General features: G+C 40.6%; 6 protein-coding genes and 1 pseudogene across 7 annotated transcripts; 2 read left to right on the top strand and 5 right to left on the bottom strand.

Annotated features, from left to right (window-relative positions):
* Positions 1–1,129: 1,129 nt before the first annotated feature.
* On the top strand, positions 1,130–10,267 carry tomm40 (translocase of outer mitochondrial membrane 40 homolog (yeast)). The gene is made up of 10 exons (XM_080857512.1): positions 1,130–1,172; positions 1,907–2,124; positions 2,509–2,576; positions 2,695–2,787; positions 3,045–3,146; positions 4,230–4,335; positions 4,967–5,089; positions 5,890–5,966; positions 7,230–7,332; positions 8,145–10,267. The coding sequence occupies exons 2-10, from the start codon at positions 1,908–1,910 to the stop codon at positions 8,282–8,284; spliced, it is 1,029 nt and encodes a 342-aa protein (XP_080713638.1). The 5' UTR covers positions 1,130–1,172; position 1,907; the 3' UTR covers positions 8,285–10,267.
* A 1,869-nt stretch (positions 10,268–12,136) lies between these two features.
* On the bottom strand, positions 12,137–24,013 carry LOC308380728 (meprin A subunit beta-like; the record flags this gene model as incomplete). Its single annotated transcript, XM_080858132.1, has 10 exons — positions 12,137–12,196; positions 12,430–12,727; positions 19,756–19,861; positions 21,312–21,470; positions 21,671–22,117; positions 22,382–22,630; positions 22,927–23,082; positions 23,168–23,386; positions 23,566–23,744; positions 23,838–24,013. The coding sequence occupies 10 exons, from the start codon at positions 24,011–24,013 to the stop codon at positions 12,137–12,139; spliced, it is 2,049 nt and encodes a 682-aa protein (XP_080714258.1).
* Positions 24,014–47,878: 23,865 nt separating this feature from the next.
* LOC308380727 (meprin A subunit beta-like) lies at positions 47,879–51,533 on the bottom strand (the record flags this gene model as incomplete). Its single annotated transcript, XM_080858131.1, has 9 exons — positions 47,879–48,046; positions 48,232–48,365; positions 48,610–48,780; positions 49,016–49,462; positions 49,882–50,106; positions 50,263–50,418; positions 50,504–50,722; positions 51,083–51,261; positions 51,355–51,533. The coding sequence occupies 9 exons, from the start codon at positions 51,531–51,533 to the stop codon at positions 47,879–47,881; spliced, it is 1,878 nt and encodes a 625-aa protein (XP_080714257.1).
* Positions 51,534–82,298: 30,765 nt separating this feature from the next.
* LOC308380726 (meprin A subunit beta-like) lies at positions 82,299–101,233 on the bottom strand (the record flags this gene model as incomplete). Its single annotated transcript, XM_080858130.1, has 15 exons — positions 82,299–82,476; positions 84,219–84,356; positions 84,698–84,809; positions 88,629–88,793; positions 88,909–89,358; positions 90,673–90,897; positions 91,182–91,337; positions 99,115–99,333; positions 99,603–99,778; positions 99,866–99,983; positions 100,070–100,148; positions 100,283–100,291; positions 100,577–100,608; positions 100,701–100,733; positions 101,230–101,233. 15 exons carry the CDS (start codon positions 101,231–101,233, stop codon positions 82,299–82,301), a joined length of 2,094 nt encoding a protein of 697 aa, XP_080714256.1.
* A 4,075-nt stretch (positions 101,234–105,308) lies between these two features.
* LOC308380724 (meprin A subunit beta-like) lies at positions 105,309–119,549 on the bottom strand (the record flags this gene model as incomplete). Its single annotated transcript, XM_080858128.1, has 13 exons — positions 105,309–105,435; positions 105,852–105,902; positions 106,193–106,243; positions 106,473–106,587; positions 106,720–106,884; positions 106,991–107,440; positions 108,796–109,020; positions 109,499–109,654; positions 109,994–110,212; positions 110,457–110,635; positions 110,724–110,841; positions 111,247–111,325; positions 119,532–119,549. The coding sequence occupies 13 exons, from the start codon at positions 119,547–119,549 to the stop codon at positions 105,309–105,311; spliced, it is 1,953 nt and encodes a 650-aa protein (XP_080714254.1).
* A 940-nt stretch (positions 119,550–120,489) lies between these two features.
* Positions 120,490–128,890, bottom strand: LOC308381148 (meprin A subunit beta-like; the record flags this gene model as incomplete). The annotated part of the gene is made up of 16 exons (XM_080858666.1): positions 120,490–120,688; positions 120,981–121,043; positions 121,346–121,460; positions 121,607–121,771; positions 122,350–122,796; positions 122,994–123,218; positions 123,490–123,645; positions 124,076–124,294; positions 124,435–124,613; positions 125,311–125,434; positions 125,526–125,604; positions 125,745–125,756; positions 126,477–126,508; positions 126,644–126,682; positions 128,679–128,697; positions 128,828–128,890. The coding sequence occupies 16 exons, from the start codon at positions 128,888–128,890 to the stop codon at positions 120,490–120,492; spliced, it is 2,136 nt and encodes a 711-aa protein (XP_080714792.1).
* A 7,188-nt stretch (positions 128,891–136,078) lies between these two features.
* Positions 136,079–143,569, top strand: LOC308380723 (meprin A subunit beta-like; annotated as a pseudogene). Its single transcript has 16 exons — positions 136,079–136,135; positions 136,233–136,251; positions 136,573–136,605; positions 136,724–136,755; positions 137,056–137,064; positions 137,212–137,290; positions 137,376–137,493; positions 137,573–137,748; positions 138,002–138,220; positions 138,733–138,888; positions 139,111–139,329; positions 139,539–139,988; positions 140,101–140,265; positions 141,205–141,316; positions 142,927–143,044; positions 143,312–143,569. The product of its transcript is annotated as a meprin A subunit beta-like (transcript).
* The last annotated feature ends 610 nt before the right edge of the window (positions 143,570–144,179 follow it).

Here is a 144,179-nt window from a genome sequence, read left to right as displayed (position 1 = left end):
TTGCACCTTAATCATTTTCTACAAACATGATATATGCTATGTATGGTGTAGTAGACTGAGACTCTATTCACTACTGCACAAAAACTAGACACGTTTGAAAAACTAGACGTTTGCAATGAAGTAGGTTAAACAACTTTCGCCAATATCTCCGTAAGGGAGATGGGTTATGTGCTCAAATTTCCTGGGATCAAAGAAGACGTTAGTATTCATGTGCAAACTAAAAATCACGTCTCAGGATTGCTGCGCATGCAAGTTATTTCGGGTGTCTCAACTGTAACTAATACCACTGTCATATAATTATGAGTCCAGTAAAAGACGGAGCAAACACAGTTTTCTACCGTTGTTGAAACACATCCACGCGTAGACTCGTTTTCTTTCCATCCGAGAGTGGTTATTCAAAGAAAATATTAAGAACTATATGCTGATAGAAAGAAGGGAACTTTAAGCCACTACACTGCCTGTGCCCGATGCGGATCCACGTTGATGTTGTTAGTAAACAAACCAGGTGGGAGCACATCTCCGTGGTCTTTGCGCATGCCCGAGGCAATGTAACAGCTTCACATTTTGCACATGTATACAGGTAACGACAAGAGCCGTTTCCCTTGAAAATCTTCACACCTACACGCGAATACGATACGATAAACTGATCTGATCTCAGTGGCACATGTATAAGGCCCTAATGTAACTTAGATGCGTGTCAGTACGGTTTTTAGAGCGAACAAAATGTTAGCATAAATGTCTGAACAAGGTCTAAAGATAACCTGAATGTATACTGTCCCGTGAGATGTTTGAAGATTATTGTCATTTTCTCGTATTTACTTAACAGTGGAAAGCCTACTAAGACCCTGACTACTCTGCTTTTAGCGCGAGTGATCTCTTAAGGATATTCTTTAACCTGATTTTCGGTGACGATAGTTTTGCATCAATTGGCTTTTCCATGACTCAAGGTTTCAGGTGAAATCTCAAGTTGGGACTTAAGAGAAATACCCTTGAAGTTTAATTTGGAGGTGTAGTGTCACTGGTGAAGGAAAATCACATTTAGGCCAATGATGTTGCAGCTTGGTTTTATATTACCCAATGCGCAACAAATAGGCGGGCTGAAGTGACAACTCCAGGTTGAATCGTTCAAACCCGGTGTCCCTTGTAGCCTTATCTGGACTGCATTGCACAACGTGAGTACCACCCTAGGCTCATTTCATAGTTATATTAAATGGTTTTCACACTTTCTTTTGGGGATGAACATCAGTTACTATAATGAATAGGAATACACGCCGACATGAAAATGTATCCCCAAATTCTGAGCTGGGTTTCTCAAAATACCTGTCCAGTCGTTAGCTAGCTAATGAATCAGCTAACAGACAAGCAACCTTCAACACACAAACTAACTTGACGTAGCTAACATTAGCTGCGTAATGTTCAATCTCAAGCGACCATTACTGTACCAGCTTCTTTAGATGTGATGGGAGATAGAAAACCAGTCGCTGTAAGGTAATCCCCTTTGCGATGTTCTCTCTGCTAGCTAGCCAGGGATTTCAGAAGACTAATATTAGCTAACTGTTTATAGACGTTAATCGTGCTGGACTGGGGTAACGTTAGCTGACTAAGATAAGAAAGTTATTCCAGCCGGATAGCGAACTTAAGTAACTAGGATAGCTAACTAGATATCAAGCAGACTCGATTACTGACAGCTAAATACAACTGGCGTGTATTCGCTGGGGTGCTAGTATAGACAATATGGGACTGAAGGCAAGGTATTAGTTATTGTGATCACTTATTTTTCTATCGTACATGTTAACACCCAGTACGCTATGGATACCCCTCACTTTCCCTTTTTTAGCTAGCAAGATTTGGGTCAACTTCATAAGTTTCTAGCGCTCTTCATCTCTATCTATCTATTTGCTTTTAGTATGGGCAGTGTACTGGCTGCCAGCTCCCCAAATCCACCGCCTGCTGCAGGTGGTGGTTCTCAGGGGGGCACTGGGTTGGTAAATGTGCCCCCAGGATTCACCATGCCCCCAGTGTCACCAGTTCCCCCAGGCCCTGGTACTGCTCCCCAAGAAGGTGACACAGAGAGTCCCCCTCAGAACCCAGGGACCTTTGAGGAGTGCCACCGAAAATGCAAAGGTAAGGCTGGGATGCATGCATGATTTGGAGTTGAACAGTTGTGTAGTGCAGTGGTTCTTAACCTGGGTTCGATCGAACCCCAGGGGTTCGTTGAGTCACTCTCAGGGGTTCGGCAGGTGTCAAGACACACACAGTATAGCCCGGTTCACACTAGCAATGTCGGGCCATTTTTATACATACCTACGTTTTGAAGAAATCATATTTTATTTTTCAAATTACGAAGGGTTCGGCGAATGCACTGATGAAGCTTGCAGGGTTCAGTACCTCCAAAAAGGTTAAGAACCACTGGTGTAGTGGGTTAACTGTATGGCTTAAAGGAACGCTCTCTGAGTTGTGCGGTTGTTCATGTCGCTGTTTGATTTTTTTAAATTAATCTTGTTTCAGAGGTCTTCCCTCTTCAGATGGAAGGTGTGCGACTGGTGGTAAACAAAGGCCTGAGCAACCACTTCCAGGTCACTCTAAAGCACACACATTTAGTTTTTTTCTCCACCTCGGATGTTGTCATTTTGTTAGTCTTATTTAAAACAAACCGTAGTTGATTTTAGCTGTTGTATTTCATGCACTTCACAGGTGAGTCACACCATTACCCTCAGCACTGTCGGGGATTCAGGCTATCGCTTTGGCTCCACCTACGTGGGCAGCAAGCAGACTGGCCCTGCGGAGGTAAGACATCTCTTGGTCATGTTGATTAGGTTTGTACCAAAAGGAGTTTGCTTGTGGTGTGTATGGTCAACAGAATAGTATGGACATATTGTACGTTTTTTTTCTCTTTTTTTTTTAATACGATTAATTTGGTTCACGTATACCAGGTTGCATTGAAGGTATTGTCTTGTGAATGGTAGAGCATATGATCTTTTCCATTGTGTTGGAGAAAGATTATAAAACTGTGTGTGTGTGTGTGTGTGTGTTTTGCCTGTCAGTCTTTCCCAGTCATGGTGGGAGACATGGACAACACTGGGAGCCTCAACGCTCAAGTGATCCACCAGCTGGCTGACCGCCTGCGCTCCAAAGTGGCCATGCAGGTACGTGCCGTAAACCAACATGGCTAATGCTCAAGCGATCCTCCTTGCTACAGATCTGGAAGACGAAGCGTAAGTTTACCCACCAAGGAACGTTTCTGGCTCTAAACCAGTGACTGCGTGAGAAGAGTACTTGGTTATTTATTAGTTATGAAAGTTCAACAGGCACTCCTGTCAATTTGTGTCGTAGAATTGCTTAGAGGTGTAGTGGTTGGTTCATATAGACAGACCAAGAGCTTAGAGGTGTAGTGTTGGGTTCATATAGGCAGACCAAGAGCTTAGAGGTGTAATGTTGGGTTCATATAGGCAGACCAAGAGCTTAGAGGTGTAGTGGTTGGTTCATATAGACAGACCAAGAGCTTAGAGGTGTAGTGTTGGGTTCATATAGGCAGACCAAGAGCTTAGAGGTATAGTGTTGGGTTCATATAGACAGACCAAGAGCTTAGAGGTGTAGTAGTGTTGGGTTCATATAGGCAGACCAAGAGCTTAGAGGTGTAGTGTTGGGTTCATATAGACAGACCAAGAGCTTAGAGGTGTAGTGTTGGGTTCATATAGACAGACCAAGAGCTTAGAGGTGTAGTGTTGGGTTCATATAGACAGACCAAGAGCTTAGAGATGTAGTGTTGGGTTCATATAGACAGACCAAGAGCTTAGAGGTGTAGTGTTGGGTTCATATAGACAGACCAAGAGCTCAGAGGTGTAGTGTTGGCTTTATATAGACAGACCAAGAGCCTGTAGCGCCGCCTCTTTGGCACAGTGTTGCGTTCTTATGGTGTATATGGACAGGAATTTAAAGAAGCAGTCTCAGTAGTTTGTGTTTTGGCTAGTTGTCATGACGGTGCATGAGCACTCCATCCCCATGGGGAAGCCTTGTAAACATTTGCCCTAACTTCTCTCATGTTAAGTCCATTCTTAGTATAGTGGAAAACAACATTGGCTTCCTGGGGGAAAAAAAATATTACCCTGGTTGTGGAAGTTGTCATTTCTTCCTATGCTTAATCCCAAATCCGCACTTTTTGTGTCAGGTAATCTTTAGAATGTGGTGGTCGTGCACATGCTTATTGTCCGGTGTTCATATCCCCCTAGACACAGCAGCACAAGTTCGTGAACTGGCAGTGTGACACAGAGTACCGCGGCGATGACTTCACAGCGGCCGTCACCATCGGCAACCCGGACATCCTCGTGGGATCTGGTACTGAGCCTGTCCAGTAAACCCTTTTGTCAACTCCTCTCCCCATAACTGTTTGTCTCTGTGAAGTTTGTGGCCTACATTGGGCTCTGTCAGCCTGCGAGCCGCACTTATGTACATGCCAGCAATCGGATATTGGTTGTTCCCTAGTTATTTATGTATTTGAATGGGCCATTATTGCAGCAGATTCGTTTCAGATACAATACTGTTATGGGAATTCCTAATAGGACATAGTTTTCAAGGAAGTGTTAGAGCAGTGGTTCTCAAACTTTTCACCGTGAGCACCACCTCAGAAAATGTTTGGCTTTCCAAGTACCACCATTGTAACCATCATTGACCTTTGGTAGCATGCCACGCGAACGGAACTCAGTGTTATTACCTCACTGTAATTCCTAATCAGGAGAATAATTATGGCTCAGATAAACAACAAACTTAAATTATAGGATCTAGTTGTTTTAATGATTTTTAAATATATTTAACGATTAATATCCTAGTCATAAAAAATCCTGAGTGCCACCAAGAGGGAGCCGCGTACCACCAGTGGTACACGTACCACAGTTTGAGAACCACTGTGTTAGAGGAAACTACTTCGTAATTGACCCCATTGTGTGATGTGCCTTTGGTGACTCCGCAGGCATTGTGGTGGCACACTACCTCCAGTCACTGAGCCCTGCTCTGGTGCTCGGTGGTGAGATGGTCTACCACCGGAGACCTGGAGAGGAGGGCACCGTCACGTCACTCGTGGGCCGGTACAGCGGTAAGCACACGCAGGTCACATGTCACACTTGCAAGCAGTCATCATAAAGGGTTTTCTCGGGGGGGGGGGGGGAGTCTGGCCTCATGTCATTTCCCAATCCTCTCCCCATCTCTTCTCTGCCTCCCTTCCTGTCATATATTCAACTGTCCTATCCAAATAAAGGCATAAAAAAGCCCAAAAATAAATCTTAAAAAATAAAAGGGTTTTCTCATCCGAAGCCAGCACAAAGTGCAGCGGAGGCACAGGTTTTAGACAGGAAATTTGCCCTTGAGAATGAAACCCTTTATCATCGGTCATTATTGCATAGCAACGGTCATATATCGCTTAATAGCTGACCACAGAATGTTGGGAAGCCCCATTCAAGTGAATGGAGCATTCTACAGCATTAAAAAGAGCCGTGTAATAAAGAAACAGTAACCCAGCCGTAGGAGTAGGAACCTTTTCAAGTCTTTGGTTCTGAGGTGTTGGAGAGCCTCGTCCTAGCCTGTCATTGGACTCAATTCATGAATGGAGTGTAGTGGTCCCTGCTAAATGCTTTTTCCACCTTTTTTGTATTTTTTTTTTTTTTTTTTTTTCGAAAACTGCAAAGGTTACATCCATTGAAGGACCTGATTATTTGGACATTTCTCATTTGAATCCCTTGAAATCCAAAGGATGCATTCTCTAGAGGACACATGGAGTGAAATATTAATTAAAAGATGTTATACACTTTCATTGCACATAACATTTGCACCCCCAGTGAGGGCGGTCCAGTCCTGATAGTAATGTAACCACTACTTTTTGGTCTGTTCCTCACACAGGAAGTAACTATATCGCCACGCTGACGGTGGGAGGGGCCGGCGCACACGCATCATACTATCATAAAGCCAATGAGCAGGTATCTCCACTCCTCCTAGGATGGCCCCCATAGGAGTCAATGCTCTATGTCACTGTATATTCACCCCTCTTTGGATGGCCCCATAGGAGTTAATGCTCTATCTATGTCACTGTATCTCCACTCCTCCTTGGATGGAGTTAATGCTCTATCTATGTCACTGTATATTCACCCCTCTTTGGATGGCCCCCATAGGAGTTAATGCTCTATCTATGTCACTGTATCTCCACTCCTCCTTGGATGGAGTTAATGCTCTATCTATGTCACTGTATATTCACCCCTCTTTGGATGGCCCCCATAGGAGTTAATGCTCTATCTATGTCACTGTATCTCCACTCCTCCTTGGATGGAGTCAATGCTCTATGTCACTTTATATTCACCCCTCTTTGGATGGAGTTACTGTGACATAGATAGAGCATTATCTCCACTCCTCCTAGGATGGCCCGCATAGGAGTCAATGCTCTATGTCACTGTATCTCCACCCCTCTTTGGATGGAGTTAATGCTCTATCTATGTCACTGTATATTCACCCCTCTTTGGATGGCCCCCATAGGAGTCAATGCTCTTATCACTGTATATTCACTCCTCCTGAGATGGCCCCATAGGAGTCAATGCTCTTATCACTGTATATTCACTCCTCCTGAGATGGCCCCATAGAGCATTGACTCCTATGTCCCTGTCGCATATCACAGGCCACTGCTAGAATGCTCAGCCCTAGCCTACATCAGTGCTGTGTTTGTTAGTCTGAATAACTGACTCTGTGTGACGCTGAGTTTCATTTTGTGTCTTGTTCATGTGCGTGCATCTTTACAGATGTCGTCACTGACATGTAGTGTGTGTGTCTCTTGTTTCGGAGTCATCTTCGTCTGATCCGCTGTGTCTTTGTCGTCACCGACATGTAGTATGTGTGTGTCTTGTTTCGGAGTCATCTTTGTCTGATCCGCTGTGTCTTTGTCGTCACCGACATGTAGTATGTGTGTGTCTTGTTTCGGAGTCATCTTTGTCTGATCCGCTGTGTCTTTGTCGTCACCGACATGTAGTATGTGTGTGTCTTGTTTCGGAGTCATCTTTGTCTGATCCGCTGTGTCTTTGTCGTCACCGACATGTAGTATGTGTGTGTCTTGTTTCGGAGTCATCTTTGTCTGATCCGCTGTGTCTTTGTCGACACCGACAAGAAGTGTGTGTGTCTCTTGTTTCTGAGTCATCTTTGTCTGATCCGCTGTGTCTTTCTGTTGACCCCCGCCCTGTCGCCGGCATGGATAACAGTTACAAGTCGGTGTGGAATTTGAGGCCAGTACACGGATGCAAGACACAAGCGTGTCCTTTGGCTACCAGCTGGATGTTCCCAAAGCTAACCTGCTTTTCAAAGGTACACGCCATCCTTCTCCCATTGGCTCCTTTCTCAAATCAAACGTTCATCATGTGATTATCATATATAATGTTCGATTTACCTTGACGTATTGTTACTATAACCAGATATTGTGAAGTCAGTGTAGTGAAAGTGTTGCTTGTCACTTTTGGAGAGGCTATACATTGACAATAGGCCTAGTACATTTACAGGCCAGCCTAAAATGTAGTATTCTATTACTCAGTGGAATGTGATTTAGTAGGTCTCGATTGTGCAGATGGCTATGTATTTTGGGCATAACCTACGCGTAATATATGTTATAAATATCATCATGTGGAGTTCAAGTAGTTGAGTAGTCAATTTAGGGGATACATTTTTACTAGTGCTGTCAAACGATTAAAATATTTAATCACGATTAATCGCATTTTTGTCATAGTTAACTCAAAATTAATCGTGATTAATCACACATTCTAAATGTCTCTTCAATTATTTTTTTCCATCATTTCTATATTATTTTGGTGGATTGGCTAGCCACCTACTTTTTTTTAATCACACGATAAAAAAATGTACGGCGTTAAAATGGGTTTGCGTTAACGCTGTCAATAACGCATTAAACTGACAGCACTAATTTTTACTCTGAAGTAATTTTTTAATGGATACTTTTACTTCTACTTGAGTTGTTGTTGCTATTATTATTATTATTATTATTATTATTATTATAAAGTAGCAATACTCTACCCACCTCTGCATGTGACTATACCAACCCCTCACTGCCCTTGGCCTCCCTCCTCCTCCTCCTCCTCCTCCTCCTCCTCCTCTCTCTTTCCTGACAGGTTCGGTGGACAGTAACTGGATCGTGGGGGCCACTCTGGAGAAGAAGCTACTCCCTCTCCCACTCTCCCTAGCTCTTGGCGCCTTCCTTAACCACCGCAAGAACAAGTTCCAGTGTGGTTTTGGCATCACCATCGGTTAAAACCAACTCGGTGGGGGCCCCCTAAACTCCCCACCTCCACCACGACCACCACCAGTTGCCCAGCAGGCCCCATGCTCCTTAGACAAGCCCGAGCTGGAGCCAAGAGGCACAGGGACATGGATGAGACAGTGGCCATGGATGGACACGCGCACACACACATACATACCACACACACATCCACACACACACACACACACACACACACAACCACACACACACACAACCACACACACACACACACACACAACCACACACACACACACACACACACACACACACGCACGCATACACAGACATAAACACAAGTTCTCAGCAACACAGTATTTCACTCCTTACAAGAATCAGCTACGCTGAAAACGTGTTGGGCTGCAAACTAGCGTCTAGACACATGTAAGCTCACGGACTCAGAAGTGAAGTTCAACTGAAATTAAAATGCTGATGAAGAACAACTTCAAGTGGTTAAACGAAGTAGTATTTATAAGAGTAGATTATATAGCAAGTCAACACATCTCAATGAAGAAAAACTGTCTGAAGTATGACAAATATACTCTAATAAGTGTTCTGTCCATGCAGTGGTCCATTGAGGTCCGTTGGCTTTTGCAAATTGATCCTAGCTCTGACTCTCTGCCGAGCACTAGTGTTGACCAAAGGAAGTGAAAATCAATCTGATTGTTTTTATCCCTCAGTGTAGCAGCACCTCATGCAAACATAAGCCCAAATAAATCTGCACTTTGTTCTGCAGATACCCCCCCCCCAATTTGACCAAACCAGACTGACATTTTGACTGCTGCCTGTTCTGTCTGTGCTCTATAGACTGCTGTCTGTGCTGTTTGAGCTCTATAGACTGCTGTCTGTGCTGTTTGAGCTGTCTGTGGTGTCTGTTCTGTCTGTGCTCTATAAACTGATGTGGACCTTCTGGGGGCCAGCATGCGACTGGTGATGCACCCTGTCCCTGTGCCTCTGAAAAACTCTAAAAGCTTGGCACTTGATCTGAACGGCAAACACACAAGGGAGAAGCAGTCCCCGTCCCCGTCCCCAATCCAGACACACACACAAGGGAGAAGCAGTCCCCCCCCATCCAGACACACACACACAGGAGAAGCAGTCTGACCCCATCCAGACACACACACACACAGGAGAAGCAGCCCCACCCCATCCAGACACACACACACAGGAGAAGCAGCCCCACCCCATCCAGACACACACAGGAGAAGCAGTCCCCCCCCCCATCCAGACACACACACACAGGAGAAGCAGTCCAACCCCATCCAGACACACACACACACAGGAGAAGCAGTCCCCCCCCATCCAGACACACACACAGGAGAAGCAGTCCCCCCCCCATCCAGGACCCATCACGGCTTCCCTTCTCTCCAGGGGTGCTTGAGCTCCAGTCCTCTACTGTGACTCTTGAGACTGGGTGTTCTCCCTCGACCACATGAACGTTTGTTTTGTTAGTGGATTGTTGTTGTTTGTTTTTAAGCCGTCCTTTTAAGCCGGATTTTTGTAGACCGGTGAAATTATCGGAGCCTCAATGTGGTTGTGGGATGCATGATCAAACTGGGGTTTGTGTTAGAATGGACCATTGAAACCATGCTATCATTAATGTTTTTCTTTTTCACTGCTGAGTTTCATGAATAACCCATGCACTGCTGGATGAGAGCACATTTGAATCAGAGCTCTGTTGAGGGAGGTGATTGGCATGTCCATTGGTGATGTTGAAGCAACTTCCTTTTTTATATAAAAATGCTTGCCGAGGGAAAATTGGACTGTTCTAATTAACCGTTTGTGTGTGAGAGTGCGTTTGTGTCTCTCTCTCTGTGTGTGTGTATGTGTGTGTGTGTGTGTGTGTGTGTGTGAATTCTCAGTTAAAGCACTTTGTTTAACTATGATGACAATACTGTAAAGCAGAAGCAGTTCTCTGTTCAGGAAAATTAAAATTTAAAATGTGCTTTTAAGAGGAGGTTCAAACTTGAATCTGATTGGAAGCAGCTATGTGCCCCATGATTAAAGAATAAGTGATGTACTGTATGTGTTTTAAAATATCAGTGTTGTGTTCTCACATGAGCATGAAGTGAGAAGTGAGCCTTTGCAGTCATGAGGAGTAAACTGGAAATGCCAATGCAGGATGAGATTGTGCTACGTAGCGTAGCAGGGAGGTGGTGCTGCTCGCGCACAATGTTGGAACTCTGCAAGGAGGCAGATTCTATCCACAAGGGGGACGTCCACCACTGTCCATGGTACTGAAGGAATCACAAAGCCACATTCCTGACTGTCTATGCCTAAAGGCAGAATAATTTAGTATGACTACAGTGTGCACCTAACACAGCCCTTTTTACAGGCTGAATAAAATGCTGTCTGGGGTGAAAACATCTATGAGACAAAAATATTTTTAAAAAACCCATTGAAGGACAAAAAGAAAATGTACAATACTAAGAACTGTTTTAAATTCAAAAGCAAATGAATGAGGGGAAAGAGTAAAGTAGGCCTTGTCAATGGTACAGAATATTGTGCTGTTTATCAAATCAACTAAGAAAAGAAAGTATACTGTTTTTGAATTTGCCCTGTAATTTGCACAATTTCAACTTCCCCCCCAGGTTTGTCAGCTTCCTGTGAGCCTGAATCAGAGTGCACTATGTGCCGTCACGCCTTGCATTCCACACTATGATGAGTGACAGGTGTCTGTCAACTGTAGCTTCCACTCATCAGTATTAACTCCAGTGCATTTTTGTACAACATGTGTGCTGTGTCATGGGTATAAAATCATCTGTGGAGTTTTGCTGTTGATTAAATTCCAGTACTCTGTGACAGTTTCCCTTTAAAATTCAAATATACCAGATTTAAATAAGAAATGTGTAACTCTGCAAAAAATGATGCTAGAGCGGTTTTTATTCACACAGACAAATTCACCAGAAATAAAAAATGAAAGAAAACTCGATCAACCTTTGAACCATAACATAATGTAATCAAAATTCTACATAAAATCATGCTCATTGAAAGCGAACTTTAGGAATGAACCATCTATTTTATTTTATTTTTTATGTAATCAGAAAGTATGTTCTTTGCCTTGAGCGTCTAGACTGTAGTGTAGAATGGAATGCAGAACCTTGGCCCATCCTGGTAATCAGCGACTCAACAGCAAAAGCAAGGTGAGGAGGAGGATCAGTGGTGAGGAAGCCATCTTAGGGGAGAGGCTGCACAAACAACAAATTACAAATAACTACTTACCGGCTAAGCAATGCCTGTCAACCAATCCTCAGTTAGTCTTTACAGTTATTTCATTTCTTTTAGGACACAATGGGAATGCATTTGATGGCTAAAGTATTTGTCATCTTTTCTGGTGTTCATGAATAAAGATGACCTGTACTGGGTGTTATTTACCTGGTAGTGCACGTTGTAGGAGTGGTGGTTGTGGTTGTAGGAGTGGTGTTTGTGGTGGTAGGAGTGGTTGTGGTAGCGGTGGTAGGAGTTGTGGGTGTGGTAGGAGTGGTGGTTGTAGTTGTGGTTGTAGGAGTGGTGGTAGGAGTGGTTGTGGTAGTGGTGGTGGTTGTAGGAGTGGTAGTGGTGGTAGGAGTGGTGTTTGTGGTTGTAGGAGTGGTGGTTGTAGTGGTAGGAGTGGTTGTGGTTGTTGGGGGGGGTTTAGTAGTGGTGGTAGGAGTGGTGGTTGTGGTAGGAATGGTGGTTGTGGTTGTAGGAATGGTGGTTGTGGTTGTAGGAGTGGTGGTTGTTGTGGTAGGAATGGTGGTAGGAGTGGTGGTTGTTGTGGTAGGAATGGTGGTAGGAGTGGTGGTGGTTGTGGTAGGAGTGTTGGTTGTGGTAGGAGTGGTTGTGGTGGTAGGAGTGTTGGTAGTATTAGGAGTGGTAGGAGAGGTGGTTGTTGCCGTGGTTGTTGCTGTGGTAGTTGTGGTAACACTTCAAAAAAACAGTAATATTCCAAGGTCATATTCCAAAACAACTACATACTCTGCGTACAGTGTATTATCTTGTTTATTTCAGACACACAGTAAATTATACTACTTAACCCACTCACTCCTCATCATGCAAAGATTTTATTTGGAATGTAAGTGATGAATACTGTTTTGAAGAGCATACCGTGAACAGGGACCCTCATCAAAACTCTCCTCAGGAGTTGAAGTGATATTTACCTGGTAGTGCTCGTTGGAGGAGTGGTGGTTGTGGTAGGGGTGGTAGGTGTAGTGGTGGTGGTTGTAGGAGTGGTAGTGGTGGTAGGATCGGTGTTTGTGGTTGTAGGAGTGGTGGTAGGAGTTGTGGTTGTGGTAGGAGTGGTGGCTGCGGTGGTAGGAGTTGTGGTTGTGGTAGTGATGGTAGGAGTGGTGGTTGTAGTTGTGGTTGTAGGAGTGGTGGTAGGAGTGGTTGTGGTAGTGGTGGTGGTTGGTGCTCTGGTAACGCTTGCCCTCAAAATAATCCCTTTGGAATGCAGATCTTTGAAAGCAATAGTGAAAAGTTCATTCAAAATGAGCTTGTGTTGTGGTGCAGTTGTCATTATTTGAGAGACTGCTGTGAATCATTTTTAAAAGCACTCACAAGCCTGCACTCAAAAACCTGCAAGTTCAGGCCACTGGATTAATATATAAATTGTTGTTGGCATCCGTTGTCAGAGTACTCACCAAGAGTGTTTCCCAACAGATAGGGAACGGAAGTGTTCCATTTGGCATCCTCTATTGAACTTGAGTTACTCTGGACATCAAGGAAATGACTGTATTATTATTTTATTGTGCATTTCATTGTGTCTGTCCATTTAGAGTGAATGTTGTCTGTGGACTGCTGCCATTAAAGCTGTTAAGCCATCCCCAATGCTATTGTTCACCATCTTGAGTCATCTAACACATACTTCACACATTGCACTTATCAGGAGGACAGGGAGGACAGGGGATCACAAATTAAAATGTCAGTTGAAAGGCTGACTTGAACGTGTCTTTTAAGTGGCTAGGTCTGAGAGGACTAAATTGTTTATGAATATGTGGTTAGTCAGTTGATGACTGCTTGAGTCAGAAACAAACACAAAGACTATATATGAGGAGAGGTTGGCCATGGAGGGGTAAACTGGGTTAACTGAAATGCATAATAAAGTATAAGATTAACAGACATTATCACACTGAAAACAATTAAAATATACATTTTCAAATGACTTACCTCCAGTATGTCTCCATCAAATAGACCTGATCCTGAATGACAATTAAAATGAACAAATATGCGTTTAGTGACTTATTAACCTTCACCTTTACCTTTTGACATCACATACATCACATAATCAATTTTTTTTTTTCATATATTTTTTTTTTTTATAATAAAGCTCTTATCAGCATGGAAAAGTGGATTGGTTAGCCTAATGCAAGTGTTTTATTTTATTGAAAAACAACATTGCCAAACAGGGCGGTACAAAATCAAGTTATAAAGTGCACATTTCAGGTAAACAAGGACTCAGCTTATAGTGCAGTTAAACCATGGCTTAATATTTTCTTTTTTTCAAGATAGCTGGGAACATAGCAGTCAGGCCTCTTATTTCAGAAACAATGAACCTTACCAGTTAGGTTACCAATAAAAGGTAAGCTTTCAGCCAGCTGCCTGTTGACATGTGAAGCAACAGTGAAGCTCGCTTCTTTTCCACAACAGAACTTTTAAAAGTAAAATTCCATTCAAAGTTTTGTATCAAAAAAGCGTTTATCTCGCGATAAAAAAATGTACAGCGTTAAAATGGGTTAGCGTTAACGCCGTTAATAACGCGTTACACTGACAGCACAAATATGTACATAATGTATATTTTTCATCATTCTTATCCGCAAATTAGATTGAATTTGTAGAAAAGAACAGATTAAAAGCAAAGCCACTCACCTTTGAGCTCAGGTGCTGCCTGGCATTGAGATTGAACAGGTTAAAGGTTATTTCACTCATGGACTCAGACAGAATTAATAAACTATTCACACTGTAAAACATACTGTATGTTTAAGTCAACAAAATAATACACATTATGTTTACAGATGTGTGGTACCCTTTAGGGAAAATGCTGTGAACTGCGATATCAATAGTTATTTCAATTTCAAAAGGCTCCTACCAGACTGAATGTTCCCAGTGCATTCAGCACGATCAGAAGAGGCATAAGCATTCTCCTCAAATATCTCTGAATGTGGATGTGAAAGAAGAAGACCAATTCACTTCATACGCTGAGAAATGCCTCATTCATTCTTCAAATATATGAATGTATAAAGATCTATACATACGTAGGTGTAGACGGCAGGACAATATGATGGTGTTCTGAAACCCTTACTGCCAGTGTTCCAACCTCGGCTTCGCTGCTGTAACTGAGAGTGGCACCTGGGTCCACTGCCTATATATCAGGAAGTTACAGGGTTATTATGCCACCACCTAGACCTGTTTATTTATCTGGAGGGAAAGGGGTTATAATGTTTGCACCTAGACCTGTTTTTGGTCCCTCTGTATGACCTGAGGCATGTAGATTAATTGAGTTAATCAATCATGTGTGAGGAGATGTGCATTCATAACATTGTTCTCCTTGTTCAGATGTACTGTACAGATAAACAATTGCATAGTCCTGCTGAAAAATAATTTTTGTCTGTTTTCAACTACCCCTAAACAGGACGTGTGATCAAGTTTATTTTTTTTCTTAAAAACACTTTTTGATGCACAGTGTGTTATATTTTGAAATCTTTGAGATGAATGAACTGTTTGAGATCAAGTTAAATTGAATTGAATTGAAAGTGACTGTTTTAAAGAACGTGTTGCATTAAATATGTTTTACCACACAATATAGTTTAGCAGTTCTCTCTTGTCTACAGTTTTTTGCCACTTGGTCTGCTCAGCGTGTGCGTTCGATGAGGTAAATGTAGCCTCTTAGGTCAGTACATTTTTTGAAGAACAGTATTATTATGAATGTGTGTGTGTGTGTGTGTGTGTGTTTGTACCTCAGGTGAACTGTCTATGCTTGTGTGGTGAGAATGTGTGTGTGTGTGTGTGTGTGTGTGTGTGTGTGTGTGTGTGTACCTGATGTGAACTGTCTGTTCTTGCGTGATGAGGGTTTGTGTGTTTGTGTGTGTGTGTGTGTGTGTGTGTGTGTGTGTGTGTACCTGAGGTGGGCTGTCTATTCTTGCCTGGTGAATGTGTGTGTGTGTGTGTGTTTGTGTACCTGAGGTGGACTGTCTGTTCTGGTGTGGTGAGCGTATGTGTGTGTGTGTGTGTGTGTGTGTGTGTGTGTACCTGAGGTGGACTGGGGTTTTCTGTTGAACACTTTAAAATGAATGCATAAGGACAGTCATCTTGGCAACAGGCATACCTTTCACAGAACACACTGTATGACCAGTTCTACCAGTGAGGCTGTTTCTCTCATAAACAGGAGAATAATCTGAGTGAATTGCCAGCTGATGTGACGGCACAATTAGTCGCCTAACCCCCGAAGGCAGATTATTTTGCACTACAAGATAAATCCACCGATGTGTCAATTGACGCCCAGCTTTTAGCGCTTGTGCGGTTTGTAGACCAAAATGTGATGACCAGTTTATGGATCTTAATGCAATGCACATGGTAAATGGATGAGATGGTGGGTACCCAGTATATATATATTAGTATAATTGAGCAACAGCAGGTGTATGCAAATATTATGTATGAGGGCTGTATATCGCGCCAGACCAACACCAATTTACGATAAACACCCTTACACCATTACAATCTCACATCGTGTAACAACAAGCACCACAAACCCACAAAACACCCAACAATACTCTCAACAATGTTCATGGTTCACATATTATGTAATCTCCAGGAAGAGGCTGTGAAATTGTGGCTGCGTGCGTGCGTGTGTGTGTGTGAAAATGTCGCCGGAATGTTCGTACCAGTGAGAAGGAAATGTTCAGCTTCTCATAGGGCCCTTGGGCTGAAAAAGGTTGAGGATCAATCAGAGCATATTTACATTATAAATGGCAGAGATACCACAGCCAGTGAGCATGAAGACAACAAAATGATTAAGATTTTACAATGTATCTTTTATAAAGATAAATAGATTTTCTTAATAGAAGTCATCAGAGTAGATGGATTGACATATTTATTGATGAATTAACTTATTATGGAGTGTACTAAAAACTATTACCTCATTTAATCGAACTGTATATGTACCCTGAACATTAAGCTCACTATATATCACACTGATAGAGGTTATAGTCTGATAAAGATCCTAATTATATCTGTACAAAACGCTACTAGTACAAACCTAAAGCTTGGCCTTATAAACATACGGTCCCTGACATCAAAAGCTGCCCTTGTAAATTAGTTGATAACGTACAACCACGTGGAAATACTTTTTCTAACTTTAATGTGTGTCTGAATTCTCTTCTCTCTGAGTGTGGCAACAACTCAATAAAGAGCCTCCAGCTCTGTCACAACATCCGTCATCTCTTCTTGCTGGCCATGTTGTAGTGTTTAGTAGGCCTGGGCTAGCGCATGTCGTACTGTGAAGGAAGGGCCTTCACGGATCCAAGGTACAGCATACCAGCCAGAAAGTTGGGCACTGATGTGTACCCCGCCACCCTTGCTATCCTCATTAAATTCCAACCATAACTGAACTAAACTCATCAAAAATAAATAAATATAATGTCCATACACCTGGCCAGGCAGCCTCTCTCTCTCCTTCTATATCCTATTCATGCTAATATAAGAACTTTGTTTTACTGTAAAGGCAGAAGCAATTCTTTGTCCAGGAAAATAAAATAAAATAAACTTTTTTGTGCTTTAAAGAGGGGGTTTAAACAGCTATGTTCCCCCTGGTTAAAGAAAAAGTGATGTACTGTATGTGTTTTAAAATTACAGCGTTGTGTTCTCGCATGAACATCTTTCCAGTCATGAGGGGTACACTGGAAATGGCAATGCAGGATGACAACGGTGCTACCTAGCGTAGACAGAGGAGAAGGGTGTACAATCTTGGAACCCTATAATGGGCAGATTCTATCCACAAGGGGGACGTCCACCACTATCCATGGTACTGAAGGAATCACAAAGCCACATTCCTGACTGCATTTGCCTGAAGGCAGAATATGTAAGTATGGCTAAAGTGTGCACCTAACACAGCCCTTTTCACAGGCTGAACAAAATGCCATCTGGGGTGAATGTCAGGGTTTACTCAGGGATTGAACCCGAGATGCTGCATTTGGGGAACCAGCGCTTAACCCAGTGTGCTACAGAGAGGACCCAATGGCAAGATGTTGTTGAGAGCTGTTATTTATTCCACAAAGAAGTTCCAAAAAACACAAAAAGATACTTTAAAAGGCAAAAATCACAAAACAGAGGAGATGGAGGTAAAAGGCTAAAGACTACAAACTTAAGGCCGCAACAAAAGGTAGCTCTCGCTCTAAAGGCGGAAAAAACTGAAAGCAAAAACATGGATGGCTACTTGAAGAAGCACTCTCCCAAAAGTGGCTTGAGAACCGCAGCGCGACACCCACCCGAGACTAGCTATAGCTAGAGGCACGCACCTGAGTGCAAAAGAGGGCTGCGTGTCCTGAGCACAGACTTACAGAGACGAAGATGACGTGCTTGAGAGCACTAACTACAACCATGACACAGAAAACTATCTAACGACCCGAAGAGGGCCACAGAGAATAGCCAGGACTTTATACCCTGGCTTAACAAGGGAAGTGACAATTATAAAACGTGAGACAGGTGAGGGCACACAACAGGCAACAGGTGAGGGCACACAATGGGTAACAGGTGAGGGTACACAATGGGTAACAGGTGAGAACACAAATCACAACAATGACACATGTGTGCACAAAACAAACATAGAAAGCGCAAAGTCTTTTTGCCACCAGAGGCCGCCCAATCGTGGCAATGGCTGCCATGATCGTGACAGTGAAAACATCTATGAGACATCAACATTGAATAAACCCTTTCAAGGACACTTTTTTTTTTTTTTTTTTACAGTACTTACAACTGTGTGTTAAAATCCTTTTCACGCGTTGAAAGAGTAAAGTAAGTCTTGTCAATGATACTGAATATTGTGCTGTTTAGCAAATCAACTAAGAAAAGAAAGTTTATTGTTTTTGCATTTGCCCATTTCAACTTCCCCCACAGGTTTGTCAGCTTCCTGTGATCCTGACCCACAGAGTGGACTATGTGCCGTCACGTCTTGCATTCCACACTATGATGAGTGACAGGGATCTGTCAACTGTAGCTTCCTCTCTGATTTTTTTGTACAACAAGTGTGCTGTGTCATATGTTTAACATCAAATGTGGGGTTTTGCTGTTGATTCAATTCCAGTACTTTGTTTTTCTCCTAGTGACAGTTTCCCTTTAAAGTTCAAATATCCAGGATTTAAATAACAAATGTGTGACTCTGCAATAAATGATGCTAGAACTGTTTTTATTCACAGAGACACATTACAAATTCACCAGAAATAAAAGTAAAAGAAAACTCGGTCAACCTTGAACCATAATATAATGAAATGAAAATTCTACCGTCTATTTTCCCAATGTATTAAGTTCTTACTGAAAGCTTCAATAACTACACTGAATTTCACCCACATTACAAAATTCACCAGAAATAAAAATAAAAGAAAACTCTATCAACCTTTGAACCATAACATAATGTAATGAAAACTCTACATATGCTCATTCAAAGCGAACTTTAAGAATGAACCATCTATTTTCCCAATGTATTAACTTCTTACTGAAAGCTTGAATAACTAAACTGAATTTCACCCGTCTTCCCAGAATAAGATCACCATGAGTACATGTGCAAGACGTGTGCCAACCCTTAGCATCAATGTTCATTGATGTAATCAGAAAGTATGTTCTTTGCCTTGAGCGTCTAGACTGTAATGCAGAATGGAATGCAGAACCTTGGCCCATCCTGGTAATCAGCAACTCAACAGCAAGAGCAAGGTGAGGAGGAGGATCAGTGGTGAGGAAGCCATATTAGGGGAGAGGCTGCACAAAATGCTGTCGCACGGGCTGTAACAAACAAACAGAGGCTGAGTACTCCACACCGGCTAAGCAATGCCTGTCAACCAATCCTCAGTTAGTCTTTACAGTTATTACATTTCTCTCAGGACACAATAGGAATGCATTTGATGGCTAAAGTATTTGTCATATTTTCTGGTGTTCATGAATAAAGATGAACTGTAATGGGTGTTGTCTACCTTCCATCCACATCAGGGTCTGCGGTGGTGGTGCTCATGGTTGGGGTGGTAGGAGTGGAGGTTGTAGGAGTGGTAACACTTGAAAAACGAAAAGTACTATTCCAAGGTCATATTCCAAAACAAACACATACTCTGTGTAAAGTGTATTATCTTGATTTGTTTACTTCAGTAATCCCACAAATTGGTATGAGCCCTAAGTTTTTTTCAGACACACAGAAAATTCTACCAACAAACCCACTCACTCCTCATCATGCAAAGATTTTACTCTGAAATGTAAGCACGTAATGAAAGCTGTTCTGAAGAGCATACCGTGAACAGGGACCCTCATCAATACTCTCCTCAGGAGTTGCAGTGAAATTCTGCACAGGAATTGTGGCACAGGGCAGTGAGTTATTTGTAAGCAGAGGTCTCAGATCTGAAATGGAGAGAAAGGCAGGGACATTAAACCACTCAGATCTCTCCTCTCACATGAATAATTAGACTCTCACAATCATGTGACTCATACATCTATAATGTAGAATGTATCTTTATTAGCTCAAAATCTTATGCAGGCATTAAAGAGGATCTGAGTGAGGGGCACTCCACCTGAACACATTTATTGAATATTTGGTATACAGTATATTGGTACCATCTTTGAAAGTTGAAGTTTTACAGAGAGAACAAATCCATAATGCCACCAGGGAAGAAGGGGACTAATGTCACAGAACATGCAGTATGTGGTTTAAGAACACCAGTGGTGGTCCGTCAGGGCCTTCAAGACCTTCTCTGCTGGCCTAAACATCATCAGAAAATAAATGTAATAAAATAAATTTAATTTTAATATTTTCTTTTCATAAATATGTATTAAATTATTCCCCATAGTCCATTATTTTCATTTCATAGCTTCCAGCGTTGTTAATTTATGTTAGAGCTTTCATCCAATCATATTTCAGCTATCATGTGTTGCTACGCTCCGAGGAATCTTCCCCGAGAACAGAAATCTTCCCTGAGGCCTTCAGAATTCACATTGAAGGCCCGTGTACATCTGATTGGTTATCACAACTGGCTGTTTCAGTTCATTTAAGTTGAATGAACTGAAACAGACAGTTGTGACAACCAATCAGATTTCAAGTTGGCGACACTGGACCTTCTAGAAGGCCCGGAAGGTTTCTTTCCTCGCGTTGAACGTGACACGTAAACGTCCTTTGATTGGATACTGAGGCAGACCGGTGCAGTGCTTCAGTGCTCAGTTTAGCTGGCTAATGCGAAAACGACGTACATCGGTTTCAATGCTTATTATGCTAGTTGTTTCAATTGGTAAGACTAAATATAATTACATTAACCAACTGAAATAAACTAGTTTACACCAACTTGATAATTCCAGTTTTTGATACAATTACAACGCCATTTTCAAGACGGAACTTTTAAGAAAAACTGGATATCGTGAGGATGGGAAGTGTAATGAAACTGCGTTGCAGGTGGGACAATGCGATGTTTAGTGGACAAACTTGTTACAGCTCACGGCTACTTTCGGTGGACTTAATAAAACCTTGTAGACTAATCCCTGAAAATCGCCTTTTATTTTAAAGTTGTGACAGTAATATCCAAGCGATCATATAACTGAGAGTTTACTACTCTTAATGTATTGTTAATACGGGTGTATTGATTTTAAATGCTCCGGAAATATTAATAAAGTCTGTTGTACTCGACTATGTTAAGGTGATGCAATGCTCACTTATAGGCTACTGCCTTTCTGTATAATGGTTCGAGAGCCATGGCGTCATAATGATGGTATTAGGAGGTGGATTCACTCAGTTTAACATCGTGTAGGACATCGCTGAAGGCCTAGTCGTGAAATGCACGGACCGCCACTGAAGAACACCCACCTTGCATGGTGAAGACGAAGATGGCATCGCCTCCTTTCAGGAAGTCTCTCTGCCGAAGGTCCTCCATGGTGAATGTTTTCAATCCCCAAGCCACAGAGGCATTAAAAGTCTCACCTCCCACTGTGACTAGACTTCCTTCCTTTCGGGGGTTATCCCAAGCTAACAAAAAGCAAACATTTTTTACTGAAACTGAAGTTATGATCAATAATTTTAATTGTAACAACGATCATATGCCAATATCGACTTGCATGAAGCATTAACACATTTGACAGTGGGCACCAGCTAGCGTGATAGACAAGTTAATAAAAACAGAACAAAAGATGATATTCTTTACTCATCAATGCTGTGCCTATAAGCACCTCTTATCAGTTCTGGGGTTGTGGTCACACTGCTCTCCATGGACATGCGCAGCTGCATGTGTGGATTCTGGTCCATCATCTGGGCTGTAATCTGCCTCCATGCCAACGGCCACTCTAGCGTGTCGTCATAGTCTCCAGACACCAAGCGTACATATGCAATAAAAGATGTCTTCAGCAATTGTAGCAGGATCTGATAGCCATAGCCATCTATGGAGTAGTACCTTGGGCTATAGAGGTAGGTGCCATTATTGCTGGTATTCAAAACCTCCTCAAAGTTCCTGATTTGCCATATCTGATGGGGGCACTCTGTCTCTGACAGGTTTATGTCGTCCACAGACAAGCCACCGCTGGATGACCCAGGTCCTTTGCAGGCCTCGAACTCCACCTGGAAGGTCTTGGTGGCGTCCAGAGGAACATGGTGGAGCTGCCAGTAATCAGCTGGGGAACCTGGAAAAACGTTTTTTTTTTTGGTTTGTAATGTGTCAGTATACGTGTCTCATGTATACTTTTGGACAGTGCAGTGTATGTCAACATTTATTTATTAACTATCTTAAACAATTTATTTATTTTTAAATATAAGTGACCCAAATGGCAACATAATATTTCAACCATAACAATATTCAAAATGTCCGTAAAATGTATTGGTTCAAATAATTCCATACATTTTGTGTGAATTACATATTCATGGCCACCTGAGATTAATGTAAACACCTGAAATCTGGCCGATAAGCCTACGGGTTCCCTCTGTGTCCTCCTCACTGTCAAACTCTCTGATCCAGATGTTGAGCTGGTCCGTCTCATTCCCACTGTAGTAGTAGTAGAACTGAAGGCACTGGACCTGGCATGCTCTACCAGGAGTCATCCTCCTGCTGGTCAGTCTGGCTGATTCTCCCTCTGAGCTGTGATTGGTGGATGATTCTCCTTCTGAGCTGTAATTGGTGCTGAAATGCATGAAGGAACCTACAGAAAATACACAAAGAAGAAGAAAACTACATTTTGTGCATAATATTGACTGTATACAAAGGAAACCCATAGCTCTCTTGTGTAAAATAAATCCCACAATATTGGGAGTAGCTTTGCATCTGCTAAATGACTTAATGTGCTTTAAACGAATCTGCTGAATTACTAAATGTGCTTCATTCCTTTGCTGTGATTCTACACAAATCCATGTTTTTCCCTAAGATCTGTTATCATGTGATTAGACCAAATTAACGTCAGTGCATCTTCTCTTCAGTACACATGGACAGAAATCTCACCCTGAGAGTCAGTGCCCAGGTAGGTGTGGTCTGAGTGGGGACCTCCATCAGCTCGGCTCACTCTCTGCCATCCAGCTGAACTCCTGGAGCAGACACTCATCTCACACAGGCTCTCATCTTCAAAGCTGCAGTGGTCCAGGAAGGAGACTGACTCACCTGAGTTTTCAAAAAGATGGAACTTGATTTACACAAACTAGTGAAGAAATTAGTTGATTTATTTGTGTCAGACATTGGCACTTACTGCAGTGATAAAGCCTGTTCAGTTCCAGTGCATCTGTTGAGCTCATTTCTATACTTTGGCCAATCACATCTTGAAACTCAGGTTTCTTTGTGATGATGGTGGATCCATTTCCATTACTGAAGGCATCTTTATCGTAGTGCATTACAGATGTGTAGTCATATGAAGTATTAAGGAGGCTTGAGTAATCCTCACTTATTGTATCAAAATTGTTCTCAAACCCTTGGGGAAATACAAAACTCATATAATCAATTTCATACCTCTCATATATTTATTGAAAACTTTCATCTCAGGCCATATCCTACGACTACGACGTAAATCTTTATATTAGGATTTTAAAATGATGCAATATCTTAGTAGATGTATAGTATATTCAGCAATTATGCAGCAAGATTGTGAACCTTCTTGGATGTTGTCCCGGATTATTGTGACATGGTCATCTCTGTCATATCTGGCCTGCTCGTGAAAGAAGCCCAGGGCATGGAGAAGCTCATGTTCCACAATGTGAATAAGTGCACATCCTGAGCCAATGGAAACATTCTGTCCACCTGGAAAGAGTTTTCCTACATAAGAGTAACACCTGCAAGACATTTTTGTTTTGTTTTACTAATTTACTCAAGCTAAATGAAAGAGCATTGCAGGCACTGAATCTCTTTTACAGGAAAGACCTTACCCTCCTAATTTCTGGATGTGGATGAAGTAATCTTCATTTTGCCGTGGAATAAAGTTGATGCAGGACTTCAGACCAAACTGCTCAAAGGCCCTCAAAATAATCCCTTTGGAATGCACATCTTTGAAAGCAATAGTTAAAAGTACATTCAAGATGAGCTTGTGTGGTTCAGTTGTCATTATTTGACAAACCTGCAAAGTTCGAGCCACTGGATTAATAAATACATTGTTGTTGGCTGTGATATCCGTTGTCTGAGTACTCACCAAGAGTGTTTCCCAACAGATAGGGAAGGGAAGTGTTCCATTTGATGCCCTCTATTGAAAAAGAGCTTCTTGACCTACTCTGGAGATTTATTCAAGAAAATCCTGTTTAATTATTTTAGTGTGCATTTCATTGTGTCTGTCCATTTAGAGTGAATGTTGTCTGTGCGGTGCTGACATAAAAGCTGTTTAGCCATTCCCAATGCTATCTTTCACCATCTTGACTCATCTCACACTTATTGTCACACTTTGCACCTATCAGGAGGACAGGGGATCTCAAATTAAAATGTCAGTTGAAAGACTGACTTGAACATGTCTTTTAACCGACCAGGTCTGAGAGGACTAAATTGTGGATGAATATGTGGGTAGTCACTTGAAGACCGTGTGAGTCAGAAACATATACAAAGATTATATATGAGGAGAGGGAGGCCATGGAGGGGTAAACTGGGTTAACTGAAATGCCTTATATAGTATAAGATTAACAGCCATTATAAAACAATTGGGTTCTATGGCATTATTTAGCTGTTTCTGATTGGACGAGAGACAATCCATGCCATGAATTACCCAACGGGGACTTTTCACAGCTAATAATAAATCACTTTGTGATGAAATATTCTATAGCGCATTGATGATTGTCGATGCCGGATCATAGTTGTTACCGGATCGTTGTCGCGCATGCGTCACTTTGCGACAATGTTACAACGAGCCAGGTAATGTTAAGCTTCATGTTTATTGAATTATTAGTTAAGCAGTGCATTCATTACTAGTAACAGTATAACAAAATAGCCCCATATGTTGACGTTGAGACTTATGCTGTTAACCGTTTAAAATATAATTAAATATACCATTAATATACCCACATTATGCATGAAGACTAGCCCTATATGTCGATGTTCAGCCTTATGCTGTTAACGGTTTACAACATTATAAAACATAACGCTAAATAAACCTACATTTTAGTGACGCATGCGCGACTACGATCCGGTAACGACTACGATCAGGCATCGACAATTATAACCTTTAATTCAAAATTCGTATGAAACAATTGGGTTCTATCGCGTTATTTAGCTGTTGGACGAGAGACGTTCCATGCCATGGATTATCCCCGATCAACCCAACGGGGACTTTTCACAGCTAATAATAAATCACTCCGCGATGAAACATTCTATAGCGCATTGATGATAACTGTTAATTCAAAATTTGTATAATTCCTAACCAAGACGTTGACAATGGAACTATTTTTTGTTGCGGAGAAACAATGGCGAAATAAAAAAAAAAAAATAATCAATAACTTCGTGTTGAAATGTTAATTGGTTGACTATAGAATTGTTTTATAAAAGCAATATAGCACTCGTGGGAGTGGGGTAGGTAAGGGATAATCCCACGTGTGTTGTTGCCTACGCCACTCGGCCTCCGGCCTCGGTGGCTAAGGCCGAACACCACCCGTGGGATTATCCCTTACCTACCCCACTCCCACTTGTGCCATATTGCTTAATAATCCAACACCTCTAGATGAAGCATATTTGAGTTTGTCTCCAGAGAAAAGTATAAGATTACGTAACAGACATTATCACACTGAAAACAATTAAAATATACATATTCAAATGACTCACCTCTATTATGTCTCCTTCAAATAGATTCAATCCTGAATGACAATTAAAATGAACAAATATGCTTTTAGTGACTAATTTACCTTTACCTTATGACATCACATTTGGTATCTCAGATTTGGAATCTAGCATATGAGCTTACCTTCGTTTATTTTTGAAATGCTACGAATTTCATCTTCGAGCTCTTTGAATAACAAACAACACATAAATTAATTAATATTGTTGCAATATTAGTGCTGATATGTAACACCATCAATTTATTTTAATTCTGACTTTTACTCGCTTACAGTCAAAGAAGTTGAATTCTGTACACCCATGACATTTATACTGTACATATGTAAGGATAATGTATAGGCCGCCAGTCAGACATTCTGAAGAGCCACATAATATATGTACATATATGTAGTATTCCTTTTTCATCATTCTTATCCGCAAATTAGATTGAATTTGTTGAATCCAACAGATTAAAAGCAAAGCCACTCACCTACTATGAGCACAGGTGCTGGCTGGCATTGAGATTAAACAGGTAATAGGTTATTTCACTTATGGACACAGACATAATTAATAAACTATTCACACTGTAAAATGTATGTTTAAGTCAACAAAATAATACATATTATGATTACAGATGTGTGGTACCCTTTAGGGAAAATGCTGTGAACTGCGATATCAATAGTTATTTCAATTTCAAAAGGCTCCTACCAGACTGAATGTTCCCAGTGCATTCAGCACGATCAGAAGAGGCGTAAGCATTTTCCTCAAATATCTCTGAATGTGGATGTGAAAGAATAAGACCACTTCACTTCATACAGTTAAAAGTCCCTCATTCAATTCTTCAAAGATATCCATTTGCTAGGGCTAAGCAGATTAACTCTGTATTTATAAAGATCTATACATACGTAGGTGTAGACGGCAGGACAATGTGATGGTGTTCTGAAACCCTTACTGCCAGTGCTCCAACCTCAGCTTCGCTGCTGTAACTGAGAGTGGCACCTATGTCCGGGGCGTATTTATCAGGAGGGCAAAGGGTATTTATGTCACCACCTAAACCCTTTTTATTCATCAGGAAGGAAAAGGGGTTATTATGTCCGCACCTATACCTGTTTTTGGTCCCTCGACCTGTCCGCACCTAGACCTGTTTTTGGGAGGCATGTAAATGAATTGAGTTAATCCACCATGTGGGAGGAGATGTGCATTCATAACATTGTTCTCCTTGTTCAGATGAACGGTACAGATATACAATTGCATAGTCATGCTGAAAACTGTTTTTTTTTTTTTAACTACCCCTAACCAGGACGTGTGATCAGGTTTATTTGTCTTAAAAACACTTTTTGATGCACAGTGGGTGGTGAAATGTTTTGAAATCTTCTGAATTGAAATGAATGAACTGTTTGACATCAAGTTAAATTGAAATTGTAATTGAATTGAAAGTGACTGTTATAAAGAACGTGTTGCATTAAATATGTTTTACCACACAATATAGTGTAGCAGTTCTCTCTTGTCTACAGTTTGCAAGTGGTAATGCGTTCGATCAGGTGAATGAAGCCTCTCAAGTCAGCACATTTTTTGAACGCTCAGAAAAGTATTATTATGAATGTGTGTGTGTGTGTGTACCTGAGGTGAACTGTATGTTCTTGCGTGGTAAGTGTTTGTGTGTGTGTGTGTGTGTGTGTGTGTGTGTGTGTGTGTGTGTGTGTGTGTGTGTGTGTGTGTGTGTGTGTGTGTTTGAACCTGAGGTGGACTGTCTGTTCTTGCGTGGTGAGCATCTGTGTGTGTGTGTGTGTTTGTTTGTTTGTTTGTGTGTGTGTGTTTGTTAGTGTGTGTTTGTGTGTGTTTGTGTGTTTGTGTGTGTGTGTGTGTGTGTGTGTGTGTGTGTGTGTGTGTGTGTGTGTGTGTTTTCTGTTGAGCAATTTAAAAGGAATGCATAAGCCTATTAGTCTTCTTGGGAACAACCTTTTTTTTTTCTAGGAACACACCGTATGACCGGTTCTACCAGTGTGGCTGTTTCTCTCATCAACAGGACAATAAGAGGCCTGTCAGTAGTAATGGCGTGAGATGTGCTTGGATGGGAATATGCTGCACAGTCAGACAGGTCGGAGGCTGGAAGTCTGTTGATGACCGTCCTGGAGTAGGTGACACTTTAATGGGCAAGCTGCAGAGGAGGTCAATACAATTAATTGAAGACACAGTATGCAACAATGTACTACTATTAGACCGAGTACTGGAATCATCTTCAAATTCATGTCATGATATATGATCATGTGAAGACAGATAAATACAATGACAGATAAACACACCTGATGTTCCAACTAGTCTCCTAGGCTCTGCACTATGCAGTTCTGTGGTGAGGGTCAGACTACCCCACAACAATATAATACATCTTTCACAGCAAGACATTGCCAAATGACATGAGTTAGCATGCTAGCGAGCCTTCTATCAGTGCCAACTGTGCTGTTGGTGGAGTTTTTGTTGCCTGCCTTTTCAGTAGTTACAGTAGTTTTTGACCAAAACTCTTCTCTTTTGCTTGTGTAAATCATGTTTTGAAAGTGTTCAAGTTACATTTTTAAATGTGGTCATCCAAGACTACCAATGTGAGAAAGACAGATAAGATAAACAATGCATACAATCGAATACAAATGCCATACAAGTAAGGGGTAAGGATTTACTTTAGGGGACAAATGCGCCCAATAAAGTCTGCATTGTCACTGATCTCTTGCTCGTAGCTTGATTGTTCTCTCCCTTGTATGTGGCTTTGGATAAAAGCGTCTGGTAAATGACTAAATGTTAATGTAAATGATCATTTATTGGGCCTGTATTTACTTATTTCTTATCCTCACAGAATATGTCTTTTATTCTTATTATTCAGGGTCCGCGAAGGTACTGCAGGGGTTCCGCTAAATTATTTAATCTAAAGCATTTTCCTCTTTTCCAAAAATGTAAAACGTCGAATAGTCAGAAATAATACAAAGACTACCCATGAATCTTCACACGATCATTTGATCACCATGGCAACATGGGCACTTTAAGCTACATTTAACTATCTGGTGCCAAATCACGTTACCTGCCATAACCATACAATTTGAAATAATCGCTTAGCTGCCAAGCCTCACGCTTTGAGTGTGACAGTCACGCAATTTGACCCATTCTCCCACCACACGCCACACTTGACATTTCTCACGCTTATTTACCCACTACCCAGTCTATTTTTTTTTCATGATAATAAACTTTGGTCCTCGTGGCTTAGAGTAACTCTGATTGACTGACCGAGATAACCAATCCGTCAGTCTAATCTAACCAACCACGGAAGGCACCACGCAATATAAACCAATCAGAAGCAACGTAAGGCGGGTCTTGACACAGGGGTGCAAACTTGTCACCTTTCGGCGAAATTCGCCGTTTTTAAACCAAAATAGGTTACAATAACGGTGTTAACGGATAGTACAGTGTCTATTTCTCGGTCACTATGGAAAAATCTTAGCGCGAAAACGCCGGAAAATGTACATAAAAGACACGGTCGTCAGCGGAGTTTAGTTGCTAATAAGTTACAGATGCAGTATCTTAAATAACGTTTAAATTGGCAGCTTGCACATTGATGACAGCACCCTGAGGGGTTTCTAACTTTTCCCATTATAGAGTTAAATCGCAGAGACTAGGCCTATAACCAGGGTGCGATTTGCCGGGGGGGATGGGGGGGATTTACCCCCCCTCTGGTTTTTGCATCCCCACCTCAGCTGGATGAATTTCATACATGGGGGGGATAACCCTCAATTATTAAAAAAACAGAGAAGTTGTGACAGCGTTTTCTTACACTTGCTTACATCGCTGGCTTTGCTAATTTCCGTATATAGGCTACTGTACAATGAATATGAAAATATTTGTTCACTGAATTAGCGAGTTCTGTCCAAAACAGTTGCGTTTCAGTTTCAGTTTTGGTTTCAGTATTTCAACGTGAATGAGAGGGAGCACAAGAACTGAGCGTCTAGCAGCGATTATCATATCATGATAGACATATATGATGCATTTATATGAAGAGAATTAATGTATTGCTTACAAAAAAACATCCCCCCCTCTGGTTTTTGGACAAATCGCACCATGCCTATAACATCAGCTAGATAACTAGCTATCATTTAATGCAAATTGAACTCTTCTATTTAGCAACCAGAAAACACAACTTAAGCTGCAATTTAAGTTTAATTTCTCAAAATCAGCTCACCAATAAAAAGCAGTCTAGGGCTTGTGTGTTTTTAAATTGACATAAAAAATTACAGCTTCCAAACATTTTCGAAGCAATTTGACCTTGAATGTGAATAGTTGATCGAGTTATCATCTGCCCCGTCTTTTGATGCAATCATTTTAGCTCGGGCATTGGTCGCCCATTATCACTTCATTGGATTGGAAGTCCACTTTCCAGGCTCTCGTACTTCAGTGAGGCAGAGGTTACGTTTGCCTACCCTATGTGCTTTTTCACTGCGGTTTTATGACAGATCAGCAAGACTAAATAAGTTCTACACATATGTGTCATACATTACATATTGTATGGATACAAACAACATCAAATAAAAGTGTCTACAAATATTTCAGGGATGGTTGGGTTGGCCTGTGCCCGTGCAACATTTAACCCAGGAATGTTTATGATTAAACTGTTACCAGTGCACAAAATTGTTTACAACAGCACAACATTCTTCATAGATCTAGCTTCGTAATTTTGCTGTCAAAGTGCACCAGATTGATGCATTGGACTTCAAAATGTGAAAAATGTTCTAATACTGTTCTAATAGGCCTACTACTCTGTATGCAGACACTAAAACAGCTGTGCCCATTAAAAGGCAGATGTCACAAGGCGTATAAAAAGCAAAGCGCATCGTACCAAAGAACAGGCAGTATGATGGAGAGTTGGTTGAAATAATATTGACAAATAAATGTATTTTGTCAAAATTCTTGTTACAATTTTCATTTCTAATTTCTGGTTAATTAAGAGAGGTAAGGGGCCACAGTGCAGAGAGAGCAGCTGGCATGGAGGTGAGGACATCAGTCTTAAGGTATAAATCGATGTTAAAAAAGGCCAAATTTTGTGGTCGGCGGCCGAACGCTTCTGACTCTGAAGTCTCACTCTTGTCATTTTCTGAAACTTGGCAGCCCTGTAATCGTTTTGGAATTTCTCGGAACAAAAGCTCCACGTCAGACACCACGTATGGCCATTGTTTAGATGATCTACCTTCAGGGAGTGCCAACACCCCTTCCATGAATAGCCATAAGCGCAAACGGAAGGATCTGAAGTTTGGCTTCAGTACAAAGATGGTGACAAATTACCAGTGCGCATGGTTTGCTCTTCCGAGCTATCAAACGAAAGCCATCAAAGCTGCAACGATATTTAATATTTCCAGCCCTTTTCAAATCGTTTGAGGGCCATTAGACCTTGATGAGCCAATCAACCAAAGTTGGCGAGCTAGCTTTTAAAAGCCTTTTATCAAGTTGTATTACGTGTCGCTCAAACCAAAAAGCCATACATAAATGTGGAAAGTTTAATTTTGCCAGCAGCAAGTGATATGCGAAAAACTATGTTTGGGAAGGATGAGTACGTAAAAAAAACTGAAAAGCATCGCACTGCCCGCCTTATTGATGAACTGGCAGCTGATGTGACGGCACAATTAGTCGCGAAATCCCCGAAGGCAGATTCTTTTTCACTACAAGATGAATCCACGGTGTGTCAATCGACACAATTTTTTTTGCAATTGTGTGGTTTGTCGACCAAAATGAGATGCAGGAGGAATTTCTATTCTGAAAGGCAAGGCAAGGCAAATGTATTTATATATAGCACATTTCGTACATTAAATGCAATTCAATGTGCTTTACAGAAATAAACATAGAATTTAAATTGAAACTGAAACACAGTCAAAGAAACTTAAATAAAAATAAAAAACACAATGAAAATTGAAAGAAAATAAATAAATAAATAAAACATTAATATCAATACATTTGCAGGTAAGAGACATTATGATTAGCACTAAGAAGCAGCATACTGTAATAAATAGAGAAAGACAACACCTAGACTATGCTCCTAGAGGAATAGGCTGCAGTGTGGGAACAGTACAATACATACAACAATACATACATGAATAGAAAACACCAGAGCTACATGAAAAAGCTGCCACTTGCGTTGGCGCTAGGGATAGCCAGGAGTCTCACCAGGACATGACAAACACACAAAAAAAACCCTCAGCACATAAGCATACAACTCACAAACAATACATGAATACAAAACACCAGCGCTATGAAAGCAATCTATGAAGTTCAAGTTCAGAGATTTTCAAAGTTATCAACATTTTTTATACCCTGGCCAAAATGTGTCGCGAATTGCGATGTGCACAGGCGGTGCAAGAGCTACTGTATGTGTGACGCAATGCATGCTTCATCGGGAGAATGACTTTGGGCGACGATTGCCATAATTTGGCACATTGGCGCCATCTGGTGGCCAAAGGACAAAAGAACAGACTTGTTTTCGCACACATGTGCCTATGTTGTGATTCTGTGTTCTCACCTGTTCCCCGTTGTGTTCCCTCACCTGTTTCCCGTTGTGTGCCCTCACCTGTAACTAATTGTGTGCCTGTGTCACATTGTATTGAAAGTGTACATAATTTTAATCACTTTGTTTATGATTTGAGAGCAGTGTTTGATTTTGGCAAAAGTAAAACTGTTTTGAGGCGAAAGTTTCATTTCGCAAGAGGATTCGTAAGGAGGTTTTGTAAATAGTGCTTGAAGATGAGGTTTTGTGTTTACAGTTTCAAACAGCCCTTCAAACAGCCACCAATAACTTTGTGTTTGGCAACCTTTGGTGTTATGGTCTATGTTTACACTCAAAGAGCATGCAAAAACACCATTTACACAACCACTACATGTGAGAAAATCTTGAAAAAATGATCTTGGCTGTAGACTATAAACAAAGCTATAGAGTTATATTGGGATGTATGAAATGTAGAGGGATCTATCTTTGATAAGATGTGTAAATATTTAAAACATTCCTGATTTGGAACGTGCAAGGCCCCCTCTTTGCATTTCAATACCATTAGCAGTTAATAAACACAATACAGATGTACAGCACACAAATATATTTATACACATATCTATGAATGCACTCATATCTATTCTAACATTCTAAACATGATTGTTCAAATCCTTGATTGTGATTGGCTAAAAGCCGTTGTAAAATCCAGCATTACCTTACCATTTGACCTGATTACATTCCATATTACTGCGCAGCGAATGGCAAGGCATTCATACAGCGCATTTCATACCCAGTGTTCCATCTGGCTGTTGCGTTGCTTCAAGGGTTGCGTGGCAACGATTTATTTAGGAACTATAATTTTTAGTGGCGGAAGAATGACGGTTTATCATTAAACTATTGTTTCTTAAATTGAATTGTCTTTATTTATGAAACCATATCAAATATGTGTATTAACAGGTTTAGAAAAGCAATAAGCCCCGCGAGTCCGTGCTTTGCGCTGATTTTAGAACAGGTAAGGGGGTTTAACGGCACTCCGCTTCGCGTCGTGCCTAACAACTCCCTTACCTGTTCTAAAATCAGCGCAAAGCACGGCCTCTTGGGGCTTATTGCTTAATTAAACAACACATTATGCAGATAGAAAGAACATAGAGACAAACTAGATTTAAAAAAGTACAGTGCATTAATAGAAAATCCTGAGTTCATTAAAAGACACTGAGAATTAAAAGATAAAAACATGAAATAAACTCAATTGCTCCTTCATCTGGCTCTTGCTAAGTAGCAACATCCTCTGACTCTTTTTTTCATCTAAGTAGCAGTGCTACTAGGACTGCCGCTCCTACTATTACTGCTGCTCCTCCTGATGCTGCTCCTGCTGCTGCTCCTGCTGCTGCTACTGCTGCTGCTGCTGCTGCTGCTCCTGCTACTGCTGCTCCTGCTACTGCTGCTCCTCCTCCTTTATTTTTCTCTTCCTCTGGCTTCCCTGTCTCTTCCTCTTCTTTTTCCCTCTCTGCCTTTTCTCTAAGTTTTCTCTGCGCCTCCTGGTAGATCTTGTTTGTATAGTGTTCTCCTTCATTCTTCTCCACCATGGCATCAATCTTCTCCAGCAGCTCTTCCACTTGTCTCTGGTCATCCCAATCTAAATTATTAAAGGAGTGATATCCTCCTCCACAGCTGTCTATCAGGTCCCGAAGATCATTATTGACGGTGTGTTCAACTGATTTTTCCTTCAGCTGATCAGCACGAGTGAACAGTACCATAGTGAACTGTGCCGCTCTCTTGCCAAATCTCTTCTGGATCCACTTCACAGCATTTCTCTCCTCCTCTGTGAACCTCACATCTAATCTGATCACCAGCAGGAAGGCATGAGGCCCAGGGAGAGACATCTCAACACACTTCTCCATCTCACCATTCAGCTCTTCCATGGACTTTTCTGTATCAAACCATCCTGGTGTATCAATCACTGTAATTTCTCTACCATCCACTACAGTATGTTGATTACGTATTGTTTCAGTCACGGATTCAAATGAGACAGCCTCTTTTAAAGCTTTCCTCCCCAGGATGGTGTTTCCTGAGGCACTCTTTCCAGAACCAGTTCTACCCAGCAGCACGACCCTCAGAGGAGACACTGTGGAGGAAACAGTCAAAACTCTTAAATGGTGTGAAATGAGCATGAATTGTAGAAAATGACAGATCCTATATTTACATATATATATTTAGCAATCCACATTAGAATTGGGTTACAGGGTAACAACATCTACTCTGCTCAATGTTCTTAAGAACATATGGAGATGCTGTCATGAGAAACACTATTCATGGTATAGTCTCATTTCATTTTGAACATGTTTGGTTATAGAATTAGTTAGTATCTTGTAGATTCAAAACTGTATTGTATTGTCATTTTCTTTGTGTGTACATGAAGCTTGATCCTTGTCTAAGCCTGGGAATGATACAATATAACACTGTATTTTGATATGGGGCAGCATAGCAGGCATTCAATTTTTTTTTAACCAAACCATGTAACACTGGAATGCCTTTGGCCCATAAGAAACAACATGTCAGCATGCACAACATTATGAAGATAGTACATACAGTATATTCTTTCATGCACAGAAAAAAAACGAATGATTCATGTCATGCACTAAAATGACTGATGTGCGTTTCATTTTGTGAAGGCATTGCTCACTTTGTGGACAAAATAAACACATTTTAAGAGTAATTTTGTGAAATGTCTTAGGCCAATATAACTTTTGTGGCATACAAAGTAGAATGTGCTATACTATTACCATTCCGTGCCATCAAACGCTGTGCCATATTACTGCAAGTATGATGTGCACAAAATGTATTTGGTTTGATACCCACCATAAAACATCAGGTTTTATCATTAAAGTCAAAATGAACATGAATTCTAAATAAAATCTACTCACTGTTGGGAGGTGGAGTAAGGCTCTTGCGCCGTGTTCCTAAGAGATCAGCACACAACAATTCATGTTACTTAGAAATGCCTGCAGACTGATGTAAAACATACTTATAATTATAATAAGTTGATTTTGCATAAACTGAAATGTATAGAATTAAGTTATGGCCAGGTCAAACATAAGATATTCTTTCCTCTTGACTATTAGAAGAAGTGCCTTTACCAGGTCACTGGATTGTCAAGGAATGCACTTAAAGCAAATAGCTGTGACACATGCAGTTCAATAGTACTAATGTAAACTTAATAACTTATTGAAAGTGTTATTTGACAATGTTCAATTAATTTCATTTGAACTTTGCGGAAAAAAGCTGATACACACACACACACACACGCAGACACACACACACACACACTGATAGAAAAGAAGATATATTCACTGATAGAATTATTTTCACCTAACGCACACAAACACACTCTGCAAAGTGATCACCAATGGAAAACAGTTAAATATTAGTAAAGTAAATGTTATTATAATATACATTATACATAATATTGAAAAGGATGACAGTGTTCATGAATTGTGGAAATGTGAATTACGAAGTCGTCCAATTTTATGCATTATGAAGTTATGCAAGTTTTTTATAAAAAAGCCAGAATCCAATTTTTACAATCCAATAATTTGCCAAATAATGTGTATATATGGTTGTAGTCTCAAAGACAAACAATGAATGGCATTAACACATACATCATACCAACCACAAAATAAGCCAATTCACCCAAAACCCATATAAAAAAGCCAACACAATAAGTGCCCTTAACATACACATAAGACCACAACCAAGTTAAACTAATGCACTCAAGGCCATATTTTAAAATATTTACACACACGCAACACATATTATCAATATCCCCCCAAAAAAATGCTCCTCAGCAGCACACACTTCTGCACACTAGCAGCAGGACAGGAGTGATGGGTGAGAAAGTGTGTTTCACTCTGAAATGCTGTTTTGGTAATACACTCTGCTGTAAACCATACGTGCTGCAGTACTGCTACACCCCTGCCACACATTATTTTGCATTTCTGTAATCAAAAAACCTGTAATACAGGTTCAGATTGGCCTCTGTGAGAAGTCCCCAAACAATAGAATGTCTCCCCCCCCTAAGGGCGCAACCATCAATGGTTCATCGTTTCCTTCTTTCATCCTTTTCACTGAGAGTGAGGTCTCCAAAATCAGGTAGCTGTCCAACTACACAGAAAGTGTAGATTGAAGTTTACATTGAAAGTGTTATTTGACAATGTTCAATTAATTTCATTTGAACTTTGCGAAAAAAAAAAGCTGATACACACACACACACACACACACACACACACACACACACACACACACACACACACTGATAGAAAAGAAGATATATTCACTGATAGAATTATTTTCAGCTAACGCACATGCACACACATGCACACACATGCACACAAACACACTCTGCAAAATGATCACCAATGGAAAACAGTTAAATATTAGTAAAGTAAATGTAATTATAATATACATTATACAAAATATTGAAAAGGAGGACAGTGATCATGAATTGTGGAAATGTGAATTACGAAGTCGTCCAATTTTATGTATTATGGAGTTATGCAAGTTTTTTTTTATAAAAAAGCCAGAATCCAATTTTTACAATCCAACAATTTGCCAAATAATGTGTATATATGGTTGTAGTCCCAAAGACAAACAATGAATGGCATTAACACATACATCATACCAACACCAAATTAAGCCAATTCACCCAAAACCCATATAAAAAAGCCAACCCAATAAATGCCATTAACATACACATAAGACCACAACCAAGTTAAAACAATGCACCCAAGGCCATATATTAAAATATTTGCACACACAACACATATTATTAATATCCCCCCCAAAAAATCCCTTCTCCCTGGAGAGATGCTGCTCCTCAGCAGCACACACTTCTGCACACTAGCAGCAGGACAGGAGTGATGGGTGAGAAAGTGTGTTTCACTTTGAAATGCTGTTTTGGTAATACACTCCATAGGGTTAACCATAGGGTTAGGGTTAGGGTTATACCCCAGGTTACACCCCAGGCACACAGTATTTTGCATTTCTGTAATCAAAAAACCTATAATACAGGTTCAGATTGGCCTCTGTGAGAAGTCCCAAAACAATAGAACACGGACTTAAACATATTTTCTGTGTATAACTAATAGAAAAAAATCAACAGCAAAAAGACATTACACATATTGCAATTTGGAGATGTGGTGAAGATAATTTTCTTACGGATCTTGGGTGGCTGAGCTCTACTCTTCTCTATCGTAGCTCTTTCTTCCCCGGCAGTTCCAGTGTTCAGCTCTCTATATACTATAACCACACAATAGTTGAAGAAATGGTTGAGGGAACAAAACCATTTAGGCTTCAAAGTGGTTAAGAGTGCCTGTATTCCAGTAGCATGGATAGAGAGTAAGTCCAGTCCAGTCCTCTGCCAGAGCCTGGGTTCCTTGGTACAAAGAGGACAAGCGCAAGGCGAGTGTCTTTGCTAGTCAGTCTGACGCAGTTGTCATTTTCAGCGCTCACATTGTTTAAAAAGCAAGTGCCGTTGCGCATGAGCGCCCTGGGGCTTGTTGGTCTTTTTACGATTGGATTACGACAGACAGCTGGAGGAGAGAAACAGAGATCATCTGACAGGTGAGTGTGAGAGAAGAGATGTGTATCAAGTGTTTAATAAATGCCACGTGTTGAGGCCCAAATAGGTCAACAATGTAGCCGACTACGCCAGCCCAGAAGGGTGGTATTCACCATTTACTCTAATACAGGCACGCTAAATGAATTTAAGCTTGTGGCTGGGCAACACACACACACACCATAGACAGATTATGCAATATTGTACTTTAATATAACAGTCAAGAAAGGCAACAGGAAGAAGCAGTGGGCAGTCCACTAACCTCCAATAAATATGTTAAATACAGGATGTAGTAATAAATAACAGTCAGCAATAAATAGTCAATAAATAGGCATATAGTATAGCATTAATCGTAAAATCTAGCAACTACATGCACGATTACTCACAGATGGGGAATACTATTGCCTATCTGGCAACCACATCAACTCACGTAGCAATAGTAGCTCTAGCAGTCTCAGGCTCCTGGAAGAGTTCGCTAGTCCAACAAAAGCACAGTACAATACCTCCGGAGGTCACAGGGCCATTAACAGGTAAGGAAGCACAGGAATCTTTGCGTGCCTGGTGGAGAGACTCCCCAGGTAAAAGTAGCAACCTGTAGCGAAGTCGGCTTGGGAAGAACAGCAGGCAGGTGGTTGTGGTAGGAGTGGTGGTTGTAGTTGTAGGAGTGGTGGTCGTTGTAGGAGTGGTGGTTGTGGTAGGAGTGGTGGTGGTGGTAGGAGTGGTTGTGATAGTGGTGGTAGGAGTGGTGGTTGTGGTAGGGGTGGTTGTGGTAGAAGTGGTAGTGGTGGTAGGAGTGGTGTTTTTGGTTGTAGGAGTGGTGGTTGTGGTAGGAGTGGCAGACAGTCTAGTGGTAGAATCAGACAGATACAAAATATGACATTTACATTTAGTCGTTTAGCAGACACTTTAATCCAAAGGAAATTGAATTTATATATCAGGATTTTTTTCTTCCTTTTCCCATAGGCAGTACGTCACCCCAATCGCCCTTATGGACGAGCCACCCCTGCATACAAGTAAGTGGTTAGAATTTATTTTAGGAAAAAAATGTGCCCAATAAAGTCTGCAATAACGTCAGTGATCTCTTGCTCGTTGCTTGATTGTTCTGTGTGTATGTGGCTTTGGATAAAAGCATCTGGCAAATGACTAAATGTAAATGATAATTTATTAGGCCTGTATTTGACAATTCGTTTTTCTCACAGAATATGTCATTTATTCTTGGTATATCTTTAATAACCAATTAGTTGGTCTAAAACTACTACTTGAGCTACTTATTATCAACCCTGATAATTAGTAGCTCCATCCATACCATTCCTGTTTCATTACTTGTCTGGGCCTATTTAAACGTGCAGGTGTTGGTTGTTACCTTGTCTGCAGCCTACAGAGAAGGGCAGGAACGGGGTTGACTGGTTGAGCTAGTTGGAAAGGTTTGCTTGTTCGTGTGGCGTGCATCTACTCCTGTGCTAGTTCATTTGAGGTTATCAGAGGCGGGGAGTTGGCTTAGTGCGTGTCTTCCCTACCACATTGATCAACGTTGTGTTTTTGTAAATGTGGCATTAAGGCTGATTTAGCAGAGATTTATCGGGGTAGATCATTGTCTGGCATCTACAGCTGACTTAGACCAAATACTATGGAGAAGTACTCCTTTGACTACTCGCTAACACAGAAGTGCTGAAATGTCATGAATACGGGTTTTACAAGCCATGGAACGTGCCTGGAGCAGTGTACTGTGCCCTAAGAATAGACTGTATGTCTCTGACAGAACAAACATGGCTTCAAGGCTGTTGGCTGTATTTCAAGTATGAGCAGATTTTCTTGTTTTTAAGAAAGACTGATGTGGAAGCCCATAGTGTCACAGCCCTCTTTCCCCTTTAAAGTGGTGACATGTGAGAATTAATCATTATTCCTTAAGGCTTGCCTTGCCCACATCTTCTGAAACTTCTCCTTTCCCCTCTTTACTGAATGCTCTACTCCCAAGAACACCTGGCCTCGTGGAATCAGGCACTTGTCGCAATACAACTGGAGACAAACTGATGATTCTGCACTGTTTAATTTTTTTATTGCAGTTTCTTTGTACACAAGATATGAATGTCTACACCTGACATTTCCTCAATAAAAGATCAAAAGCTGCCCTTGTTAATTAGTTGATACGGACAACCATGTAGAAATTATTTTTTTATCTGAAACCTGGCTAAAACTAGACAAATTCCTAACATTAAATTAGTCTAACTCTCCAAGTCATGTTAACTGCCACATGCCCCGCAGTACAGGATATGGAGATAGATAAATACTTTATTAATCCCGTGGGGAAATTCTGGGATCTTGCAGCTCTCACATATTTACAATAATTACAAACAATAAATACAGACATTACAAACAATACAATTCAGCTATGTACATGGTGTAAAGTGCATAATAATTAAAGTTTCATGGCAGCTGGGACGAATGACCTCCTATGTCGCTCAGTCCTTGATCTTATCGTGTTGAGCCGCCCGCTACGGAGGCTGCTTGACTGTCCTGCCAGGACATGGTGGAGGGGGTGATTAACATTGCCCATGATGTCCAAGAGCTTGCCCCGCATCCGTCTCTCTACCACAGTAACCAGTGAGTCCAGGTTCTGCCCCACCACTGAGCTCGCCTTTCTGATTAGTTTGTCCAGCTGCCCAGTGTCCCTCTTAGATGTGTTGCCTCCCCAGCAGACTGCAGCAAAAAAGAGCACGCTCGCCATAGCAGATTGATAAAACATGCACAGCATCTCTTTACATATATCAAAGGACCTGAGTTTCCTCAGGAAAAACAATCTGCTCTGTCCCTTTTTATATGTAGCACCTGCGTTAGCTGACCAGTTCAGCTTGTCGTCAAGATGCATCCCCAGGAACTTGTAGGTCTGCACCACCGCGATGTCCTTGCCCTGAATGTTAATAGCCTGCAAATGTGGCTTAGACCTACGAAAGTCAATGACCAACTCCTTGGTCTTGCTGGTGTTTAGGAGTAGGCCATTCCTGTCACTCCAGTCGCCGAAGGCTCTCGCCAGTTCCCTGTTCTCCCCCTCCTGCTCCTCCCTCACACACGCCACTATAGCCGTGTCGTCAGAATATTTTTGGACGTGACAGGTCTCAGAATTGTAGATGAAGTCAGATGTGTAGAGGGTGAACAGGAACGGAGCCAGCACAGTCCCCTGCGGAGCCCCAGTGCTTCTCACAACAATGTCAGATGCACAGCTCCCCAGTGTGACAAACTGCGGCCGTCCTGTTAAATAGTCCGTGATCCAGGAAGTAAAGAAGGGATCCACCCCCATCCTTTCGAGCTTTTCTCCAAGTAGGAGAGGCTGGATGGTGTTAAAAGCGCTCAAAAAGTCAAAGAACAAAATCCTCACTTGACTTCCCGGCTCGTCCAGGTAGGAGTTGGCCCGGTGAAGCAAGTAGAGGACAGCATCATCCACTCCTACTCTCTCCCTGTACCCGAACTGCAGGGGGTCAAGTGCATGTTCAGTCAGATGTCTCAGGTGGCGAAGAACCAGCCGCTCAAGTGTCTTCATGAAGTGAGATGTGAGGGCCACCGGTCTGTAGTCGTTGAGCACGGCCGGGCGTCAAGTCTTGGGTACCGGCACGAGACATGACGTTTTCCACAGAACCGGGACCCTCCCTGACTGTAGACTCAGGTTGAAGAGCTCTTGAAGGGGCTCGGCCAGTTGATCGGCACAGACCTTTAGCAGTCTCGGGCACACTTCATCCGGGCCAGCCGCCTTTCCTGCGTTCAATTTCTTCAGCTCCACCTTAACCTCGTCAGCTGTGAGGCACAGGGGGAGGATTGGAGGGGGAGGGGGCTCATCCGTGATGTTAGGGCTGTACCTGTGAGGAGGAGCTGGTGAAGGGAGAGGGCAGGCTGCTGCTGGAGGAGAAGTGGGGGGGGGGGACGGGAGAGCTGATGATGATGAGGCCGCTGAGTCAAACCTGTTGTAGAAGTGATTGAACTCATTGGCCTTGGCCACATTAGGGGCTGTAGCCAGACTGCCCTTCTGCTTGTAGCCCGTGATGGTCTTCATTCCCCTCCACACCTCTCTGGTGTTGTTGTGCTGCAGCTTCCTTTCCACCTTCATTTTATAATCCCTCTTGGCCTGCTTCAGGCTCCTCTTCAGCTCTCGTTGTACGAGCCAGCGCTTCTCCCTGTCACCCTCTCTGTATGCTGCCTTTTTCTGATTCAGGAGCTTCTTTATGTCACAAGTGATCCAGGGTTTATTGTTTGGAAAACAGCGCACAGTCCTCGCTGGTACAATCATGTCCCTGCAGAATGTCATGTAGCCAGTGTAGCAATCAACCCTCCTGTCAACTTCCCCTATTTCCCTCTGTGTCTTGGAGGTGGAGTAGCAACAATTGCCCATGCCCACCTAAGTATTTCCCAAAGACTTGAATTTAAATTTAAATCATTTGTTGTTCTTGTACTACATCTTACACATCCAAACTGGAAAACCACCCATTCGGTCACTCTTGTGACACTATATAGACCACCTGGCCCCTGAACATATCTAAGACCATGGAACGACTGGAACGACTGCTGCTTCACATCCTCAGACCTCAGGTACGCCATGCACTTGACCCGCTGCAGTTTGCCTACCAGGAGAAGGTGGGTGTGAAAGATGCCATTGTCTATCTAATGCACAGGGCACACTCTTTTCCGGACAAGGGGAAAGGTGCTGTGAGAATCATGTTCTTTGATTTCTCCAGTGCCTTTAACACCATCAAGCCCCTCCGACTGAGTGACAAGCTTTAGGAGGGCTCAGCCTCCTCTGCTACCAGACTCCATCGAGGGGTCAGTGTGGAGGTGGTCAACACTTACAAATACCTAGGAGTGCATCTGGACGATAAACTGGACTGGTCAGCCAACATTGATGCCATCTACAAGAAGGGTTAGAGCCAGCTCTACTTCCTGAGGAGGTTTAGGTCCTTCAATGTCTGCATTAAACTTCTGCTCATGTTTTACCAGTCTGTGGTTGCCAGCATCCTCTTTTATGCTGTGGTGTGCTGGGGAGGCAGCATAAAGAAGAGGGATGCGGGGCGACTAGACAGACTTGTAAGGAAGGCGGGAGCTGTTCTGGGCACCGAACTGGACTGCCTCACAACGGTGGCGGAGAGAAGGACCCTGAGTAGGTTGCTGACTATCTTGGACAATGTCCACCACCCACTACACAGTACCCTCAACATAATATTCAGCGGCAGACTCCTGCGTAACGCCACGCAGAAGGGGAGGGGGAGGGAGATGGACTTTTCTGCATTAGTCTACCCCAGTCTGCCCTTCTCTTCTCATCTCTTCAATTACCATCCCACTGTCCATCCCTCTACTGGCTATACTAGCCCCTTGCACAGACTGAACAACTTATATCACTTTGGACTATCCACACACAAATACACAAGCACAAGAACTTTGCACTATACACACAAGCACATGAACACACTCCACACTTGCGGCACAAGAACACTTACCTACCCCACTCGCACAAGTACTATATTGCTTTTATAAAACAATTTTATAGTCAACCAATTAACATTTTAACACAAAGTCATTGCATCTTTGCCATGTCTCCGTTGCCGTGGTCTCTCAAAATATGGCTCCAGTGCGGGTTGCCAGTTACTAGCGAGGAAGCTTTTTGATCTCTGTAACATAAACGAAGAGAGACCACAAGAGAAATGTTAGCAAAAAAACGAAAATATTTCATTAGGCCATTGGGCTGCTCTTACCTATGGCCACTCACTGCCATGGTCTCCCTGCTCATTTACATTTTTACATTTAGCAGACGCTTTTGTCCAAAGCGACATACAAGGGAGAGAACAGTCAAGTTAAGAGGAATAAAACCTGGTGTAACAATAAGTACTACTTTTTTAAGAAATAAAAAACGACATAGAAAGAAAAGGAAGTGCAGGACTGTAACTGCTTAAGTGCAAGTTAAGCCAAGGTGCCAGTTAGGAAGGGAGGTGTTCTCTGAAGAGTTGGGTCTTCAAGAGCTTCTTGAAGGTAGAGAGGGACACCCCTTCACAGAACAAAACCAGTTGAGTATCATCGGCATAACAGTGATAGGAAAAGGATGATAGGGCCAAGCGAGGTGGTGTAAATGGCAAAGAGAAGTGGTCCCATCACCGAGCCTTGAGGCACCCCAGTGGTGAGTCGGTGAGGTACAGACAGATGACCTTGCCATGACACATTGAACGAGTGCTCAGTGAGGTATGATTCAAACCATGAGTGTGCCTTGCCAGAAATGCCCGTACTTGACAGTATGGACAGAAGGAGGTGGTTGACTGTATCAAACGCAGCTGAGATCCAAGGCTTGAGCTGCTGCTCTAGCTGTTTTTAAGGCCTCCGTCACAGACAACAGGGCTGTTTCGGTGGAGTGACCGCTTTTGAATCCAGACTGGTTTGGACCGAGTAGATTGTTCCTTGACAGGAACTCTGTGACCTGTTTAAAAGATGCCCTCGAAATGGTTTTAGATAGGGGCGTGAGAAGTGAGACCGGTCGATAGTTTTCCACCCGAGTCGGATCAAGAGACGGCTTCTTGAGCAGCGACGTTACCCGAGCGACTTTGAATGAAGAAGGAAATGTTGCAGAATTAAATGAAGCATTAATCACCTGTGATATAGCCGGTAAGACGGAAGGGGATATGGCTTGAAGGATGTTGGATGGGATAGGTTCCAGTGGGAATGTAGTTGGACAGCTACCTAATTTTGGAGATCTCACTCTTAGTGAAAAGGATGAAAGAAGGAAACAATGAACCATTGATGGTTGCGCCCTTAGGGGGGGAGACAGTTGGTCGAATTGTTTCCCGATGAATGCCACTTCCTCTGTGAAAAAGGAAGCAAAGTTATCAGCAGTGAGGTTAGTAGCTGGGGGAGGAGGAGGAGGGTAGAGCAGAGTTTTGAAGGTGGAGAATAGTTTCCGAGCGTCAGTTGCACCGTTGATCTTGTCATTGAAAAAAGTCTTCTTAGCAGCAGTGATGCTGGATGAGAAGGAGGCTAGCAGTGTCTGGTAGCTTGCAAGATCGTCCGGTGCTGCAGATTTGTGCCACTTTCTCTCAGTCGCTCTGAGATAGGAGCGCTTCGTTCGGAGCGCTTCGTTCGGAGGGTATCACTCAGCCACGAATGAGACTGGGTAAGTCGAACAGGTCTGGTGGAAAGTGGACACAAACTGTCCAGGCATGAGCTCAGAGTGGAGCAGAGAGATTCTGTGGCATCATTGACACCTAGTGAGGAGAAAGTTGATAGAGGTGGAAGAGCAGAAGAAACCAGAGAGGAAAAGTGGGTGGGAGAAAGGGTGCTGAGGTTGCACCGGAACGAGACCATCGGAGGGGGGATAGAGGGTTGCTCAATGAGCCGAACATCAAAGCGAATGAAGAAGTGGTCTAAGAGATGCAGAGGCAATACCGTTAGGTTGTCCGTGGTGCAGTTCCGAGCAAGGATGAGGTCAAGCTCTTTACCTCATTACCTCAAGGATGAGGTCAAGCTCTTTTGTGAGTTGGAGGAGTGGGGACCTGTTGTAAGTCGAACGATTGAACCAGGGTCCGAAATCACCCAAGGTTCTGTCTTTGGACCACTGCTCTTCTCCTTGTACATGTAACCCTCAGGTCCTGTCATAAGGAGACATGGCATTAACTTCCATTGCTATGAAACCCAATGGAATTGTACATCTACCCAGGATAGGAGCCTGCCTACAAGATATAAAATCTTGGATGGCTCACAACTTCCTGCTCCTTAACTCAGAAAAAACTAAGGTTATGTTTGTAGCAATTCTCTACTGTCGGGATGTAGCAGCAACTCAATAAAGAGCCTCCAGCTTATATGGAACGCTGCTGCTTGCACACTAACTAGAACAAAAAATATGAACATATCTCACCTGTACTTCTCTGCATTGGCTTGCTGCCAAGAGTACAATTGATTTCAAAGTACTCTACTTCTAACATCAAAGCCCTAAACGGCTTAGCTCCAAATGACCTTAAAGAATTAGTTGTCCCATATTGCCCACCAAGACCACTTCTTTCCTAGAGTGCAGGTCTTCTTGAAATTCCAAGAATATCAAAGCTATCGAGCCCCCCTCCTCTGGAATAATCTGAGATGCAAACACCTTTTCCATATTCAAATCGTGACTAAAGACATTACTCTGACGTAGATGCATCCCATAGTCATGAATGAATGCGCCCAAAACCACGTCACAACATCCTTCACCTCTTCTTGCTGGCTTAGTTGTAGTGTTTAGTAGGCCTGGGCTAGCGCATGTTGTCTGTGAAGAAGATCCCGGGTACATTATACCAGCCAGCCAGTTGGGCACTGATGTGTACCCCGCCACCCTTGCTATCCTTACTAAAACTCAACCAGAACTAACCAGAACTCATCAAAACTAAACAAATACAATGTCCATACACCTGACCAGGCAGCCTCTCTCTCTCCTTCTTTATCTTATTAATGCTTATATAAGCACTTTGTTTCACTACTGTAATGACTAATGAGTACTGTGAAGCCAAATCAGTTCTTTGTCCAGGGGGGGAAAAAAATGCTTTTAAGGAGGTTCAAAATTGAATCTGATTGGAAACAACTATGTGCCCCATGATTAGATTAAGTGATGTACTTAATGTGTTTTAAAATATCAGTGTTGTGTTCTCACATGAGCATGAAGTGAGAAGTGAGCCTTTGCAGTCATGAGGAGTAAACTGGAAATGCCAATGCAGGATGAGATTGTGCTACGTAGCGTAGCAGGGAGGTTGTGCTGCTCGCGCACAATGTTGGAACTCTGCAAGGAGGCAGATTCTATCCACAAGGGGGACGTCCACCACTATCCATGGTACTGAAGGAATCACAAAGCCACATTCCTGACTGCATTTGCCTAAAGGCAGAATAATTTAGTATGACTACAGTGTGCACCTAACACAGCCCTTTTTACAGGCTGAATAAAATGCAGTCTGGGGTGAAAACATCTATGAAACAACACTATTGAATAAACCCATTGAAGGACAAAAAGAAAATGCACAATACTAAGAACTGTGTTAAATCAAAAGCAAATAAATGAGGGAAAGAGTAAAGTAAGTCTTGTCAATGGTACTGAATATTGTGCTGTTTATCAAATCAACTGAGAAAAGAAAGGTTATTGTTTTGGCATTTGCCATTTCAACTTCCCCCACAGGTTCCTGTGACCTGTGTGTGCAGTCACGTCTTGCATTCCACACTATGATGAGTGACAGGTGTCTGTCAACTGTAGCTTCCACTCATCAGGATTAACTCCAGTGCATTTTTGTACAACATGTGTGCTGTGTCATGGGTATAAAATCAAATGTGGAGTTTTGCTGTTGATTAAATTCCAGTACTCTGTGACAGTTTCCCTTTAAAATTCAAATCTACCGGATTTAAATAAGAAATGTGTAACTCTGCAACAAATGATGCTAGAGCGTTTTTTATTCACACAGACACATTACAAATTCACCAGAAATAAAAGAAAACTAGATCAACCTTTGAACCATAACAAAATGTAATGAAAATTCTACATAAAATCATGTTCACTTTAAGAATGAACCATCTATTTTCCCAATGTATTACGTTCTTACTGAAAGCTTGAATAACTAAACTGAATTTCACCCGTCTTCCCAGAATAAGATCACCATGAGTACATGTGCAAGCCTAGTGCCAACCCTTAGCATCAATGTTCATTGATGTAATCAGAAAGTATGTTCTTTGCCTTGAGCGTCTAGGCTGTAATGCAGAATGGAATGCAGAACCTTGTCCCATCCTGGTAATCAGCGACTCAACAGCAAGAGCAAGGTGAGGAGGAGGATCAGTGGTGAGGAAGCCATCTTAGGGGAGAGGCTGCACAAAATGCTGTCACACGGGCTGGAACAAACAAACAGAGGCTGAGTACTCCACACCGGCTAAGCAATGCCTGCCAACCAATCCTCAGTTAGTCTTTACAGTTATTGCATTTCTCTCAGGACACAATAGGGATGCATTTGATGGCTAAAGTATTTGTCATCTTTTATGGTGTTCACAAATAAAAATGAGCTGTAATGGGTGTTGTATACCTTCCATCCACATCAGGTCCTTCGGTGTCCGCGGTGGTGGTGCTCGTGGTTGGGGTGGAAGGAGTCGTGGTTGTGGTGGTAGGAGTGGTTGTGGAAGTAGGAGTGTTTGTGGTAGTAGGAGTGGTTGTGGTAGTAGGAGTGGTTGTAGGAGGGGTTGTAGGAGGGGTTGTGGTGGTAACACTTGAAAAAAGAAAAGTAATATTCCAATGTCATATTCCGAAACAACTACATACTCTGTGTGCAGTGTATTATCTTAACATGTTTACTTCAGTAATCCCACAAATTGTTATGAGCTCTAAGACAATTCTACCAACAAACATACTCACTCGTCATCATGCAAAGATTTTACTCTGATATGTAAGCACGTAATGAATACTGTTTTGAAGAGCATACCGTGAACAGGGACCCTCATCAATACTCTCCTCAGGAGTTGCAGTGAAATTCTGAACAGGAATTGTGGCACAGGGCAATGAGTTATTTGTAAGCAGAGGTCTCAGATCTGAAATGGAGAAAAGGCAGGGACATTAAACCACTTTTATTCCCTTCTCTCACATGACTAATTAGACTCACAATCATGTTTCAAACCTGAAATCATTTCTTGGATATTTGATATTCTTCATAAACTCAGATCTACCATATTTGAAAGTTGAAGTTTTACAGAGAGAACAAACCCCTAATGCCACCAGGGAAGAAGGGGACTAATCTCAGGGAACTGATGCAGTATGTGGATTAAGAACACCCACCTTGCATGGTGAAGAAGAAGATGACATCGCCTCCTTTCAGGAAGTCTCTCTGCCGAAGGTCGGCGATCACGTGGAAGTCCAATAACAGAACAGCTGAGGCATTAAAGGTCTCACCACCCACTGTGACTGGACTTCCCACCTCTCTGGGGTTTCCCCAAACTAATTTCCCACCTGGATTAAACAAAAAGCAAAAAACTATTACTGCAGTTGATGTTATGATGAATCATTTTAATGTTGTTATTTTATTAAAAGAAGAAAAACAACCATCATATGCCATTATCGACTTGCATGAACCAATAACACATTTGACTTTGAAAAGTGAGCACCAGCTAGTGTGATAGACAAGTTAATCACAACAGAACAAAAGATGATTTTCTTTACTCATCATTGCTGTGGCTATAAGCACCTGATGTCTGTGCTGGGTCTGTGGTCAAACTCATCTCCTTGGACATGCGCAGCTGCATGTGTGGATTCTGGTCCAGCACCTGGGCTGTAATCTGCCTCCATGGCAACGGCCACTCAAGCTTGTCGTCATAGTCTCCAGACACCAAGCGCACATACACGACAATAAATGTGTTCAGCAATTGGAGCAAGATCTGATAGCCATAGCCATCAGTGGAGTAGTACCTTGGGCTATAGAGGATTGTGTTATCATTACTGGTATTCAAAACTTCCTCAAAGTTCCTGATATGCCAGGTCTGATGGGGACACTCTGTCTCTGACAGGTTGATGTCGTCCACAGAGAAGCCACCGCTAGAGGCTCCTGCTCCTTTGCGGGCCTCAAACTCCACCTGGAAGGTCTTAGTGGCGTTCAGAGGAACATGGTGGATCTGCCAGTACTCAGCCGGAGAACCTAAGAGAGGAAGTGGAGGTAGGTAGGGTACCACTTTACAATAAGGCTCCATTATAACGGTTTGTAAATAGGTTAATAATTAAGTTGTAAACCCTTTGTAAGACATTAATAAGGCCTTATAAATGACTTATAAACACAGTTTTTATACATCGATGCGAGCTCATTATTTGGGAAGATCCCCATCTTGGCAACCCACTGTCTATCCCTTAATTTGCTCGACTAACCCAATTGCACACACCCTACCATTCTTGTTTCTGTTACTAGAGATTAAAAAAAAAAAAAAAGTTAAAGTTAAAAGTTTCAGTATTTCCAAATTATCCTAAAACAATTCCTGAAAATGTGTAATCCTCGCTGTGAGCTACTAATCAGAAAGCAAAACAGGGGAGAATTTGGTGGTTTGTTAAGTTTGTGTGTATTACCTGTGATTTGGCCCATAAGCCTACGGGTTCCTTCTGTGTCCGCCTCACTGTCAAACTCTCTGATCCAGATGTTGAGCTGGTCCGTCTCATTCCCACTGTAGTAGTAGTAGAACTGAAGGCACTGGACCTGGCATGCTCTACCAGGAGTCATCCTCCTGCTGGTCAGTCTGGCTGAATCCCATTCTTCTCCAGCTCTAGTGCTGAAGTGCATGAAGAAGCCATGACCTATTTTTTTAAAGATATGAATAAAATTGACAGTTTGTGTTATCTTTCATGAATTGTTAGTAACATCATTTTGCTGCATACATATAATGAATAGTTAAAAATGTTGTTTCTTTTTCATTTAATTTTTTTTTCTTCAGAAAATCCCCTTTTTTCTACCTTGAGAGTCAGTGCCCAGGTAGGTGTAGTCTGAGTGGGGACCTCCATCAGCTTGGCTCACTCTCTGCCATCCAGCTGAACTCCTGGAGCAGACACTCATCTCACACAGGCTCTCATCTTCAAAGCTGCAGTGGTCCAGGAAGGAGACTGACTCATCTGAGTTTTCAAAAAGATGGAACTTGATTTACACAAATTAGTGAAGAAATTAGTTGATTTATTTGTGTCAGACATGTGCACTTACCGCATCGATAGAGCCTGTTCAGTTCCAGTGCATCTGTTGAGCTCATTTCTAGGCCTTCGCCAATCACATCTTGAAACTCTGGTTTCTTTGTGATGATGGTGGATCCATTTCCATTACTGAAGGCATCTTTACCGTAGTGCATTACAGATGTGTAGTCATATGAAGTGTTAAGGAGGCTTGAGAAATCTTCACTTATTTTATTGAAATTGTTCTCAAACCCTTGGGGAAATACAAAACACATCAAAATCAAGAATCAGAAACAGACTTATTGTCAAGTAATACCTATACGCCTACCTGAAATTTGCTCTGGTGTATGGGTGCATACAGTTAACATAAAAACATACGTACACACACAATAAATACTAAACATAACATAAAACATAGATACATACTAAGTACTACACATAAGATAAGTACTTCAGATAGAATACAGATATATAAAAATATATATTTAGAACCAGCCGTCTCATATCTCTCATATATTTATTGAGGACTTTCATGTCAGACCATATGCTACAATCTTTATTTTAGGATTTAGGAAATGGAACTTTTCAGAAATGATGCAGCAAGATTGTGAACCTTCTATGACGTTCTCCCAGATTATTGTGACATGGTCATCCCTGTCATATCTGGCCTGCTCGTGAAAGAAGCCCAGGGCATGGAGAAGCTCATGTTCCACAATGTGAATAAGTGCACATCCTGAGCCAATGGAAACATCCTGTCCACCTGGAATGACTTTTCCTACATAAGAGTAACACCTGCAAGACATTTTTGTTTTGTTTTACTAATTTACTCAAGCTAAATGAAAGAGCATTGCAGGCACTGAATCTCTTTTACAGGAAAGACCTTACCCTCCTAATTTCTGGATGTGGATGAAGTAATCTTCATTTTGCCGTGGAATAAAGTTGATGCAGGACTTCAGACCAAACTGCTCAAAGGCCCTCAAAATAATCCCTTTGGAATGCACATCTTTGAAAGCAATAGTAGAAAGTACATTCAAGATGAGCTTGTGTTGTGGTTCAGTTGTCATTATTACCTCCAGCAAGGAGGTTATGCAATCGGGTCCGTTAATTTATTTGTCCGTCTGTTTGTCTGTTTGTCTGTTTGTCTGTTTGTCTGTTTGTCTGTTTGTCTGTTTGTCTGTCTGTGGACAAGATTTCTCAGAAACTACTGGGCGGATCTTTCTGAAACTTTCACAAGAGGTGGATCTTGGTCCTGGGACATCCCCATTACAATTTCAGGATGATCCGAATCTGGATCTTTGAGACTGCAGTCAATGTTATTAAAAGCACTGACAAACCTAAAAAGTTCAAACCACTCGATTAATGAATAAACTGTTGTTGGCCGTGATTTCCGTTGTCTGTGTACTACTCACCAAGAGTGTTTCCCAGCAGATAGGGAACTGAAGTGTTCCATTTGGCACCCTCTCTTGAAGTAGAGCTTCTCGAGTAACTCTGGAGATCAAGAAAATCCTGTATTATTTTTGTATCGTGCATTTCATTGTGTCCATTTAGAGTGAATGTTGTCTGTGGGGTGCTGACATAAAGCCATCCCCAATGCTATCGTTCACCATCTTGAGTCATCTCAAGCATATTTTCACACATTGCACTTATCAGGAAAACTGGGAGGACAGGGAGGACAGAGGATCACAGATTAAAATGTTAGTTGAAAGGCTGACTTGAATGTGTCTTTTAACCGGCCAGGTCTGAGAGGACTAAATTGTTGATAAATATATGATGATGAATATTAAACAAACACAAAGACTGTATAGAGGAGAGGGTGGCCACGGGGGAATAAACTGGGTTAACTGAAATGCATTCATAGTATAAGATTAACAGACATTATCACACTGAAAACAATTAAAATATACTAATATACTAATTCAAATATTTTCAAATGACTCACCTTTAATATGTCTCCATCAAATAGATCCAATCCTGAATGACAATTAAAATGAACAAATTTGCTTTTAGTGACTAATTTACCTTAACCTTTACCTTTTAACATTACATTTGGTATCTCTGATTTGGAATCTAGCATATGAGCTTACCTTCATTTATTTTTGAAATGCTGCGAATTTCATATTGAAGCTCTTGGTATAAAAGAAACAACACATCAATTAATTCATATTTTTGCAATATCAGTGTTGCTATGTAACACCATCAATTAATGTTAATTCTGACTTTTACTCACTTGAGAGGTATGAATTTAAGGTTCAGAGTTAATAATGATACTACTACTATAGTCAACAATCCAATGCATCTTATATGTAGTTATAACTGTTGCTGTTATTTGGATTTAGAATGTAAGCATTTCTGGTTGATTATACTTGACATGGGTGAGATGTGATAAGTGAGGTGTGATACAGTGCCTTGCATAAGTATTCACCCCCTTGGATGTTTTACCCTTTTTTTGCTTTTATAAATCAGTCATGGTCAATATAAGTTGGCTTTTTGTACAAAATAATTCACAAAAAAGCCCTCTTTAATGTCAAAGTGGAAACAGATTTCTACACTCAGACTGAGTCTCCAAATATATGGTATAAAATATAACTAACATCATTCACAGTCAAAGAAGTTCAATTCTGTATAAAATATGTAGGTGATAATGTAAAGACCGCCAGTCAGTATAGGAAAATAATAATAATAATTCTGAGGAGCCAAACAATAAATGTACAAAATGTATATTTTTCATTATTCTTATAATTTGTAGAATAGAACAGATTAAAAGCTAAACCACTCACCAATGAGCTCAGGTGCAGGCTGGCATTGAGATTGAACAGGTCAAAGGTTATTTCATTTATGGACACAGACAGAATTAATAAACTATTCACACTGTAAAATATATGTTTAAGTCAACAAAAATAATACATATTATGTTTACAGATGTGTGGTACCCTTTAGGGAAAATGCTGTGAACTGCGATCTACCTACCAGACTGAAGGTTCCCAGTGCATTCAGCACGATCAGAAGAGGCGTAAGCATTCTCCTCAAATATCTCTGAATGTGGATGTGAAAGAAGAAGACCACTTCACTTCACACACTGAGTAATCCCTCGTTCAATTCTTCAGATATATCCATATGCTAGGGCTATGCAGATTAACTCTGTATTCATAAAGATCTATACATACGTATGTGTAGACGGCAAGCCAATATGATGGTGTTCTGAAACCCTTACTGCCAGTGCTCCAACCTCAGCTTCGCTGCTGTAACTGAGAGAGGGCCCTGGGTCCGGTACCTATTTACCTGGAGGGGAAGGGGCTGTTACGTCACCACCTAGACCTGTTTTTGGTACCTCTGTATGACATGAAGCATGTAGGTGTCAACAGATTTGCATGCACATGTTTTTCAGTCCATTGTCCGTCTTGTTCTCTGTCTCTACATCCCTTACCCCTGTAACAGTAACCCTATGAGTACAGCACCTAGACCTGTTTTTCGGTCCCTTTGCGCTTTTTGAGGCATGAAGGTGAACTCAGTTCATCAATCAGGTGTCAACAGATGTGCATTGTCCATTGTTAACCTTCTTGTTCAGATGTACAGATACACAATTGCATAGTCCTGCTGAAAACTGATTCATGTCTGTTTCCACTACCCCTCACCAAGACGTGTGATCAAGTTTATTTTTTTCTTAAAAACACTTTTTGATGCACAGTGTGTGGTGAAATGTTTTAAAATATTCTGAATTGAAATGAAAGAACTGTTTGACATCAAGTTAAATGTGTTGCATTCAATATGTTTTACCATACAATATAGTGTAGCAGTTCTCTCTAATTTTTTTTGCCACTTAGTCTGGATGGTCATTGCAAGTGGTAATGCGTTTGATGAGGTGAATGTAGCCTCTCAAGTCAATACATTTTTTGAGCGCTCAGAAAGGTTTTATTATGAATAATAAGTACACTGGGGGTTTTGTTGAGCACTTTGAAAAGGAATGCATAAGCATACTGGTCTTCTTGGAAACAAGCATACTTGACGGTGAACACACCGCATGACTGGTTCTACCAGTGTGCCTGTTTCTCTCATCAACAGGAGAATAATCTAAGGCCTGTCAGTAATAATGGAATGAGATGTGCTTGGATGAGGAAACATGCTGCCAATTTGTTATTCTCACAGAATAACAGAACAATTCTCACTGCTCCGGGTTAGTGTCCATAACTTCACTGTGTGTGTTCACTGGGTGCTGTGTATGTCACTACCTTGGATGGGTCAAATGCAGAGGTGGAATTTAGAGTGTGTGTGTGTCTACACCACCTCGGCCATAAAGTCACTTTCACACAATATGTAATTTATTCTTGGTATATCTTTTTAAAAAAACAACTAGCTGGTCTCAACCTACTACTAATTAGCAACACTGATAATTAGTAGCTCCACCCATCCCATTGCCGTTTCAATACTAGTCTTGGCCTATTTAAACGTGCAGGTGTTGGTTGTTAGCTTGTCTACAGCCCACACAGCAGTGCAGGAACTCGGTCGGTGAGATGAACCAGATGGAAAAGTTTGCCTGTTCGTGTGGCGTGCATCTACTCCTGCACTCATTCGTGAAGGTCATCAGAGGCGGGGATTTGGCTTAGAGCGTGTATTCCCTAGTTAAGATGTAAATGCTAGGTTCAAACAATGAAACGTCCAAAACTGGACCAACCACATTGATCAACGGTGTGTTTTTGCAAATGTGGCATTAAGGCTGATTTATCAGAGATGTATTGAGGTAAACCATTATTTGGCATCTACAGCTGGCTTAGACCAACTACTATGGAGAAATACTCCTTTGACTACTCGCTGACACAGAAGTGCTGAAATGTCATGAATACTGGTTTTACAGGCTGTGGAAAGTGCCCAGAGCAGTTTACTGTGCCCTAAGACAATAGGGGCCCTATTTTAACGATCAGAAACGCAAGTAGGACAGCGCCAAACGCAAGTAGCTGTGTGGGCGGCTCTATGCCGCAGTTGCTATTATAAAATGTTTATTTTTGAAATGCTGCGAATTTCATCTTGAAGCTCTTGGGATAAAAGAAACAACACATCAATGAATTCATATTTTTGCAATATCAGTGTTGCTATGTAACACCATCAATTAATGTTAATTATGACTTTTACTCACTGAGAGATCAGAATTTAAGGTTCAGAGTTAATAATGATACTAGTACTATAGTCAACAATCCAATGCATCTTATATGTAGTTATACCGTAACTGTTGCTGTTATTTGGACTTAATCTAGAATGTAAGCATTTCTGGTTGATTATACTTGACCTGGGTGAGATGTGATAAGTGAGGTGTGATACAGTGCCTTGCATGAGTATTCACCCCCTTGGATGTTTTACCCTTTTATTGCTTTAATAAATCAGTCATGGTCAATATAAGTTGGCTTTTTGGACAAAATAATTCACAAGAAAGCCCTCTTTAATGTCAAAGTGAAAACAGATTTCTACACTCAGACTTAGGGCCCTATCTTGCACCCAGCGCAATTGACATGGTCACCGACGCATGTATCATTCCTATCTTGCACCCGGCGCACAGCGCGATTTTCCCTCCAGAGGCGCGCTTCGAAATGAACTTGCGTCGACATGGGCGGGGGCGGAACAGAGAAGGCGTTTCTCTAGTGGTATTTTGCAGTTTCAAAACAACGCCGTGCGCCGTGCGCCATTGACCACAAAAAAGCTGGTCTAATGTCAGAGGCGCAATGTCTAAAGTCTGTAACGCTATTCAGAACGCTATTTTAAGGGCGCATGTGCTTGCCCGCACAGTATAGGACCTATAGGCTACACTTTACTTTTGTCGTCTTCACGAGAGATGTACACCAATTTTTTGGCAAGCCATATATAATTACAAGGAAAATAAAGTATTTACCACAAGAGGAAATCATTGTGATATCCGTATCCAAGACATTTTAAAACTAGGCATACATCTAGCGTACACATTGACCCAAATGATTCAGGTTAATTGAAGCTGCGTGACATTTGATTTATTGTATAGCAAAAAACAAAGTACTTCAGACAAAAACAAAGATTCAATATCCAAATGTAGCACAACAGTATTACCTTAGCAAACAACTCCTCTCAGCAGGAAAGCTGTACTTCTACCTCAACCTCTCGAATGGCACTGAGTTAGCCTTTTAAGAAGGCCTATCTATTGCCACTAATTGGCCTAATAGGGCTGACCCATGAATATGGGGAAGCAAAGCCCATTGTGCATATTATTAACAAAACAATGAATTCATGAATTATACATTCAAATAACCTATCTCCGTATTATCACACTATCACAACACTATTTTACCCAATAGCAAATCACCCTACAATGCGTAGTTATTACATACATGACATGTGAACACTACAAACACCCCTGTGACATAATGCTCCGCTCCCTCCACTGGTGACACAATGTAAAAGTGTTATCCCAGCGCGAGTGCGCTTTCGCGTTGGGACCAGTTGGGCACTGATGTGTACCCTGCCACCCTTGCTATCCTCATTAAATTCCAACCATAACTAAACCTAACTCATCAAAACTTAACTTAATGTCCATATACCTGGCCAGGCAGCTTCTCTCTCTCCTTCTATATCCTATGAATGATTATAAGCTCTTTGTTTTACTGTAATGACTAATAAGTACTGTAAAGCAGAAGCAGTTATTTGTCCAAAAAAAAGTGTGCTTTAAAGAGAAGGTTTACACTCGAATCTGATTGGAAACAGCTATGTGCCCCATGATTAAAGAATAAGTGATGTATGTGTTTTAAAATATTAGCGTTGTGTTCTCACATGATCATAAAGTGTGAAATGAGCCTATGCAGGCATGAGGAGTAAACTGGAAATGGCAATGTAGGATGAGATTGTGCTACGTAGCGTAGCAGGGGGGTGGTGCTACTGGAATTATCTCTGTTTTAAAAAAAATAAAGTAATAGAAAGTAAGTTCATGTAATATGGTTATTTCTTCCCAAATTAAGTGCTTGTGCCGCCCCCCGCGTGTCATGAAGTGCCGCCCCGGGACGCTGCCTAAAACCGCCCCTGGCTACTCGTGTAGAATGTTGGAACTCTGCAAGGAGGCAGATTCTATCCACAAGGGGGATGTCCACCACTATCCATGGTACTAAAGGAATCCCAAAACCACATTCCTGACTGCCTGTGCCTGAAGGCAGTATATGTAGGTATGACTAAAGTGTGCACCTAACACAGTCCTTTTTACAGGCTGAATAAAATGCTGTCTGGGGTGAAAACATCTATGAGACAACACTATTGAATAAACCCATTGAAGGACAAAAAGGAAATGTACAATACTAAGAACTGTGTTAAATTCAAAAGCAAATAAATGAGGGGAAAGAGTAAAGTAAGGCTTGCACCATTTCAACTTCCCCCACAGGTTTGTCAGCTTCCTGTGACCCTGACACAGAGTGCACTATGTGCCGTCACGCCTTGCATTCCACACTATGATGAGTGACAGGTGTCTGTCAACTGTAGCTTCCACTCATCAGGATTAAGTCCTGTGCATTTTTGTACAACATGTGTGCTGTGTCATGGGTATAAAATCATCTGTGGGGTTTTGCTGTTGATTAAATTCCAGTACTTTGTTTTTCTCCTAGTGACAGTTCCCTTTAAAGTTCAAATCTCCAGGATTTAAATAAGAAATGTGTAACTGTGCAACAAATGATGCTAGAGCGGTTTTTATTCACACAGACACATAACAAATTCACCAGAAATAAAAGTACAAGAAAACTCGATCAACCTTTAAACCATAATATAATGAAATGAAAAGTCTACGTAATATCATGCTCATCCAAAGCGAATTTTAAGAATTAACATCTTCCCAATGTATTGCTTGAAAAAGCTTTAAAAACTTAACTGAATTTCACCTGTCTTCCCAGAATAAGATCACCATGAGTACATGTGCAAGCCGTGTGCCAACCCTTAGCATCAATGTTCATTGATGTAATCAGAAAGTATGTTCTTTGCCTTGAGCATCTAGACTGTAGTGCAGAATGGAATGCAGAACCTTGGCCCATCCTGGTAATCAGCGACTCAACAGCAAGAGCAAGGTGAGGAGGAGGATCAGTGGTGAGGAAGCCATCTTAGGGGACAGGCTGCACAAAATGCTGTCACACGGGCTGGAACAAACAAACAGAGGCTGAGTACTCCACACCGGCTAAGCAATGCCTGCCAACCAATCCTCAGTTAGTCTTTACAGTTATTGCATTTCTTTTAGGACACAATAGGGATGCATTTGATGGCTAAAGTATTTGTCATCTTTTATGGTGTTCATGAATAAAGATGAGCTGTAATGGGTGTTGTCTACCTTCCATCCACATCAGGGCCCTCGGTGTCCGCGGTGGTGGTGCTCGTGGTTGTGGTGGAAGGAGTGTTTGTGGTTGTTGGAATGGTTGTAGGAGTGGTTGTGGTGGTAACACTTGAAAAAAAGAAAAGTAATATTCCAAGGTCATATTCCAAAACAACTACATACTCTGTATACAGTGTATTATCTTGACACGTTTACTTCAGTAATCCCACAAATTGGTGTTAGTTCTTTTTCAGACACAGTCTTTTTCAGACACACAGTAAATTCTATCACTAAACCCACTCACTCCTCATCGTGCAAAGATTGTATTTCGAAAGTCACCACCTGATGAATACTGTTCTGAAGAGCTTACCGTGAACAGGGACCCTCATCAATACTCTCCTCAGGAGATGCAGTGAAATTCTGCACAGGAATTGTGGCACAGGGCAGTGAGTTATTTGTAAGCAGAGGTCTCAGATCTGAAATGGAGAGAAAGGCAGGGACATTAAACCACTCAGATCTCTCTTCTCACATGACTAATTAGACTCTCACAATCATGTGACTCATATATCTATAATGTAGATTATAAAACAATTGGGTTCTAGCGCGTAATTTAGCTGTTTCTGATTGGACGAGAGACGTTCCATGCTATAGGTTATTCGTCAACATACCTACAGTTACGGGACTTTTCACAGCTAAAAATAAATCACTCCGCGATGAAACATTCGCATTGATGATAACCGTTAATTCAAAGTTTTTAAAATTCCAAACCAAGACGTTGACAATGGAACTATTTTTTGTTGCGGAGAAACAATGGCGAAATAAACCATTTTTAATCAATAACTTCGTGTTGAAATGTTAATTTGTTGACAGTAGAATTATTTTATAAAAGCAATATAGCACTCGTGGGAGTGGGGTAGGTAAGGGATAATCCCACGGTGTTGTTGCCTACGCCACTTGGCCTAGCGGCCTCGATGGCTACGGCCGAACACCACCCGTGGGATTATCCCTTACCTACCCCACTCCCACTCGTGCTATATTGCTTAAATGTATCTATATTAGCTCAAAATCTCCTGCAGGCGTAAAAGAGGATCTGAGTGAGGGTCACTCCACCTGAACACATTAGTTGGATATTTGGTTTATCTACCATCTATGAAAGTTGAAGTTTTACAGAGATAACAAACCCCTAATGCCACCAGGGAAGAAGGGGACTAATCTCTAAGAACAGATGCAGTATGTGGTTTAAGAACACCCACCTTGCATGGTGAAGAAGAAGATGGCATCGCCTCCTTTCAGGAGGTCTCTCTGCCGAAGGTCCTCCATGGTCATGAAGTTTCCCCATCCCCAAGCCACAGAGGCATTAAAGGTCTCACCTCCCACTGTGACTGGACTTCCCACCTCTCTGGGGTTTTCCCAAACGAACTTCCCACCTGGATTTAACAAAAAGCAAAAAAGAATTACTGCAACTGACGTTATGATGAATTATTTTAGTTGTTATGTTATTAAGAGTTAACAAACAAGAATCATCTGCCGGTATCAACGTGCATGAAGCTTTAAAACATTTGAAAAGTGGGCACCAGCTAGTGTGATAGACGAGTTAATCCCAACAAAACAATAGATGATTTTCTTTACTCATCAATGCAGTAACTATAAGCACCGTATGTCTGTGCTGGGTAGGTGGTGAAACTCCTCTCCTTGGACATGCGCAGCTGCATGTGTGGATTCTGGTCCAGCACCTGGGCTGTAATCTGCCTCCATGCCAACGGCCACTCAAGCTCGTCGTCATAGTCTCCAGACACCAAGCGCACAAATACGCCAAAATATGTGTTCCGTAACCGGAGCAGGATCTGATAACCATAGCCATCTATGGAGTAGTACCTTGGGCTATAGAGGGTTGTGTTATAATTACTGGTATTCAAAACTTCCTCAAAGTTCCTGATATGCCAGGTCTGATGGTGACACTCTGTCTCTGACAGGTTGATGTCGTCCACAGAGAAGCCACCGCTAGAGGCTCCTGCTCCTTTGCGGGCCTCAAACTCCACCTGGAAGGTCTTAGTGGCGTTCAGAGGAACATGGTGGATCTGCCAGTACTCAGCCGGAGAACCTAAGATAAGGAAGTGGAGGTAGGTAGATAAAGAAGCTGATCAATTCTCTATGAAACGTTATATTTTAAGTCATGAACTACTTTGCAAAATTGACTAAATGTAGGCATTTTCCCAGAATGAGAGTCTTCAGCATTTCCCAATTTACCTAAAAATGTACTATCTGAATCAGATTTAGCAAAAAAAAGGGAAAATTTGGTGGTTTGGTGAGTTTGTGGACATTACCTGTGATCTGGCCCATAAGCCTACGGGTTCCCTCTGTGTCCTCCTCATTGTCAAACTCTCTGATCCAGATGTTGAGCTGGTCCGTCTCATTCCCACTGTAGTAGTAGTAGAACTGAAGGCACTGGACCTGACATGGTCTACCAGGAGTCAACTTCCTGCTGGTCAGTCTGGCTGATTCTCCCTCTGAGCTGTGATTGGTGGACGATTCTCCCTCTGAGCTGTGATTGGTGCTGAAATGCATGAAGGAACCTACAGAAAATACACAAAGAAGAAGAAAACTACATTTTGTGCATAATATTGACTGTATACAAAGGAAACCCATAGCTCTTGTTTAAAATAAATCCCACAATATTGGGAGTAGCTTTGCATCTGCTAAATGACTTAATGTGCTTTAAACGAATCTGCTGAATTACTAAATGTGCTTCATCCCTTTGCTGTGATTCTACACAAATCCATGTTTTTCCCTAAGATCTGTAATCACGTGATCAGAGCAAATTAACGTCAGTGCATCTTCTCTTCAGTACACATGGACAGAAACCTCACCCTGAGAGTCAGTGCCCAGGTAGGTGTGGTCTGAGTGGGGACCTCCATCAGCTCGGCTCACTCTCTGCCATCCAGCTGAGCTCCTGGAGCAGACACTCATCTCACACAGGCTCTCATCTTCAAAGCTGCAGTGGTCCAGGAAGGAGACTGACTCATCTGAGTTTTCAAAAAGATGGAACTTGATTTACACAAACTAGTGAAGAAATTAGTTGATTTATTTGTGTCAGACATGTGCACTTACCGCATCGATAGAGCCTGTTCAGTTCCAGTGCATCTGTTGAGCTCATTTCTATACTTTGGCCAATCACATCTTGAAACTCAGGTTGCTTAGTGATGATGGTGGATCCATTTCCATTACTGAAGGCATCTTTACCGTAGTGCATTACAGATGTGTAGTCATATGAAGTATTAAGGAGGCTTGAGAAATCCTCACTTATTTTATTAAAATTGTTCTCAAACCCTTGGGGAAATACAAAACTCATATAATCAATTTCATACCTCTCATATATTTATTGAAAACTTTCATCTCAGGCCATATCCTACGACTACGACGTAAATCTTTATATTAGGATTTTAAAATGATGCAATATCTTAGTAGATGTATAGTATATTCAGCAATTATGCAGCAAGATTGTGAACCTTCTTGGATGTTGTCCCGGATTATTGTGACATGGTCATCTCTGTCATATCTGGCCTGCTCGTGAAAGAAGCCCAGGGCATGGAGAAGCTCATGTTCCACAATGTGAATAAGTGCGCATCCTGAGCCAATGGAAACATTCTGTCCACCTGGAAAGAGTTTTCCTACATAAGAGTAACACCTGCAAGACATTTTTGTTTTGTTTTACTAATTTACTCAAGCTAAATGAAAGAGCATTGCAGGCACTGAATCTCTTTTACAGGAAAGACCTTACCCTCCTAATTTCTGGATGTGGATGAAGTAATCTTCATTTTGCCATGGAATAAAGTTGATGCAGGACTTCAGACCAAACTGCTCAAAGGCCCTCAAAATAATCCCTTTGGAATGCACATCTTTGAAAGCAATAGTTAAAAGTACATTCAAGATGAGCTTGTGTGGTGCAGTTGTCATTATTTGACAAACCTGCAAAGTTCGAGCCACTGGATTAATAAATACATTGTTGTTGTCTGTGATATCCGTTGTCTGAGTACTCACCAAGAGTGTTTCCCAACAGATAGGGAACGGAAGTGTTCCATTTGAAGCCCTCTATTGAAAAAGAGCTTCTTGACCTACTCTGGAGATTTATTCAAGAAAATCCTGTTTAATTATTTTAGTGTGCATTTCATTGTGTCTGTCCATTTAGAGTGAATGTTGTCTGTGCGGTGCTGACATAAAAGCTGTTTAGCCATTCCCAATGCTATCTTTCACCATCTTGACTCATCTCACACTTATTGTCACACTTTGCACCTATCAGGAGGACAGGGGATCTCAAATTAAAATGTCAGTTGAAAGACTGACTTGAACATGTCTTTTAACCGACCAGGTCTGAGAGGACTAAATGGTTGATGAATATGTGGGTAGTCACTTGAAGACCGTGTGAGTCAGAAACATATACAAAGATTATATATGAGGAGAGGGTGGCCATGGAGGGGTAAACTGGGTTAACTGAAATGCCTTATATAGTATAAGATTAACAGCCATTAGAAAACAATTGGGTTCTATCGCATTATTTAGCTGTTTCTGATTGGACGAGAGACAATCCATGCCATGAATTACCCAACGGGGACTTTTCACAGCTAATAATAAATCACTTTGTGATGAAATATTCTATAGCGCATTGATGATTGTCGATGCCGGATCATAGTTGTTACCGGATCGTAGTCGCGCATGCGTCACTTTGCGACAATGTTACAACGAGCCAGGTAATGTTAAGCTTCATGTTTATTGAATTATTAGTTAAGCAGTGCATTCATTACTAGTAACAGTATAACAAAATAGCGCCATATGTTGACGTTGAGACTTATGCTGTTAACCGTTTAAAATATAATTAAATATACCATTAATATACCCACATTATGCATGAAGACTAGCCCCATATGTCGATGTTCAGCCTTATGCTGTAAACTGTTTACAACATTATAAAACATAACGCTAAATAAACCTACATTTTAGTGACGCATGCGCGACTACGATCCGGTAACGACTACGATCAGGCATCGACAATTATAACCTTTAATTCAAAATTCTTATAAAACAATTGGGTTCTATCGCGTTATTTAGCTGTTGGACGAGAGACGTTCCATGCCATGGATTATCCCCGATCAACCCAACGGGGACTTTTCACAGCTAATCATAAATCACTCCGCGATGAAACATTCTATAGCGCATTGATGATAACTGTTAATTCAAAATTTGTATAATTCCTAACCAAGACGTTGACAATGGAACAATTTTTTGTTGCGGAGAAACAATGGCGAAATTAAAAAAATTAAACAATCAATGACTTCATGTTGAAATGTTAATTGGTTGACTATAGAATTGTTTTATAAAAGCAATATAGCACTCGTGGGAGTGGGGTAGGTAAGGGATAATCCCACGTGTGTTGTTGCCTACGCCACTCGGCCTCCGGCCTCGAACACCACCCGTGGGATTATCCCTTACCTACCCCACTCCCACTCGTGCCATATTGCTTAATAATCCAACACCTCCAGATGAAGCATATTTGAGTTTGTCTCCAGAGAAAAGTATAAGATTACGTAACAGACATTATCACACTGAAAACAATTAAAATATACATATTCAATTGACTCACCTCTATTATGTCTCCTTCAAATAGATTCAATCCTGAATGACAATTAAAATGAACAAATATGCTTTTAGTGACTAATTTACCTTTACCTTATGACATCACATTTGGTATCTCAGATTTGGAATCTAGCATATGAGCTTACCTTCGTTTATTTTTGAAATGCTACGAATTTCATCTTCGAGCTCTTTGAATAAAAGAAACAACACATAAATGAATTAATATTGTTGCAATATTAGTGCTGATATGTAACACCATCAATTTATTTTAATTCTGACTTTTACTCGCTTACAGTCAAAGAAGTTGAATTCTGTACACCCATGACATTTATACTGTACATATGTAAGGATAATGTATAGGCCGCCAGTCAGACATTCTGAAGAGCCACATAATATATGTACATATATGTAGTATTCCTTTTTCATCATTCTTATCCGCAAATTAGATTGAATTTGTTAAATCCAACAGATTAAAAGCAAAGCCACTCACCTACTATGAGCACAGGTGCTGGCTGGCATTGAGATTAAACAGGTAATAGGTTATTTCACTTATGGACACAGACATAATTAATAAACTATTCACACTGTAAAATATATGTTTAAGTCAACAAAATAATACATATTATGATTACAGATGTGTGGTACCCTTTAGGGAAAATACTGTGAACTGCGATATCAATAGTTATTCCAATTTCAAAAGGCTCCTACCAGACTGAATGTTCCCAGTGCATTCAGCACGATCAGAAGAGGCGTAAGCATTCTTCTCAAATATCTCTAAATGTGAATGTGAAAGAAGAAGACCACTTCACTTCATACAGTTAAAAGTCCCTCATTCAATTCTTCAAAGATATCGATATGCTAGGGCTAACAGATTATCTCTGTATTTATAAAGATCTATACATACCTAGGTGTAGACGGCAGGACAATGTGATGGTGTTCTGAAACCCTTACTGCCAGTGCTCCAACCTCGGCTTCGCTGCTGTTACTGAGAGTGTCACCTGGGTCCACTGCCTACATATCAGGAAGATACAGGGTTATTATGTCACCACCTAGACCTGTTTATTTATCTGGAGGGAAAGGGGTTATTATGTTTGCACCTAGACCTGTTTTTGGTCCGTCTGAATGACCTGAGGCATGTAGATTCATTGAGTTAATCAATCATGTGTGAGGAGATGTGCATTCATAACATTCTTGTTCAGATGTACTGTACAGATATACAATTGCATAGTCCTGCTGAAAAATGATTTTTGTCTGCTTTCAACTACCCCTAACCAGGACGTGTGATCAAGTTTATTTGTCTTAAAAACACTTTTTGATTCACAGTGTGTTGTGAAATGTTTTGAAATCTTCTTATTTGAAATGAATGAACTGTTTGACATCAAGTTAAATTGAATTTAACTTGATGTCAAATGTTTTTGAAAGTGACTGTGAACGTGTTGCATTAAATATGTTTTACCACACAATATAGTTTAGCAGTTCTCTCTTCTCTACAGTTTTTTGCCACTTAGTCTGGAAGGTCATTGCAAGTGCTAATGCGTTCAATGAGGTCAATGTAGCCTCTCAAGTCAATACATTTTTTGAACGCTCAGAAAAGTATTATTATGAATGTGTGTGTGTGTGTGTGTGTGTGTGTGTGTGTGTGTACCTGAGGTGAACTGTATGTTCTTGCGTGGTGAGCGTTTGTGTGTGTGTGTGTGTGTGTGTGTTTGTGTGTGTGTGTGTGTGTGTGTGTGTGTGTGCGTGTGTGTGTGTTTGAACCTGAGGTGGACTGTCTGTTCTTGTGTGGTGAGGATCTGTGTGTGTGTGTGTGTGTGTGTGTGTGTGTGTGTTGTGTGTGTGTGTGTGTGTGTGTGTGTGTGTGTGTGTGTGTGTGTGTGTGTGTGTGTGTGTTTGAACCTGAGGTGGACTGTCTGTTCTTGTGTGGTGAGCATCTGTGTGTGTGTGTGTGTGTGTGTGTGTGTGTATGTGTGTGTGTGTGTGTGTGTGTGTGTGTGTATGTGTGTGTTTGTGTGTTTGTGTGTGTGTGTGTGTGTGTGTGTGTGTGTGTGTGTGTGTGTGTGTGTGTGTGTGTGTGTGTGTGTGTGTGTGTGTGTGTGTGTACCTGAGGTGGACTGGAGGGTTTTGTTGAGCACTTTGAAAAGGAATGCATAAGCATATTAGTCTTCGTGAGAGCAACCTTTTTTTTGCCGGGAACACACCGTATGACCGGTTCTACTACTGTGCCTGTTTCTCTCATCAACAGGAGAATAATCTGAGGCCTGTCAGCGATAATGGCATGAGATGTGCTTGGATGAGGAAACATGCTGCACAGTCAGACAGGTCGGAGGCTGGGAGTTTGTTGAGTTTGCTGGGAGTTTGTCCTGGAGTAGGTGACACTTGAATTGGCAAGCTGCAAAGGATACAATCAATACAATCAATTAAAGACACAGTATTCAACAATGTACTACTACTAGACCGAGTACTTGAATCATCTTCAAATTCATGTCATGGTATATGGTCATATGAAGGACAGATAAACACACCTGATGTTCCAAATAGTCTCCTAGACTCTGAAATATGCAGGGCCTAGTTTCCCGATAACGACGTAACGACGTAACGGCCTACGTGGATTTTGGCGACATCATAGACTCATCATTGCCGTAAGTGCGGCGTCGGGAAACCGCTCTGCAATATCCCTCTTACGACCGATTTCAAGTCCTTTTTAGCGTTCGGGAAACTGGGCCCAGTTCTGTGGTGAGGGTCAGACCCCCAGCGACCTCATCTTGTTGATCAGGCGGAGGGGGACTATGGTATTGAAAGCTGAACTAATCAAAGAACAGCATCCTCACATAGTCTCCCCCCCCCCCATCCAGATGAGTAAGAGTGGTGTTAAACAGGTTGGAGATGGCATCGTCTCTGCTTCTGAGACGGAGACAGCAGACTTAAGGTAGAGGAGTCATTTAGTCATCGAGAGGTTGGAAGGTTGCTAGTTTGATTCCCCACTCCTCCTTACCAAGGGTATAAGTGTGAATCCCTAAACTGCTCCTGATATATAAATCGCTTTGAATAAAAGTGTCTGCTAAATCACAGATAAATGTACATCTGGCAACACTGGGAAGGCAGTGGACCAATGACAGTTCTCTCTACAGTAAGAGCTTGCGCAAGAAGTTGGAACGTAAGGGAGATACCCTTTCAAAATTTCAAATTACTATAGCCGATGTATAATTTATAAGTTAAGTTTACTTTTTTTAAGTTTACTTAAAAATATATATATATGTACTCCAATTTTATTATGTAATCGGTTACATCAAAAGTTTTAAGTTCTCTGAACTTGTTCAGTTTTACAGTGTACCCGCTGACACAGAAGTGCTGAAATGTCATGAATACAGGTTTTACAGGCCATGTGAAAGTGCCCAGAGCAATGTACTGTGCCTTAAGAAGTAGGTCTCTGACAGAACAAACATGGCTTCAAGGCATTTGGCTGTATTTCAAGTACAAGTTTAAGTCCGAATTCTTTTTAATTCGGAGACATATGAGAATTATGCACCTCTTTGTTTAGCGACAGACAGACTGAACAGGCTGCAAAGAAGCTAAGACAAGGGACTAGACGAAACCTGTGTTAAACAGTTGGACCTTGTCTGTTTGAATAGCTTTTTGTTTTGTTTAGTGTATGTTTCTATGGTTTTGGGGTTGTGATTACCCTGGTGTATGTCTCTTTGTTTTAGGGGTTCAAGTTCCTCGTTTTTTTGTATTTATGGTTTTGGGGTTTGAGTCCCTTTTGTTTTGTAAATAAATGTATAGCTATTTTTGTACGTAAGCCACTGTCTCCTGCGCTGTGAGTGTTCTCCTGCCTGCCTGCAACCATCATTCAGAAGCCTACATCCCACATGGTGAGATGGCCGGCTCGGGCCTTTCTCACAAGAATTCATTAGAGAATATACAGTACCTTCATGTTCATTTGTACAAGTGTGGAACTGCATGAAGGTGCTGAAAAACTGAGTTATGGTCAATTGTTTCTCCACTTCCGTGACAGAAACTGACGTGTGATGAAGTATGTTTTTCTTGAAAAAAAATGCTTTTGATGTGAAATGTTTTGAAATCTACCACGTCTCCCAAGTCGTACGGAAATGAAACTCCTGAGAAGGGAATGGATAAAGGGGTCATATGAATGTGACAAAAGATAGAATAGATACTGTCCTAACAGTTAAAACAACTTTTATCCAAAATAGAATAGAGTATTGGTCAAAGAAGAATACATGTCATTTACACTTATGATATCCAGTACTTTTTCTTCCAATTGCCTGTAATCTACATGGCAACATGTGCTGTCTGTAGGGCTCTGTGCTGAGCCTTGCTTATGTAATATACACATCTCTGTGAACAATGACTCACGTGCACCAGGGACAACTATCTCTTGTCACGAGAACATTCTTATCCTTTACAGCAATGCATGATGAGAACCACCATCTCTTGTCATCACTCTCATACCATGACTTGAGTGATGCCCTTGTTGCTGATGGACACTGTAACACCTGTCGCATTTAAAACATCACAGATTATGTTTATTAAACAGAGTTGGCACCACTTGCTGAAATAAGATGACCTTCATGCCAGATCATCACAGAAATCTGGGCTGTGTTTCCCTGAAGCCATCTTAACACTACATAATAAATAAGTTATAACTTAAGTGGTACCTTAATGTTTTCAAGTGTTTCCCACAAACGTCCTCTGTTCAGTATGCATTCTGTAGGAAATACTTTTGTTTACCCACCTACCACAGATTTCAGACGAGACAAACATCCTAGAACCTAAAGATGTTGTGCTGGTGTCTGGTTCTATACTCTTACTCATTAAATGTTGTGCTTCATTAAATAAACAGAAAAAAAGCATCTGTATAAATTCATTTGCTATGAATTTGTAATCCCTCGTGAACAGAAATGTATGAGTAACGTCTAGCCTAAAGCTGTCCTTATTTGAGAACTTTTTACATTTAGACTTGCATTGTATTTCTTGTTAATAATAATGATCACCTGCACTTCACTCTAAGTCGTGCTCATTATGCTCATCTAGGAATACTGGTTTTACAGGCCATGTGAAAGTACGGAAATGAAACTCCGGAGAAGGGAATGGATAAAGGGGTCATATGAATGTGACAAAAGATAGAATAGATACTGTCCTAACAGTTAAAACAACTTTTATCCAAAAAAGAATAGAGGATGGGTCAAAGAAGAATACATGTAATTTACACTTATGATATCCAGTAGTTTTTCTTCCAATTGCCTGCGTTCTACATGGCAACATGTGCAGCCTGTAGGGCTCTGTGCTGAGCCTTGCTTATGTAATATACACATCTCTGTTAACATTGACTCACGTGCACCAGGGACAACTATATCTTGTCACGAGAACATTCTTATCCTTTTCAGCAATGCATGATGAGAGACATCTAACCACTATCTTGTGTCTTCACTGTCATACCCTGACTTGAGTGATGCCCTTTGAAGCGAAGGGAGAGTGTGGTCACCCCACTGGGACTTGAACCCGGGTCAACGTGGTGCCAAACATGCGCTCTGACCACCACACCAAAGAAGCCTCAGTGGCGTAGCAGCCAGATAGCATATTCACCTGTAGGGACGATCACATCGTCACCCCCTTGTTGCTGATGGACACTGTAACACCTGTCACATTTAAAACAACACAGATTATGTTTATTAAACAGAGTTGGCACCACTTGCTGAAATAAGATGACCTTCATGCCAGATCATCACAGAAATCTGGGCTGTGTTTCCCTGAAGCCATCTTAACACTACATAATAAATAAGTTATAACTTAAGTGGTACCTTAATGTTTTCAAGTGTTTCCCACAACGTCTTCTGTTCCAAATACATTCTTTAGGATACACTTTTGTATACCTACCTACCACAGTTTTCAAATTAACCTAAAGATGAACCTGAAGATGTTGTGCTGGTGTCTGGACAGGTACTCTTACTCATAACATTTTGTGCTTCAGTAAATAAACAGAAAAAAGCATCTGTATACATTAATTTGCTGTGAATTTGTAATCCCTTGTATGAGTAACGTCTAGCCTAAAGCTGTCCTTATTTGAGAACTTTTTACATCTAGACTTGCATTGTATTTCTTGTTAATAATAATGATCTCCTGCGCTTCACTCTGAGTCATGCTCATTATGCTCATCTAGGAATACTGGTTTTACAGGCCATGTGAAAGTGCCCAGATTAGTGTACTGTGCCCTAAGGCAATAGGTTTCTGGCAGAACAAACATGGCTTCAAGGCATTTGGCTGTAGTTCAAGTATGGGTATATTTTAGTTTGATATAAATCAAGACTGAAACGCATAGTGTCACACCCCTATTCCCCCTTTAATCTGGTGAGATATGATAATGAATAACTATCCCTAATTGCATGCACAAATCTGCCGCAACTCTCTGCTGAAAGGTTTCTGCCTTAGGGTGAGACGTTTCTCTTCTTTCCTGTTTTTACTGATTGCTCTATGCCAGAGGTCACCTGGCCTTGTGCAGCCAGAAACGTATCCTATCTGCGTCGGTTATCTATTGAATTGATTGATTAAATGCCTTTATTGTCACTGTACTTTGCAATACAATGAAATTGGGAGCGCTACTCCACTAGGTGCATAAATACAATAAATAATCATTACAAGACATATAAAACACAATAAATACAATAAAAAAACAGTAAAAGGAGCAATGACCAGGTAGTGCAACTATTAAAGTGCAAGAAGTGACAGTAAGTGGCTGGGTTTAGCTATGTTTGTTTAGGGAGACTATTGCGTTTGGGAAGAAGCTATTTTTAAATCTTGTGGTACGGGATTGTATGGACCTATAACGCCTACCAGAAGGTAACAATTGAAACAAGTGGTGGCCGGGATGAGTATTGTCCTTGATGATGTTCTTGGCTCTTGAGAGGTGCGGCTAAGTGCAATATCTGACAGGGGAGGGAGGGGGTAACCAATGATTTTTTCTGCAATTTTTATTATTCTTTGTAGAGCTGTTTTGTCTGCTGCAGAACATGCAGCAAACCACACAGAGATGCCGTATGACAGGATGCTCTCGATGATAGATCTGCAAAAGGACACCAGCAGCGTCGTATTCAAGTTGTTTTTCTTTAGTATCCTGAGGAAGTGAAGGCGCTGCTGTGCTTTTTTAATACTTGCTGTGGTGTTAGTTGCCCAAGAGAAACAGTCTGTGATATGGATGCCCAGGAATTTGAATGAGTTGACTCTCTCCACACCCTCACCACTGATAGCTGCCCTCTGCCCTAGTGGCATGTTCAGCGGTCTCTTACCATAGTTCAGCATTCAATACCATAGTCCACCTGGTCGTCAAGATGAGGTCGCTGGGGATTGATAGGAATTATTTGTATCCCATATATTGGTGGACCCATTCTTAGACATGATCAGTCCGGAAACAGGTTTAATCTTGTACAAATGGTGACCACCATTGTGAGACAGAGACTGAAGTTCACTCACTCAGAGCTTCACCTAAGACTCAGCTGATTATCCATTGAAATATTGCAGCTAAATGCACTGAGTATATGGGGTGTCACCCTCTATTCAAAGGCCTTGGAGAAACTAAGTCTGAACCATTTGCTATGCAGAGGAAATGGGCACGACTCCAGCTGAGCTCCAAGGGATCTGAACTCACAGGCTTCACACCTACCCCAGGTCAATCAGAAATGCTTACATTCTAAACTATGTCTAAATGAAAGCACAATTAAAACTAGATATAAAATGCATTGAAGAATTGACTAAGGTATTTCATTATTAACTCTGAACCTTAAATTCTGACTCCTTCAGGATCAACCCCCAAATGTGTAACTGGGTGCTCAGCTGCTCTACAACATTTACGCATATGAATGCACAACCTCCGGAAGCTCAACCTCCATCATCAAATTTGCCGACGACACCGTGCTGCTGGGTCTTATCTTCGAAAACAGCAAGCAGCCCTACCAGAACCAAGTGGCAGATCTAGTACTGTGGTGTCAGTCCAACAATCTGGCCCTAAAAAAGACGATGGAAATGTTGGTGGACATCCGGCGGAAGCAGGACAGTGGGATCTACCCCCCTTTACCATCATCGGGGAGCCTGTGGAGAGGGTCCCCAGTTTTAAGTGTCTGGGGGTGCACCTCACTGAGGACCTAAGCTGGACCCTCCACACACAACACCTGACAAGGTCATCTAGGCAGTACTTCGTCCGGAGGCAAGAAGTTCAAGTTCTCCCCTCCCATCCTGAGGACCTTCTACTCCTCAGCTGTGGAGAGCGTCCTCACAGAATGCATCTCCGCTGGTACGGAAGCTGTACCGCCCCAGACCAGGCCAACCTACAGAGGGTGGTGCGCTCAGCCGAGCGTAACCATCAGAGCATCCCTACCCTCCATGCATGATATTTACCACAAGAGGGAGTCGAGGGCAAGGAATATCATGAGAGATGACTCACAGCCCAATGCCAGCCTCTTCACCCTGATGCCGTCGGGTAAACGCCTCCGCAGTCTCAGTTGAAGGACTGAAAGACTTAGGAGGAGTTTTTCCCCACAGGCAGTGAGACTATTGATCTCAATTTTAGTCACTCACTAAGTTTTTAATTCAACCCTCCTTCCTTATTTGATTTTTGCAGTGTGGAAGGTAGAACCTTTTACATTTAACTACATTTTCGTGTATGTGACAAATAAAGCATTTGAACTTGAACTTGAAGCCTACATTCAGTGGAACTAATGTGATTCTATTACATGGTCAGTAGTAGCTAAACTGATAATATGCACGTGTGTGTATGAATGGTGTTGAATGATTGCTCTCCACAGAATGCATGGTGCCATTCATTCGAGTGACAGGTGGAGTAGTATTGCTTCTGTTGTTTTGCTTGGTCTGCATCTTCTGGGCTCGGAAGAAACAGACCAACACAAGGCAGACAACTTGGAAGTACACTAAAGGACAATGTAAGTTTTGATTTAGAATTAGATTCTCAACATAATACGGATTAATTACAGATTAGTAGTTAGCCTTTTTCCATCACAAATATTTCATTAGAAGCATTCAAGGATAACAATTAAGAAACTATTAATAAAAAATTCAAAGTTTTTCCATTTCTTTCTGAGAATTACCATTAGGCCTACAGTAAGGTCTACATTTGGCCACCAATTTTCAAACACACATATACTAACAACTGGAACTAGCTATTGTGAAATGATTTAATGATGATTTATACTATTGCAGTTTTCTAGCTAACGTTGAAAGCTAATGTTAGCTATTGTTTGTGAATCCATGATTTTGTTGTTACCAAATACCAGGAAATAGCAAAGGTGTGATAACATCATCTCCTCACAGTGAAACTTCACTATTATTCATGTTAAAGGTGTACTCCATGTGGTGTCAAATCTACCGATGTTGTCTTAACAAATTAAATGTATCTTGATACTTAAATATAACCAAACTGTTAAAGTTTAGATCATGTAACACAACGCTATAAAGTGTGCTTTATAATTAAGGAGGCAACATTCTTAGGCTTCCATAGCTTCTGGCCCCAATCCACTGACGATGTACAGGGGGAAAGCATCCCTACCCAAACTCGTCATCATGATTGAATGAGGAGGCCTACAGATTTTCACTGCATTTGCTGAGATCCACATCTGTCAGTCACTCTCGGGGTGTGGTGGTGTACCTGACTGAAAATAGTTGGGATTGACCTCCAAATGTATTTTTGATCTTGTATGTTTTTTTAAACCAAAGCTCAGCATTTGGGACTGGTAAACACTTCAATGGAAGGAAACCGTGTCACTATCATCCAAAGCATTGTTGATATATGAATACAGAACTCAGAGTGTGCACAGAATCTATTTTACTGGTGATCTATTGTCTTGGCAAATTAGATTTGGTTTAAGATGCTGCTGCATGTTTGTCCCACCCTCCCCCTCCCTCTCACCCCAGTATTTAACGCAGGTCTAAGATAGACCACTCAGGCCTAAGCACTAAGACCAAGCATGCAGTGCAAAACTACTGTACATGACAACCCTACACACTACACACTCCCACACGTGGTCTGCAGCATTACATTTTAAGAAAAGAGAAGTGAAATCTACATGTCTGTCACACCAAAAGAAGAGACAACCACAGCCATACAACCACTGAACTGAGAACTGTGACGACGAAAAAGCTTCTAGACTATGAAGAAGAAAGTGCTGACATGAAATACATGCATTTGCATTGCTAGAAGAGACCGTCAATGCCAACAATGTGGAGTTTTCCTCTCATCCTGATAGGTAAGCCTTTAGTTATCTGCCTTGTTATCTATTGTACTTAGTTAAGTTTTAGATATGTTGTCAGTAATGTTAGTCCAACTCTGGATTTGAAAACGTTTTAATTGACGGAAATGAATGTGAAATATGTTGCGTATGCATATGTTGGCTCTTATCAAGACTTTTTTAACTTCCAAGTTAAGTATATTGTTAATGTGGAAGTAATCATAAGTTCTTTTCAAAATCTTTAAGCTCATATAAATGAGTTAGACAGTAGACAGTTTTAATATTATATGTAACTGATATCACAAAGAAACACGTTCCTAGAAGGCATGGTGATCAAATCAATGAATCCAATCCTCATACTGATGTTTTATTAATATGTTTCCTTCTAACAGGCTGCTTGCTTACATTTCCAGCTTCAACAAGTAGGTTTTTCAGGCTATGTGTTTGTATGTATGGTACGGTTTAAGTTGCCAAGACTTGCCGTTGCCAATGGTCAAAACCTTATTGTGTTATTCTTCTGTGCCTGTCACTGTCCCACTTACAATTAGTTACAGTTAAATCTTAGTTTTGAGGTAATGGTGTTGTTGTTTCATCTGAACTGAAATGAATATTATAAGATTACTCTGTGCCTAAGTATCGTGGGTGTGCCTTTTACCACTGCGGAAGCAACAAGTAGGTCGACTCCCTCCCAGTAGGTAGTGGGGCCTATTTACAGATGTGTAAAGCCACTCTGTGGTTGCTGTTATTATCAATAGTAGAGACTAGAGAAAATTAGTCTGTTAAATTAGCATGTGTCCCTCTGGTCCGATTTGATCATTTTCAGAGTGCAATCTGCTTTACAATCTGTAGTGACGGCACTCCGTCACATGTTGTAAGAAAATATTCTTAATTGTTGTCACTTTATAGAACATCAAAGTTGACTGCGTTATTACAACATTATTGTGTTTCCATTGGTTAGCACTTACTGCTTAACTACTTTAAGTTAGGGAAGTGCACAGACATTTTGAGAAGCAGACTAAGAGAAAATATAATACCCCACCCCATCCACAGTAAAATGCTACCACCAAACCTCCTGACTGTTGGAATCAGATATTCAATTCCCTGTTACTCTCCAATAGAGAAAATTGCTTTGTTTAGACACAGAAGTTCATTATGGACTAGAAAATAACTAAACATCCTCTGAGGGGAGGAAGTAACAAGACTTCCAGACCTCACCCCAACTTCATTCTTGCTGTAATATTTTCATTCTTGCTGTTATATTGGTTGAATGTGTAACGTCCATTATGGTGTAGTAGTCCAAGTAATTAGACACTGTGCAGATGAAACGTAATGTGGTCATATTCAGTGGATATTACATGAGAAACTATTATGTATATACTTCTAGGTACTGAGCCAATCAGGTTGGTCAATGGGGACCACAGCTGCTCTGGAAGAGTTGAGATCTACTATAATAGGGAGTGGGGAACCGTGTGTGATGATAACTGGGACATAAAAGATGCTGAAGTGGTGTGCAGGCAGCTGGGGTGTGGAAAAGCACTAAGTGCCCCTCCAGAAGCCTTCTTTGGTCAGGGAAGTGGGACGACCTGGCTGGATAATGTTGGGTGCTCTGGTACTGAGAGCTCTATCACACAGTGCTCAAAGAACAGATTTGGAGATGAAGATTGCAAAGCCACTGAAGATGCAGGAGTGGTCTGTGTAGGTGAGTCACTCAGAACTATGTCTGATTTCTACTGGTCAGCTTATAATGGATGAATGGATATTGATTTATTACACCATATACTGTATGAACCAAAAAAACCCTATCTGTCTCATTCCTGGTCTTGGTGTTTATCTCCCTTACAGGGAATATAAAGACGCCATCACTTGTCCTCCTTACTACAAACACAGCTCTTTTACCTGGGGAGTCAGTACAGTTCAGATGTGCAATAACATCACTTAGGTTGGTGACAGCAAACGTCCGACTGTATAGAAATGGAATTCATATGCAGTCCAATACAGCAGACCAGAACACAATGACTTTCAGTCTTTCTAGTCAGGCTTCCTCAGGCAAGGGCAGCTACACCTGTGATTACTATTACCAGGGGGCACCCAATGTCATCTCCTCCAAGAGCAATGTGATCACAATTACAATTGGTAAGTGAATGCCATATTATACTTCATGTATATATTCCAGCACATGATTATTGTCTTATACGGTTGGAGTATCGACCTGCTCAGGGCCGTGCACAGACCTTTTGGGGGGCCAGTGTTCAAGCTATTGGTAACTAAGTGCATGCAAAATGTAGCAATATTTATATATTCCAGCACAAGATTATTGACCAGACGTTAAGCAACATGTTCTGTATATTCATTAATATAGTTATATGGTTTCAACAATTTCTGAAGCAAATTTTCTTGCTTGTTTGCAGTTTCTCTAGTTAGGCCCCAGATATCGGCACCTACAAGAATTACCTGGGGCCAAGCACTGAGCATTAACTGCTCCATCTCAACACAGCACACAGGAGGATCGTTTAATCTGAAAAAAGGCTCAGGATCATTTATGGAAAGGAAGAGCACCAGGGGAAACTCTGTCACCTTCACCATTCCTCACGCAGACATTTCTGATGAGGGTTCATACTACTGTCAGTATCAGACAACCGTCTCAAACAGAGAATTCACCTCCCCTCGAAGCAACACCATTAGTGTTTCTGTAGTAGGTATGGACACAAACGTCTGCAGTATGTCTAATGCTCACTTGATAAGTGCATCCCAAATTACCCTCTATGTATAGTATATTACACATGATTATTGACCAGTAGTTAAACAACATGTTTTGTAGATTCATTGACAACATAGTTATATGATTGCTCTCCACAGCTTTCATGGTGCCTTTCATTGCTGCTGGAGTGACAGGTGGAGTAGTATTGCTGCTGATGTTTGGCCTGGTCTGCATCTTCTGGGCTCAGAGGAAACAGACCAACACAAGGCAGACAACTTCGAAGTACACTGTACAATGTAAGTTTTGATTTAGAATTAGATTCTCAACATAATACAGATGAATTACAGATAAGTAGTTAGCCTTGTTCCATCACAAATATTTCATTATAAAAATTCAAAGATTACAATTAATAGTACTTTTTCTATTTCTTCTCATTTCTTTCTGCTCATTATGTCACAGCTAAGTTAAACACATATGGGAACACCAGATTAGATCAGAATGAACAGGGGAAAGGTGAGGATGATGACTATGAAAATGTAGGAATGGAAGATCAAGATGGCTGTGAAGATGAAGACCAGGATGACTATGAAAATGTAGAAATGGAAGATCAAGATGGCTGTGAGGATGAAGACCAGGATGACTATGAAAATGTAGAAATGAAAGATCAAGATGACTGTGAAGATAACGATGAGGATGTCTATGAAAATGTAGAGGATTATGTGGAGGAGCTTGACACAGGACATGAGGCTGAGAATATTTATGGTAACTGTTAATATGAAACCATATTTGACTTAAACATGGATGATGACTCGGGGTTCTTACTGGTGGCCTCATAGTGCCAAACACAAAAACATTTGAAAAGAAATACGAAAAAAAGCTACAATTTCGAAAACGACAGCTATACAAATAAAATGCAAGCATTTTCATTTTTTTTTATTTTTTCAGATATTCTAATTGTAAACCTAAATTAATATTAAGATTTCGCATTTGAAGATGTTTCTTGAAAGCTTTATTTTTTATTTATGGGTTTAGCACAAAAGCCTATTTGATGTAATTTATCAGCAATGCAACATTTTTGTAATTCTAGACCATCTCATGTTTTGTGTACTTTGAAGTAAAAATGTAGTCAGTTCCTGAAATGTCAAGTAAATGTGTGGTTAGAATATGCAGTTTGAAACCGAATGTGAATTTCTATTTAACTTTTGTTAAGTGATATAGGTCTGGCTTGTGTGGAATATTTCTTGATTTATGTTCATGTATGTTGTGGGTGCAATACATCTAACATATTTTAATGGTCATTTAATGTAATTGATCAGTAATGGAAAAAAAAAATCTAATTTTGCACCTTCTCATGTTTTATGTACTTTGAAGTAAAGATGAAGTCAGTTTCCTGAAAGTGTGTGGTTAGAATATGCATTTTAAAAATTATATACTTACTCTGCATTTTTATTAAACTTTTGTTAATCTATAGAGTTCTGGCTGGTGTGAAATATTTTTTTATTTCTGTAAACATATTTCCATGGCCATGCAGTCTCTTTACACCAGTGCTTCTTGAGCTTTTATGTAGGAGACTCCTTTAGTTAAATGCTGTCTCAGCCAGTGTGGCTTTTCTGGAACTCACACGACCCTTCACCTCTGCAATCAACATGGTCTGTACCATTTCCTGTTATATTGAATGTTTTAAAAAGTTATTTACATCCGTTTCAATGTCAAGCAACATTTTAAGCTCAAATAAAGAATTTCATATATTTTGGTTTGTGTAAACAATGTTATTGCATGTGATCTGTCTTATTCAGCGCCTTAGTGAGACTACTTACAGTAGGTTGAAGCTGTCACTTGACCAATCCGACTCCAATTCGTCTAATTAACATTATTATCATTATTAGCCACTGCATGTGCACTGATGGCTTACCAAATGGTAATCAGAAATATTATTACTCTCTGAGAGTTTACTAGTCGTCTATCAAGGACTTATCTGTGTTCACAAAAACGTCACAAACGGATATCTACGCGACTCTGCCAGCAGTCTGTAAAGCAGTTCATGTACCGTCATCACTATACGTTTATAGTAAGTAGCCCGACACAGTCAGTAATCTGTCTGTTTAAACAATCACACAGTTCTGTCATGATCTAGAGCTTCTCTTCCCAGTGAGTGGTCGATACACAAATTCCTTAAACAACTCAATGTTAGTAGCTTTAGTAGAGATTTTTTGTAATGCAATGCGAGATCAAAGAAATATTATAAACACAATGACTGAGATAAGGCAAGAATAAAACATAGTTGTAATGCTATAAACAGAGATACAAAATAGAAAGCAAGTCAAGAATCTAGCATACCGGGCAGACAATGGCTACAAACCAAAGATGTGTGTGGGAGTTCTGAATACAGAAAATACTCAGAACCTACATTTTTGTTACTTCCCTTAAATATCCAGCCAGAACAAATACATTCTTAAATTACAAGACAAATGGGAATTTAATGGAGGGACTATTTGCACATTTTAGGAACTATAGGGGGTGTTTCCTTTTCGCAGTGGCAGTTGGTTAGATCCTGGGGCTACATTTGTGACCCCAGCTCTCATGCTCAGAGAATTGATGCAGAACAGTAATTTAATTGGTAATTGTACAAAGTCTATTTGTAGAGTGTCCTACTATAGAAAAGTATATAAAATACTAAAAGTATATAAAATGGAGAGAGTCAGCATTCAATGTATACACCTTAATCCTCACGAGGTTACTATTATAATGATAACATGTGTTTATATCAGGGGGAAATAGGCTGGCATACTGTGTGTATTATCAGCAGATTAGAATTGTGCACATAGTTTGGTAGGAATGGGCAGCTGTGAACAGAGGGGGGAAATACTGCACCCCACAGTGGAGGCAGTCTAGAGTAAGAGGGAAGGAAGAGAGCGAAAGTTAGTGGACAGAGCTAAAAGACCCCAGGCCTCGTTTCCCGATAACGACGTATTTTAACGGCCTACGTGGATTTTGGCGACATAGTAGACTCAGTAACACTTTCTATTTACGAGCGTTTCCCGAACATCATCTTAAAGTCAGGTGCACGAGCGCAACGTGCACGAGTTCTTAAGTATCTCTTAGGGTGGAGCTGTCCATCACAGTGGTTCTGAAAGTAAAGCAGTCGATGTCAGACGAGTCGATTTTCTCACTTGTGTATACATGGGTTTCTCGGCTACGTCATCACTGGTTGCGTGCGCAATCTCGCGGCAGAAAGAAGCAAGATAACGTTGAAGTGGATGAGAAAGCTGTGGAGGAAGGCAACATGACAGGGAGTTGTTGTGTGGTGAACTGCTCTAACAGAGTTGGTAAGATGTTCAGTATACCTAGGAGGAAGCATCCGTTTGCCAGGAAAAATAAAATATCAAATCAAATCAAATATAGAAAAAGGCTCAACAATGTACAAGGTTACGTTTGGGAATATGTTGAGGGTGTGTGCAAGCATTCATGGCAACAGAATAGGGAACGGTAGGCTAAATAAGTAATAAACAATACATTTAAACTGGGCTTTCTGTATTCATTTGTATTAGGGTAGATGGCTTTCTGCCGCGGATTTGCGCACGCAGCCTTCAATGTTTGTATACAAGAAACCCATGTATAGGCTCATGAATGAAGTTCCAATATAACAAGTGTCGACATAAGAACAATACCTCAATAAATATATATAGGCTAGCTGGTGCCACCCTCTTGATTGATTTTCAGCCCGGCTCAATGACATGTCAATTTCCTAATATTGCAGCCTAACTACACAGTCAGAAAAGCCATCTCCTTAGTTCAATAGCATATTATTTTGTATAATCTTTATATTTCAAATACTCAATATTCTTTATTTCTATTTAGATGGGAATAGGCAGGTGAAACAATGACATTCTCATGATGTGCTATACACAGAAACATCGTTTGGATTTCTTCTATAATAGGCCGAACGACGCCCCTGGTGGATTGCATCGCTAAGTGTGAAGTTACTACTGGTCCTGACCACACGTAGAATTCTTCTCAACGAAAGATAAACTTAAGCTAAGTGCGGCGTCGGGAAACCGCTCTGCAACGTAGGATCCCTCTTACGACCGAAGTCATTTTTAGCGTTTGGGAAACGAGGCCCCGGTAAGTAACAGATTTTACACTAAACTGTTGAGGTACGGGGGGGGGGGGATTTCTAGACAGAATTATAATGGGAGATCCACATGTTTTCTAACTATTTTACTGGATATGGTGAAGGTTTATTTTTTTACGTTCTGCATAGTGGTGATCTTATTGTGTGTATAATTGTATTTCTCATTCATTTCTGTGAATAATGGTGATCAGGAATGTTAGTGATCATATACAGGAAGAGGTACTTTTAGTAATCAAGAAACTTGAGCCCAATTCTAACACATTAATTGCAATTCATTATTGTAAAAATAATTCTGAACACATTGCAGTAGCCTCTGTTCCTTCTTTGAGGTGAATTTATCCTCTCTCATGTATTTATGCATATTTAATATATATTAATGGTATACACATTATCTCAACTGCAATTTTTTTGTCTGAATAGAATAATTGTTTTAATCTTCCTTCTCTTCAAACTATATCATCACAGTAGAAACTCCTCCTGTTAGTCTGTTCATCCTCAGCTTTTTTAAACATGAATGCACAACCTGTTAGTTTGCAAACAAAGAAGAGTTTTATTTCGGTTTTAAAAAGAATAATTCCAGTAGCATAATGTGTTCTGCAGATGTGCATATGGCATACAGGTAAGAGAGATTCTGCAGATGTGCATATGACATAATGGTAAGAGAGATTCTGCAGATGTGCATATGACATACAGGTAAGAGAGATTCTGCAGATGTGCATATGACATACAGGTAAGAGAGATTTTGCAGATGTGCATATAACATACAGGTAAGAGAGATTCTGCAGATGTGCATATGGCATACAGGTAAGAGAGATTCTGCAGATTCTGTATTTAGTTCTCTTGCATCTGCATAAAAACCATGTTTTCAGCAGGTGGGACACTGCGCTTCTTCTTACAGCAGCATGGTATACACAGCATCCCCCAAATAAAGACAAGCAGTGTGACCAACACCAGGGCCCCCGGGGAGATCTCTATCTTGTAGCACGTGACAGAAAAAATGTTGTTACACCTGTTGGAAAGAACATATATACATATATACACATAATATATTACATATGTCCACAGAAAAATGTATTCCAAGTTCATCAGATGATATAATTTAGTGTCCAAGATTCAACAGTCCAGCAGTCACTATACACACTGTTCCGGATGTTTGACAGATAAAGCCACGGTTTAAATATACAGTCATCAAGGAAAACAGCAACATTGAAACTCAGATGTTAATTTAGGTCAGTGTCCTGTTTATAAATGATCTTATGCACACACAACTACTCATACATGTATCAGAGAAACGATATGTGTGTGTCTGTGTGTCTGTGTGTGTCTCTGTGTGTGTGTGTGTGTGTGTGTGTGTGTGTGCGTGTGTGTGTGAGAGAGAGTGTGTGTGTGTGTGTACGTATGTACCTGTGTGTGCTTACATGTGTTTAATATGGACGTTAGTGGTCACATGTGACTATGTGTATCACACCTGCATCCCTTTGGCTTATACTGAAGTATTCTGACCTTACACCTTCTTCAGAAGTAAAATATCACACCATTGTTGAGTATATTTTGTATTTACACAAAACTACATTCATTCATTCATTCATCATTCATCATTCAACATGAATTCATTAATGCATTCATTCAACATTCAACATTCATTCATTCATTCATGTATTCATGCATGTATTCATTCATTTATTCATTAATTCATTCATTCATTAATTCAACATTCATTCATTTATTCATTCATTCATTCATTCATTCATTCATTCATTCATTCATTCATTCATTCATTCATTCATTCATTCATCATTCATTCCTTTACCTGTCAGGCGGGGTCACTGGAGGACTATCTGTAGTGCTGACATTACCAGCTCTGAGGAGATGAACAGAACAAAACAGAACTGATTTGTAATGTTTCTGTAAAGGTGTAACAGGGGTAAACACTTGAGTGTAATAACAGTGTAATGTTTCTGTAAAGGTGTAACAGGGGTAAACACTTGAGTGTAATAACAGTGTAATGTTTCTGTAAAGGTGTAACAGGAGTAAACACTTGAGTGTAATAACAGTGTAATGTTTCTGTAAAGGTGTAACAGGGGTAAACACTTGAGTGTAATAACAGTGTAATGTTTCTGTGAAGGTGTAACAGGAGTAAACACTTAAGTGTAATAACAGTGTAATGTTTCTGTAAAGGTGTAACAGGGGTAAACACTTGAGTGTAATAACAGTGTAATGTTTCTGTAAAGGTGTAACAGGGGTAAACACTTGAGTGTAATAACAGTGTAATGTTTCTGCAAAGGTGTAACAGGAGTAAACACTTGAGTGTAATAACAGTGTAATGTTTCTGTGAAGGTGTAACAGGAGTAAACACTTAAGTGTAATAACAGTGTAATGTTTCTGTAAAGGTGTAACAGGGGTAAACACTTGAGTGTAATAACAGTGTAATGTTTCTGTGAAGGTGTAACAGGAGTAAACACTTGAGTGTTATAACAGGTTATTGTTCAGATGACATTACTCTACCTGATGGTTGAGAGAGATGCATTGACAGAATCGAGCGGGGTGCTATTCACACTGGTACTGGTGACTCTAAAAGGCCTGAAGATTATAAAACAAAACTGAATGGTGTAATATATTTTAAGACGTAATAGACAGCTGTAGGCATAACTGAGATGTTAAATATGTAGATGCAGAATTGTAATATTCTGAACACTGAAGTCGCCGTGTATCACAGGTTTATTAGGCAAGAATGTAGTTTAAATAATTCACCTGAGAGTTGAGGCAGTCGTTGTTGATGTTGTTGTGGTGGGAGTGGAGGTTGAAGATGTTGTTGTGGTGGGAGTGTAGGTTGATGTTGCCGTGGTGGTAGTGTAGGTTGATGACATTAAGGTTGGGGTACTGGAGGGCCTGGATACGTTTACAGATATAATGTTGGAATCATGTGCCTTCATTAAAGGTTTTAAAGATCTTTATCTTTGATAATCTTTCAACCATATCCCTCCCAATTCATAAACTGGGTCATACACTTACTACAGTGTTGTTCAAACAGTATGTACTGTACCAAAGGTAGAATGCTTGGACTGGTTTCTTTTAGAAAGAACGTTTTTAAAAGTGCTCATTATTTACAGGTCAGAAAATCCAGTTGCGTGTGACCACTAGATTGAAGCTTTCTGTAACCAGTTGACTACTGGTTCATCTTTATGTTTATGAAAAGCTAATATTGGCTTTTGTTTGGTATGTGAACTTACTTTGTTCCACAGGGTCCATCATCATCAGTTTCCTGCAGAGGAGACACAGAGAAGGTCTTCCCTTTCATGCTGGGACAAGGGAGCTTGCTCAGGTACCGCAGACGAGAAATGTCTGCAAACAAAAGAATAAATGATTACCAGTATTTCACCTGTAGACTCAATGGAACTAGTCAATGAATGTTTCTGCACTCAGCTTAGTGTCAGGTTTGAACAGAGATTCGGATTAAGTTCAAATTATTTATTTAGGCAGAGAATGGCTAAGCTCAACAGTGGCCAAAAGATTGATCAGCAAAAGGCTGCAAAGTCACTGAGTCCAAGCAGAAGTACTCTTATAATAAAAAAGTGAAAATGGGGGTGAAATGGAGTGTACTGGCTCTCCTGTGATGATACATCTCCATACCTATGTATATGACCATGGCACTTCCAAACCTGCTTAAAGTAAATTCCCTTATGCTTGGAAAAGTTGGGCTAAATGTGTATTTAACTCACTTCACAACAAGCTATGCTGAGAGGGTTCTAATCAGTTAGTAGCTCATGAATTCTGGTATCACCAGAACCAGAATCAGAAACAGGTTTTATTGGCGAAGTAAGATTGCACAAAAAAGGAATTTGTCTTGGTGCAATGGCTCTCAGTGTGCTTACACAAATTACACAAAATATACATCAAAAACACAAAAACAATACAACAGTGCAAAACAATACAACAGTGAAATGGTCTAACAGTCCAAGACATCTTGCTGAAGGGCCTGAAAAAATCAGACAGGGGCCCATAACTCTTAGCGGTCCCCCGGTCACTTACAAACACATTGGACCTCACATATGGTGCAAAATATATATTTTAAAGCAGTACTTGTTTAGAATGATCAGACCAGACTGAATGATCAGGCTATTGAAAAGATCAGTGAAGTTTGCCTGGGGCTTATATTTTTTTTATAAAAAAAAAACTTGAAGAGAGGTTGGCAATTGTAAATTAGGGAGGTATATTTAACTAGATATTACACACGCAAAATGTCTACAATATAATCCCTATATAGCCTTTACATGTATGCAATTTGTTCCTCAAGTTTGCATTGGCAATACTGTTTCTTATGTCAATAAAGCAAGTCTATTTAAACTGAGAGAGGGCTATCTAGCTTGGGTTGATATATAGTCGTGTCAGTAAACATAACATAAACATAATTTGATACATCGTGTACATACCCAATGTTCATATCCACGCACACAACCTTGAGTTTTCTTTTTGAAATATTCAAGAATGCTAGATTGCTGTTTTTTTTTAAACAGCTTTTCATCTGGGTGCGCCTGTCTTCCAACTTTAAGGCTTTGTTTTACACAGTCTGTCTGTTGTTTTGCTACGAACACACGAGAATACTCTGAATAGGCTGTGAATATTCAGTGCTCTAGCCCCAAGTGTTTGGATCTAACAAAGCCACTGGATCAGACTAGCTCTAGACCATTTGCTTTCAGGCTGGGGGCCCATGAATCCATTTGAGTATTGCTAGGGGCCCTTGGAGCAAGAAGGTTTACTTGTTGTGAGTGTCAGCCTATTGGGAATGTATGGGTAAATGTTATGTTTCTGGTTTGCGGTGACTAGTGTGCTGTGACATTTATCGATTGCTGTGACATTTATGTGATTGCTGTGATCTCGTATGTTCACTGTGTATTGTATGATCTTTACTATGGTGTGCACCGTATGAGTTGCATGGACTATTCCACACAGACTTGCTATTGGGGCTAGCCAATTACCTAATAGATTTAACCTGGACAAATAACTGGACCATTATCACCTAACCTATCAACGTTAGAAAGCTATATTTCTTAAATACTATATTTCAGATCCAAAATGATTGTTCCCAAGGATGCACCACATCCTGAAATATATGTACATATTTTAGTTGGAAGCATTACGTCCGACATGAGTTCAAAGGACTCCTTTGATCTCTGGGCCCCTAGCCCTGAGCCCGACAGGCCTATGCGGTAATGCAGGCCAGAGAATGAGCAAGATTTCATTTCAATAGGAAGACATTTTTTGTGTGCGACTGATAACATTTGATAACGTTTGATATAAGTCTTATTCTGAGTGAAAATTAAATTAACTATAGTTTGTGGATATGGCTGCTGATAGGTCGGGAAGCAGTACCTGTGAGTTCTGTGGTTTTGCGACCTGTCTAGTAAATATATTTTGTATAATAGTACTTGGCATTTATTTATAAAATATGCATATATGTATTAACTGTAGGGCTATTAGTTGAGTATCGACAATTATATTAGGACGTGGGGTATATTGTTGAGCAAGCCAATTGGAACTTATTCATTTTTATCTTAAGCAGTTCTTGATATTTTGAAATGTGTCAGCTACAGCTGACAAAAAAACTGGACAAAATGTCTCAACATTTGGGACCTGATTTACTAAGATTGCGACCGTAGCTTAATCTGCGGTCGCACATTAACGCACGGTGTTTTTGCGCATTTTCCGTGGTATTTATCAAACCAGTTCCGCGCTGGGCAATTTGTGTTTACTCCGCCCTATAGGGCCTGATTTACTAAGATTGCAACCGCAGCTTAATCTGCGGTCGCACATTAACGCACAGTGTTTTTGCGCATTTTCCGTGGCATTTATTTAGGAAGAGAAAATGAAATTTCAGCGAAGAGGAGATGGATATATTGGTTCACGTTCGCTCAATCACTGAATCTGATTCAATGTGTGCGCTGTTATATTGCTGTTCTGCCCGCCATCACCTACAGCGAGATGTTTAAAAGAACACGATTATAAAGAATATGCTATTGGTGGCATTAATGCATAAACTGTCTATTATAACAATATAGATGCGTACATGGTGAGATAAATCATTTCTACAAGGGACATGGGTTCACTACAATATATGGACGTGGGTGCAATCAATGGTTCCAATTACGTTCGGAAAGTTTGCGGTTTCAAAAAAAGTCCTATTTGATGTCTCTAATTTCAGCTATGGCAGTGGGGAAATGTATTGAACAGTGCGCCGTAGCAATGCGTCGAGTACCTGGGTGAATATTTGGCTGAGTGAAGGCTGAGATTTACCAACTGCTGATGCTATAACTGTTTGAAATGATCCGATGCCAATATTTGTAATGTTGTTTAACAACTGATGGAATGGAATGTGATCGCCGGGTGGAGGGTTCGATGTCGTCTCTGATCTGGTCCAGTAATTGAAGTATTGCGTGGCTGGTTAACCAGTACCGTCTAATGATTTGTGGTTCGCTTAACTGAAAATGTGTTATACGAGTTGAAAAAATTATTTCTGTGCGCTGTTTCTGTCTTCTTTCTTCGCCTTGCTCTTATGACTGCTGCCATATCAACGTTTCAGACTCAATGGAAATGCGCTTCCTGGTTAAGACGTGCTTTTATGAGGCGGAGAATTAGCCCGCAAATCGGAGACGTGCGCTCGACAGGCAGTTTTAGTAAATACCATGCGATACATCATTAGGCGCACTCCTCCCATTAAATTGCGCTTCACGCCCTGGTTACCACCCACGTTTTCGTGCCATCCCACCTGTTTGCAGGTACACACCCTCAAAGCGTTAATATGCGGCTCTACTCAAATGCGCCCCCTTAGTAAATACCGTTTCATGTTTACGACCGCTATTTTACGCCAGAAATGGGCGCAATCCTGTTAGTAAATCAGGCCCTTGGTGTGCATCCAAAGAATGTGGTAGTGATACAGGGTGTTCAATTTCATGAGGTTTGAATTTTTACAACATAAAATGTATGCTAGTGAAGTCGCCTGGGCATGAAAGAGTATCCTTGTTAACCAAACTGGATATGTCTGGAAATACAAGAGACATTTATGTCTTCTGTTCAACATAGGGTGATCTATAGGTCCATATTTAATATTGGAGGATTATGGCCCAGGATTATGGTAGCCTACATCAGGTGTCACTAGTCACTCACCTTGCATAGTGATGAGTAAGAAGATGTCACCTCCTTTAAGGAATTCCCTTGATGTAAGCTTTGCAGCAGGCATGAAGAACCAAGGCCCTATTCCGTCATTAACATATGATAAGGGGTACACATTTTTTTCAAGATTTCCCCATATGCGTGGGTTGTGAAAGCAATCTGCATTTATTGGGGAGAGACAAAGAAAATGTTTTTGTAAACATACAAACCCAAAGAATTTACAGGAAATGTGACTGGATTAGTATGGTATGATAGGCATAGTTTAAAACCTCACCATAAAGAGAGAACTCAGTACTTGTTGTTAGACTTCTTTGTTGGGACATGCGCTTCTGGATGTGAGGGTTCTGGTCCAGTAGTGTAAACGTCACCTGTCTCCATGGACACGGCCATTGCAACCTGTTATCATTAATCCCTGAAACGAGGCGGACAAAGACTCCAAAATAGTCCTTATTCAGTCGTACCATTACCTGATACCTATACCCATCAGCAGAGTAGTATTTTGGGCTGAAAAGATTAGTGTTATTAGGTCTTGTTTTTAACTCTTCCTCAAAGTTCCTGATCTGCCATGTGTGATGGGGGCATTCAGTCTCTGACAGGTTGATGTCGTCCACAGAGAATCCACCCCTGGAGGACCCTGCTCCTTTGCGGGCCTCAAACTCCACCTGAAAGGTCTTAGTGGCATTCAAAGGAACATGGTGGAGCTTCCAGTAATCAGCTGAGGTACCTGAAGATAAACGCAACATACATTAACCTGGAGAAACAATGGGCCTCATTCTCGATCATTTTCTGAAATTCTTCTGAAATGTTTCTTACACGACTTCGTAAAAATAACGTAAGGGAAACACTTCCGCAGCATTCCTGCACGCTTGAAAATGCGTTCATAAGCAGCCAAAGTCTTCTCAGCTGTGTTCCCCCGGATTAGTTTCTTAAATTGATGCACAATCTCGTGAAAGTGGATTTACATACATACACGCCCCGCCAGCTCCTTATTAGGGCACTCAACCGTAGTGCCCTGATAAGTGCTGTCGGAATCTCCCGAATCCACACGAAAGCACCTCGTAAGCGAGTCATGTCTAAGCGGAAAGCGAGCAAAAAATGCAGATCTAATTTAACCGGTCCAAACGTGGAGGTACTGCAGGATGTATATGTGTTCATTCTATTCCACTATGGCTATTTTTACCCGATTGGGTTTAGTGCTTATTTATTTATTCACATTTGCAGTGTTCGTGTATTTACATTCACAATCAGTCATTTAGCAGATGCCTTAGTCCAAAGCTATGTACAAGGGAGAGAACAGTCAAGCTACGAGCAGTAGAGACCTAGTGTAACAATAAAATACTACTTTACATAAGAAATAGAAAAACGAGGTAGAAAATAAAAAAGGAGTGCAGGAATGCGACTGCTGTAAGTGCAAGTCAAGCAATAATCGAAGTGTCAATTAGGAAAGGAGGTGCTCTCTGAAGAGTTGGGTCTTCAAAAGCTTCATAAAGGTAGAGAGGGACGCGCCTGCTCTGGTAGTGCTAGCTAGGAAGTTAATTCCACCAACATGGATCTACAAATGAGAATAGTCTGGATTAGCATCCTAGTGTAGTCCTTTTATATATTTAACTCGTACTCATAGAATCATGACTATAAATGTGAAACGTAATTGTTGCGATTGAGGAATCGCATTTGAGAAGACTCCGGCAAACTTACTACTGCTATTTCTGAACATTTTCTGAAGTTCAGAAGAGATCCCAGATGAGAAAACTATTGAGAATGGCAGATGTTTTCCTAAATCCACCAAAGTGGAGTTCAGAAAGTCCTTCTTAAATTCTTCTCAACTGCTTTCGAGAATGAGGCCCAATGGATTTATGGGGACTCAAGGTTTCACAGAAAACTTCATTACGCACAATAATGGTAAAATAATACATGCACTATGTTACAGTTTGGTTCTCAAAAGCAAAGACAACTACTTAATTTGTAATTTCATAACCAACTGTATAAGGCATTTAGGTGTTTGTCTTAAAAGGATTGTTTGTTATCCTGAACTAAATACCTTTTATCTGACTCATGAGTCTGCGAGTTCCCATGATGTCATCCACACCGTCAAACTCTCTTATCCAGATGTTGAGCTGGTCAGACCAACTCCCACTGTGGTAGTAAAAGAACTCAAGGCACTGGATCTTGCAGCTTCTTCTGGGGGTCATCCTCCTGGTCTGCAATCTGGCGGAGTCTCCCACGCTGCCTCTCTTGGTGCTGAAGTGCATGAAGAAGCCTGTGCCTGGAAAAAATGAGCAACAAAATCTACAAGGCCCAGTAGCTACATTACATTCTAATAACAGGAACAGTACAATTCCTTGCTGTATTTTGTTGATTGTTGTAGTGTAGCTGTGTTGCAATATAACATTATTCTCAACAATTTCACACATCAACAATAAAAAAATGAATAAAATAATTGAACTGTTTGCACCTCTCTCATGTTATTTTATGAAAACAAGAAAAGTCCACATCCATGTCCTGTGGCGGAGATCACACATACCAACCAGGTCAAAATCTAAACCTCACCCTGAGATTGAGTGCCCAGGTAGGTGTGGTCAGAGTGGGGACCTCCATAAACTTGGCTGACTCTCTGCCATCCAGCTGAACTCCTGGAGCAGACACTCATCTCACACAGGCTCTCATCTTCAAAGCTGCAGTGGTCCAGGAAGGAGATGGATTCATCTGTCAATTTGCAATATTTTCAGTTCCACGTCTTTAAAAGAAAACTTTTTAGTAGGGCTGCTTAATCTCACATTTTAAAATTCATTAATCTAGATTAATCGCGATTAAAAGTATGTTTTTCTTCTAAAGGCTAAATCTTATAAATTAACGGGTAATAACTTCAGACAGTGTGTATTTTAGACACTGTCATTTAAATGTATTTTTTTTTTAACACAAAACTGTGGTCCAGTGGTCACCAGTTAGGGCGACGTTTGCATCTTGCTCAAGGAGCAGATTTTTTTCGTGCTCTTTTGCCGTCATACAAGGAATGTATGCAAGACACAATGGTGCCACTCGATGGTTGTTATGGCCTAGGGAAACCATAAAGTGAGGGAGGACGGAGACGTAGCTTTCTTAAACAATATTCAAGGTTTATTTCATAAACCTAAACGATAAGACATAATAACAAAAGACTGGACTAACGGGTAGGCAGGAAGCGATCAGTAATCAGTAGTGTGGTGCGAACGAGTGTTGCGTGTAGGTAATATACTGCGTGCATGTTGCATGTTACACCAAGTAAAGATAAATACAATTAACGGCAGCAGTCGGAAGCAGGCAGCAGCAAGGCGCCAAGCGGCAGAGCAGCGGAACCAGGAAGCAAATATAGGCCGCGACCTAGTTTTTTTTTTTTTTTTTTTTTTTTTACACAGTAACCAGTAAGCTAGAAACATCAGCAACCACAAATACCACGAGATCACAATAGTCTTCGTCTCGAAAACTTCACTACGCAACACCATTAAGTCACCAGCACAACCACCACCAATCAATACAGTTAGGCCTAATTCAATCACCCATCACCATTACGTTAACGTTAACGCCATACCATATAATGGTCATAGTTACTCAGACAATTTCCTTTGAAAGTCAAGTCTAGTTAAGGTCACAATAATTTTTCCCCATTTCATCCACAAACCATGTCTCCAAATCCACAATCTCACCATAACTCCTGGACTCAAACTGCCTCTAATGTTCCGGTACCTGAAACATTAAAAGACAGGACAACACAGGAGAAGACACAGATGGTAGACACACTAGCTGGCAGGAGCGCGTGACAGCGCGTCCGCAATCACGTTCTCTTTCCCCCTAATGTGCTTAATGTGCAGATTGTATGGCTGGAGGAAAATACTCCAACGCATCAATCTCTGGTTGGGATTTTGCAAAGCATTCAGAAAAGTTAACGGGTTATGATCACTATAAACCACGATGGGGGTTGGGCAACCTCCAAGGTAGACCTCAAAATTCTGTAGAGCCCAAATTATTGCTAATGCCTCTTTTTCTATTGTTGAATAATTCAACTGGTACGAATTAAACTTTCTCGAGAAATAGCATATGGGACGTTCATTAGATTTCTCATCGTCTTGAAGCAAAACGGCTCCAGCTCCCACGTTACTCGCATCTACGTGCAGCTTAAACGGTTCATCTATCCTAGGAGCTGCAAGCACAGGCGCAGACGAGAGCAGATGTTTGGCACCCTCGAATGCAGTTTGGCAAGCAGGCGTCCAGACGAAGGGCTTGTTCTTTTTAAGCAAAGATGTTAACGGTACGACGACAGAGGAGAAGTTTTTGCAGAAACTGCGATAGTACCCAATCATCCCGAGAAACCTCATTAGTTCCCGCTTACTGGTCGGGGATGGATAACTATCTATAGCCTGTACCTTGGCGCGCACAGGACGCACAAATCCTTGACCAACGACCTTACCTAAATAAGTCACCGTCGCCCTGGCGAACTCACACTTCGCCAGGTTGACGGTGAGGTTGGCGTGTGCAAGTCGAATGAACAGGTTGCGCAGTCGTTCCAAATGGGAACTCCAGGTATCACTGTGTACGACAACATCGTCCAAATATACGGCACACCCGTCCAAATTTGCGACGACCTGATTCATCAGTCTTTGGAATGTGGCAGCGGCGTTTCGTAAACCGAATGCCATGACGTTATATGCATAGAGCCCACTTGATGTAATGAACGCGGAAACCTCACGCGCACGCTCTGTCAAAGGAATTTGCCAGTACCCTTTTAACAAGTCCAATTTAGTAACGAACTTAGCTGACCCGACTTGGTCCACACAGTCCTCCATTCTGGGGAGGGGAAATGAATCAGCTTTCGTGACACTATTCAATTTTCTATAGTCGGTACAAAACCGATGCGTCCCATTGGCCTTTTTCACCAAAAGACATGGACTGGTCCAGCTAGAGTACGACCTTTCAGCCAAATCGTTCTGTAGTAGATACTTCACCTCCCCTTCTTAGATTTTCTGTCTCTCCCCAGAAACTCTATAGAAGCGTTGGCGTATTGGGGTGGCTTCCCCAACGTCAATATCGTGACTAATTAGGGTAGTCTGAGTGGGTGTGTCAGAAAATAAGCACGGAAACTCTTTAATCAGCGCCGCTACCTCGGATGCCTGACCTAAACTTAGATGGTTCAATAGCAATGGTAAATTAGCCAAAGACTCAGTATTGTTGAGTTTCCCCAACAATGCTGCATCGTCAGGTTCACAGGCGTCTACCTCTTCCAGCGCTGCCACCGCTGGCATGGAGGAGACCGAAGTTGCGAGACAGATCTGAGCAGAAGCACAAGTAGCGCTGTCCCCGTCCGGTGCTGCCACCACCGAACTAGGAACAGAGCTTTTCTCAACTTGTACCGACGGCCCCTCCACTGTCCCCACAACCTCACGATCAAAGTAGGGCTTTAGCAGATTTACGTGACACAGTTGCGTCCGTCTTTTCCTATCCGGCGTAGCCACTACATAATTGTCATTTTTCTCTTGGCGAACTACATTATATGGCCCTGCAAACTTAGCCTGAAATGGCGAGTGTACGACAGGCAAAATGACCATTACCTGATCACCAGGCTTGAACGAGCGAGACTCGGTCTTCCTGTCGTACGCTTGCTTCATTTTCCCTTGGGCTTGTTGCAGTTTCAGCATTGCCAACCTACCAACCGCATATAAGCGTCGCCTAAATCCATCAACGTACGCGGTCATGTTCTGTGGCGGTGCACTGTTCTCAATGTCCATCAAGGATGCTACTGGTCCACGCACCCTATGGCCAAACACGAGTTCGTTCGGGCTAAACCCTGTGCTTGCCTGAGTCACCTCCCTAACTGCTAACAGCAGCCAGGGGAGACCCTCTTCCCAATCAGTACCTAATTGCACACAATACGCTCTCAGCATTGATTTATACGTTTGGTGAAACCGTTCTAAAACACCTTGACTCTGGGGGTGTCGTGCCGATGCCTTATTGTGCTGTATCTTTAAGCATCGCAATATCTGTGAGAACGTTCTCGATGTGAAATTCGTACCCCTATCTGACTGTATAATCTTAGGCAATCCGAATATGGAGATAAACTGAGACAGTGCTCTCACCACTGGTTTGACCTTGATTGAACGCAGCGCGTATGCAGCGGGATAACGGGTCGTTTGACACATTACGGTAAGCAGATACAGACAACCTGTTTTGGAACGAGGCAACGGTCCGACACAATCAATCACTAGATGTTCGAAAGGTTTTGGTGAAGGAGTTATCGGCCGAAGTGGTACAGGCTTAATCGTCTGATTCGGCTTACCAATTAATTGACAAACGTGACAGGTTTTGACATGTGACGTAATATCTCGTTTAACACGAGGCCAATAACAGTAGCGCAGGATTCGGTCATAGGTCTTTTTAATTCCCATATGACCTGCATCATCATGGGCTGTAGTCAACACTATCTTCCGCAGTGAGGAAGGCACCACGACCTGCCAGTCATACTCATCTGGCAGTCCACTAAGCGACGGGCATCTACGAATTAGAACCTCGTCTCTAATCACGTAACCATACTTGAGTTCGCTGCTTTTGATGTCATTCGCTTTAGCATATAGCGACTGTAACGAAGAATCAGACTGTTGCGCCGCAATCAGATGTTGACGCGGAATGGAATCGGGCCACCCAGCCAATGGCAACATCTCTGAACTGTCGCCATCGCCCGCTTTGGCCCCCGCGCGCGTCGCAGAGCGCGTCACAGCCGACATCGAACTTACACAAGCAGTCTCACACGCGTCGAATAGAGACTCTAGATTAGGGTCAACGCTAGGCAAGTCATTGGTCCACACTCGGGCCTTGGCCAGACCGTTACCCAGAATCAGGGCAGTACCATCTAACGGGAGCGCGGGACGCACCCCCACCAGCACTTCACCTTGAACCAAGCCGCAATCAATAAACACTCTATGCAATGGCACAGATAAAACATTGAGGTTAATTCCTCGCACTAAAACAGACTGACCGGAATCGGAAACAGACGAGAATGGCAAAGCTGACTGCAAGATAAATGATTCTACCGAACCAGTATCTCTGAGTATTTTAATTGGGACTTTCTCTCCATCAGCACTTAGTGATACATAGCCATTTGAAATAAAGGGAGCAAAACTCTCTTCTACATCGGACTCGCTCACATTAACCAGCTGACTCGGGAGAGTTATCACCATGCCAGAGCCTAGCGCCGCATCTCTAGTCTGAGTATTAGTACGGAATTTCCCCTTATACCTCTGTTCTTTTTCTTTCTTTTTTAACTCCTCACATTGCCATTTGGTATGTCCTACACCCAAGCAGAAATGGCAAGTTACGCTCGAATCAAACTTATTTTGAGTGCGCTCAGTACGAAACTCCCTCTGACCAGAAGCAACAGGTGGGTCAAACGTGGGTCTACGAGGAGCTGGGCGACTCCACTGGACACGCTCATGAACTGGCTGAGTACTCAAATGTCTGGTTTTATGTATCAGAGCGTAGTCATCCGCTAGAACTGCTGCGTCGGCTACCGTAGTAACGTAATGTTCTGTAACATAAGTCGCAATGTCCTCCGGTAGACCATTCTTGAATTGCTCAATCAAAACAAGACTGCGCAATTCCTCGAACGCCTCCACTTCAGACGCAGTACACCAGCGATTAAACTGGAGCGACAACTCATCTGCAAACACCACATACGTTTGACCGAAACGTTTGCGCATTCCACGAAATTTTTGACGGTATGCTTCTGGTACTAATTCATACGCTTTGAGCACTGCCTTTTTCACACACGAATACGTACGGCACTCGGGTACTCCTAGTGCTGCATAAGCTTGGGCCGCTCGACCACTCAACGCACACTGGAGCAATAAACAGCGCGTAGCATCGGGCCAATCCTGTAGACACGCCACCCGTTCAAACAAAGTAAAAAAGGTGTCCACATTAGATTCCTCAAACTTTGGGAGAAGTCTTATGTCTCTCGCGATATCATGATTGCTGACATTAACTGGGGCAGGAGGTGCCAATTTCCCTTCCTCAATCAATGCCAAGCGCTTATTCTCAAAGGCCAATTTCTCGCGTTCGAACTCTTGCTTTTCCAGCTCGAAATCGCGTGCCAATTTGGACCTTTCTACATGAGCCTCGTGCTCTTCTCTGCTTTTGGCCAACTGTAACTGCAAAATTTCCTTCTGCTGCTCAAATGATAAACCAAATGAAGGTAACTCGGGAGAAGTTTCCTGTTCTGCGGGCAAAACCTCCTGCTCCACTAACGTATCACGAATAATCGTTTTCATTACGCCTTTATTTCTCTTGGCATGGGCAGACAATTTAACTTTATAGCGTCCCGCAAGTATCAACAGTTGATCCTTAGCAAAGGCTTCAAAAGCCTCCACTGAAGGAGAAGTGATAAATTTATCGACCTCTGACATGTCGACGCTACTAATTTCGATCAGCTGTTCTTAAACTAAACAAAAATAGACAGAGGTGTGATTACTCCCATGTAACAAGACAACCCTATCCCCCTAAACATTCCCCCCCTCCAACTAATCTAACCTATTTTCTTGACTGCATCCAAGAGCCGGGGATTAGCAAGAATCTGCCCACCAATACCGCTGGGTTCCAGCCATCCCGACTAACGTCGATTCAGCCTTCTCCCACGGCGGTGACCACCAACCCAGACGCAGTCGCTGGAACCTAAGCTCGACACTGGAGCTTTCTACTCGGGGAAAATGTCTATTAAAGTTATCCCATCACACAAGGACATTCACACCTCGCCAACAAACCAACATACGATACTCACTCTGAACAGCTGTCAGAACACTAATTAGCGGTAATGCGCCCGACAATTACAGGTTATATTACTCTACAGTTTACCCTACAGTTTACCAATCAAATAACAAATAATACTAACACTACATCTCTGCCTCCCAAAAAAGCAGAATAATATTAGCTCAGTAACCATGTAAAGAACGTAAACCATCGAGGTTACTCACGTGCGGATTCCATTTATAAAAAAAAATGGCGTGGCGGAAAACAAACAAATCAACGTAACCGCGGATTATGATAATTTAGACTATTTAATCCAAGTTAGACGAGCCCCCACACTGTTATGGCCTAGGGAAACCATAAAGTGAGGGAGGACGGAGACGTAGCTTTCTTAAACAATATTCAAGGTTTATTTCATAAACCTAAACGATAAGACATAATAACAAAAGACTGGACTAACGGGTAGGCAGGAAGCGATCAGTAATCAGTAGTGTGGTGCGAACGAGTGTTGCGTGTAGGTAATATACTGCGTGCATGTTGCATGTTACACCAAGTAAAGATAAATACAATTAACGGCAGCAGTCGGAAGCAGGCAGCAGCAAGGCGCCAAGCGGCAGAGCAGCGGAACCAGGAAGCAAATATAGGCCGCGACCTAGTCGACCCCGCCCACCTCAGTCCTAATCGGGATGACACCTGCAGCCACCTGCAAACAATCACAAGCAAGGCAGCCTGGCGGCCGTCACAATGGTAAATCGAAGAATTGTCCCCTGAAGCAAATAGAATCACCTCAGTCAGTCCACCGTTCTCAACTATGCAAACTGCTAAAGTGTTGGTAAACTTTTCACTGACTGGTCTAGTTATTTTCCTAGAGAAGTTGTGGAGTGTCTGTTAGCGACCATCTAACCTGGGAGTGCTTTCTGTCGGGTGCTTTGCATTAAGGTGATAACAGACGAGCTGCTTCTGTGATAACTAAATTCAGCTTGAAAAATGCTACATACAACTTTAGTTCTGTCCATTGTTACATCATTTTGCGTAGAAACTTTCTACCCAACAATCTCTCAGCTCTCTCCATCTTCAACAACCATCTCAGTCTCGCCTACTTAACTGACTGCAGGCACGCGGCAGTTTCGTGTCATGTGTCAACCAGCCCGGGAGGAAACAAAGTTGCGTTTACTGCGTTAGTATATTTTATCACTTTAATCTCGGCCACAATAATCTCATAGATTAACGCGTTAACTTTGACAGCCCTACTTTTTTAGACATTTTCATTTTAAATGGATTTTTCATATACAACATTTTCAAAAACAAACATCTCTTTGGCAATTCCAGGCAAAAACTCATTCTTTCAGTTCTCTCACATTTATCTGCAATGCAGTAAATTGATCCTACTGTTAAGGGCCCCTGGATCCAATAGATATGAGTTGACTCTGGCAGAAGATATAATTGGCTGGAACCTATTGAGATTTTAAATTAAGACACTAGAGGGCCTCACTGAGTCTGGCTATGCATGACTAATCTTCTTCTCACATAGAATGACATTCTCCATCAAAATGATTTTTAGGATTTTATAAAATCTAACTGGCCAGCTACAATAACATACTTTAACAAAAGTTCAAACCTAAATGTTGTAACTCTAAAGATGAAAAGGGAAATTTTAAATTTGATACAGACATTTAGTTACTTTGTTGTTTTAGGTGTTGAATTTCATTGTACTTACTGCATCCATAGAACTTGTTGAGCTCTTCTACATCATAGTGGCTCATATCAAGACGCTGTCCAATCACATCCTGGAATTCAGGTTGTTTTGTGATGATGGTTGATCCATTTCCATTAGTGAAGGCATCTTTGGGGTAGTGCAGGAGAGAGAAATAGTCGTATGGGGTGTCCATGGTGCTGTTGGTATCGTTCGTTCTGATTTTGAAATTATGCTCCTTCCCTAGAGGCAAACAGTGTTTTAATGCAGTGACACTTCACACAACATGACAATAAAACAGAACATACTAAATCTAAATATGCACCCCATTACACAGCACATATGTCTGAACCTCAATATTCAATATGCAATATATATAGTATATCATTTACATATATATATATATGTACATGTAAATGATATACTATATATGTAGATAGGCATCTTTGATATATATACACAGTAACATCAGCCTTATATGTCACCACTTTTTAAAAAAAGAAAATAGAGACCTGTTTCAATGTTCTGCCAGTTGATTGTGATATAATTATCACGGTCATATCTGGACTGCTCATGCCAGAAGCCCAGAGCATGCATGAGCTCATGCTCCACTGTAGCCACAGTGTCACAGTGAGGTCCAATGGACAGATCCTGCTTCCACTCTTCTTTTCCAACGTGGGACCAACATCTACAAAATGAAAACACTTGTGCTTACAACTGAACATTTCATCATCAAAATTGATAACAAGTTCATCCATTGCAAACTGAGACCAACCCTGTGTCCCTCTTGATTGCAATATGTTGCTCTCCCCAGAGTCGGAGCCTGAAGTCAATGCATGTCTTCAGTCTGAACTGTTCAAAAGCTCTCAATATGACTCCTTTTGCATTTATATCTAAGGTAACACAAATGGAGAATTTACTCAACACAGTTGAAAGAAAAGGATGTTGATTATTGTCACTCTATAAGACCTGTTCTTACCCAGGCTCCAGTCCAAAGAATAGGGGACTGGTAGGGGCCAGCGGTGCTGTTCACTGCGAATGGACCTCCTCCTCCTGGTCTAAAACAAGCGGAACACGTCTTTTCATAAATCTACATCCTCTCTTATGCTTCTACATTACAAAGACAAAGCAATAACAATAACAAAGACCCCAGTGCACCAAAGGGTACCGAAGGACTGACAAGGTCCCTTACCTTGGCCGCCTATGGAAGCATGTGCAATGGAGAGTCATGCAAAATGATAAGAAGAGAATAAATCAAAAACCAGACTTAAATACATCATGGAAATTAGTTATAGTTTGGGTAAAATGTCAATAGTTTTGCCCAGCTAATGCCTGAGCAAGCTTCCTCATAGAAGGTACAGGATAATTCAGGGGTCAAATTTAAATATAACTGTTTACATGAAACACTGCAAATGTTTTGTCTTAGAAAGCAATGTGATAGAAAACTTCCCTGATAATATTCTATCAAAATAAAATGGCAACTTACCATCTTGATGTCTCCTTCAAATAGATCCAAGCCTGTAGAATTATTAAGTCAGTCCAAGACTTTTAGTGTTATTGATCATTTAGTCTCTTAGTGTTTTTGATCATTCCAGTTAACTGGTGCTTACCTTTATTTATAACTGTAATGTCGATGTCTTCCTCTGTGTCAAAGAAGGAAAATTATATGAGAGTAAATGACAGGAGTAGCTTATTTGATATTTTTCTAAGTATATATAAATCTTTATTTCAGACGCCAAGTTCCATATAAAATAACAGACATACAACTATGAAAAATAGAGAAAAACTAAAAGATGCAGTGCATTAAAAAGTATGAATACTTTTGTGCCAATGTTGTCTTAAGTTCGAGGTAAATCTATAGCAGCCCTTTATTAATGTTATTAATCTAAAAAACAAAACAAAAAAGGTTTATTGATAATTTCACTCAAATACTTATGACAAAAGATGACTTTTAACATACTAGTAATAATGTATGTTTATTATCTAACACAAGAGGAATAAATGACGTAGGCACATTTTTTAACATGCCTTTGTGACTTAAGCAATTTAAACCCTCAACTCTGTAAACAATAAAGCTTGTAAAATTCAAGTCATCTTGAAAAGCTTGTAAAATTGCCTAAGTCATACAGACAGTTTTACTCATAGTTACCCAAAAGGTATTTTGTGTATTTTTATTTTTGTGTATATATATGTTAATCAATTGTAATGGATTGTTTTATTACTTAAAGGTAGGTATGGTATGGTGTGTAATTATAACTATACACATTGGTGCTTTTTTGCCGTAATTTTTTTTCAGTGGAGACATTTTTAATTTTGTATTAGTATTGTTTTTTTTAAACTTACCTTTAACTATTGGATGAGGCTAAACACAAAAGTGTATGGGTTAATATTGCAAACAAATAAGAAACCTTACATTCACATTAGTGTTAAAAAAAAACATTGCTTATTTATTTGGTTAGACATACCAGTGATGAAGCCAACCGACACGCCAAGCTCACCAAGAGAAAAACATTGGGATGCATTTTGCCTAGACATAGAATTACATTTGTGTGTATAATGGCTTGAAGTTTAAATGGTGCCATCTATCTATTTATGTGTATACTAATTTTGGTAGTGGAGCAACTGAAAAACACAGGAAAGCATTTTGCCTAGACAATTACATTACTGTGTATAATAGCTTGAAGTTTAAATGGTGCCATCTATCTATTAATGTGTATACTAATGTCGGTAATGAAACAACTGGAAATGCATACCTTCTTTGGATGTACCAAGGTGAAGAGTCAGAAGAGCAGTGCAGAAGAGGCTTTGTGAAACGTCGGACCTTAATCATATCTCCAGGAAGTTATCAGGGTGATTATGGGAAATGCTCTATAGACACATGAACACGAAAATATGTTGTGGTTCAACATCAGTTTAGTCACAGTTGGGTAAAAAGACATAAGTGCATGGCTGAATTTGTCCTAGCGTAACATTTATACATTCAACTAAAATACATAAATAGGCCTTTGATTCATCATTTCTGGAGAGCAAAATACAAAAGTTAAGATTTCAAGTGTTGATGTTCAAGTGAGTATGACTGTTTGTGGTCTTAAGAAGAACGACAGTGGTTTTTTATAGAATTTCCAATGTAAAACACAAACTAGGTCTGTGGGTTTTCAGCAGCGATGAGAAAGCACACAACAACCCCCCTTCTCCAGAAAGTGGTTAAAAGTGACACCTGAGATTTACTGTTGACACGGACACCTTTGTGGCTTAACAAAAAAATAGGTCAGAGCAGTGGTGAGTGCTACTGTTAAATCTGCTCTAAACTAATTCATTAGAAGAATTAATTCTATATGGTCACAAGCAAACTAACTGTTTGTTTACATCTTTTATACTTGTTTGTCATCAAGAGATGACAGCAGATCAGAGGATGAGAAAATAGGGGACTTGGCACTACAGTACAGGATGTGGCTAAAAGTGTGTGTGTGTGTGTGTGAGTGTGTGTGTGTGTGTGTGTGTGTGTGTGTGTGTGTGTGTGTGTGTGTGTGTGATTGTGTGTGTGTGTGTGTGTGTGTGTGTGTGTGTGTGTGTGTGTCTGTGTGTGTGTGTGTGTGTGTGTGTGTGTGTGTGTGTGTGTGTGTGTGTGTGTGTGTGTGTGTGGTTGCGTGTGTGTGTGTGTGTGTGTGTTTTGTACATGTGTTTTTACATGGACTCTTGTGGTGCTACATAGTTCTGCTCTTGGGGCTCGTCTGCAAGGTCTGGCCCTATTGAGTAGAGTAAAGTAGAGTAGAGTAGAGTAGAGTATAGAGTAGAGTAGAGTAGAGTAGAATAGAGTAGAGTAGAGTAGAGTAGAGTAGAGTAGAGTAGAGTAGAATAGAGTAGAGTAGAGTAGAGTAGAGTAGAGTAGAGTAGAGTGGAGTAGAATAGAGTAGAGTAGAGTAGAGTAGAGTACAGTACAGTACAGTAGAGTAGAGTAGAGTAGAGTAGAGTACAGTAGAGTAGAGTAGAGTAGAGTAGAGTAGAGTAGAGTAGAGTAGCCTAGTCTGCAGAGTTAGCAGGAATATCCGGCAAGCTGAACTGATTTTTTTTTTTATTGTGTTCTCTTCAGTAGGACACCCACAATATTAAAGAATGCCTAGGCTACAGCTGTGCACACACCCAATGAAAAGACAATATTTAAGAACGGATTGGCACACCTGTTTGTTTAAATGAGGAGCAAATAATTTGGGGGACCTGGGAGACCTATATTTCATTCATCACCTGGGAGACCTGGGATACCTATATTTCATTCATCACCTGGGAGACCTGGGATACCTATATTTCATTCATCACCTGGGAGACCTGGGATACCTATATTTCATTCATCACCTGGGAGACCTGGGATACCTACATTTAATGCATCACCTGGGAGACCTGGGATACCGACATTTCATCCATGAATCATGTTTCCATAATCCCCAGGTTCTTCATTTGTTCATACAGGCCTGCCTCGTGAAATTGCTGTGTGTATTCAATATAGGCCTTTAAAGAATTACGTTGAACAGTTGTATGTTGTTTACTAGTCTACAAATCACTCCATAGTCATATACCTGAATATGTAACAGACATGCTCTCAAGGTACACAACACACCCAGAAGATCCCTGAGGTTTTCTGGCACTAAACTCCTAACAGTTCCAAAAGCCAGGGCAAAGAGACATGGGGAAGCAGCCTTTAGTGTCTATGCCCCCAGGCTTTGGAATACTCTGCCAGAATACCTAATACGGTGGAAACCTTTGAACATGCAGACATGCAGACATACCTCTTTAATCTGGCCTATCATTCACTGTCATATTTATCTGTTTATTTTTCAAATCTGTGTCTCTTTACAAGTGTTTTGTAATACCTCCTGGTATTAAATGCGCCGTACAAACCAAGTTTGATTTGATTTAATTTGATTTGTTGTGGTATTTATTAGTTAGAAAGTTTGAACTGTGGTTGGTGTAAACGCTTGCATCGCATGGTTCCAACTATGGCAGTTGCTAACATGGTTAGCGTACCCCAACAGTCTGAAGTCACTTTACTAGATGGCTTGGTATAGGCCTTTAACTCGGAGACAACATCAACACGTTGACCTTTTATTCAGACAAACTTGTGGACCACCTTATCCAAATCTATGTTTGCAGTTCTCTCTTTCGACTTTCTCTCTCTTTATCTTGTGGTTAACATATCTTTCAAAGACATTGTACTAGCTAATTCTGACTCCAGAATGTATTTTTGCTGACACACATTGAATCTCTGTGAGTGCATGGATGATTTTGGGATGAAACTGAAAACTCTTGGGAAAAAATATTTTATTTAAACTGAATTTGAAAATGAATGACAAAAAATATTTAGCTTTATAGAGAGTTTGTGTGGTTTCACCATCCCATTCCATTTCAAACAGGCACCTGGACTCGCTGGACCTGCTTGGAGGAGCTTGCCTTACACTGTGGGCAAATTTGCTGCCAGGGCTTAATACCTTGTAGGTACGTCATAGAGACATTTTGTCTGTCGCAATTGTGACGTTTCAACTGCTCCTTTGACAACGGAGTATTTACATTCTGCTACTTCACTGGTCAGAATTGTATTTGCTGCCCGATTATTTTGCCACTAGGACCCCGTAAACAATTAATTACCACTATCGAGTAATACAGTACCAATCACGAAGTGATAATCAACGACACAACGATTTAAACTAATCATCCGTTGCAATTCAAAAATACAATTTTGCTTATTCATCTGATACTTAGCGACTATAGCTACAAGACTTACCTTTTACCAAAACTGATTTTAAATACAGCGGAAGCTGATACCTCACTCGATAAATACATTGGTTGGGAGATTAAGAAAATGTTACTAACGTGTTTTTACATGAGTGAATGTAACGCTTGGCCAACAATTACCTCTGAATGTCAAAACACGTGCATTTTTCTCTTTCGACTTTCTCTCTCTTTTTCTTGTGGTTAACATATCTTTCAAAGACATTATACTAGCCAATTCTGACTCCAGATTGTATTTTTGCTAGCCGTGGGCTTGGCCCTGTCACCCATTGAACCTCTGGTAGTGCATGCATGTTTTTGGGATGAAACTGAAAAACTGCAAATAGCCTCTTTGAAAAAAAGGTTTTATTTCAACTGAATTTGAATATGAATGACAGAAAACCTTATAGACTCCAGCTTTATAGAGAGCTTGTGTGGTTACACCATCCCATTCCATTTCAAACAGGCACCTGGGCTTCCTGGATCTGCTTGGAGGAGCATGCCTTACACATCAGACTCATAAGGCCCACAACCAATGATATTATTAAAATAACCGGTTTGAAGCTGGTCAATTTTGCCGTGGGTCTGTGAAGAAGAAGAAAAACATGAGGAAACGAGGGCAAGAGTATAGAGTTTATTTCTTTCCTGTCTAGAAACCCTGAGAAAGCTTTCTGAGATATGAGAATTATTCAGTAACAGCAGTCTGACACTACTGCCCTTCCCACCAAACTATTATGCACAAATACATACAACTCTGAATCTGCTTCATACTGTAAGCCATCCTATTTACATGTCATAAACACAAATGCCATCATTGAAAGAGTTAATTGCTTTATTGCTCTGTTTATCCTTATCATAGTAACCTTATGAGGACATTGTAAACTGTTCTACAATCAATACTTTGAATGCTGCCTCTCTCTATTTGTATCCACCATTAATTCAGTATATTTCATGTATTTCTGTGCCTCTGGTTTCAAAAGCCAGCCACTGATCTGATTTACCTGTCAGGTGGGGTCATCTTTGGCCAATCAGGGGGGGGGAAGTTGTGAGGACTGAGAAAATTAAATTAAAAGAATCAGCGTCAGTACACATCTGGCCGGAGAGTGTTGTCATTCTTCCTTATATATTTGAGCAAATGTCCATACTGAGAGCTTAATGGAGGAACATCTGGTTAGAGCTGTTTGGACTTAGGAACAGCATAAGAGCTAAGCCTGGAGACAATTTCAATTGTTGTTGGCGCTATATAAATAAAATTGAATTGAATTGAATTGCATAGATACTGGTGCATACACTTAGTGACAAGTGCTGCTGGTTTCAAAAGCCAACGACTGATTTGATTTACCTGTCAGGTGGGGTCATCTCTGGCCAGTCAGGGGTGGGAAAGTTGTGAGGTCTGAGAAAATTAAATGAAAAGAGAGAAGGTCAGAGTCAATACACATGAGGCAGAGGAGTGTTGCTGTTCTTCCCTATACATTTGAGCAAATTTCCATACTGAGAGCTTAATGGAGGAACTAGTAAGATTAGAGTTGTTTGGACTTAAACCACTTGAGATAAAGGCTATTTGTCATACAATTTTATTCGTCGTATATCATTATGAGGGAATATTTTTCCAGGTACTGTACTTGACAGTCATGGTGGTCGTGGTGGAGGAAGTTGTGGAGGTAGCATCTTCATGCCATGTCTTCACTGCTATGCTGGGGCATGGAAGAGTATCTTCGTAAACCAAACTGGAGATGTCTGGAAATACAAGAGTGACCATTTATGTCTTCTGTTCACACAGGGTAATTATTTCATGTATTTGTACTTCCATATTGGAGGATTATTGCCCAGGATTATGGTAGCTTACATCAGGGGTCACAGGTCACCCACCTTGCATAGTGATGAGTAAGAAGATGTCACCTCCTTTAAGGAACTCCCTGGATGTTAGTTTTGCAGCAGGCATGAAGAAACCAGGCCCTCTTCCATTATTAACATATGATGTCCAGAAGTAGACATCTTCAGGACTTCCCCATATGCGTGGATTGCCAAAGAATTCTGCATTTATTGGGGAGAGAACAAGAAAACGTATTTTAAACAAACTAACTTTTTAGGAAATGTGACTGGATTAGTATGGTATGATAGGCATATTTTAAAACCTCACCACGAAGAGACAATTCAGTACTTGTTGTTACACTTCTCTGTTGGGACATGCGCTTCTGGATGTGAGGGTTCTGGTCCAGTAGTGTAAAGGTCACCTGTCTCCATGGACACGGCCATTGCAACCTGTTATCATTAATCCCTGAAACGAGGCGGACAAAGACTCCAAAATAGTCCTTATTCAGTCGTACCACAACCTGATACCTATACCCATCGGCAGAGTAGTATTTTGGGCTGAGGAGATAAGAGTTATTTGGACTTGTGTTTAACTTTTCCTCAAAGTTCCTGATCTGCCAGGTGTGATGGGGGCATTCAGTTTCTGACAGGTTGATGTCGTCCACAGAGAAGCCACCGCTAGAGGATCCTCCTCTTTTGCGGGCCTCAAACTCCACCTGGAAGGTCTTATTGGCGTTCAGGGGAACATGGTGGAGCTGCCAGTAATCAGCTGGGGAACCTGGAGATGAACGCAACACAAATTAACATTTTTGTTGTCTCACTTATGATCCAGTCCAGTGTGTGAAGAATCAACCGCTAGTTTAAATATACTCAACCGCTAATATAAATATACTCAACCGCTAGTATAAATATACTCAACAGCTAGTATAAATATACTCAACAGCTAGTATAAATGTACTCAGCAGCTAGTAAAAGTAAACTCAGCAGCTAGTAGGAATAAATAGCAGTGTGTGAAGAATCAACCGCTAGTTTAAATATACTCACCCGCTAATATAAATATACTCAACAGCTAGTATAAATATACTCAACAGCTAGTATAAATGTACTCAGCAGCTAGTAAAAGTAAACTCAGCAGCTAGTAGGAATAAATAGCTGTGTGTGAAGAATCAACCGCTAGTTTAAATATACTCAACCGCTGATATAAATATACTCAACAGCTAGTATAAATATACTCAACAGCTAGTATAAAAATACTCAACAGCTAGTATAAATATACTCAACCGCTAGTTTAAATATACTCAACAGCTAGTATAAATATACTCAACCGCTAGTTTAAATATACTCAACAGCTAGTATAAATATACTCAACCGCTAGTTTAAATATACTCAACCACTAGTAGGAATAAACTCAATATAGGTGAAAAGGCCTCAGCACTTTGAGTGTGTCTATGATTTTGATTTTGGTTAATACCGCAAAAAATCTTGAGATTTGGATAACGTCAACAATTCATGAGGGTACTAAAGTCAGCTTGACACAAGTGTATTGTTTTCTATTTTCAAATGAAAATACATAGAGAATGTGTTTAAAGTATTTTCTCCTTTTGAACAAATTCATTTATTTTTGCGTGTATGCAGCTTGTGCCACTTTCTACACATTTGCAATGACATCTTAGTGGGTTACTTTACTTAGCACCCAATCATCAATCTCAGAAATGACTTTTAAAGAAAACTTTATTCTAAAGCTATGTTGCAAGTTGAAATGGCATTGAGTGGCTGGGTCAGGGGCGTAGCCACGTGGTGGTCAGAGAATGGCCACCCTGCCTCCCCCCCCCCCCCCCCCCCCCCAAACTCACAGCACGACAAAATATATATATATATACAAAAAACCCTCCTGAACAGAAACGGTATAAAGCTGGAATAAATGCATTAGTATTTTTTTTATCAAGTCGTCTTATATTGACATTTGTCACTCACGCTACAAGCCCCATATTCACAGCATGTGTGTGAGTTTTAAAATAGTACATGTAGTTTTTGACAATCAAGTGCCACCCCAAATAAAAGACTGGCCAGAGCTGCCCCCCCCAGAAATAATGTCCTGGCTACGCCCCTGGGCTGGGTTAAATGCAAAAATACCTTTGATCTGGCCCATGAATCTACGAGTTCCTTCAGTGTCATCCACACCGTCAAACTCTCTTATCCAGATGTTGAGCTGGTCAGACTGACTCCCACTGTGGTAGTAGAAGAACTCAAGGCACTGGATCTTGCAGCTTCTTCTGGGGGTCATCCTCCTGGTCTGCAATCTGGCGGAGTCTCCCACGCTGCCTCTCTTGGTGCTGAAGTGCATGAAGAAGCCTGTGTCTAAAAGCAAAAAGAGAAATATAATAAGTAATACTTTAAAGTATCACAGATGGGAGCTCTGTGGTGCTCTTTCTGTCATTGGTCATTTAAACCCATGAGATCACACTTACCCTCACCTCCTATCTGTCCATGCACACGTTTGCATCTGCTTAATTACCTCCGCCAAGCTGGTTATGTTTTAGCCCCTGTATGTTTGCTTGTTTGTTTGTTTGTTAGCAGGATTACGCAGAAACGCATGGACCGATTTCCATCAAACTTTGTGGGGAGATTGGGTAATATAATGGCAATAATTGATTAGATTTTCAGATGTCAAGGTCAAAGGTCAAGGTCACAAGGCGGAGGTTTGCATTCTCTGAATGCTCCCATTATTGTTACTAAATGTGATTTTAATGAATCTCTTTGATTCCATACAAATCCATTTCTTTTCCCCTTAATATCTGTAATCATATGATTCAGTACACATGGAGAGACATCTCACCCTGAGAGTCAGTGCCCAGGTAGGTGTGGTCTGAGTGGGGACCTCCATCAGCTCGGCTCACTCTCTGCCATCCAGCTGAACTCCTGGAGCAGACACTCATCTCACACAGGCTCTCATCTTCAAAGCTGCAGTGGTCCAGGAAGGAGATAGATTCATCTGAAAAAAGTAAACAATATGTTTTTTGACTCATTAATATTGACTCATTACATACATGCATACTGTACATACATACATACATACATACATACATACATACATACATACATACATACATACATACATACAAACATACATACATACATACATACATACATACATACATACATACAGTACATACATACTGTACATACATACATACATACATACATACATACATACATACATATATACATACACACATACATACATGCATACATACATACATACATACATACATTCACGCACTCACGCACGCACGCACGCACGCACATTAATTGAACATGACACATTACTTACTGCATCCGTACATCTTGTTGAGCTCTTCAATATCATAATGGCTCATTTCCAGACGTTGACCGATCACATTTTGGAACTCAGGTAGTTTTGTGATGATGGTAGACCCATTTCCATTGGTGAAGGCATCCTTGGGGTAGTGCATGATGGACAGGTAGTCATAAGGCGTATCCATGGTGCTGTTGGTGTCATTTGTTCCAACTTCAAAATTGTTCTTCTCCCCTTATGATATTCGATTAAAAAGATCATAAGTGATTTATGACATTGTAGCAAACAGTTTTAACAAAGCACACTGTTCGCAGATTTTCTGTATATTCAGTGACTGTTGATATGTTGCATGTATAGTTGATGTAAGTCCTGGCACCCCCTTACAAAAAAACAGGGCTACACAATGTGAATTATCTTACATACACTACTATTTTAGAAAAACTACAAAATCCTGTATGCACCCAGGCAAAATACTAACCTGCTTCAATGTTCTCCCAGTTGATTGTGACATAATTATCCCGGTCATATCTGGACTGCTCATGCCAGAAGCCCAGAGCATGCATGAGCTCATGCTCCACTGTAGCCACAGTGTCACAGTGAGAGCCAATGGACAGATCCTGTGCCCATGAAGGCTGTCTTCCCACCTCAGACCAGCATCTGCCAAAAAAGGAAAATATGCTAAAGAGCTTGTGTTGTGCTGTGTTATGCAGCCAAATATATACCGACATATCAGACTGAGACATACCCTATTCCCCACTTCAGTGCGATGTGTTGTTCAATCCACCGCCGGGGCCTGAAGTCGATGCATGTTTTGAGTCTGAATTGCTCAAAGGCTTTCAGGATGACTCCTTGGGCGTTCATGTCTACAAATGAAAAACAAGTGGTCATCCCACTAAAGAAGGGCGATTTTTATTTGACCAATTGCTGGTCCAGTAATGAAAAGTATATTGAACAGCTGCACCTTGTAGTTTGTTACAGGCTACTTAGCAGTCTATAATGTCTCCCTGAGCAAATCGGAATCAAGAACTTATATATTTTTAGTTTTCTTTTCTTTTATTATTTACTTCGACAACAAATTCCTTTAGCACTCATCCTATTATGTGCTATACAAATAAAGTTGACTTGACATGACTGTGTAATATGAACAGTGATCAAACATACACTTCGGGGCAAAAGCCTTACTCAGCTAATGCCATTCAGATACATTTACGTGCATTGAAAAGTAACAGATATAGGAGACTTGACATGAAATGATGTCCATCTCTTACCAAGGGTCCAGCCTAGGCTATATGGGACAGGCAGTGGCCATAGGGTGCGGGCAGCAGAGACGGATCTCCTCTTCCTGGTCTGAGGGCCACACAGTCAAAAGGAAATTAGATTTTTTTATTTCAGCACAAAGGCCACTACAAAGAAATACTACGGAAGTTCGGTTACACTTTACTTTAGGGAACAAATGTTAGCCATCAACACATAACTAATTGGTGCCTGTATTAGTGCCCCATAAGATCTGCATTAAGCACCAGTAATCATTTATTAGGCCAGTATTCACCAATTTGTTATTCTCACAAGGGTAATTTATTCTTGGTGCATCCTAGATAACCAGCTAGTTGGTCTGAATTTAGGCTTACCAATATATAGCATGGATCAAAGAAGAAGGTTTATATCCATTTAATATACTGTCTGAATATGTCACTTAGAGTGGCAGAATATTTTTAGAATGGGTTTTCCTACCTGCAAACTTTACTTTACCCACAAACAAACTTTACCAACAAGTCCAGAGCCTGATGGAGGATCAAGGTTTTTAAAAAGGTCTCTGTCGTGTGGAAACACAAGATGGATACTTTGGAAGGGTGTGGGAGGGTGCTTTGGACGCATGCCGTGTGTTCTGAGAAATCGTTTTTTTTTTTCAGAATAAAAATGTCTACATTGTCTATCCCTTCTAAACATTGTCATTCATAGTCTTCACTTTAGAACAAGGAACCTGTTTTAGAGGATTAATGACATATTTACCATTTATTAAGGATGAATGTGTCTGTAGAGGTCCATTTTTACAATTTCAGATTTGATGTAAAGTAATCCTTCACTTTAGAACAGGGAACTAATGATGATATACTATGTAGGTGTCACTTATTGAAGTGCACTCATTGCCCTTTAGAACAGGGGCCCTGCCTCCCAGCACCACTCGTAGCCTGTGTGAGTACTATTACCCTTACTTGGACCTGCTGTGCCTCGGCATTGAGCAATTAAACACTGATAGTCCATAGGAATACCTATTCTACAATTATCCTGTCCCTATAAGTAACATATTCAGGAAGTGTGTTAGGAGGCTATAAACTCTATTTTTATTCTTTTTACATATCAGTAAGCTTAGGTTGAGACCAACTAGTTAGTTATTAAGGATGTACCAAGAATAAATTATATTTATTAATGTAGACTTTTTTAGGCACTTATACAGACACATGTTAGTTATGTGTTAATGGTTAACATATAAATTCTCTAAACTAAAGTGTTACCAAAAGTACTTTTTTTATGAATGTGCCGGAGCATGCTAGTGCAAGTACGAGGATATCAACCATGCTATAACTCCTTACCTTTGTAACAGTCTAGGAAAGTACAGGTAATGAAAAAAGAGAAAGAGAGAGAGAGAGAGAGAGACAAAAATAATTAGGATTTGAACACAACTTACATCATAATATGACAATACTAAATACAAATGTATATATAAAATGATTAACCCACTTTCTTGATGTCCCCTTCAAAGAGATGTAAACCTGAGGAAATGTTAACAGTTGTTATCATTCTGATTATCAATAGTGGAAAGCCCTTGTAAATTCACAATGGATAATTTAATCAGAATTCGAAAATGTGTGTTTCTCTAAGTTGTCTAATGTGGTATTCCTAACCTTCATTTATCTTGGAAATATCCAGGTCTCCATCTATTTCTGTACAAAGAGCAAAAGAACATGATTGATGAAAACAATCTACTCTATTTACTATACTTCTACATTTAAATAAAAATAATTCAGAGGTTTTTAAATATAAAGATAGTCATTCAACACACCATACCTGTGACTCGTGGTTGAGGCTTAAGGGGGGAAATAGAGTTTGGTATTAATTCAATTTCATTTAATTTCATTTAATTGACTTAACTCGTCAAATGTATCACAAATGTTTTACCTTAGTCTTTTCACTACACAGTCTGGCGAAAAATATCCATTTTTGCTTTACCTACCTGTGACGCACCTGACAAAAATGTCAGTACAAACAGTACAAAAATAAAAGGAAGCATTTCTCCTGGACACAAAATAAAATGTCCACATTAATTATTGTACATTGCTTTGAACTGTATTCAGTAATTACATTTAGTTTGTATATGATATATATTGAGGAGAAAAAAAAAACATATATCCTTACCACTTCAAGGTTCCACTATTGACGAGTACATTTGTTTGAGGAGCTTTTTGAGAGGGGTTAGTTGCCCAAATCAATGTGTAGGTGACACCTACCGTTCCACTACCACTTCCTTACTGAGAATGTGTGAAAAAAAAAACATGACAAAACAAGACTATGAGACCACAAACGCTCCTATTGTCATCTGCAGTTGCACTGAAGTGCCAGCTCTGAGGTTCAGTTATCTGCAAAGCCCTTCTCTATCAGTGCTGTCACAACTGATTGATTGATTGGTAAACTAAATAGAATGATAAAATCAATAAATAAAAACCTGAATCCTTCGAAGCGTTAATCCTTTTTGAGAGAAAACTAAACTCTGCGTTACTTAACTCAAACACAAAGGTTAGATCTGCAATGTATCTCACGTGGAAATGTGATGTTGTCTTACTATGAGACCTTTCTTTCTCAGGAAGTGGTGAGCGGTAGTTACTGAGAACTTTTAACACAGTGAAGGTCCATAAAACAGGTGTGGGGGTTTTTTGTGGGGGGGATCATAGGATGCACAAACAACCTTGAGTCTCAAGCTCACTCTTACAAACCAACAAAGCTGCTCAATGCAAAGGTGGTCAGCCGCAAAAATGGGTTAGTGGGGTACTTTCGGAAAGTAGGGTTGTGCTTACAGGAAAGATCTTATTTTCCTTTGTTCTGGGTCCTGGGTTTGACGTCTGAGGATGTATGAACCTTTTCAAACATGGTCAAATGTAAGAACCTGTTCATGATGAATTAATTAGTACGTTGAAAGAATTCAAATTCATTTTGGTTCTTAAATAAATTTAAATGTTTTGTATCCGGTAGTTCAATGATGAATTTTAATACTGTGTCAGACCCAACCCTTTGTGAATAATCATCATAAAAATTAACAAACCATCTGTGAAAAATCTGTTGAACTTTTAAATAACAAAAAATATGCTTGAATTCCATGAACGGTTTGTGCTCGTTCAGTTGATAGTTGATCTCAGTCCGTGTGTGTAGTAGTTAGCATTAATTGCAAAAAGTTTGTACTGTACGTTTTTACTTATTTGCAATGCAAATGTCCTATTCATTCCACACAAGATATGTTGTTCTGTTGCATCTTTACTGAAGATAAAAAGCATTGTTTTTCATTCCTTCAGGTAGAAATCACACCAAGTAATTTTTTTTTAAAGAAATATGGTCTACACATGCATGGCTTTACACTAATTATAATTCTGAACCAGAAAATGAACCTGCCACAGTTTCCATAATACAAAATAAAGAATTGAATATGAGAACTATAACAGGCAAAGCTGGCCAGGATCAGAATCAGGAGATGTTCTTATGAAATATCTTATTTTATTTTACAGCAAAACACTTGGTAACTGCCTTGTGTATCATCCAATGCTATATTTTTATAAGCTAAACTGGTAGTTACCAATTGTTAATTGTGAGCTTCCACAGCAACATTTCTGAGAGTGGCAACATTTTATCAGGCTGACAAGTGATGAACTGAGAGTGAACGCACCATTTTGAACCCTACTATGTACATAAGTACAACGTGGCAGATAGTGATGTCTGCCACAAGATTATTATGCAGACAACGCACGGTTAATACATCCAGAACAGTACATCCCAAAAAGTGAATTAACTTAAAAAAAAAAACGATCAGAGAACACGTGTGCTGCCTCCTCTGCTATGAACTTTAGGGGTCACATTTAGAGTGTGTTGATGCTTTGTGCTTTCACATCCTTTTCCACTGTGGAGAAAGCTGAGAGCTCGAAGGTGGTTTAAATGCGGAGGCATTGCTCCAGATACACGTGTGTGTGTGTGTGTGTGTGTGTGTGTGTGTGTGTGTGTGTGTGTGTGTGTGTGTGTGTGTGTGTGTGTGTGTGTGTGTGTGTGTGTGTGTGTGTGTGTGTGTGTGTGTGCGTGCGTATGTGCCTATGTGTGCTCATGTGTGTGTGTGTGTGTGTGTGTGTGTGTGTGTGTGTGTGTCTGTATGTGTGTGTGGCTGTGTGTGTGTGACACTGTGGTCAACACTGTGTTTGTTTTTCTTTGCCTTGAAATGTTGTGAACACATCCCCCTCGGTAATTTGTAATCAGCTTAATCTCAACCACTCAGAAGCTTGATAACCACCAGAGCTGTTAAAACGCGGTCTTAAGTCTAAGTCACTTAGATGACTGGTTTGTTTAGAAGTCTAAGTCCACAATGTTCCTCTTTGCGAGTACCATGCCCAGTAAGCTCCTTTCATTTCTCCATAACGTTTCACCACCTGATTAACTCCACCATCTCATCCCAGACTTTATTAATAACACTTGCATCCAAATTCAGCCCTTCTTCTCTTTGTTAAACAATACAAAGAACCTCTGTACTTGCAGACCTGTGTCTGCATTCTGTGTGCGCACGAGTGAGCGATGGAAGTTATTTACCTTGAGTTCATCATTGTTTGACTGTATGGGTTATAAAAATGAGTCACTTCCTGTATCTTTTTTGTTAAAATGCGGTCTTAAGTCTAAGTCTTAAGTGCACTTAGATGACCGGTTTGTTTAGAAGTCTAAGTTCACAATGTTCCTCTTTGCGAGTACCATTCCCAGTAAGCTCCTTTCATTTCCCCTTACACGTTCACCCATAGTACCGCTTCACCACCTGATTAACTCCACTATCTCATCCCAATGCAATAGCACACCCCCTACAGACTTTATTAATAACACATGCTTCCAAATTCAGCCCCTTCTTCTCTTTTTTGAACAATGCAGAGAGCCTCTGAACCTGGTAGCATTCTGGGTGTGCACAATTGAGCAATTGAAGTGTTTAACTTGAGTGTATTTACTCTGAGTTTATCATTCACTGTATGGGTTATAAAAATAAGCCAGATGCACATCCTGTATCTTTTTATCTAATTATGTTGCATGGAGTGGGCCTAATGTATTTTTCTATGGCCTAATTTGAGTTAAGTCCACTGGAATCAAGCAAGACACCACCTACCCTGCTCCTGTTCAAGGTTTATCCTATCAAAGCAGGACAATGCTTTCTTCATGAAAATAAAAGAGTCTTCGTGTGTCATTCGTGTGTCCTTGCAAGTTACTGAGGCTAGTCTTATTTTAGTTTTTCCATTACACTTTACTCTAGATTCCATGGCAGAAGTACAGTAGTGGCAGGTTTTCATTCACACTCAGTCACATTCAGTAAGTAAGTAAGTAAGTGAGACTTTATTTATACAGCACATTTCGTACAAGAGTTGCAGTTAAATGTGCTTTTCATTAAATCAATAAAAGCAAGCAGCAGGAGCAATACATGGAGTTTTTATTTTTATTTTTTTAATGATCAACATCGTATTAGAACCTGGTGTTCCGATAGGCTTCTTGGATAACTTAAATCATGATAAAAGGAATAAAAGTAATACAAGTAATAAAACCCTTCTGCCTGGCTCAGTCGGAACCATAGTGCTGCTTCATAGATTCCGCCTTACCCTGTTAAATATTTTTCCTAGCGATATTTTTTCCGCCCAGAGGCCACCCTTCCTTCTATACCGTTCCTTCAGAGGCCGTCTCTTGCTCTTCCACTGAGTGCGTAGCTTCAGGAGGGACACTAGCTCTCAAATATCTGTGAGAATAACAGAAGATATATTGAAGCCACAATATGGTTTCAGACAGTGCTATGGTACCCCTAAAACTGTCTTACAGAGAAATAGCAGAAGTAGTGCAAGTTATAGAGAAATAAATAGTGCCAGATAAAATTAATAAAATGCTTTGGTAAAAAGATTTTAAGCTGCCTTTTGAAGGTGTCTAGCATGTTTTCTTCCCTTATACAGTATTAATGGGTTATGTGTTTTGGGGCGTAGTTGACAAAGGCCGCATCACCAATCTTCTTATGACTGCTTCTGGTGACCTGTAATAGACCTGTATCTGATAATCACAGTGTTCTAGCTGGTGTGTAGTTAGTAAGATAGTTGGCAGAGATGTAGCTAGGTCCTTGTCCATTTAGAGCTTTGTATGTAAGGAGGACGTTAAAGTAAATTCTAAAGGGAACAGGAAGCCAGTGTAAAGTAGCTAGGACAGGACTAATGTGTTCTCCCCTTTAAATTTGGTTAATAGTCTAGCTGCAGAGTTTTGAATGAGCTGGAGTCTTTCAGTTGTTTTCTTGGGAAGACCAGCAAAAAGTGGATTACATTAGTCTAGCCGGCTTGATATGAAAGGCTGAATTAGCTCTCTGCATCATTTTGGTTTATGAATGGTCGTACGGTACCTTTGCTATGTTCCTTAGGTGAAAGAAAGCTGTTTTGGTCACTTTGTTAATGTGGGAGTTGAAATTCAAATCTCCAGGATGACACAGAGACTTATCACCTCAGGTTTATTCCAGCGGGTTAGACCTCCTAGATTATTTGTTAGCACATCTCTTTTTAATTTGGGGTCGATAAGTAGGATCTCAGTTTTGTCCTCATTTCATTTAATAAAGTTATCGTTCATCCATTTGTTTATTGCCAATAAACAGTTGGTAATGGAGTGTATGGCTGTCGCATCATATGGTTCAGCGGATATATACAATTGTGTGTTATTCGTGTAGCTTTATCTCCCTCTGGAACGAAATACTGTTTTCTGATTGGCTAATGGGGTATACAATGAGTTCGTATAGATGGACACCTTGGACGTAGTCCCAGTAGATAAGTTAAATTGCCGCTGCGCGTCGTGGAGTTCTTTGCCCCGCAGCGTCCATTATCTTTGTAGAACTGTACAGCTCGTCGGCCGTTAGCCCTTACATAAAAATCTATATAATCTATATAATGATGTCACAGTGGTAACATACAAAGAGAAAAGAGTAATGGACCTAAGCAGCTCCCTTGTGTATTCAGTCTTCCATAATGATGGAGTAAGAGGTGTTGTGTATTCCTACCAAACTGTATTTAACGGGATGTTATGGAGCGCAAAACGGTGGCTATGGCTATGAACTATCCTAACATCTTAACAGTTGATATTTGGTAGTGTGTGACGTATTAACTAATTTCAATATGAAGTGAATATGAATATATGGAGCATGTTAATATGACGCATAGGCAGCCAAAGGGTTTCTACCTATCATAGCTTTGTAATGATCATGACGTGAACTCATTATATTATGGGTGAATATGAACTTGTGAACAAAGTCAAACATCAAGCAAGTGCAACCCAAGACATAGCAAGACAGCCAGGCTTAGGCTTAAAATCCTTTTTTTCCCTCCTTTTCCTTTTGTTTCTCTCTCTTTTTTCCTCTCTTTTCTTCTCCCTCCTCCTTCCCCCCCTTTCTCCTTTCTTCCCCCCCAAAGCAGTCTATAGTGCACCAGCTTTGGCGCATGCTCCTCCAAGCAGGTCCAGGAAGTCCAGGTGCCTGTTTGAAATGGAATGGGACGGTGTAACAACACAAGCTCTCTATAAAGCTGGAGTCTATAAGGTTTTCTGTCACTCATATTCAAATTCAGTTGAAATAAAAATAAAAAACTCAAAGAGGCTATTTGCATTTTTTCAGTTTCATCCCAAAAACATCCTTGCACTCTCGGAGGTTCCAGGGGTGTCAGGGCCAATCCCACGGCTATGAATTAGTTTGTGTAATGACTTTTGTTAACCACAAGAGAACTGCATACTTATTTGGGTAAGGTGGTCAATAGGTTTGTGTGAATGAAACGTCAACGTGTTGATGTTGTCTCAGAGTTAAAGGCCTATACCACTCTCTCTTTGAATGTGAAATTAAATACAACCTTTTGAAGAACCATAATGAACTTTGAATTAGTGAATCAGTGATTTCATTTCCCACCAAACAAACGAAACTAAACACGACCTAGGCCACAATCACGACATTTCAACAGCTGCAGCCTACTTCAGGCACCAACAGGTTTGTCGGTAACACTTTCTGAAGCCTGCCTTTATAAGGCCCTATAAGGGCAACACAGACTCTGCTACCCTCTGCTGGACGGATTGTTGTATCTTTATTTTACAGATGGAGAATGTACTACATAACGTTTTGTCGTACCCTAACTAACAGTGTCACATTTCAAACGTAACTATTTACAGTGCAGGCGTGGAGTGTTGCAGTGCTGATTGACCTTCTGGAAGTTTCTCCCATTTCCACACAGGATCTCTGGAGCTCAGCCAGAGTGACCATTGGGTTCTTGCTTACCTCTCTTTCCAAAGCCATTCTTCCTGCCCAGGTTACCAGCTTCAGGAAAAGTCCTGGTTGTTCCAAATTTGTTCTTTTTAACTTGCACTCTCACATTTAAGTGCGGTTCCTCTTACTGCATCTCTTATCCTTGCTGACTCATACACCCAAAAACACAAGCAGTCATTTAGAGCCAAAGGTTGAAGATAACTGCCACCTGGACACAAACTGCTTCCTGTAGATTTACATTTATGTCTGTTCATTTATTAGACACTGTTATCTGAAGCAACTTAAAGCTGTGCAGTGAATATATGTATATTTCTAAAACTGATTGTTCAAATCCTTGATTGTGATTGGCTAAAAGTCGCTGTAAAATCCAGCATAACCTTACAATTTGTCCTCATAACATTCTATGATAACATTCCATATTACTGCGCAGCGAATGGCAAGGCAAGGCTGTGTATTCATATAGCGCATTTCATACCCAGTGTTCCATCTGGCTGTTGCGTTGCTTCAAGGGTTGCGTGGCAACGATTTATTTAGGACCTATATTTTTTAGTGGCGGAAGAATGACGATTTATCATTAAACTATTGTTTCTTAAATTGAATTGTCTTTATTTATGAAATCATATCAAATATTTGTAGTAACAGTTTTAGAAAAGCAATAAGCCCCGCGAGTCCGTGGTTTGCGCTGATTTTAGAACAGGTCAGGGGGTTTAATGGCACTCCGCGAAACTCCCCTTACCTGTTCTAAAATCAGCGCAAACCACGGCCTCTTGGGGCTTATTGCTTAAATATATGTATATATATATATATACTGTATATATATAAAGTATATGTTAAAAGTGTGAAAATAGAAGTATTAATATGAATAGAAAACACAATCTTGCAGGAATAAAAAGTACAAAACAAGGCAATACAGGTATCTCTAAACATATGTGTGCGCCTCTGTATACATTTTAATTATGTGAAGATTTCCCTACGCTGTATAACGCTCTTGCTCCTGAAGGAACAGCCTGTTTTCTTCAGATGTGATCTGAGTTATCTTTCCCTTAGAACAACCTCTTTTGTACACCACAGCCAAGCTAAAGCAGACAATTAATAAGAACCCTGCAACTATGGTAATGGCCGATGGGATGACGTCATTCTTCCGGAAGTTGTCTGAAAAAACGCCAGACCTATGGAAAAAGATAATGTTGTGCAGTGTCATCATTCATCCAAATTGATCAGCTTCTAAACTGTTATCCTGTTGTGTTTTTTTTTTTTATCAAATTAAATCAGCCAACATTTGCTGGAATCATATTGCGTTTTAAAGGCCCACACTGAATTTATTGCAGCTGCAAGGTTGGTCTGCCTGTTTTAAGTGGTCTTGCGGTGCCACACATTATACTTCGCAGCCAAAAAAAACCTTCATGGTGACAGTAGTAGTAGTAGTGTGGATAGGCATTCAAAAATATTTCGGTATCATACCTGGTAGTTGATGCAGTTGTGTTGAGGGTGGTAGGTCTCAGAGCAGTTTTATGAAAATAATTCCTGTATAGGAGCATTACAAAACACTTAGCATATGTTATATATAGACAATCATTTTGGCAAAATTCAGAGGCCTTAGTCCCCTGGTCATAAGGTACTACACTATATGCACTAGTAATGTTAGAAACAAGCCAAGTCACAAAAAAACCTGAACACACCTCGGCCTAATCCATTGGTATGCAGTTTAGTGTAAATAATGACCTGTTCATCACATTTATCCTTTGCATTTGCCACAAGAATGAATTCAATGGCATGTTTGAGATATAAGGCATGGATTTCTGCAGATATTTATAGTCTGAACTTACTGTGTTGTACATGGAACATCATCATCATCATCATCATCTTCATTTTGCACAGGGAAGGTATTGACTGGAATGCTGGGACACGGAAGTGTGTCCTTGAAGCGTAATGGGGAGATGTCTACAGTCAAAAACAAGAGTCATTGCTTATGGCATTTGCATATTATATAACTAGAAGTCAACAAGACAACTGAAGTATAACTACACTGATCATCCAAGTACAAGCACAGCAGTGATATTTGGGACAGGTGGCCAACCACGACCAACCTTGCATGGAGATGAGAAGAAAGATGCCACCTCCTTTCAGAAACTCTCTGGATCGGAGAACAGTGGCCGACATGAATAGGCCATAACCTATCCCTTCATTAGCGTAGAACTGATCTGAGCTGTCGTCTGTTTCAAGAGTTCCCCAGATTCTTGGATTGTGGGACTCTGGATTTATGGGGGGAAAAATATTAATTTTCTTTTGTGAAGATAACTTAGCTCTTGTTCCATCTAATACTGCGATCATAAGGTCTCTAGGTTACAAAGCTAAGACCATAAAAGCTTACCGTAAGGGACAAATCATAAGGTCTCAAGTTTACGAAGCTAAGATCATTAAAGTTAACCATCAAGGCCAAATCATAAGGTCTTGAGTTTACAGAGCTAAGATCATTAAAGCTTACCGTAAAGGCCTAATCATAAGGTCTCGAGTTTACAACGCTAAGATCATTAAAGTTTACCATAAGGGCCAAATCATAAAGGTCTCGAGTTTTCGAAGCTAAGATCATTAAAGTTTACCATAAAGGCCTGATCATAAGGTCTCGAGTTAACGAAGCTAAGATCATTAAAGTTTACCGTAAAGGGCCAAATCATAAGGTCTCGAGTTTACGAAGCTAAGATCATTAAAGCTTACCGTAAAGGCCTTATCATAAGGTCTCGTGTTAACGAAGCTAAGATCATTAAAGTTTACCGTAAAGGGCCAAATCATAAGGTCTCGAGTTTACGAAGCTAAGATCATTAAAGTTTACCATAAAGGCCAAATGAGGTTGTTGTTAGACTTCTTTGTTGGGACATGCGCTTCTGGATGTGAGGGTTCTGGTCCAGTAGTGTAACGGTCACCTGCCTTGAAGCACAAGGCCACTTCAGTGTATCATCATTAATCCCAGAAACTAGTCGGAAAAAAACTCCAAAATGATCTTTGGTCAGGCGTACCATTGTCTGGTACCTATAGCCATCGGCAGAGTAGTACTTTGGGCTGTGAAGAAATGAGTTATTAGCACTTATGCTTAATCTTTCCTCAAAGTTCCTGATCGGCCATGTGTGATGGGGGCACTCGGTCTCTGACAGGTTGATGTCGTCCACAGAGAAGCCACCGCTGGACGACCCAGGTCCTTTGCGGGCCTCAAACTCCACCTGGAAAGTCTTAGTGGCGTTCAGAGGAACATGGTGGAGCTGCCAGTAATTAACTGGGGAACCTGGACAAACAATGGATTTCTGGGGACTCAATGTTTCATAGAAAACTTCATAATGCACAATAATGGTAAAATAATACACATTACAGTTTGGGTCTCAAGAGCATAGACAACTACTGCATTTGTGATTTCATTACGAACTGTATAAGGCGTTTAGGTGTTTGTCTTAAAAGGATTGTTTGTAATCCAGAACTAAGTACCTTGTGTCTGACTCATGAGTCTGCGAGTTCCTATGATATCATGCACACCATCAAACTCTCTTATCCAGATGTTGAGCTGGTCAGACCAACTTCCACTGTGGTAGTAGAAGAACTCAAGGCACTGGATCTTGCAGCTTCTTCTGGGGGTCATCCTTCTGGTCTGCAATCTGGTAGAGTCTCCCACGCTGCCTCTCTTGGTGCTGAAGTGCATGAAGAAGCCTGTGCCTGGAAAAATATAAAGAAAAGATGTATTAGCAACCCACAGAAAGATGAAGTGAGCTGTGAAAATACTGAGCTTTGGATGGCAGTTGTTTCAATTAACCAATTCATTTCAATGGCCATGCCCTATTGTTTATGATTAGTTTCATGTCTTCTTATGTGGGCAATGGCGCCACAAGAACAGACTTAACTTATACATACTCAGACATTATCCCATGTATTTCTGAATATCCCACACAATAATGTCATCTTAAAATGTGTGGATTAAATATCTCACCATGAGAGCCAGTGCCCAGGTAGGTGTGATCAGAGTGGGGACCTCCAGCAGCGTGGCTCACTCTCCTCCACCTTCGTGATCTTCTGGAGCAGACACTCATCTCACACAGGCTCTCCTCCTCAAAGCTGCAGTAGTCCAGGAAGGAGATGGATTCATCTGTGGGCACACGGTATACCAGCTTTCCATTATTATGTTCAGGCAGTGTTTTGCAGTGAGCAGTATTTTTGATTTTATTTTATTTTTAACTTTGAATGTCTCCTTCAAGCACCAAAGTTTAAATATGTTCTCTCAAGAGTCTTGTATGTTTCTCTGTGCGAGAGTGTACGCATCTTGTTAAATGTAAATTATGTGTAGTTTGTAGTTCAACACAAAAGTATATATTAACAACATAATAACAACATGCCTGAAAACCTTTCAAATTAATTGTTCTGGGGGAGCAACGATAGAGTGTGCATTTATTTATTCATCTTCCAGTTAAAAATAAACCTGACGGATAGAAAGCGTGAATAATTCTACGATCTTAAGTAAGATAATCAACAAAAATATACATGTGTTGACATCCTTGCTCCAGAGACAAATTACTTACTGCATCCATAGAACTTGTTGAGCTCTTCTACATCATAGTGGCTCATATCCAGTCGCTGTCCAATCACATCCTGGAACTCAGGTAGTTTTGTGATGATGGTTGATCCATTTCCTTTGCTGAAGGCATCTTTGGGGTAGTGCAGGAGAGAGAAGTAGTCATATGGGGTGTCCATGGTGCTGTTGGTATCGTTCGTTCTGATTTCGAAATTATACTCCTCCCCTGAAAACAATAAATTATTATTTTGTTTTGATGCAGTGATGAATGTAGAGATCAAACTATTTTATGATTTTGTATTATTTATTATAAATGTGTTGTTACATAAAGTAAAATTCCCAATTAAATACACATAAATTACTAACCTGCTTCAATGTTCTCCCAGTTGATTGTGATATAATCATCGCGGTCATATCTGGACTGCTCATGCCAGAAGCCCAGAGCATGCATGAGCTCATGCTCCACTGTAGCCACAGTGTCACAGTTAGAGCCAATAGAAATATCCTGTGCCCATGAAGGCTGTCGCCCCACCTTGGACCAGCATCTAAATCGATATGATATCATATGATACTTAAAGGCACCCAGTGCAACTTTATGTAAACATTCAATGAAAAATAAACATTCAATTTCTAGTCTTTTTTACACGTAGTAAGTTTCAATAACTCCATACCATTACATATCGACATTCAAGGAGCAAAGATGAGACGTCGTTGTGTGGTGAGAACTGATAGAAAATCGTAAACAACAACAATCACCGGTAGGGAGAAGCCATTTTTCCATTGACTGGAAGCCTGCTTTATTTATTGTAGGTTAAAAAAAATAAAGAAAATGGCGCCGATTGTTGTTGTTATCGATTTTCTATCAGTTCTCACCACACAACGACGTCTCATCTTTGCTGCTTGAATGTCGGTATGTAATGGTATGGAGTTATTGAAACTTACTAAGTGTAAAAAAGACTAGGAATTGAATGTTTATTTTTAAGCCTCAAAAGTTGCACTGGGTGCCTTTAAAGGATAATATATAGTCCGCCGGACATTATCGAAAAATAAATCCCGACGCGATCCAGATGCGCAACGATCAATATATATTAAAAAAAACATTGGGGTGGCCCATTCAAATCAACAGAACTTTTTGGAACATTCTGAGGAGCCACATAATAAGATATGATAACATATATTATACGAAAATGCCATGTTGTGCTATATGCCATGTGTTGTGTTGTGCAGCCAAATATGGCATACCCTATGCTCCGCTTCAGGTTAATCAAATGTTGTTCAAACCACCATCGCCGAGGCCGAAAGTCGATGCACGTTTTGAGTCTGAATTGCTCAAAGGCTTTCAGGATGACTCCTTTGGCATTCATGTCTGAAGGTAAAGACATAACTTAGCACATAAAATAGAAACATTTCAAACTTCCCTGTGTGTGAGGTGCCAGATGAGTAATGTTTTTCTTTACCCAAGCTCCAGTTTAAATCATACGGGACCGGCAATGGCCAGCGGTACTGATCACCTCGAATGGACCTCTTCTGCCTAGTCTGAAGAACATACGGAGCTGAAGTCACTTTGAATCATTTTCTTTTCTTTACAAAATACGCTTGAGGAAGTTTTAGTTTATTAGATGAAGTTGTTCAAGCTTTCATGACTGTAAATCTTCATCCTGTACGTGGTGTCTTACCCTGCTGGAACCCTGAAAAGGCAGGGATAAAGGAATACTTAGTTAATGAATCATTTTAAAACTGATTGTTCAAATCCTTGTTTGTGATTGGCTAAAAGCCGTTGTAAAATCCAGCATAACCTTACAATTTGACCTCATAACATTCTATGATAACATTCCATATTACTGCGCAGCATATTCATATAGCGCATTTCATACACAGTGTTCCATCTGGCTGTTGCTTTGCTTCAAGGGTTGCGTGGCAACGATTTATTTAGGAACTATATTTTTTAGTGGCGGAAGAATGATGGTTTTTCATTAAACTATTGTTTCTTAAATTGAATTGTCTTTATTCATGAAACCATATCAAATATTTGTAGTAACAGTTTTAGAAAAGCAATAAGCCCCGCGAGTCCGTGGTTTGCGCTGATTTTAGAACAGGTAAGGGGGTTTTAAGGGGGTTAACAACTCCCCTTACCTGTTCTAAAATCAGCGCAAACCACGGCCTCTTGGGGCTTATTGCTTAAATAAATACAAGCACACACAACTCGAGAGTGATACAGCTTATGCCCTTAAATTATAACATTTCATTATAATTTATAATAAGTTCATCTAAAATGTCGACGAAAGTCCTAGTACTATTAGTATTCCTAGTATAAAATTCCACATGACCTCTTAGCATAAAACCGGAATGTCATAATCTGAATTAGATCAATCAATTGAATACCATCAGCCATATAAAAATCAACTCACTCCCTTGATGTCCCCTTCAATAAGGTTTAAACCTGTTAAACATGACAACAATTTGAATTATATATATATATTATGATTGTGGATATCACTGCATTCGTTAACATGCTACAAACTGTATGTTGTTATTGTGCTACTATGTGTTTGCTTTATTACTTTGCTTTTTGTACCTTTGTTTATCTCTGTAATATCCAGATTTTCATTTTTTTCTGTAGGGACATAAACCAGACAGTGAACATAGCTTTAAACCCCATTATAAGAGAATCGGTATTTTTGCTACTGAGCTCCCCCTAAAGTTGCACACTGTAGTTCACTTTTACACCGCTGTAGTGAATACACATCCTGCTTTGAGACCCCACAGTGGTACATGTGTATTTGTTGACAAGCTGAAGGCTATGGAAGTGGTAAATGGCAGAAGCCAAAGAAGCATGTTTACTGACGAGGAAGAGTAATATTTCAAGATTTTACACAAATATGTCTCTGCATAGTTTTATTTAGAAATATGTTGGCATAATGTGCCAATCTTCCACAAATGGGAACGTGATATTGCTTGCCGGAAAGATCTATCAGACTTGGGCAGTGATGGTTTGTGTTTGGGGCATCCAGATGTTCCCTGTCAGAGAAGAATATGTTAACACCATACTTTAGGTTTTTGGGAAAATGTGTTGCAATTACATTATTCCAGGTACTCCAAAAAACGGATTTATGAAGGATGTGTGTTTCTCTGAATTGAGTACACTTGAAAGTGAAAGTCCTCTCTATGGCAGAGGTGGTGTAGACACACACACTCTGAATTTCACCTCTGCATTTAACCCATCCAGGGAAGTGACACACACACAGTGAAGTGAGGTTACACACTAAACCGGAGCAGTAAGCTGCCATTGGCGGCGCCCGGGGAGCAGTGATCGGGGTAAGGTGCCTTACTCAAGGGCACTTCAGCTGTGGATGTGTGCAAGGGAGAGCAGTGGTCTACCACTCACCCCGCCCACATTTTTCCTACTGGTCGGGGATCGAACCAGTGACCCTACAGTTTCTGGCCTGAAACCCTAACCAGTAGGCCACAGCTGCCCCTGCCCCTCTTTTGCATACAATCTAATCCAAACCAAGACCAATTCAAAAAATAAATAAAGAGTTTATCAGTGTTCTTCACAACACATATGAGCATCACTCAAAACATGGTCAGCTGAGTACTCTAAAGTGTTTTGAACCATTTTCTTCTTTTTCTATAATTCTTCTCCTTGTCCTCAGCCCACAACTTTGCAAACAATAGCCAAGGCAACAGTGGCCAAGGCATTAACTGACAGAACCTGTTGGTGACCCCACCTCAAACCGGGAAATCATTGTTGTCTGTCGTCACACCTTGATTTACCGGTATGGTGGCATAACCATGTTTTCCTGTATATATGGGCTTTAGAGGAAAGGGATGGGTGCAAAGGGTGGGAATCCCCAGGTATCCAAGGTGATTCTTGGGTCACAACTCAAGTAAATCACGACTCTTTTATCAATGATTAACGATTCATTCTAATGTGGGATCCAATGTTATTCCTTTGTCATTTTAACCAGAGCTGACAGCCATAACATTATTAAAATTATGTCTACCTCAAGGATTACAATGAACTGAATTGTAACTAAGGAACTAAAATGGCATAGCTTATATTAAGAGACTTACCATGTAAACAAAAAGATCAATCTACTGTTTCTCATTATCTCGTGGCGATTAATTGCAAGATCGATTATTAATTAATAATTTAGTCCACTCTTAATGGAATGTCTTCATTACAGTTTAATTAAGTAAGTAAATTATAACGAATATATTCTGCTCCTTTCAACACATATTTCTCAAGCACATATCTCTACATGTTACTGCTCTAACCCTAATCCCAAGTACATCTTGTAACAATATGACAACTGACTTTAAAAAACGCTGAAACACATTTGTAATTCTTTCATTTTCAGCACTTGAAGTCAAAAAGGTTATAAGAATAAAATGTAGGCTCCCAGCTTGCTTTCCAAACTAGTAAATAGGTGTTTTATGTAATAAGAAAAACATGAATAAATCTAATTTCAAAATTATAATTAATTTCACAAATATACAAAAAAATATACTCCATTACACATCCCAATCACTGGATGCATGGCAAACCTCAACATCAATTTCTACTCCACCATTATCACTGTATACTTAGGTTAAATACTTTTACTCACCCTGAACCCTTGGTCGAGGCTGAAAATAGGTTTACATATTAAATACAGGAAGGTACCAGTTATACATTCAGTCGCTTTTTCTATAACCCCTTATGACCCCAAAACACTAATTGAAAATATATTTTCCTTCATGGATTTGTGGTACTAACCAGTGATAATGCTGTCCAAGATGCTAAGCCCAACAGAAGCAGGACATGTAACATGTAAGCCATTGGACCTGTACAGTAAAGGACATGTAACATGTAAGCCATTGGACCTGTACAGTAAAGGACATGTAACATGTAAGCCATTGGACCTGTCCAGTAAAGGACATGTAACATGTTACACGTAAGCCATACAACCTGTACAGCAAAGGGCATGTATTGAGATAGGCATGGGTAGTCACAATATAATGAAATAGAATAGAATACAAAAATATTTCTGTTCTGTTTCTTCACCTTTTTTTACATATAATTCTATTCTGAACCTATTTTAATGCCATTGATGTCTTCTTGAAAAGTAAAGTGGTTAAGATGTGAGTCATTAAGTCATCTTATTTTAAATACCTTATTGACAGTGTTGAGTGATCCCTTGAAAATGTGTGCTGTTCAGCGTCCCTCTGCACTGTGACCGCATTTCGTTCCACTTCCTTATAGCGTGTGCAATGACGTTCCACCTGTTTAATCTCACTCGTCTTATCTCACACATATTTCTGACCCTTGTGATGTGCCAATGTGGTGTGCCAATGCCACAGGCTCAGGTGTCAGTGTTGCTACAAACTGATTGCTGTTATGGACACATGGATACTAGTGCATTTGTGCGGGTAATGAATAGTAAATAAATAATGAAATTAATAAATAGTTTAAAAACACACATCTATGGTATACACAAATACAAATATTATAAATACACTGCATATACTGTATACGTATATATGTATATACAGCCGCGGAAAAAATTAAGAGACCACTTCAAAATTATCAGTTTCTCTGGTTTTACTATTTATTGGTATGTGTTAAAGTAAAATGTACATTTTAGTTGTATTCTATAACCTACTGGCAACATTCCTACCAAATTTCAAATAAAAATATTGTCATTTAGATCATTTATTTGCAGAAAAATGACAATTGGTCAAAATAGCAAAAAAGATGCAATGTCTTCAGATCTCGAATAATGCAAAGAAAACAAGCTCATATTCATTTTTAATCTACACAATACTAATGCTTTAACTTAGGAAGAGTTCAGAAATCAATATTTGGTGGAATAACCTTGATTTAAAATCACAACTTTCATGTGTCTTGGCATGCTCTCCACCAGTCTTTCACATTGCCGTTGGGTGACTTTATGCTACTCCTGGCGCAAGAATTCAAGCAGCTCGGCTTCTTTTCATGGCTTGTGACCATCCATCTTCCTCTTGATCACATTTCAGAGTTTTTTTTATGGGATTCAGGTCTCGAAATTGGGCTGGCCATGACAGGGTCCTGATCTGGTGATACTCCATCCACACCTTTACTGGCCTGGCTGTGTGGCATGGAGTCCAATTTTCAGCTTTGCCCAACACATGGTCGTCTGATGGTTAGACGGAGACCTGGAGAGGCCTACAAGCCACAGAGTCTTGCACCTACTGTGAAATTGGACTCATCAGAGAAGACGAACTAGGAGACCCTCCAGTCGGCTTTGGTTCAATCCTTATGGTCTTTTACAAACCTCAGCCAGGCAAAGTACATTGTCCCGGAAGAAAAACTTGCTTCCTTTTTCTCTGACAATGTTCCCCAACTCTGAGAAGTGTTTTTTCCAGCAGGGCAATGCTCCATGCCACACAGCCAGGCCAGTAAAGGTGTGGATGGAGTATCACCAGATCAGGACCCTGTCATGGCCAGCCCAATTTCGAGACCTGAATCCCATAAAAAAAACTCTGAAATGTGATCAGGAGGAAGATGGATGGTCACAAGCCATGAAAAGAAGCCGAGCTGCTTGAATTCTTGCGCCAGGAGTAGCATGAAGTCACCCAACGGCAATGTGAAAGACTGGTGGAGAGCATGCCAAGACACATGAAAGTTGTGATTTTAAATCAAGGTTATTCCACCAAATATTGATTTCTGAACTCTTCCTAAGTTAAAGCATTAGTATTGTGTAGTTTAAAAATGAATATGAGCTTGTTTTCTTTGCATTATTCGAGATCTGAAGACACTGCATCTTTTTTGCTATTTTGACCAATTGTCATTTTTCTGCAAATAAATTATCTAAATGACAATATTTTTATTTGAAATTTGGTAGGAATGTTGCCAGTAGGTTATAGAATAAAACCAAAATGTACATTTTACTTTAACACATACCAATAAATAGTAAAACCAGAGAAACTGATAATTTTGAAGTGGTCTCTTAATTTTTCCGCGGTTGTATACATCATTTAGAAAAGACATCAGTGTAATTACTTATGTTTTTAGTTATACACAGGAAAAGATGTTAAATTCCTTGTGATGTTGGTTGGGGACTTCCCACAGCAGACAATCCTCTCACTGTCACAAGCAAGTACCAGCCAGCATCCTCACCAACATAGCAACTGCCCAACCATAGATACAATAACAACACACTGGATGAAGACAGCCTGGTAACCATGGATATAACAACAGCGCACTGGATGAAGACAGCCTGGTAACCATGGATATAACAACAGCGCACTGGATGAAGACAGCCTGGTAACCATGGCTATAACAACAGCGCACTGGATGAAGACAGCCTGGTAACCATGGATATAACAACAACACACTGGATGAAGACAGCCTGGTTTCCATAGATACAATAACAACACACTGGATGAAGACAGCCTGGTGTCCACTTTTCTGCCCCTCTCACACTAGAAAATCTAAGCAGCAAGTAAGCAGTAATTTAGCAGCAAAGAGTTAACCTCAATATGTTTATTCTCAAACAGACATGCAAATGATTTTAAAACCTGATTTTGTCCCTTCGTTAAGCAACCCTGGTTCAGGCTAAACAAATAGCTGAAAACACGAAGTAGTGTGGTGTACGCAAAAAGTACCGTGGCCTAGCCAGTACGTTTTTCTTAAGACTTTAGAATGGAAGATATGATTGTTAAAATACATCACAAAACACAGTTCGCAGGGGATTTTTTACGGAATAGAGAACAAAGAGGATAAGCCCTACGAGTGGGCAGGGTCCCGGTTCGAAAATAATTCCAGGATTTCAAAACAAAAAAAGGGAAAACTGAAAATTCCCCTGAAGGGCTTCTTGCAAAGTGACCAAGAAAAGATTAGTGAAAAGTGAAAGTGAAAGTGAAAGTCTTCTCTATGGCAGAGGTGGTGTAGACACACACACTCTGAAATTCACCTCTGCATTTAACCCATCCAGGGAAGTGACACACACACACACACACAGCGAAGTGAGGTTACACACTAACCCGGAGAAGTGAGCTGCCATTGGCGGCGCCCGGGGAGCAGTGATCGGGGTTAGGTGCCTTGCTCAAGATTAGACCAGATAAAGGCAGAGAGAGACTCATTCACTCTTATCACGCCTTAATGATGCACACATAGAAAAGCTTCATATTATTGACATGCTTTTGAAAATTGAAAATGTACAGTTGCAGAAAGAAGTGGGAACTCTCAAGGCTAATAACAGCATGTTGAACTCAACAGTGAAAGTGTTGTCAGGTGACTTAGAGGAGGTGAAGACTGCATATAATTAAATAATAAAAAACAGCGCACATAAGGTTAGCCAGTTCTCCAAGCAGCAACGCCGGAAATGAGGAATGATGGAAGAAACATTCAGATTCACGGGAGAGTCAGTGCCCAACATTCAGATTGTCAGAAGTGACAATGAGCAAAGGGGAACATCCAGCAGCCTTTGCAGATAGGTTACTGGAAGCTTCTGAAACATACAGTGGTACCCTGACATCATGACTGAGGATGTTGGCTATACATTGCTTTGATCAACAAAAGTGATCCCCAGATTCGCTCTGCCATAGAAATGTCTGTGACTCATCTCTCAGGCTATGATGAAAGTATTGTTAAAATGACACAATTTTACAATAATCAAGCCACTTATAAGAAATCACACCCCACTGCAGCTATAGGAAGTAGGCTTTCCCAACCGAACAGGAGACAAAAAGGGCCATAATTCTCTAGTTCTTGACAGTGTACTTCTGTGAATGTGATTTTGAGCTAGATGACAAGTGCGAAAGAACCTGACATGTAATAAACTTTATCCTCTTGCCCTCACTGTGCTGCTTTGGATTCATGACATCATCCTCATGTCATCCTCATGTTTTTCTTCTTCTTCACAGACCCACGACAATTAACTCCAAAATCTACTCTACTCTTAATTCTACTCTACTCTACTCTACTCTAATTCTACTTTTTTTTCATCCTGACTGATCACATTTTCCAGTGTACAAAACACACTGAAGACCTAACCTGGACTCTCCGCACACAACATGTGACAAAGTCATCCAGGCAGCGGCTGTACTTCCTCCGGAGGCTGAGGAAATTCAAGGTCTCCCCTCCCATCCTGAGGACCTTCTACTCCTCAGCTGTGGAGAGCGTCCTCACAAGATGCATCTCCGTCTGGTACGGAAGCTGTACCGCTCAAGACCAGGCCAACCTACAGAGGGTGGTGCGCTCAGCTGAGCGGACTATCAGAGCGTCCCTACCCAAAGTGAAAGACATCTATCACAAGTGGGTGGAGTCGAGGGCAAAAAATATCAGGAGGGATGACACACACCCCAATGCCAGCCTCTTCACCCTGTTGCTGTCGGGTAGACGCCTACGAGGCCTTAACTCAAGGACTGAGAGACTTAAGAGAAGTTTTTATCCACAGGCAGTGAGACACTTAAATTCAAATTTTGAATTCGACACCTTACTTTTATTAGAGTTATTTTTATATTTGATTATTTTTAATTTTATCTTCATAAATGTATTTATTTATTTTATATTTGATTTATTTTTCCACAGTGTGGAGCATATACCCTTTTACATTTCACTTCAATTTATTGTAGCCTATGTGACAAATTAAAACACTTGAACTTGAACACACACACACACAACACACGCATTTCCCATAAATGTCCTGATAACTTCCTGGAGATTATATTAAGATCAGTCGTTTCACAAAGCCTCTTCTGCACTGCTCTTCTGACTCTTCACCTAGGTACATCGAAAGAAGGTATGCATTTTCAGTTGTCCCATTACCAAAATTCGTAGCTATTATACACAGAAATTTAATTCTATCTCTAGGCAAAGTGTTTCCCTGTGTTTTTCAGTTGTTGCACTACCAACATTAGTATACACATTAATGGATAGATGGCACCATTTAAACTTCAAGCTGTTATACACAGAAATGTAATTCTATCGTTACACCATCTCATTACATTTCAAACAGGCACCTGGCATCAGTATCAATTCTACTTTAATTTTACAGTACTATTTTAATTTGAACTGTCTGATAATCTACTACAGAGTTGAATTACAAGGCCAAAGGATGTGGTAGAAGACTTTTTTCTGTGCAGTGGGCTAAACACAGAGGAATGATGTAAATAGAGATACATCCAGAGATTTGAGACTGATTCAGAAACTGCAGTCTCACACTACTGCCATTCCCACCAAACTATTATGCACAAATACAGTTTATTTACCTGTTGTTAGATACATTACAATAAAGACGTTAATATAAATGAGACCAGCAATCAGCGCTTTATCTTTTGCAGAAGAGGTAGAGTGTCGCAACCAAATATCATGAACAAACTCCAAAGATGAGCTGGGTCGCAGCCAGTGTATATAGTTCATGTAGTTCCTCAAAACATGTTTCATAAGCATTTTTCTGACAAAAGACGTCAACGTCTGACCCTTGTCTGATCAGTAGGTGTCTGTCAGCAAAAACAACATGTATCACTTCAGCAAAGTGTCACAATCATTCATATCGCAAGAGTTGGTTCCTTAATACAGCACATGTACATTAAGCATGCAGTTTAAAAATAGAATAGCAATGTATCCCCTATTGTAATCACAAATGCCATCATTGACAGAGTTTTCTGCATTATTGCTCTGTTCATCCTTATCATAGTAACCTTTTGAGGACATTGTAAGCTGTTCTACAACCAACACTTTGAATGCTGGTTCTCTCAGTCTGTAGCCACCATTAATTCTATATATTTCATGTTTATACCTTCTTGTAAATTTCATGGATTTGTGTCCATCATTTGTATGTATTGTATCATTTGATGTATTGTTAGGGGTTCAAATACTTATTTGCCGCAACAAATGCAAATAAATTCATAACTGTTATAAAATTCAGTTTTCTGGATGCTTTTGTTGATATATTGTTTCTCACTGTTAAAATAAACCTACCATTACATTTATAAATCACAAATTTCTTTGCAAGTGGCCAAACTTGCTAAATTGGCAGGGGGTCAAATTTGATTTTGATATTAGTTAATATGGCAAAAAAAATCATGAGGGTACTACAATCAGCTTTTCACAAGTGAGTTAGTTTCGATTTTCAAATAAAAATACATAGAGAATGCGTGTTTAAAGTATTTTCTCTTTTTGAACAAATAATAATAATAATACTAATTTCTCTGAGACATGATGAACAAAATGCCACTACCACTTCCTTACTAAGAATGTGTGAAAAACATCGGTAACACGTTCTATGAAGCCTAGCTGTATAAGGCCCTATAAGGGCATTATAAGGGCCTTACTAATGACTTATAAAGTAGCTTTAAGTCATTGTAGCAATCATTATAACTACGTCTAACTGTGTCATCACAAGGACTCTTTCACTTTCTGACACCTCTGTTAAGTTCCATTATCTGCAATGCCTTTGTCTATCAGTGCTGTCAAAACTGACAAGGAAAATAACTTCAGTCTCAGCAGTTTCATTTTTTACCACTTTCTGCAGAAGGAAGGGTGTGTGTGCTTTCTCGTCATCCCAGAAAACCCAAAGACCTATTTTGTGTTTTACAATGGAAGTTCTATGAAACTAAATACCACAAAGTGTCATTCGAGGTCATTTTGGAATCTACACTCCATGCTGATTTTCTTGTAATTTGCTCTTGTGAAATAATGAATCAAAGTCCTACAGCCTATTTCTCTTTTCTGGAAAATGATACGTGAAAATGTTAAGCTAGGACAAATTGAGCCATGCACTTATGTCTTTTCACCCAACTGTGGCTAAACTGTTGAACAAACTTCCGCTTGTTAGTTTTCTATAGAGCATATATAATCTTCCTGATACCTTCCTGGAGATGTGATCCAGGCCACACTTCTTATCTGCACTGCTTCTTCACATAGGGACATCCAAAGAAGGTATGGATTTTCAGTTGTTCCATTATTAACATTAGTAAACACATTAACAGATAGATACTTCAAGCTCTTGTACACAGAAATGTAATTCTATGTCTAGGCAAAATGCATCCCTGTGTTTTTCTCTTGGTGAGCTTGGCGTGTGGATTGGCCCCATCACTGGTATGTCTACCCAAAAAAGTTTTTTTTACAACTAAGAATGTGAATGTGAGTTTTCTTAATTTGTTTGCAATTTTAACCCAAATATTTTTCTGTTTAGCCTCATCCAATAGGAAAAGGTATGTTTTTTGTTTTGTTTTTGAAATACTTGTTGTTCATAGAAAGAACACCGATGCGTATGGTTATAACTACACACCATACCATACGTACTTTTATGTAATAAAACAATCGATTACAATTTATTAACATACACACATAGAAAATTACCTTTTGGCTAACTATATGTAAGTCTGTCTGCCTTTCTTTTTGTGTGTTCTTGAATGTATTCAATTCTTTCACAAAAAAGTTATGAATGTAAAATGAAAAACATTTATTAGAAAAATATCAAAATGAGCTTCTCCTGTCATTTACTCTCATATAATTTTCCTTCTTTGACACAGATGAAGACATCGACATTACAGTGATAAATAAAGGTAAGCACCAGTTAACTGGAATTATCAAAAACATTAAAAGACCTAATGATCAATAACACTAAAAGACTAAATGTAAATTAATACCCAGAAGAAACAGTCTGACTAAATGTTTCTACAGGCTTGGACCTATTTGAAGGGGACATCAAGGTGGTGAGTTGGCATTTTATTTTGATAGAATATTATCAGGGTAGTATTCTATTACATTGCTTTCTAATAACATACATTTGCAGTGTTTCATGTAAACAGTTACATTTCAATTTGACCCCTGACTGTGATCCTGTACCTTCTATGGGGAACCTTGCTCAGGCATTAGCTCCGCAAAACTATTGACATTTGACCCAAACTATAACTCATTTTCAGATCTACTGTATTTAAGCCTCTGAGTCTGGTTTCTGATTTATTTTATTCTTTATCATTTTGCATGACTCTCCATTGCCCATGCTTCCATAGGCGGCCAAGGTAAGGGACCTTGTCAGTCCTTGGGTGCCCTTTGGTGCACTGAGGTCTTTGTTATTGTTATTGGTTTGTCGTTGTTATATACAGTAGTAGCTCAAGAGAGGATGTAGATTTATGAAAAGTTGTCTTGATGTGTTCCGCTTGTTTTAGACCAGGAGGAGGAGGTCCATTCGCAGTGAACAGCACCGATGGCCCCTACCAGTCCCCTATTCTTTGTACTCGAGCCTGGGTAAGAACAGGTCTTATAGAATGTAATAATCAACATCCTTTTATTTTAACTGCGTTGAGTACATTCTTTGTTTGTGTTACTTTAGATATGAATGCAAAAGGAGTCATATTGAGAGCTTTTGAACAGTTCAGACTGAAGACATGCATTGACTTCAGGCCCGGGCTTAGGGGAGAGCAGCATATTGCAATCAAGAAGGACACAGGGTTGGAGTTTGCAATACATTTGTTTTCAATGTTGATGATGAAATGTTCTGTTGTAAGCACAAGTGTTGTCATTTTGTAGATGTTGGTCCCACGTTGGAAAAGAAAAGTGGAAGCAGGATCTGTCTATTGGCCCTAACTGTGACACAGTGGCTATAGTGGAGCATGAGCTCATGCATGCTCTGGGCTTCTGGCATGAGCAGTCCAGATATGACCGCGATAATTATATCACAATCAACTGGGAGAACATTGAAGCAGGTCTCTATTTTCTTTCTTAAAAACTTGGTGACTGTTACTGTGTATAAATAAATGATACACTATATGTATTGCATATGGAATATTGAGGTTCACACATATGTGCTGTGTAATGGGGTGCATATGTTGCCGGCGTGGTCTTGCTTCGTCGACTACTGCGTTGTGTTCAAGGTGCAACATTTATAGATTTAGTATGTTCTGTTTTATTGTCATTTTGTGTGAAGTGTCACTGCATTAAAACACTGTTTGCCTCTAGGGAAGGAGCATAATTTCAAAATCAGAACGAATGATACCAACAACACCATGGACACCCCATACGACTACTTCTCTGTCATGCACTACTCCAAAGATGAATTCACTAATGGAAATGAATCAACCATCATCACAAAACTACCTGAGTTCCAGGATGTGATAGGACAGCGACTGGATATGAGCCACTATGATGTAGAAGAGCTCAACAAGTTCTATGGATGCAGTAAGTATCCATATATTGGTTGCTGACAATGAAACTCAACACCTAAAACAATCCGGTAATTAAATATATGTATCACATTTAAAATGACTCCTTTTCATCTTTAGAGTTACAACATTTAGGTTTGAACTATTATCAAAGAATGTTATTGTAGCTGGCCAGTTTTATAATATCCTCAAATTCATTTTGATGGAGAATGTCATACTATGTGAAAATAAAAATTAGTCTTGCATAGTCAGACTCAGTGAGGCCCTCTAGTGTCTCAACTTAGAATCTCAATAGGTTCCAGCCAATTATTACTTCTGCCAGAGTCAACTCATATGCCTTCTGGATCCAGGAGCCCTCAAAAGTAGGATCAACTTACTGCATTGCAGATAAACGTGAGAGAACTAAAAGAATGAGTTTGTGCCTGGAAGTGCTGAAGAGACGTTTATTATCATGTTGCATAACGAAAATCTATTTAAAATGAGCATTTGAGCATTCCTTGTCAAATTGAAAATGTTGTACATTGACAGATGAATCCATCTCCTTCCTGGACCACTGCAGCTTTGAAGATGAGAGCCTGTGTGAGATGAGTGTCTGCTCCAGGAGTTCAGCTGGATGGCAGAGAGTGAGCCGAGCTGTTGGAGGTCCCCACTCAGACCACACCCACCTGGGCACTGACTCTCAGGGTGAGGTTTAGATTTTGACTTGGTTGGTATGTGTGATCTCCTACACAAGACATGGATGTGGACTTTTCTTGTTTTCAAAAAAAACATGAGCGAGGTTGATGTGTGAAATTGTTGAAAATAATGTTATATTGCAACACAGCTACACTACAACAATCATTTACTGTCATTAGAATGCAGCTACAGGGCCTTGTAGTTGTTGCTGTAACTTTTTTCCTGGCACAGGCTTCTTCATGCACTTCAGTACCAAGAAAGGCAGCGTGGGAGACTCCGCCAGATTGCAGACCAGGAGGATGACCCCCAGAAGAAGCTGCAAGATCCAGTGCCTTGAGTTCTTCTACTACCACAGTGGGAGTTGGTCTGACCAGCTCAACATCTGGATAAGAGAGTTTGACGGTGTGGATGACATCATGGGAACTCGCAGACTCATGAGTCAGATAAGAGGTACTTAGTTATGGATAACAAACAATCCTTTTCAGACAAACACCTTAACGCAGTATACAGTTCGTAATGAAATCACAAATGCAGTAGTTGTCTTTGCTCTGTCTTTGCTCTGAATAAAACTGTAACATGCATGTATTATTTTACCACTATTGTGCATTATGAAGTTTTCTGTGAAACCTTGAGTCGCCAGAAATCCGTTGTTTCTTCAGGTTCCCCAGCTGAGTACTGGCAGCTCCACCATGTTCCTCTGAACGCCACTAAGACCTTCCAGGTGGAGTTTGAGGCCCGCAAAGGAGCAGGGTCCTCCAGCGGTGGCTTCTCTGTGGACGACATCAACCTGTCAGAGACCGAGTGCCCCCATCACACATGGCAGATCAGGAACTTTGAGGAAATGTTAAACACAAGTCCCAATAACTCTTATCTCCTCAGCCCAAAATACTACTCTGCCGATGGGTATAGGTATCAGGTAATGGTACGACTGAATAAGGACTATTTTGGAGTCTTTGTCCGCCTCGTTTCAGGGATCAATGATGATAGGTTACAATGGCCGTGCCCTTGGAGACTGGTGACCTTTACACTACTGGACCAGAACCCTCACATCCAGAAGCGCATGTCCCAACAAAGAAGTCTAACAACAAGTACTGAATTGTCTCTTCGTGGTGAGTAAAATGTGCCTATCATACCATACTAATCCAGTCACAATTCCTTAAAATTCTTTAGGTTTGTTTGTTTACACAAAAAGTTTACTTTGTCTCTCCCCAACAAATGCAGAATGCTTTCACAACCCACTCATATGGGGAAGTCCTGAAGGTGTCTACCCCTTGACATCATACGTTAATAGAGAGTATGGTTATCATTCCTTCATGCCTGCTGCAAAACTAACATCCAGGGAGTTCCTTAAAGGAGGTGGCATCTTCTTACTCATCACTATGCAAGGTGAGTGACCTGTGACCCCTGATGTAGGCTACCATAATCCTGGGCCATAATCCTCCAATATTAAATATGGAGGTACAAATCAATGAAATAATCACCCCGTGTGAACAGAAGACATAAATGGTCACTCTTGTATTTCCAGACATATCCAGTTTGGTTGTCAAGGATACCCTTCCATGCATATATTTTATGATTCAAAATTCTAACTTCACAAAATGTAACACCCTGCATCACTACCACATTCTTTGGACGCACACCAAATGTTGAGACATTTTGTCTACAGGGGGCGCTGCAGCTGACACATTTCAAAATATCAAGAACCCCTTAAGATAAAAAAAAAAGTTCCAATTGGCTTGCTCAACAATATGGTCGCAAATTACGAAAAAAATTCAGCGGCCAATTATTGTTATTATGACAGTGTATAAATGTCGATACTCAAGTAATAACACAAGAATATATCTTATATTGTAAACACATGCCAATATATTTTCACTCAGAATAAGACATACGTTTATCAAATATTATCAAATGTTATCATTCGCACATGTTTGTATTTCGTTAAATTCTGCACCCTTTTTTGATCCGTGCCATCGCATCGTGAGCTTTTATGCGGGTGCATCGATGCGAACCGGTGATATTTCTGCCTGTTTGCCAGTTTTGGGCAGTAACCTGCTCTGTGAACCTGACTTTTTCCTTGTTTTGATCAACAGCAGTGTTGAGCCCTGTTTTTGTGTTTTGTGTTTTCCTGTGAGCCTGAAGAATCTTTTTGGTCAGTGTTGAGCTGAGTCATTCTCTGCCTTAATAAATAATTTGAACTTAATCTGCTTTTTGGTCTGAATCTGAATTAAAACCTGAAACTAAGCAGAGTGCAGATCCAGTCATTGACTAGTTTCGTTGAGTCTGCAGGTGATGTACTGTAATCATTTATTCTTTTGTTTGCAGACATTTCTCCTCTGCATAACCAGAGCGACCTCCCTTGTCCCAGCATGAAAGGGAAGACCTTCTCTGTGTCTCCTCTGCAGCAAACTGATGATAATGGACCCTGTGGAACACAGTAAGATCACATACCAAACAAAAGCCATTATTAGCTTTTCATAAACATGAAGATGAACCTGTAGTGAACTGGTTACAAAAAGCTTCCATCTAGTTGTCACATGCAACTGCGTTTCATGACCAGTAAATTAGGAGCAGTTTGAAAAACATTCTTCCTAAAAGAAACCAGTCAAAGCATTCTACCTCTTAGACAAACTGTATGAAGAAAGAGTGTATGACCCAGTTTTCAAATCAGAGAGAGATATGGCTGAAAGATTGTCTAGAATAAAGATCTTTAAAACCTTTAATGAAGGTGCATGACCTGACTTCCAACATTATATCTGTAAACTTCTCCAGGCCCTCCAGCACCCAGCACACTCCCACTACGGCAACCTCTACTCCCACCACAACAACATCAACAACCTACAGTCCAACAACATCAACAACCTACACTCCCACCAGAACAACATCAACAACCTACACTCCCACCACAACAACATCAACAACCTACAATCCCACCACGGCAACATCAACAACCTACACTCCCACCACAACAACATCAACAACCTCCACTCCCACCACAACAACCTCAACAACCTACACTCCCACCACGGCAACGTACACTCCCACCACAACAACATCAACAATCTACACTCCCACCACAACAACATCAACAATCTACACTCCCACCACAACAACCTCAACAACCTACACTCCCACCACAACAACATCAAAAACCTACACTCCCACCACAACAACATCAACAACCTACACTCCCACCACAACAACATCAACAACCTACACTCCCACCACAACAACATCAACAACCTACACTCCCACCACAACAACATCATCAACCTCCACTTTCACCACGGCAACCTACACTCCCACCACAACAACATCAAAAACCTACACTCCCACCACAACAACATCAAAAACCTACACTCCCACCATAACAACATCATCAACCTCCACTCCCACTACAGCAACATCAACAACCTACACTCCCACCACAACAACATCAACAACCTACACTCCCACCACAACAACATCATCAACCTACACTCCCACCACAACAACATCAACAACCTACACTCCCACCACAACAACATCAACAACCTACACTCCCACCACAACAACATCAACAACCTCCACTTCCACCACAACAACATCAGCAACCTACACTCCCACCACAACAACATCAACAACCTCCACTCCCACCACAACAACATCAACAACCAACACTCCCACCACAACAACATCAACAACCTCCACTCCCACCACAACAACATCAACAACCAACACTCCCACCACAACAACATCAACAACCAACACTCCAACAACATCAACAATCTACACTCCCACCACAACAACATCAACAACCTCCATTCCCACCACAACAACATCAGCAACCTTCACTCCAACAACATCAACAACCTACACTCCCACCACAACAACATCAACAACCTACACTCCCACCACAACAACATCAACAACCTACACTCCCACCACAACAACATCAGCAACCTTCACTCCAACAACATCAACAACCTACACTCCAACAACATCAACAATCTTCACTCCCACCACAACAACATCAACAACCTACACTCCCACCACAACAACATCAACAACCTCCACTCCCACCACAACAACATCAACAACCTCCACTCCCACCACAACAACATAATCAACCTCCACTCCCACCACAACAACATCAACAACCTCCACTCCCACCACAACAACATCAACAACCTACACTCCCACCACAACCACATCAACAACCTACACTCCCACCACAACAACATCAACAACCTACACTCCCACCACAACAACATCAACAACCTCCATTCCCACCACAACAACATCAGCAACCTTCACTCCAACAACATCAACAACCTACACTCCAACAACATCAACAATCTACACTCCCACAACAACAACATCAACAACCTACACTCCCACCACAACAACATCAACAACCTCCACTCCCACAACAACAACATCAACAACCTACACTCCCACCACAACAACATCAACAACCTCCACTCCCACAACAACAACATCAACAACCTACACTCCCACCACAACAACATCAACAACCTACACTCCCACCACAACAACATCAACAACCTACACTCCCACCACAACAACATCAACAACCTACACTCCCACCACAACAACATCAACAACCTACACTCCCACCACAACAACATCTTCAACCTCCACTCCCACCACGGCAACATCAAGAACGACTGCCTCAACTCCCAGGTGAATTAATTAAACTACATTCTCTCCAAATAGACCTGTGATACAAGGGCGACTTCAGTGTTCAGAATTCTACAATTAAAGAAAAAACATGGAGATTGTTCCATGAATGCTTCCCATTTTACGCTGTATACCACCAATTTCCTTCAATAAACAAATTTATAATAAAAAAAAAAGAATTTTACAATTCTGCATCTACATATTTAAAATCTTTGTTATGCCTACAGCTGTATATTATGTCTTTAAATATATTACACAATTAAATTCAGTTTTGTTTTATAACTTCAGGCCTATAGAGTATATGTATATGTATAGAGTCACAATGCCGACCAGTAAGCACCAGGGAAAGCACCTGGCTGGATTCTCTCAATGCATCTCTCTCAACCATCACACATACAAACATACTCACAGAGACTTAGACAGAGGATGAGACCAAAGGTGGTCTGTGTATGATATAGTTTCTCTGATATATATACAGTATACAGTATGTGAGTAGTTGTGTGTACATAAGGTCATTTATAAACAGGACACTGACCTAAACTCACTTCATGTGAGTTTCAATGTTGCTGTTTTGTCTGATGACTGTATATTTAAACCGTGGCTTTATCTGTCAAACA

This window comes from Sprattus sprattus (genome assembly GCF_963457725.1).
Source record: "Sprattus sprattus genome assembly, chromosome: 19".
Lineage (NCBI taxonomy): Eukaryota > Metazoa > Chordata > Actinopteri > Clupeiformes > Clupeidae > Sprattus > Sprattus sprattus.
This window is presented reverse-complemented; position numbering and strand designations above follow the sequence as displayed.

Coding starts and splice junctions, on each gene's coding strand:
- tomm40 (XM_080857512.1), top strand. CDS start 1,908: ATGGGCAGTGTACTGGCTGCCAGCTCCCCAAATCCACCGCCTGCTGCA. Junction 2,125..2,508: donor GTGCCACCGAAAATGCAAAG/GTAAGGCTGGGA, acceptor ATCTTGTTTCAG/AGGTCTTCCCTCTTCAGATG. Junction 2,788..3,044: donor AGCAGACTGGCCCTGCGGAG/GTAAGACATCTC, acceptor TTTGCCTGTCAG/TCTTTCCCAGTCATGGTGGG.